Source organism: Cydia splendana, chromosome 22 (assembly GCF_910591565.1).
Source record: "Cydia splendana chromosome 22, ilCydSple1.2, whole genome shotgun sequence".
NCBI lineage: Eukaryota > Metazoa > Arthropoda > Insecta > Lepidoptera > Tortricidae > Cydia > Cydia splendana.
The window spans coordinates 1,757,994-1,902,172 of NC_085981.1; the positions used below are offsets into that span (position 1 = coordinate 1,757,994).

The window sequence follows — 144,179 nt, forward strand, 5'->3', positions numbered from 1 at the left end:
CTCGAAACGTCGGAGGTAAATCTTAAAACTTAAATACGCGATTAAGTCCCGTTGTGCAGTTTGATAATGTTTAATAATCGTGAAAGTTTAAATCAGTGTTTAATTAATGTTGTATAGTAATTATTTATATTAAACATTTTTATTGCTCGTGACGTATGCACCACTAAAAAAGTGGGGGATATTTTACTTACAGAGTAAAATATTTAGTTTTGCTCTTTGAATAAAAAATCACTACTGTACAATTTAATGTTTACATCTTATTAAAAACTAAATTTAAAAAAATTTTTTTTCGAAAAATCTCAATATATTTTTTTGAGATAACTTTACACATACATTCACACAATAGTGTTCTATAATATTCCAAACACAAATATACTGTAGGACATAATGTGATGTTCTCGAACAATTCAAAGTTTGTTCCCCGGCCTAATAATAAAAAATAGTAAATTGTGAATCAATAATGTCAAAAATAAAATAGAATAGAAATCAAATTAAAATGTCATAAAACTTAACTAAAACCTATAGTTTTGATACTAGACAATATTTTTGATCTTCTATGCACACGTAAGGTACCTAAGGATATAAGTTAAATATACGTTGACGTGCTCTCAAAGTCAGTTCACATAGTTTCGACCACTATGTAAAGTACAGTCAACGATAAACACATATGTGAACACTTTCTCACCATATACCATTGTAACAAGGCGAAAAATGAAATGTAGTGTAAATAAGACCTATCTCGATAATATCGTAATATTAATCTATCACCAAAAAAATATGACAAATATGCTAAATGCTAAGTATCAAAATATTTATAGAGCACGAACCTCCTAATTTGTTTACATTTGTTTAGGACTTGTAAACATTGCAGTTTTTCGTTATACAACGCTACACTTCGACTTCGCACATTGTCGTAATTATTTACGAGCTTAAATAATAGTTTGGGAACCTCACTCAGTATAGACATTATTAATATTAATTAAAATAAACCCCTTATAAACAGCAAACAATTTGAATGAATGACATACATTGACAACTGACTTTTACCTTTTTTTTTTAAATCATAGACATTTGGTGATACAACAACGAAATATCTGTCAACAATTTTTGGCTAGCCAGACTCTAACACTCTACCTTCCATAGTTTGACTACTACAGTGACTACTACTCACAAAATAAAATGTCACATTTGACATCCAATAGACATCTACATTAAAAATATTAAAATGTATAACAAAATCTCCAATACTGGTAAAATCATCAAAAATTTGATAAAAGCCATGTTTTAAGAATCTTAAAGTAATATGCCAGCACCCAAAGCCCCAACTCAGCGCACAGGATTTATCAATTTCAGCAAGAATGTTCTTCGACTGCTTCGAAGTGCGAAACGAACCCTCACAATCCTTGCGATACCCATAAGGAGAAGCGTTCGAAGGACGAGTGATAGTCATTAATTCAGTCTTTATTCAATAAAAGATAAAGATAAGATAAAAGATAAAAAATTGTTTATTCAAGTAGGCACATTACAATGTGCTTATGAACGTCAAATAAAGCTACACCGGCTCCAACCCTACACCTCTGCCTCGAGAAGATTTAAACAGCTTGTGATAATCGTTAAAGTTCAAATTAGTTTTTTTTTGTAATAATGGCTTCTCTGCTACGAGGGGCCTTACCATGATGTCCCTATTACGATTCAGTTTAGGTCCTAAACAAAATCGCAATAAGGACATCATTGTAAGGCCCCAGGGCACTTTGCCAATGTCAAGAATATTAGATACCTATATATAACAATAAGTCGTCGATATTCAGTCATCCATCGAGGTCTTCACAATGTACTGGATGGCTTGGATTGCTGGAGCTGCAGTACAAAGCATAATGGCGGCCGAGACCACGAACCGCCGAATGATGACCAAAGAATTAGCAAATCACATTTCCAGAAGAATTCTTCACTAACAGCACCCATAATATTGCACTGCATAATATCCTATCGAAAAGTTGCGTTTAATTTATTTATAAATAAGTCCTTGGTTGAATATAGCAGTTTTCTGACATGGTATATATGTAGCCAGATCTTAAAATAACCATCGCACCATTCACGAACTTAAAATCTAAATGGTTGCATGCTGTACTTTAAATGAGTTTCCTTCCTCGAACGCTTCTTCGAGAACTAGGCTTTCAACTTTCAACTTGGAGAGCACTGCCGGGCTAGAACATGATTGGCCCGACAGTATCTCGCGGCGAAATAAACTATCCGTCCCTCTTTTGTTAACATAGTTAAAAAAATACGGGTAGTCTATCTCGCCGCGAGATACTGTCGCGCCAATCATGTGCTTGGCCTACTGGTGAATAAAACATCGACATCGATTTTGTATGTAAAATCACTTATTAGCTTGTATTTTATCGAACGAGCGCTGAAGCGCTGGTGGCCTAGCGGTAAGAGCGTGCGACTTTCAATCCGGAGGTCGCGGGTTCGAACCCCGGCTCATACCAATGAGTTTTTCGGAACTTATGTACGAAATGTCATTTGATATTTGCCAGTCGCTTTTCGGTGAAGGAAAACATCGTGAGGAAACCGGACTAATCCCAATAAGGCCTAGTTTCCCCTCTGGGTTGGAAGGTCAGATGGCAGTCGCTTTCGTAAAAACTAGTGCCTACGTCAAATCATGGGATTAGTTGTCAAGCGGACCCCAGGCTCCCATGAGCCGTGGCAAAATGCCGGGATAACGCGAGGAAAAAGGATTTTATCGAACGAGCGAGCGAAGCGAAGCGAAGTTGTTACATTCGACTTTGAACACGCGGCTGGCTAGCGGCACGTCCCGGCATTTCGATGTTTTTAAGCTGAACTGTCAGAAGATAGTTTGATACTCAATAACTTAAGTAAATTTGTTCTAATTTAAATGAAATTGGGTAAACGTGTAGTCGAGGGCATTATATTTTAGTCATTAAATTATGAGCAGGCCCGATCAAGGGGTTATTGAGCTAGAAGAGCTTAGAAGGCCAAAAAGCTGTTTGTGAGAGGTCTTGCTATTCTGGTCATTTTTTTGCAAGAAACATGGTCGAGGTTAGTATCAAATGAAAGTGCTCGACTTACACTTTTATAATATCGTTTTTAAATTTACCATTTTCAAATAATTAGCAAGATACAAATAAAATAGAATAAACATAATATTGACATTTGACAGGAAATATTCCGGCTTAGCACAGATACAGTTTATTTTAATCTCTATGGTGGTTGGTGTCTTAAATTAAATCCAGGGGAGGGACAGCCGTATACGAAGCCCTTTATTCGAAAAAATTTCGCCATCTATATTACTTAACGCTAAACTTGTAAATGGCGCTTCAAAATTGATGCAAAAAACCAAATCTTGTCAGTAGAAAAAGGCGCGAAACTCAAATTTTCTATGAGACCATATCCCTTCGCGCCTACATTTTTTCTACTGACAAGATCTGCTTGGCCAACTATATTATACATACTACTCTTTGCTTAAATCTATCAGTTAAGGGCTCCACAGACCTTGCAATAAATCCACGCGATCTTTGATCCATTGCCGCCTATAGAGCGACATAAAATAGTAGAAATTAAATAAAATGGAACTCAAAAATGTCCATACTAAATTGTTGCCATGTGTAAGCATTTTACGTCAAAAATGTGACAGTGACGTAGAAAGTGGCGCCCTCATTTATTTTCTATTATTTTATGTCGCACTATACGAGTACCTAAGTAGGTGCAACAAAGTCAATCGCTATATAATTTTTGGTTAACCGCGAGTTCTCAGTTCGGGGCGAACTACTAGTTATGCAATAGTCCCCTGATCAGCCAAAATGTGTGAAACAGAGTGCCCACAATCCGCACGTCCCTCAGCCATGAGGTTACGACAAGGAAGAGAGACGCTTCTGCTGTAAAATTAACTCCCAGCTAAGGTTTTCTCGAGAGAGTATGAGGCACTTTAAAAAGGCTTGTAAATGTCTTGGGTCGTCCCATTCGTTTTTCGTCAAGTTCTTAAATCAGTCCTATTCTGCTTTCGTCACTCATTCTACATTGAAAGCCACCGACGATTGTGATGAATGTAGAATGAGTGACGAAAGCAGAATAGGACTAATTTAAGAACTTGACGAAAAACGAATGGGACGACCCAAGACGATACCATGTAAAGATTTCTAAATGGTCAGCAACGTGCATGTCACATAAGGTTATAATAGGATAAGAGTAAACTCTGGGGCAAGTGAAACATTTGTATGGAATGCTCCTACTGTTTCCTTTGCCCCGAGAATAATAAACTATCTATTGTTTCTTTAACCCCACATTACCTTATCTGGACTTTACTTTTAGTTATCTTCTCCTTCGCGTTATCCCGGCATTTTGCCACGGCTCATGGGAGCCTGGGGTCCGCTTGACAACTAATCCCAAGAATTGACGTAGGTACTAGTTTTTACGACTTTACTTTTAGTTATATTTAAAATAAACTGTTAGCCCATTATTTTTCAAACCCCAAGGATTTTGGAGTTCAGGAAGAATATCGTTTATCTGTTATGTTGGGTGTTGTTACATGTTTTTTATGCTCTAACGACGGGATTCCACCAGTGTGCGGCACCAGCATTTTTGTACTGAATATGCTTGTGCCGCACAGTGCCGCACACTGGTGGAATACCGCCTTAAGACAGTTGGACGATTTTACGTTAAGAAAGCAAATAAAAAAATAAATGTATATAACCTCATATGCCTTTATTTCGTACTGGTGCGTTTGCCTTACATATATCTTAGGACAAATTAAACAATTCAGCTATCCTTACAATGACGTGAGAATTATCACTTAACTCGATATGCTTTTAGAAATAAAGCAATTCAAAATAATTATTAATAATTGTTTTAATAAATAAGGAATACACAAATTATTTATCCAAGTATGAGTAGGGAGATAGGCTGGTTCAAGTTGGTTGCTTTTTGGTTTTAAATATCACATATTTATTGACAAATTATACTATGATCGAAACTACAAAATATTCACATCCAACTTATTGTGGAAATTAATACAATGTACCTGAACATTTGTTTAATAAAATATCCTTTTCGAATTTTAATATTTTTCTATAGGTACTAGGTAACAGTACTAGTACAGTTTTTACTATTGCCTTCAGAAAGTAACAGAAATAAAAAAAAAAATTATTACGATACATTTTCAAAAGAAAGTAATATTTTTCATATGTTATATTTAACATCTTGTCTATGTAATTCGCCAGTAACTGGCCACCTGTTAGTAATTGGCCACCCTAAACTAAAAATGAATTATATTCACCTATAAACAAAATTCATTTTAGTATAAGGTGGCTACTTGGCTAGTTATTGAAGGCAGGTCAGTTATTGAAACCTTATACTAAAATGAATTCTGTTTATAGGTGAATAGAATTGATTTATAGTTCAGGGTGGCCAGTTATTGGCCGGTGGCCAGTTATTGGCGAATTACCCTATAAGGATCATAACCGAATTTTTAGTCATCTTTTTTCTGCTCTATATTGCACAACCTCAACCCTTTTCGACCAGCTTTTTTCGGGTGGCTAGAGGACAAATACTTTTATTTGTGTCACATAGAAAATTCCAAAAAGCAACCAATTTGTAATAATCTTTGGCGAGAACTTATTGCTTTGCTACATAATACTTCACCGGGCAAGACGTAAATTATCGAGTCTTTGGCGTTTCTCTACACTGTATGTTCTGTCTTTATAATGATGCTATGGGACTAAGAACACAGATCATTGCAACAGTAGCTTGACTTCGTAGTTTTCAATGCTAGTGGTATACATTTACTCAGCATATTTAGTAAAGTATAACTACTGAAACGGATTATATCGCATATATTGAATTCATACTACATCCCGACGTTTCGAACCCTTCACAGCGTTCGTGGTCAATGGGTGACTGGGGAAAAACTACACTGTGCAAAAACTACCCACTTACAAAATAATGAACCATCATAAACTATAAATTTTAGGGCCAGAATATTTAGTGTTCTACCGAAGTTTCTTTTTCGGTTTCGGCTAAAGGTTCGGTTTTGGCCTAAATAGGTACTGCTGAAACTTTCAGCCGCGCCGAAACTTATAAAATTGTATTTTCGGTAGTGTTCGACCGAAGTTTCGGTAGGTTGCAGTATAGAAATCATGGCCGATACTAGAGCTAAATTCTGATTCAGTTTTGGCAAATAATAAGGTTTTGGACAGACACTAAGTGATATTATAATTTGTTTAATACTGTTAAGCCTAAGATTGCACTTTTTTAAATGTCTACGTGACAATTTTTTAAGATACGCTACATGAGTGTAATAGAGGATTTTTATACCAATCATAAGACTCAAGTTACATTTTTAAAACAAAGCTACTTCGAAAAACATGAAACTCGTCAGAGAAAATCCGATTTGTGTTAGATTTTAAGTGAGATAACAGAAATAACAGTAGCAACTAAATGTGGCTTTATATCAAACGATATAATTCATATCAAAACATTAAAAAAAAAACCTGTGTAGACTGAAGTTTTAGACAGTATTTACGTACCTTTATATGTCTACATTTTGAACACAAACGAAGTCAAGGTACTGATTGTTATCATCTCTGTGCCGAGAACGTAAGAAGCTTATTCTATACATTATTTACAAAAATAACATGGACGGAAACGATAAGAAACTAATGATAGATATATAAAAAGAATAATCACTAAATAATTTTGAACATGATAGTGATTATTTAATAAAATATACCCCATGAACAAATATAAACAGCTAAATTCAAATTACGTTTTCTTTTATGAGCGTTTCTTTTATTTTTGCCATTTTTATATACATATTGTGACCTTTTTTGTCACTTTTGTGTTATTTCTACTCAGAATCACGAGCTCTTTCGATCCTAATGGGATAAAAAATGTCCCAGAGTTTTTTCTTATTGTGTTACCATTTCCCCATAATATTTTCTATGGCGGTAACAAAAAGGAAAGTTTGAAGAATGTATGGAAATTTCAGGACCCTTTTTTTCTCCTATAAGGATGAAAAGGGCTCGCGATCCTGAAAAGGTCACAATATCTATATAAAAATTGCAAAAAATAAAAGAAACGCTCTTATCATACATTTGTTTTAATTGAAGGCTACTATGTAACAAATATACATAGTTAGTAGTTACAGTTTGTCTGTCTATACAATTGTGTATCTAAAATAAAAATGATAAAAAAATACATCAGAGAAGGAGAATAGATAACATAGACCGAATCCTGGCGAAAGTAAACATTTTTAAATGAATATCATTGAGGTATATTTTTATACATAACCACAATTAATTTATAATTATTTTACGTAAGCGTTGATGTTTGAAACACGCCACAACTAGAAACTAGTTATAAAAATATGAAGTAAAAAAATATAAATAATCTCAAAGTAATTTCGAAATAACCTAAATAACATTAAATATTTGACTTTCACTTTTGTAGCTTGTCGATACATAATTTGTTATAAAAATAATTTAAAATTAAGGAAGCTAATAACAACTTTATGTACGAAGGAATAGGGTATAACTCAGGTTGTGCTAGAGACAGCAGGCTTTATATCACACCGGAGTGTTATATAAAATGGCGTACTAATATTGTGACCTAATTCAAAATAAGTAAAGTCAATGAATTTAATTTCAGTACCATTCGTACCTTCATAGTGACAAATAGTATGAGGTCTGTAGCGACTCTCATGTTGATTGTCACTGTGACAAGGTAGGAATGGTATGGTATTCTGTTGTAATAATTATTTTTTTACATTATAAACATAACTATCAAATTTTTAGAGTAAACTATCTACAACACTGCTTTAAAAACACAAATAACATCGAATATTACGTTTTTATCAAATTAAAATATAATGTACACACATAATATAATAATTATAATGTACACCGTACGTACACCTAAGGGTCTCCCCAGATATATCGACGCGCATTCGGCAAAATCCGATAGGAAACAGCTTTATGTCCGCGCAATAAGCGCGAAAAAGCCGTCGACACGTCGGCAGGTGCCGGCCGATGCGAGCCGAGCCGAACAACGACTTTTTCGCTCTTATTGCGTAGACATAAAGCTTTTTCCTATCGGGTTTTGCCGATTCCGCGTCGACATATTTGGGGAACCCTAACTTGTCTTCAATTCAATGTATTATTAAATTAAGTAGTATTATTTGAACTTGTATGTGTCTTACAGGCCTATTCGGATTTCGAGATAATCACAAGATCTTGAGACGATTTAGAGATCAACTAGATCTACATTAGATATCGACTAGATGTGACTTGGATATCTAAGTCATAACTTGTCGAAATCGTTCAAGAGGACCCCCAGAATCGCGGAAACGTCAAATTTGACATATCTATCTTACAAATATCTTTAAATGATCCGTATCGTAACTTGTTGAAGTCTAGTAGAAATCGAATTCATTTTCCGAATCGAGCCGATATACCACATCGGTGGCAAACAAGCATACACCCGGTCTCTCGCTCCTTCCACAGTCGGAGAGCCCGCGGGAGTAATGTAGGTATGTATCGCCTTTTAAGAAAATTATTTTTAATCCCACGAACGCTTTTGTCAAAAATTTGCTACTGAATTAAATAACCTTGAAATCGCAAATTCCAATTCAAATTGTCTGTGACGTATGCGGGACAAGGCGTTCGACTGGTTAATTATTTCGAATTAGGTCACTATAAGATTACGGAAAATATGATAAAATAACTAATAGTTTTTCTTTTTTAATTGTACAATTACAGTCCAGTGCAATAAGCAGCTTTTAAAAATGTCAATGAATTTCAAAAGAGTACACTTTTTAATAGAAATTCAATATTTTTTGTCACCTTTCGACTTTCATTGACACGTCGACTAAAAAAATGTGACAAATTACATTCTATTTGTAACTATTTTGAGGTAAAACAAATGAGAGAATCTTAAATCTAAGAACGACATAACTATAATTAATTAATTAAGTAGAATACATTATTTACAAAGTCTTAAAAATTTATCAACACTTTGGCTCTCTCGTCCATTTTTTACATTGTAATGAGTAAAGGGCCTTACACACTGACGGGATTTTCGACATGAGAAATGGGATAAAATCGCGATAGTCTGCAGCTGGGTTTAATGAAGTATACACAATTGATTTGTGATGTTGATTAAATTATTACATTCTTTTGGTAACATGACAATTTTGTTGAGTATTTATTTACATTTTGAATATCTTCTGTTATTGAAAAATGTCAATAAATTTACATATTGGCAAGAAATTGTTAAAAATAACTACGGTTATAAATTTTTAACATTTAAAAACATGCGCCAAAACTTTTTTGAAATTTCAAGCATTGATTAATATTTATTTCCTCGTATATTTCTACCTTATTTCGTATAGGTCAACGAGCTCATTAATGGTATGTATTTGCTTAAATAAAATTCCTAAAATGATGCAATTAGCGTTTTATGCTGTCACATTGATAACTATGCAACAAAAACATTTGAAATTTAATTATAACACCATTGCGACAGTGAAATATAACTTTCCACATACGACGCAGTAAAAGACGAAGTTATAAATCTCTTAGAGACCATGTTACCAGAAAAACGTTAACACTGCTACACATGACAGATTGACAGATATGGACATGTTGACAATTGTTTTATACACGTTATCAGTGTCTGTTATCACTTGCCCACCGCTATTGCTCGCACGGCGTACGTTGATATCTGAAAAAAAAACATTTTTTGTAAAAAAAAAAATAATCAACAAAATTATCTTAATAAAAAAACTAACTATTTAGGTCCTGATAAGTTGTTTAAATGCTTATTCATTAATGTTTTGCTTTTGTTTACTACATTTGATATTTTATATTAGTACCTACTCGTACTTATAAATATATTCTTGGTTATTACATATGCATAAAAAAAATTGAGGTATTTATTACATATAATTATGACAAAACGGTTGAATTAGGAATTATAAATGACAATCATAAATTTAAATGTTAACATGTTACCAGTAAAAAATACACATAAATTGAATACTAACATTTCAACATAAACATAAAATTAGGGTCATACCAATCAAATCCATCATTTCAATACAAATAATTATAGATTAAATCCAAACAGAAAGAGCAATAATGTAATAACGTTCGCACATTTGTCCCTCGTCTCTGGGGAGACTGACAAAGGCCAGCGTCGTCCCAGGGGACAAGTTCCATTTAAGTGATTCCTCTGTTTTTAAAGCAAGGAAAGTGTGCATTTTGAAATGTGTTTCGTGTGTGTGTGCTATATTTCTAATACCTAAGAAACCTGCATGTTTCTTAGGTATTATAATTATGTAGTTACTACAGGAAACGTACAAGTTTTACCCAATTATTATTTTATTGCCGATTTTTACGTTAAATTTGGTTAGAATTGGGCTTGTTTGAAGAGCATTCTGGATGGAATAAATACGTACCTAGGTAATCCCACTAATTCCAAATTGGGACCAACAAATGTAATTTTCCGTTGAGTTGCCAAAATACGATACGTTTTCGTAACCCAGAGGAAGATTTTATAGGACATAAGGTAAAATTACGCTTAATTTATACAGAATAGGGAACTATATCTATCTACCAATTTTTTTCGAAAACTGGCGCTGAATGTATGATATCTAACAATGTCATAATAGTTGTACAGATGTATTGCATAATTGTTTTCCATCGTATTTCGTATTTTCTCGGAAACGTTCGTATTTGTCATGCTACCTCAGTCAACCTCAGTACTTTTTGTACCGAGACTGACTGAAATAGCAAGACATGTTCGTACGTTTCCGTGAAAATACGATGGAAAATAAGCACTACATCTGTTAGCTCTACTGGTTTCAAGGCACTTGGTGACTTCCAAGGCACGCTTATAATGCAGGTTTAGGATTTTCCGAAAAAGTATTTATGAAAAGAAGTAGAAATAAATGAACTTAACTTAACACTTAAACAGTAGAAAAGGAATAACACGAAGTATAACTTAATGTTTCTTATAGTTAATTTCAATATTAGTCTTTGATATCATGAAAATAGAATTGATATTTGTTTAATAGACGTTTTTTCCTCTTCCTGACATTGATGTATCACCAAGGGAGTGGGATAAAATAATCAAGTAGGTACTCAATAATTTGCTGCTAAATAAAATAGCTTTTGATAATTTAAGTGACGAGTTTTTTATTTAATACAACTCCTATATTTTTCGTGTGGTCACGGAAAGTGGTTGACTTTTTAAGGGAGTGAAGGAAACTGACCATTCTTACTTTGCACAGATTTGGCTGTAAGAATGGATACATATATACCTAACTATAAGCTCTATACTTGCCGTAGCAATTATAAACGTCATTTATTTTCATAGAAATTTTACATAGATGATGACATCACCACACTTTGTCATTGCAAAAGCCACGCAGCGTAACCTTGGTCCGATTCTCCAGTCTTTTATAAAACTGACTAATGAAAAGATATATGCTTTTCAGTAGTTCCGCGTGGATTCATCCGCACATGTATATACAGGTTGTGTAGAATCCGCTGACTACTGAAAAGATCTATGGTTTTCAGCAGTTCCGCGTGGATTCATCCGTATATCTATATATACAGGGTGTGTGGAATCCTCAACAAATTATCCGCGTTTAAAACCGGCCATTAAGCAGTTAACACGTGACGGATGGCGGGATTCGAACCCGCGGTCAATCGCTCGGGGATTCACGTTCACACCTCACGCGGAACTTGAAAACGTGGGTTTTTGGAGAAAAATTAAGGTGGTTATGTCTTTTTTATGGTGGGAAATATATTTATGTTTGGAATACATTTTTGAGAAAAGAAGAGCGGCCGGAGATTTTCAATAAAACCTCATAACTCGTAAGGTGCATTGGGGTAATTACGATAGCGGAATTATTTTGAAAATGGCAAGTATATACTAAACTAGAAGCGCTTATTACTGTAGCAACAGTAAATTAAATGCTTTGGTTAGCGTTACAGTAGAGTAAGTGTTGCTAAAGTATGAAGTGCTTCTGGTTTTATAGATATTTGCCATTTTCAAAATTACCCCACCAACGAAATTATCCCATAAAAAAACCCGCCAGTTTTTCTTCTTTCGGCATCAAAACTACAGGTCTTGATCATAAAATGAATAAAATAAATAAAAATAAGTTTATTACCAGAACACAAAAACAGTACAGTAGTGGAAGGAACAGATACAATATGGTAACTAAGGTATGGTACATTTTTAGTGCTTGGTAAAAGGATACCAGTCTCAATATATGCTAGGTCAGCTGGTGATGCCCAGCGTTGATTTTCAGACTGATCCTTTTGCCAGACTATACAGTCTGTGTCCTACCATCGGGCTTTAAATCCAGGGCTTGATTTTACTCGCTAAACTGAGCTACTTTTACTATGGGACCAACCCTAAAATCGGGGAAAATTTTTTGGCTTTTCCATAGAAAACGTCGACATCTGATCAGCCAAAATGTATGAAACGGTGAAAAATTTTTTCGGGATTTCGGGGTTGGTGCCATAATAAAAGTAGCTCAGTTTAGCGAGTAGAATCGAGCCCTGGATTTAAAGCCCCATGGTCAGATACACCCTGTATATCTAAATACTACGAAATTATGTTGGAAAACTACGATGCCATTTATTTTGTGTGTGAGGTGTGCGTGTACATATAAATGTGATGTTATAGGATATTATTTACTCTTCAGGCCAATTTCCACATTTTTATTGGTGTAAATAGACTAAATAGTGTGGTTATCTAATAAACGCTATATGGCAAGTGCCAAGAAGTATTTTATAAAGTAGGTATTCGAGTATCGGATACAATATACCTACCACTTGGTGAGCAGGCCGGTGGTGTGCGAGTACGGGGCGGGGTACGGCGAGTATTGCGAGTACGGCGCCGCGTACGCGTACTCGCTCGCCAGTGTCGTTGCGCCTGGAACAGGGAAAAATTATTATTTATTATTATGAACCCATATTGTCCCACTGTTGGTCAAAGGCCTCCCTCTTATTCTTCCACGTATCCCTATCCTCAGAAGTCTCCCACCAGTCTCTGTCAAAAGCGTCAAGCTCGTCCCGCCATCTCCGACGAGGTCTACCGTGACGCCTTACAATTTGTGGGACCCAACGGGTGGCTGTTTTGGCCCACAGGTCTTCTGGCATACGGCTGACATGACCGGCCCAATCTCATTTGAGCTTGGCGAAATGGGAAAAATACTTTTGTGAATAAGAGGACGAAATATTGTGAAATTATATTTTAAAAAGTCTACTTAAATAATATAGAATATTTTACGGTTTATCGACGTACCAACTAACAAAAACAAACGTCTTTTATTTATTTTATTTTATTTATTTATTTGGAAAGCAAACAGAAATAAGTGAGCAGGAGATAAGTTTACAGAGACACACTAAGGACATTCACTTATTTCCTTAACAGCTCTCACTAAAACATATATAACAGAAATATACTACACTTAACTACTCTTAAGGTACTAAATACAATTGTTAATTTACTAACACTACATAGACGCTAAGCTTATCAAACAGAATGATGGTTACTAAGAGAGGAAGAGACACAGTAAAAAAAAAAAAAACAGTAACGACTAACACGACTATTGTACAATAACTAGGTACTATAAGTATGTAGTATGCGTATGTTCACTCATGCATTAAAGTAAGAAGGTAGATCTCTTATTAACTATCCATTGCCAATTTCAGTATTTTTTTTTTAAATTGCAGTTTACTATTATTAAAGATGTCGACTGAAACCCACAATTTATTGTACTCATCACAAATACGGTGCAAAGGTGCGCGAGCGCCAGCGTGGCTCGAGGACAGCGGGACGGCAAAAGAGGCGAGGGATCGCAATGAGCGCGCGCTACGTGTAGGGACTCTAAAGTGAAGTTCCTCAAGAAGTTCAGAACTTTTATAACAGCCCGAACAAATATTAAATAGCGTTGTCGCGTCAGCCATTTTACGCCGAGCTTCAAGAGTTGGAAGGTTATATTTTTTAAGAAGAGCAATGTAGGACATTTTTTTACCTGTTAGTCTACGGTGCATTGACCTCAGGAACCGCTTTTGCACCATTTCAATAGCATTGGAATATTTGTTATATTTGGGGTTCCATATTACGGACGCGTACTCGAGATATGGCCTTACAAGTGCCTTATAGAGCTTTAGGTAGGACGAGGCAGTCTTAAAAGGTTTTGTTGAACGTAATACAAATCCTAACATACGCATAGCTTTGGAGACAATATTATCAACATGAACATTAAAATGCAGTTTATCGTCATATAATACGCCCAGGTCACGACATTGATTTACCTTCTTTATTTTGGTATTTCCAATACTATACTCGGACTTGACAATGTTTTTGTGGTTCTTAGTAAAGGTTATTTGCATACATTTGTCTACAGCAAGTTGCAGTTTGTTACGCTGACAATAGTTGAGAAATGAGTTTAAATCACTTTGGAGCATGGTGGAATCATTTTCATTTTTGATGGCTTTGTAAATTTTGAGGTCATCAGCAAACAAAACAAAGCTACTATTCTGAAAGCAATGCAAGATGTCATTAATAAAAATAAGATACAACAGTGGTCCTAATATTGATCCCTGTATTACACCGGATGTGACGTCAGTTTCCTTCGACTTAAAGCCATTAACAACAATGATTTGAGTTCTGTTGGATAGGTAGGATATAAACCAACGAAGGAGGTTACCACGAATACCATTGAAGGCTAGCTTTTTCAGTAAGAGCAGATGGTCAACTTTGTCAAAAGCTTTGCGAAAATCGGTATATATGACATCCACTTGCTGCCTCGCATCCATAGACTTGAACAAGTAATTACTGTAAAGCAGCAAGTTTGTGACAGTGGACTTATTTTTCATGAATCCATGTTGCTCAGGTAGAAGAGTACTTTCAACGGAAGGGTAGACAATGTCATGTACGAGACCCTCGAAGAGTTTAGGGATACAAGATTGAACCGAGATGGGTCTGTAATTTGAAACCTGTGTTTTAGAGCCGATTTATGTATGGGAGTTACATAAGAAACTTTCCAACGCTGTGGAAACGTGCCCGCCAACCGTCCGTCTTTCAACCGTTTGGATTGCAGGGCGTTCTAAAGAAATAAATAAACAACCAGCATATATTAATTCGGCAAATATTACCCTCTCAAAAGCGAAAAATAAAAAAAGCCTGACAAGTGCAAGTCGGACTCGCCCGCCGACTCCGTACTCCGTACTTTTTAGTATTATTTGTTATAGCGTCAACAGAAATACATTATCTGTGAAAATTAATAGGGTCCCGTTTTTACCCTTTGCGTACGGAACCCTATAAATGAGCGGTTGTATAGTTTATATAGGTACAAATATATTTAATTAAGTAAAAACTCAAAGTTACTTATGTTTTTATTTTTTAACAAGATTTCGAATTAGGTATAGCGTTTCTTATAAAAAACCCAAACAATTACAATAGGTAAGTGCATAAATGAGAACTATGACAGAACAATGAGCATATGAAGTACTGCATTGTCTACAGCCAAATTTGCCTTTTAATAGTACCTAAGAGATTAAAAAACCATATTTACGCAAAAACTAGCAAGTTGGCGGTCAGCTTTAAATATACCGATACATTTTTGTTTTCTTCTAGCAGATACAAACAAAAGTTCAAAAACCCCATTGGCACGGTTTCAAGAAAAAATACACCCCCTTTTCTGTAGATAAAATGTGAGTTCTGTGACCTTTACCAGTATTTCCTTTCCCCTAAGGTGTTGAGCGAAAAAAGCTTAAATATCAGGCATTTTATGCCTGAAATGTATCTAATAAGTCATTTCGAAAATTGGGTAATCCTATTGGGTAAATCATCCGTTGTAATAAGAGTCCCGTTTTGAAAATATCCGCCACTTTTTTAGTATTGTTTTTCTTTCGGAATTACCCTATTACACCTTATCTTAGATTATTTTGAGGTTTTGTGCTATTTATAAATCGTATGCAAAATAGGAAGTTTCAAACAAGATCGTTTTGTTTTACGACCAGAATCACCAGAAATATATTTTTCTCGTCATATCTTTTTAGCGAATAAAAATATAATTAATTGCCATATAAATAAAAAAAAACTAAAATGTTGATGCAAATATACTCATATTTAAACCGGAATAAAGACCGGTCGTTATATTTTTCTATTTCCTTTATGACTCGTGTTTTTACTGAAAAATCACAGCCTGCTTCAAGACTCCGCATATCACGGCATTACATAGCGTTATTTAAATAGACACGCCTCGGCTCCACGCCCTCGTATATAACGACCTTTATACGCGGAACCACATTCAAAATATGTCCCCGCCACCCTGACGTTAATATTTATAACCAAAATAAGCCACCGAAGTACTCAGAAGCACTTCTGTCGCATCACAGACTCGTGTTACGCTTCGTTACCCCCTCCAGACAAAGCCTGTATGGCCACCCCCCTCTAAAATTATTTGCATACCCCCGAATGAGCTATTAAAGATGTCTGCTCCCGAGTAAGCAGATTGCGGTGGATTAAAGACCAAAAGGGAAAGCGGCCCCAGAATATTCCCTGCGGCACTCCGAATTATTCTCTACCTTTATATGCATAAGTGCGAATTTGGAGCGGTTTGATATAAATTTTATGACGTTACGGCCGCTACAGAGCGGGGTCCAGAGGAGAAAATTAGATTTCGTGGAGAGTGCTCTGCAGGAGTGGCGCTCGACTTTGTCGAAAGCTTTCGTAAAGTCATTGTCGTTTTTTCAGTGATTCCTCAACTGTTTTTCTGTCCGGCCACTTTTTGCTTTATCCCCTTTTCATTGTTTTATTCGTGTTTCATTGTTTTATCTGTGCGTGGCTGCGACTCGTTATTGCGTTTGTTTATTGGCAGTGATGCTCCGAGTTGATGTCCGCAATTCGGGGGACTTTTTTTAGGTGGCCATTTGCGCAGTTTTACTTTGTTTTAATGTAATGGATTTATTTTTGCTTTCAAATGATTTACTTTTGACATGGAAAGTGGCTGTTTTATTAAACAAATATAGGTAGGTTTTGTGACATGCAGTACACAATATAAATAGTCATTATGGTCGCTTAAAATAATGTCCGTAATAAAACATTTATTTTGATTAATATTTAATAATGTAGGTATGATGTAAGGTTTAATTTAGTAAATGTACACAGCAAGCTGATATATAGCATGGATATATTGGATAGGATGCATTATGAATGAATTATTTCTACACGTGAAAACGCTTTGTAGTCGTTCGCTACTAGCAGATCGCCGCCGAAGAGACTCGCCAACGGCGCTCTTCGAAACTATCGCATCTTGTACACACCGCTGCAAAAGTGCATAGGTACCCACTTTTGAATGAAATAGAGCAGTCACTCAACGTCATAGTGTGCGTACGGAGGATAAGACGGTGCCGGCGGTTGAAGATTAACGCCGCCGCCGATGGGGGCTCGCCGTCGGCGCCGCCGTTCAAACATGTTGAGACTTGTCGCAGAACTGTCACTCACCGTCATAGTGTGCGTACGGTGGATAAGGCGGTGCCGGTGGTTGTAAAACTACTAGCGCCGCCGCGTCGGGGCTCGCCGCCGCCGCCGATGGGGGTTCGCACTACACATTCAAGTCTTGTACCTGTATAGCTGTCACTTACCGTCATAGTGTGCGTACGGTGGATAAGGCGGTGCCGGTGGTTGTAAAACTACTAGCGCCGCCGCGTCGGGGCTCGCCGCCGCCGATGGGGGTTCGCCGCCGGCGCCGCCGTTCGAACCCGTTGAGTCGTTTGTAGCTGTGGAAAAATCACAAGTTAGAGCATTGTTATTGGTCATTTATTTATTACTTTATTGCACAATAAAATTGTACGAACGGCGGATATAATGCCATAAGTCCATTCTTTGGGCAACCATTGTTACCGATAATTAACTGTCGTTTAGTATTATTATTGCTAATACGGTTTTTGCATGCGTGTAGAGCATTAAAAGGAATACCTAAGAAAGATTCAAAAGGGTCGAAAGAAAGTTTGGTAGGTCAGTGTACTTTTTGACTTTAGACAGGCATGGATCACTCCGCGATTTCGTCGCGTCGCTACAAGTACATGCGGCGCACACCAATTTTGATGTCTAGCCATGGTAGTTGCTTCGCACCGCTACGGAACGGACGCCTGCTCGCGCTTGCTCCACCTAGCGGTCATATTTGTCGTAATAGACGCGTTTTGTTAGAGAGTGAACCTTCTGTACTTAGTACTATTATTTATTCTGTACTTTAGACTCGATTTTTAAGTAATGTTTGCCAAAAAGTTACAAATATCACACAACCACATTTTATATTTTATAACTTTGGAATACAACGTTAAACTTTGAATAGCTTTTATTTAATTACTAGCCTCATAGATAGAAGCACAATGTTTTCCAATAAAAGTTAAAATGTTTTGGAAAAAACATTTTCAACAGCACCATTTGAATTAGTTTCACGAAGCTGCGATAGTTTTCGCATCACGCCCGTTTTTCCGAATTAATCGTCGGTTGGACTCAAATAAAATAAAATCCGGATGGAAAAATGGCCGCTTTGCCGCGGATGAAATGGAAAAATATAGCTGGGCTTTTAGGATTTTGGTATAAAAGTTGAGTGACAGCTGGTATCTAGTGGATTTGGTAATGCTTTAGAAAAAGCTATAGTATAAGAGTCTATATAAAGAAGCATATCTAGTGAATAAAGGAGCATTTAAGGGGCATTTTAAATTCATAAGTTCGCCTTTGAACACATTTATTGTTATTCTCTCTGTGTTATGTACTTGTTTTGTGTAATAAAGTGTTAACTACTACTACTACTCACCAGTAAAGTTTTACGAATGTCAACTATTGCCTGTCGTTCTCATAAAACGATTAAAAAACACACAACAAAAAAAAGGAGATGTCACAGATCCCATTCACAAGTTCAATATCACTTCCCACGTGCTGAATGGATCCGATCTGACCACAAGACTGCGGTCGCGCGGTTCCATGGGAATATCATTCATTCGTTCAATTTCATTCACCGGCCTTGGCATTTGATATTACGTGTTAGGTGACTTGCAACTGTTCGTGGAAGAAAGTTTTTTGTTTTGAATTTTGTTGGTACCTATTATCAGCGAAAAACCTTTTTTTATTAATATTGCGAAACATGTCGTCATAATCTTCTTAGCTTTGTCTTTCCTGGGACCCTATTACTAATACTCCACTGTCCGTCTGTCTGCTTGTCTGTCACCAGGCTGTATCTCATGAACCGTGAACTGTTGCCGTTATAACAACAAATACTAAAAAGTACGGAACACTCGGTGGGCGAGTCCGACTCACACTTGTCCAGTTTTTATACGTTCCAAGGTACTCATTGGTACGAGACGGGATTAAAATCCACAATCTATGGTTGGGAAATTGGTAAGTTCCTTATCAGGTTTTAACAGAAATCTTACATTATTATATGTTTAAGTCAAGTAAAATGCCCTACAAAAACACACTTTCCATCTAGACACGAAAGTTTTAATCCTGTTCTCATGTCAAAAATATTCCGAGGTTCTTCAATGTTTTTTACATGAGCTATAAGAAGAGGAGAAATTCAGCAAGTGTATTTACGGAAATAATTTAGTTACAGGGATAACAGTTATGATTGTTCTATAAACATAAAAAATAACGTTTATAAAACATGGCGGCGTGGCTTGGCGGTCTTTGGTGTCGGAGGCCAAGATCCACTTCGGGTCATTGCGCCACAGCAGTAAGTAAGTATGTAAGTATACAAACCCTTCCACACTTTGGTCTAGACCGACTCTATCACTACGAGTACACCTTATAAAACAAAGTCCCCCACCGCGTCTGTCTGTTTGTGTGTGTCTGTTCGCGATAAACTCGAAAACTACTGAACGGAATACGGAACGATCACGCGGTTTTCACCTATCAATAGAGATTCTTGAGGAAGGTTTTTAAGTGTTTAAGTTTAGTTTAAGTTTAAGTTTAATAATTTGTTAAGGTTTTGTGTAACCCACGTGTAACCCGTGCAAAGTCCGGGTGGGTCGCTAGTTTATCATATGTACGCATTATGCAGGCATAGGGGTCATTGGCCGTTTGACAATAGCCCTAGATCAGGTGCGCTGGCGGCTTGCGTTACAGATTAAAAAGGATGTGGTCAGGATGAGATTACGGGATACTGTGATACTGCCAGTTTTAAAAAAGAGTATCTAACATGCATATCTTTGGCGGTTGCGCCTTTTTTAGTCTGTGGCATTTGTTTTAGTTACCAGATGAAAAGAGAGTATTGGTACGTGTATCTCTAAGGTGGTTAGGCTTTTTTTAGTCTGTGGCTATTGTGTCTAGTTGCCATTGATGAGAGAGTATCGAGAAATGGTAGTAACTTGTGAGTTTGTTTATTCATTGTTTCGGGATGTGGTTTTACTGAATAGGGAGTAGTGTCATTATCTAAATCTTAAAATACGTATTTACGTATATTCTGATTGGCACTTATAGTCCGACAAGAAATTGTACAAAATTATTGATGGCGCCACTTCCTACGTAACTGTCACAATTTTGACGTAAAATGCTTAAACATGCCAACAAATTAAATTAGTAGGTATGTAATTTTTTTAGTTCCATTTTATTTAATTTCTACTATTTTATGTCGCACTATAATTGGTTCGCCATGCCTAATTTTATTTTATCCAAAGTCAATGGCAAAAATGCGTACGGGCCGCCTGGATGGTAAGTGGTCACCGGCGTCCATGGCCTATGCGCGAGTGAAACAAACAGACTTGACGAACCATTTTCAAAAATTGAAAATACAAACTTTTTATTTTTGGGTATAGAAAAGGGTATAAGAAGGGTTAAGATTTTAACAGATTTTGTATACCTATTAAGTAGGTATGCTTGTGTCACGTGTTTCATCGCACTTACTGCTGAAACTACTAAGCTGATTTTGATAAACGAGGTGTTAATGCTGTATGGCCCAACTGACATACATACATACATAGACTGTATTTTTAATAAGAAGGCGAAAGTTCTTACTCTGTTTGTCGTATTTTTTAAAGATGAACGTGATTTACCGCTACTTAAATCTAAGTGTAGTGGAAACTTCGATTACGGGACAGTTTATTTCACTGTCACCACAGAAATGTTGACAATGTCACCGCAAGGGGTTAGTTATAGGAGAGACGATAATGGAGAAACAGTTAACCTTCCGGATCTGAATGCGGAATGCAGGAGGATTCTGAGAAAAAATGCAGCTCAAAAATGAAACAATGCAGTCATAAAGCAGAGAGAGAGTTAGAAAAAAAACCGGACAAGTGCGAGTCGGACTCGCGCACGAAGGGTTCCGTACCACCTACGCAAAAAAAAGGCAAAATAATCACGTTTGTTGTATGAGAGCCTCACTTAAATGTGTATTTATTATATTCTGTTTTTAGTATTTGTTGTTATAGCGGCAACAGAAATACATCATCTGTGAAAATTTCAACTTCCTAGCCATCACGGTTCATGAGATACAGCCTGGTGACACACAGACGGACAGACGGACAGGGGAGTCTTAGTAATAATTAGTAAAAATTTATACCTAGTAGTTTCGAAGATAAAGGGTCGGACAGACAGGCAGACAGACAGATGCACGAGTGATCCTATAAGGGTTCCGTTTTTCCTTTTGAGGTACGGAACCCTAAAATATGGAACCCTCGGTGGGCGAATCCGACACGCACTTGTCTGTTTTTTTTAATCAGCCGGATAATCAAACGGTACTTTAGACGACCCCGCGGAAGTTTAGCTCAGAATCCGCCGTCTCACACCACCGCAGGCACTTTTCAGGGCGTGACAGCATAAACAAATGACAATACTTGACAGATTGGTGGTTATCAAATGACAGGCCCGGCGTCCGTCGCGTCACGATTTGATTATGGATATAAACGGAAACCTTTAGGTCATGGTTGTATTTAATTTGCTTATTAACGGATGTTTTCTGATTAGCGGAATTTGAGGGGAAAGTAGTGGTTACGATTTATATGATGGTGGCAGTGGTAGTTAGTTTGTCTATGGTAAAGTATGATAAAAATCAAAAGTTCGACGGCGGTGCCTGTTTGTATTTGGAGGCTAGAAGAACGGGGTGTATGATTAGCTTTTACAAGCATTACGCTGGCTCAATATTACAAAGTTCTATGGGCCCGATTCGGATTTTAAAATGGACATCTATTAGACATCACCAACATACGATAATTATATGTTTAAGATCTAACCTGTCAAATTTGACATTTGCGCGATTCTGGAGATACTGTTGCACGATTTCAGGATATGGATCAGAGATCCCATTCACATCTAATAGATATCTTACTCTATCTAACGTAAAAGTGACATAGGTTGCCCGAATTGCGCTGCAAAAGAGAACTAGTTGATATCTAAACTATAACGTATCTAGAATGGATCTATGTAGTACTATGTACGTGTCATCTCTTGTGAATATCTTGAAGTTCGAATACGGCAGTATGTTACATTTTTAAGATAGTTGAAATTCGACTCAATGTCACTATGATAATGTTCATATTTCAGTTCGATAAAAGTGAAACATAGAACCCTGTAATATTGGGCCAGCGATTTCTCATTGTTATAATAAGACAAAATAGCCATTCTCAAAAAATAAGTACGATTAGATTGGCGTCAAAAACACTGCAAATTCAAACGAGGTGTTTTTAAATTAAACCTCTCTTGGCTAGAAAACCCCTTATATTTTCAGGAATCTAAACAACAACATTAAAAGTCAGTCGTAAAAAACTTCAAAAGAACGGATGGTCAAAATTTCAAAAGGTCTTGTAATGGCGACTACATAAGTACGTACGTCGTATTAGAAACCACACCATACTGTGTGGTGTGGCTCCCAATCTTCACCAGAATCAAAAGTTAAATATAACGAATGTCTCGCTATTAAAAAAAGTTCTGATTGATCACCAAAAGTTTTGATTGGCTAAAATAAAATTCTATATGTGACGTTCCACGGCAAAAGGTACCTTATGGTGGCTGGCGCTTACGTCGCATAGCGCCGCAATAATATTGGAGCGGCGTTAATAATAGCGTAAGCGCCAACCGCTATAAGGTACCTTTACCCGTGGGACGTCACATATATCAACATCTTGCACAGAGCATTACAAATTGAGTCGCTCGCGTTAGGCTGAGGATAGTGTGTATGATAATGAAGAATATAAAATCTTACCTGAATGTGGAGTATAATGTGGATGTGCGGCGTGCTCGTACGGCGTGTCTCAACTCGCCGTAATACACCCGCCCACCCTCCTTCCCAGCTCCGACAGAAGCTTAAACTCGTCTATAATGAGGATCTTACCTGAATGTGGAGTATAATGTGGATGTGCGGCGTGCTCGTACGGCGTGTCGAACAACTCGCCATAGTACCCCGTCGCTCCGCCCGCCGCGCCGCCCAGCTCTGACAGAAGCTTATACTCGTCTTTAATGAGGATCTTACCTGAATGTGGAGTATAATGTGGATGTGCGGCGTGCTCGTACGGCGTGTCGAACAACTCGCCGTAGTACCCCGTCGCTCCTCCCCCCCCCCCAGCTCTGACAGCAGCTTGAACTCGTCTTTAATGAGGATCTTATCTGAATGTGGAGTATAATGTGGATGTACGGCGTGCTCGTACGGCGTGTCAAACATCTCGCCGTAGTACCCCGTCGCTCCGCCCGCCGCGCCGCCCAGCTCTGACAGAAGCTTATACTCGTCTTTAATGAGGATCTTACCTGAATGTGGAGTATAATGTGGATGTGCGGCGTGCTCGTACGGCGTGTCGAACAACTCGCCGTAGTACCCCGTCGCTCCTCCCCCCCCAGCTCTGACAGCAGCTTGAACTCGTCTTTAATGAGGATCTTACCTGAATGTGGAGTATAATGTGGATGTGCGGCGTGCTCGTACGGCGTGTCAAACATCTCGCCGTAGTACCCCGTCGCTCCGCCCGCCGCGCCGCCCAGCTCTGACAGAAGCTTATACTCGTCTTTAATGAGGATCTTACCTGAATGTGGAGTGTAATGTGGATGTGCGGCGTGCTCGTACGGCGTGTCGAACAACTCGCCGTAGTACCCCGTCGCTCCTCCCGCCGCGCCGCCCAGCTCTGACAGAAGCTTATACTCGTCTTTGAGACTCCATTTCGATGATGACCAGAGCTGAAAGAATATTATTATGTTAGAATATATATCTACAGATTCAGGTCAATTCGAACTGACATCAAAATGAAATTCAAATGATGTCACTTAGTTATGGTGCATTTCACTCATACTTGTCTGTAGGTACATACCTAAATACTTGTTTATTGGCGCGAGAGAAACGCAAGGTACTTAACTAAATGACATCATTCAGATATCATTCTAATGTCAGTATACGCTTGAATTGGCCTCATTGTCGATATAGTTACGGTCTTACAGTGATCAAACAGACCTCGGGATTAGACAAAATAGTCATCAATTTCATTATCACTTTCATAATTCATTTCATAATTCATTTATTGCATTTATAATCACGTGTTACATAAGGTCTTACAAAGGGCATTTTACAGCTAGTGTTCACATGAACCCTGTTAGGGTACATAGCAATGTAAGTACTTAACTAAAACTTAATACTAAAGTAAATTTAACCTAATTTTTATATGGCATGCAACATAACACGATTTAGTAGTGGAAAATTATTAAGATATTTAAAATTATTAAAAATATTTTTCATTTTGACTAGTTTACAAGGTAATTTGTTAAATTTAACATCGACAATAAAATAAATTAATTATATTTATGTATAAGTATATAATTATTAAAAAATCATTTATATTGTATAATTAATAATAATTGTTATTTTATTTATTCATTGCTTATCATTATCAATTGAGTGTAAAAGAAAATATGATATACATTTTATTAACATTTACATTTATATGTACCTATATTTTTTAGTTCGATAAGGTTGTATCATTTAAAAATTCCTCAATAGAGTAATAGCACCTTTTAATTAACAGATCTTTAAGTTTTCGTTTGAACAATTCATCTTTGGTTTCGTTTTTTATTACTTCTGGTATTTTATTCGCTATTAGTATACATCGGTAATACGGACCATTTCTGAACATTGCTAATGTTGAAGTTGGTAATTCTAGCTGGTTTAATTTATTTCGTCTCTGTGATTTTATTACTTTTTGTTTAAATAAATTCATGTTCTTCCTAACAAATAGAGCTGCTTCTAGAATATAAATAGAGGGTAACGTAAGGATTTCAAGTTTAATGAAATGTGGAATACAGCTATCTGGTACCCGAGTATTTGATAGAATGCGGATGCATTTCTTTTGTAATATGAGTAACTGGTGTACATCAGTGCTGGCTCCCCATAATATTACACCGTATTGGAGCCATGCATGGGCGAAGGCAAAATAGGCTGATAACGCGGTTTTCTGATTTGTATTGACCTTGAACTTTCTGCATAAGGTAAAAGAGACTAATCAGCTTTTATAGGAGGTGTGGTGTTCATCATTTATGGGACCTGTGGTGTACATTATTTCATCCACCATGATTAGCTTAGCGCTGAATGGATTAACGTTAATCACGCCAACAACCCAAAAGCCAAACCAAACCTTAAACACTTTAATCCGTTAACCCGGAAATCCGCACTGACGATAAATCGGTACGTTTTTTCGGTCCGTCACGGCGGCGGGGCCGCGACCGACGCCATCAGTCAAGATGGCCGTTTCGCGCCAAAATGGAACGCTTGTTTATGGTTTAGTTTTTTAAATGTTGATAGATTTAGCATCAAAACATACTTGTATTAATTTCGTTTACTAATATAATAATATACTCTGTCAAGCCATTTCCGTCAGAAGGAAAGAGCGACAAATTTAAAAAATTTAGGGGCGTAGGATTATCGTTTCAGAGAAAATTTGAATTTCGCGCCTTTTTCTACTAAGGATTTGTTTGATCTGCTATAATTAAAGATTTTGATTTATAGTGTAAGATTTATGTTAAGAAAAAAATTGTCTCTTAGTTTCACAGCCGAAATTGATGACGCTGTACTGCACCATACAGATGCAGTGCATAATTGTTTTCCATGGTATTTTCTCGGAAACGTTCGTATTTGTTATGCTACTTCAGTCAAACTCAGTACTTTTTGTACCGAGACTGACTGAAACAGCAAGACACGTTCGTACGTTTCCGTGAAAATACGATGGAAAACAATTATCTTCTACATCTGTACGAGTATGTTTTGTGTTTTTTTTTTTGGACTATCAAACGCCAATTTTTAAAACCATCTTCTTCTTCTTCTTCGTCGTTCCCTCATGACTGAGGATCGTGAGCAACAACTATGTCCCTCCATTTATCGCAAACAAGGGCTATATGGGCTGCCCTCTGCATGGAACCACATGCTTGTCTAATGGAATCCGACCATCTTGCAGGGGCTCTTCCTCTAGCGCGCTTGCCTTCAACTTGCCCCAGTATGATGTCACGTTCATTGAAAACCATAAGGTCCACCAAAGGTCAGTTAAGAGTAGCTGTTACTTACATTAGAATATATTTGATCGCCGTTATAATGACTCCTTTGCCGTTTCACGTCGTCTTCGGAATGACTGTTGAAGTCTCGGTTTTCATCTGAAAAAAAAGTTACAATTATTTTCAAGGAACATTTTACAAGAAATTAGTCTAATCCCGATAAGCCCAAGAGAATTCATGACTATTGATGATATCATAAAATTTAGTAGGTACAGTCAAGCGTAAAATATGGGTGCACAAATCATCTCAAAACAATCGTGCCTACTTTGAAAAAAACTCGTACCTATCTTGTTCTGTCAATAAAAATGTGGATTCGGCCCGATTCGAACTTTAAGATACGTCAATTAATAGATCTAGAAACAATATGGATTAGATATGTCAGTGTCAAATGTGACGTTTCTTCAAACAAAAACGTCACTTTTGACACTGACACATCTAATCCATATCGTTTCTAGATCTATTAATTGAATTTAATTGACGTATCTTAAAGTTCGAATCGGGCAGTATGTATGGTATGCATACAGAGTTACTGCGTTTTAACATTGAGTAGCAGTGTGAGATACGAGATTTTTCAAAGTAGTTACGATATGTCCCATATATAGCTCTTAGGTATGTCAGTGAATTGAGAATTATGGGACATATTTATGAGTAAGTTGTCTACGGTCGTCTCTTTCTATCACTCTTCCATATTAGTGCGACAGAGAGACATTAGAGACATCATGAAACGAAGCTGATGCCCATCCTATCTACTTTACTATTATAATAATTTAATGAATCTCGCCTAACTTTAGTTACAACCGAAAGGCACCTCAATAAAAACCTAACTCAAATTCAAACTCCAATACTCCACGGCTCTAAAGCCCTATTAAATATCTTAAGCGGGAGAATTTGAAAAGTTATAGAGTTATATAATAAGGCAATTTGTGCAGTAGGTTTAATAGCTCAGTAAATCTCGCTACGGTCTATAGGCCGCTCTATGGAGGTAGGGATGGGGTGGCTTATGAGTTTGAGGGTTAGAGATATCGATAATTTGAGGAACACACGAAAACATGCAGAAAAGCTTATGGGAAGACTTTATTGTATCGAAGTAAAAAAATAGTTATTGTGAGGTTCAATATACGTAGGATCTAATAAATTTGTCTATTACCTAAATAATTTATTTCGACGTTTTCAAATAGACTTTCCTGTTTTAGGAACTTCTTCTTCTTCTTTATATTTCAAAAAGAGCTGTGCTCTTGGCGGTGGAGCAATCTTCAATTCGTCCGGTCCTTTGCCAACTACTTAACCTTCTGGTATGACACGACCTCAACCTTTTCTTTTATTTGGTTGAAATAATTTATTTTATTTAACTATTTATTTAGTTTTTAGGATACTAAGGCATTATTTTACTTGCTCTAAAATTGCCACTAAACGCAAGTAACAAATGCATGAACTCGAAATAAACACTAATCAATGCATGTAAACAGGCCCCAATGTAAAGGACATCCACACTTATCCCGCAGCCACAGCCGTATTGATCTTATTGTGCCAATATTTATCTGACCTATTTATGAAAGCTCTCATCTGTCAACTTGTCATTAAATTTAGGAAATTGATGACGCAAAGCACGAAGATTTTTGTACATCGACTATCCATTTTCTAGCTTTATCTCACGCGCGCCTATTTATATTGCTGTCCTGCTCACACAGTGGCATTTACGAGCGTACAGTATACGAAATTGCTCATACTTAACGTCCCTACTTTAGTCATAATTTCAGATATCATAACAATCTCATTAAATTTACAACTTATCGATAATCGACACTCCTCACCCCATCTCTAATCCCAGTTAGGGGTGCAAACTCCGTGGGGTCGACTATTTTATTCGCTATACTTCTCGTTGCTCACTAGAGTCGCAAGTTTGCCCAACTACTTCAACTCCAGAAGGGCGTAACTGTCAACAACTTTATATGAACATAAGGTTTTTTAAAGTAGGAACACTTAGTCTTACCTTGGAAAGAGTTTAATTATGGCAAAGTGTGCCCGCGCGGGTCGTTCTCGTAAAATGGATGTGTCTCAAACTCTCACAATTTTATATAATAATATAGAAGGTGAATTTTGTGGGATTAGCAAAAGACTTAATCAAATACTTATTCAAGGTTGATCAATATAAATAGTCCTTCATTAAAATTGTATCTACATTTTGAAAGTTGTTACGGAAGAATTGAAACAGATAAATTCTGTGGACAGAGATTATTATTTTAATTTCTGAACTGGGGTCACCCCGTCTGGAACACGCTGTAAAAGCGACTCTCACTTGAGAGAAATGTGTATGTTACTCACATATTCAATGGGTTTTTGTTTAAGATGGGCTACAGTTATGACTGTCAATTTAATGTAGTTTAGCAAAAAGGATCCACCTCTAAAATTTGTCATTTAAATAAATGACTTCCTTTTGACATAAAGCTCCAATTTTATTGACATTTTTTTGTGGATTGGATCCTTTTCTAAATTAGGTCCAATTCTTATCCTGATCTTCATGTCGCTTTCTCTTGAGCCCGTTGCCATTATGCAGACCCTCGACTTGCTCGATGCCGAGTATACCGTTGATGCTATAACTGCCCGTGTTGGGCACGTACTGCCCTGTCGTGGGGAGGGAGGGTGGGTTGTATGAGATGCTTTGTCTACAGTTTTGATTACTCTTACCTTGGTCTTCATGTCGCTTCCTCTTGAGCCCGTTGCTATTATGCAGACCCTCGACCTGCACGATGCCAAGTATACCGTTGATGCTATAGCTGCTCGTGTTGGGGACGTACTGCCCTGTCGAGGGGAGGGAGGGGGGTTATATGAGATGCTTTGGCTACAGTTTTGACTGTTCTTACCCTGGTCTTCATGTCGCTTTCTCTTGAGCCTGTTGCCTTTATGCAGACCCTCAACCTGCTCGATGCCGAGTATACCGTTGATGCTATAAACGCCCGTGTTGGGCACGTACTGCCCTGTCGTGGGGAGGGAGGGGGGTTGTATGAGATGCTTTGGCTACAGTTTTGACTGTTCTTACCCTGGTCTTCATGTCGCTTTCTCTTGAGCCCGTTGCCATTATGCAGACCCTCGACCTGCTCGATGCCAAGTATACCGTTGATGCTATAACTGCCCGTGTTAGGCACGTGCTGTTCCGTCGTGGGGGATAGGACGGCTGTCGTGCCCGCGTTGCCCGAATGGGTTATTACCTGATGAAAAAATTGGGTTAAGTACTGTATGAAGTAGGTGCGGAATATTAGATCTCTAGTCTCGTTTAACTAGATTTAGGTGGCTTTGTACGGTGTATACATTTTGTGGTAACGGATTCTCAAAAGTCAGTGCTTGACAGTTTAGTTACCGCATCTGAATGTGGCCATATCGCGCTATCCATTTCATCTGTCTTAGAGCTAGGTATATATGAGCATAATTATTTTCCATCGTATTTTCTCGGAAACGTTTGCATTTGTCATGCTACTTCAGTCAACCTCAGTACTTTTTGTAAGTACCGAGACTGACTGAAATAGCAAGACAGGTTCGTACATTTCCGTGAAAATACGATTGAAAATAATTATGCACTACATCTGTAGTAGGGTGCATTGCGGTAACTTCGAAAGAGGGGTTAATTTGAAAATGGCTAAGATTTACTAAACTTTAGTAAGTTACCAAACGTTGCAGCAACGTACCTAAGTGGTGCTAAAGTATGAAATGCTTCTGGTTTTATAGATATTTTCAAAATTACTCCGCTTTCGAAGGTCAACCCGCGAAACGAATCGTGCGCGAGAAACTATAGGTCTCTTCATAAACCTATGTACATAACTATTGATAATTAGCACACCGAGTAAAAGATTCAGGAGACTTTATTAAGAATTTTCTAACTAAAGAACTACTAGAAGTTAGACCAAGAAAAGTCTGCAGCAATTTTGATAGCCCACGCAGTGCAAGTGTCATTTTAAACGTCAAACTTCTGTGAAATTATTACGTATAAATAACACCACCATCATATATACACCATATAATTGTATTTGCATGCATTTAAGTATGTTTTATTGCATATAAAGTGATTGATTGATTGATTGATTGAACACTTGCACTGCGTGGGCTATGAAAATCGCTGCAGTCTTTTCTTGGTCTAACTATATGTACAGATAGAAAGCACTTACAGATACTACGCTGCCTTGCGCCGAGGAGATTTCTTGTTCTTGTTGCTGCTGCTGATTGTGCGCGTGCTTCGCCTTTTCCGCCGCCTTGTTGCGGACGATCCTGGGGACAAGAGGTCAATTTAGATTCTTCAATTCAATTCGTTGTGTCCCTAGTTTGTAAAAAAACAAAACCTACCAGTCGTACAGTTTATTCTGTTTGCAAGGTGAAAATCAAAATGCTACAAGAAAATCCCGGACAGAAAACCTCTGTAACTTAAACTAATAACGCATAGACGGATAGTCTCCATACGGCTAACCTGCCAAAAGTGAAGCCGAAACACGATCGATGTGTGCGTGGAACGCTCGTGTTTTACGCTCAGCAAACACACACATATATACAAAATATGTTGCCAGTATTCATTTACTTCTCTCAAAGTAGGGGAATTTTAACAACATCACACTTGGTTATTAATAATTTGGAAGTGTATAGATTCGATTTTGTAGCAAAAGCTTTTTGTTTATTTTGGGATTTGTTGCATTTCTGTACTTTGTGAAATAAGGATTAAATAAATAGCCACTGACTTAATATTAGAAATAGACACACAGAGCGGAACAAAAATGTCAACAAAATGTGGATCAGAATGACATTAGCTGCAAATTTGCATTGATGATAAAAACGCTTACGTAAATTTTGAGTCAAGATAAATGTTTTGTACGGAAAAGAACTTACTGTCGTAAGCATTAAGTGTCAAATTTGTAAACATTATTACCAACACTGTTAAAACTTTAAGTCCGATGGCACTAAACGTAACTTCACCTTTGTATTTACGTCAAACAACGTCAAACGAGAATAATGAACGAATGGAGTCCCTTTGGTACATTTTAATAGGTATTACTGAACAGAAAAACCGAAGTAATAAATGAAACAAATTTAATTTGATCGGGAGTTCAAATAAAATTAATTCATGGTAACAACCCGTGTAAGTTATCATAAAATAAATTTATAAATTTATTATATTTTCCTTGAAATAAATTCAACTTATTAAATAACTGTGTATTTTAGATCTACATAATACTCTTCGCACTTTCGTTCTTTGCAATATAGTGCACGGGGACATTCAGGTCGCTACTGGTACTGATTGGTTATGGTCTTTATCAAAAAAATCCTGTGGTTGTCACTGTGTTCAGACAGGTTTAACATTTACAGTTAGTCGATGTAAGCCCTTATTGGTCGTGTATATGTCGGAAACAGGGAAATGCGCCGAACACACAAGTGCCGTTTTGCCTTGTTTAAAACTGCATCACCCCTATCTCTTGCTATAATAGCAGTCCACTCTGCACGTCGCATAGGTTTTCTTGGAAATCTTGAATTTAAACATAATATTATATCTTACGAATTCCATATAAAAATAAAAAAGTATTGGCCTCACATCGACTCATTAGATTTTTGTTCCTTCACATCCCTTCTTTGGTACTAACAAAATAATTTATTCAAAATCATGAAATTACCACCAGATTACATAAATTATGTAATGCTATCCAAAGAACTAACCGAAAGAAATACATTCCATGCTTTTTCCTCGTTTTATCATTGTTGTTTTTGCATATTTTTACGACCATTTTACGACATTGTTGACAACTTCACATTTGAGCGGTCCATACAAGACTAAACGAAAAAGTAACGCGTGATCTGTTTTAACGTTACTTTTGCGGGGCCATTTTTTGCGGCTGATTGGGTATCCAGTTCTTATTCTATATCAATGTAAATAGCTGATAAGTTTTTACTATTTTTATTTATTTAACAAATGTGCATAAAATAATAAGAATAAATTTAAATAGGACAGAGCATATTCGACTGTGTTTAGTCCGTTTCCAATGTTTCCATATTGCGTCATTCCGATTTAGTCTATTTTTTTCCTTCTATCTCGCAGACAGAAGTAGATCAGGCAGAAAACTGAAACGAACATGACACAAAATAAAAATAAGAAAAAAGTAAATACTTACCTAATAATTAACTTAATTATATTTTTCTATAATTATACAATGAAATTTAATGGAGCGTATTTATTTTAGAATGTAGACGTCATGTCCCATTTGGAGGAAAAAATATTCACTACACTGGCAACATTTAGAAGAAATGGCGGCTGACGAAAATTTGGATTTTTGTATTTACGATTATGTAAAAATATCACATTAAACTCGATACTTACGCGTGAAATGTAATATCAAGCGGTTTGTTTTTATTATATGATGTGTTGTGACACCCATTCACTGTACCAACAACCATCTTTCCTGTAGTTTTTGATTTTTAAACGGGAGGTGTACACAGACCGATTTGACTTTGAGTACTGCGAGGGCCGTTCGAATACGATGATGCGAGTGTGACGTGACGTCGCACTTGAAATGGCTTCACTTGGGGTGTACGAACTAGGAATCTATGCCTTATAAATCTATGCTCTGTAAATGTCAAAACGGAAAATTCTAACCCCCTTATTCATAAACGTTTACTAAAGTTGACAAGCCGATAATATTTAATCGTGTCCCTTTCCATCATACCGATACGTCGGAAAGGGACAAACGATTATTATCGGCTTGTCAACTTTAGTAAACTTTTATGAATAAGGGGGTTATCTACACTATAATGTATTGTTTAGTAGAGTCTGTGCGGAAAGAGAAGAGTCGTGGAATGTATTGGGCCCCATACATTTCACGACTCTAATATAAAAGATTATTTTTGCAAACAATTTTGGTTACGTTGTGACATAAACTTACACATTATGACATAAGCACCATTATATTCTTTGATAAGAACACATTACAACAAAGAACAACGTGCCTAAAAAGTTTTTAAACAGACACATATAAAAAGTTTCGACGTAAATATCTCAGAAAAGAAGTTAAAGCCCACAGAATGAGTTAGTAAAATTTTATTTTTTAAATTTATAGCAAAAAAAATATTTGTCTTTCAAACGATTCTCATAGAACGGAAATCAACCAAAACTTTACAAAGAATCTCCAAACTGTTAAAAACCAAAGCAAAAAGCCAACCATCGATCAAACTAAAACCACCTATTCACCTTTATAATAAGTTCCCGAAACAATTTTTGCATATGTCAACCCGCGAGACACTGGCAATAATTCACGAAGCCAGCGCTATCCATCATGGCGGGAAATGAAACGTCAACTCGGCAAAATGGCCGCGAAACAGTGTGTCGTCATCGTTGCATCGAGGTCTTGTTACGGCGTTATTGTCTGGGGATTTTTGTTTTAGGGTGTTTTGTAATGAGGAACGTGTAGAAATAAATATGACGATTATTCATAAAAAAATAAAATGTAGTAGGTATGTTTATTAACAAATATTAATCAAAAACTCTACCTACTTATATTTTTTAAACACGTTTTCTTGGTGTTGGTTTTTTTAATTAACGTATCATTCTTGAACGTAAGTTCAACATTGATAGCTAAAAAAGCGCTCTCTTATTTAGAAATATTTGATAAGTACAAAGTCGTATGATTTTGCTTTTGGATTTTGTTTGAATTAATTAGGCCTCTAATTATTTAACAATAATACCATTCTCCTGCTCCTGTCGTAGATAACTCATCTTCGAGAACTTCGCCTTAATAGTTGTTAATGCAAATCTAATCTCATAATCCAAAATTAGGGCAATAAAAAACCGCCCTTGAAAAATTCAAAACCCTCAGCAATTTGCCAAAAAACGCCACGTGGCACGCGGCGGATGCGTGGCGAATCGAGGCATTTGCGGCGCGCGGTGGTATATGGAAAAAGGATGTTGGCGCGCGTGCCGCTTGATTCATTGCGGCGAAGTAATGGTGGAATGAGAAATTGCAATTTTTAAGACAATGGTGGTAAACCAGCGTACGGATTTTAAGCTGTATTAAGTATAACCGTAACCACATAATAAATAATAGTACTACCGTACAGAAAGGAAACTTCCTACAAAACCGAAGTTTGACAGCGGTTCAGGGTCGAATGATGCTGTCCCCAGGATACCCTGCGTAGCTATTGAAGTTGTCGCTGTCGCGTTGTTTTGCTATGCTTGCTTCGTGTATGAAAATGGCATTATGAATGTTAAAGTTATATACACTGTCAAGCCATTTCCGTTAGTAGAAAAAAGCAGCAAATTTAAAAAAATGTAGGCGCGAAGAGTTATCGTTCCATAGAAAATTTGAATTTCGCGCCTTTTTTCCTGACTAACTTGTTTGACCGCCTATAAGATGTTTATAGAGTCACTGCTACACTTTATCACTTCAAAGTCGGTGCAAAAGCTAGCTTAGACGGATAACGTAATAAGTAACAAGACTACGAAGTGAAATGAAGTGAACGGCATAAGTCGATTATAGAAATGGCTAAGATACGTTGAGCGACTTAATTATGTAGGTACTACTTAGAGTATCAGTCGAATCAAACCGTCTAGCTTCTGCAAAGGTTGCAAATTCATTAAAATATATCTCTTATTGTGTCCACGAAAAAACTTGTCACACAGATAAATCAAAGCCGTTTCCTATACAATAAAGCACTTGTGGTATGGCAACATTATCACAGAGAATAGGATAAAATATTTGGGCAACTGCAGCGCTGGCAACCCTTCCGCAGGAAGCGGATGTAACCCTTGCTTTTTGCAAATTTATTGTAGACTTTTTACATTTGCTAAAAGGACGGAAGTTGTTATTTGAAAATTGTATTTTGGAAAATTATGCTAATAATACATACCTACGATTACAGGAGTTATCTTTGTAAGGATAAGGGAGTGTTGTGAATAAACTATAATCTTAGTTTTATGCTTAAAATAACTCTAAACCCTGATACCTGGCCCCAATTTCACCACGGTGACAGGTGCGACAATTGTAAAATCACTGTTGCTGACGTCACAGGCATCCATGGGCTACGGTTACCACTTACCATCGGGCAGGCCGTATTTCTGTTTGCCACCATCATTGTATTATTTAAAAAAACTTTATTATATCGGAAAAAAACAGATATTTCTTTTGCGAAGTTTCTGACAATTGTCAAGATTTAGAAGAATTGTAGGTAATTCTTGACAGGGAATGAGTTATGTGTCGGAATTTCGTGACAATTTCTTCGTGACGTTTCTTGTGACAATTGTCATAAACTTAGCAAGAGAAATATCTGTTTTTTTCCGATATAATAAAGTTTTTTTAATAAAACAATGATGGTGGCAAACAGGAATACGGCCCGCCCGATGGTGAGCGGTAACCGTAGCCCATGGATGCCTGTGACGTCAGCAACAGTGATGTTTTACAATTGTCGCACCTGTCACCGTGGTGAAATTGGAGCCTGGTCTACGCTACATGGTTACTTGGAGAATATAACCAAACGGATTAGCCATTAACAGGCGTTCCCCTCTGTCGAAACTATGCCCAATGGTCGTACACATTGTATGTACACGTTTATCTGACATGGCTATTTTTAGGGTTCCGTACCCAAAGGGTAAAACGGGACCCTATTACTAAGACTCCGCTGTCCGTCCATCCGTCCGTCCGTCCGTCCGTCCGTCCGTCTGTCTGTCACCAGGCTGTATCTCACGAACCGTGATAGCTAGACAGTTGAAATTTTCACAGATGATGTATTTCTGTTGCCGCTATAACAACAAATACTAAAAACAGAATAAAATAAAGATTTAAGTGGGGCTCCCAAACAACAAACGTGATTTTTGACCGAAGTTAAGCAACGTCGGGCGGGATCAGTACTTGGATGGGTGACCGTTTTTATAGATAATGGTACGAAACCCTTCGTTTGCGAGTCCGACTCGCATTTGGCCGGTTTTTAAGTTCGCCGTACATTAGACGTGCCTCTCCCCCGCAAAAATCGGCAGACTGTTTTGTACATAAAATTACAGACAAGGCGTCTCCATTTGGCTATATCTTCCAAGCATGGTCATGATAGTATTTTCTGATGTCAAAAGCAACATCACCAATTTTATTTCCTAACCTATTTCACACTGTCATCAAAAAATACCCCACAAAATCATAACCATAAAATCCAAAAAAAAACATTATAAAACTGCCACCCGGCGCTACGTCAAGACATTTTTTAATCGAGCCCACCCGTCCGGTAATTGAGGCTATAATTCCTGGCAACCCCGGTTTGACATTTGAATTTTTGGCGCGCGAATGAAATAATTTGTCGTGCCGGGGATGGAGGGTGTGAATACATTATTGAGACCGTTGGATTATTGTAATTTGACCTTCTATGCACTTTTATAGAAGATCGTGTTATGTGACTTTGAAAATTCTTGCTCGTAATACTATGTGTGGTTTTGATGCTAAACATATTTTATTTTTAAATTAAACCATATTTGTAAATATCTTTAGAAAATGTAACAAGTGTTGGCAATATTATGCCTTTCTTGATCTACTTACAGCTTTCTCTCGCAGCGCATTAGTATTGCCATTCAGCGAGGGAGTGCTGCCAGCATCTTTGGCACAATGCCGCGGGGGCCTTTTTAGGGTTCCGTACCCAAAGGGTAAAACGGGACCCTATTACTAAGACTCCGCTGTCCGTCCGTCCGTCCGTCTGTCACCAGGCTGTATCTCACGAACCGTGATAGCTAGACAGTTGAAATTTTCACAGATGATGTATTTCTGTTGCCGCTATAACAACAAATACTAAAAACAGAATAAAATAAAGATTTAAGTGGGGCTCCCCTACAACAAACGTGATTTTTGACCGAAGTTAAGCAACGTCGGGCGGGGTCAGTACTTGGATGGGTGACCGTTTATTTTTTTTTTGCCGTTTTTTGCATTATGGTACGGAACCCTTCGTGCGCGAGTCCGACTCGCACTTGCCCGGTTTTTTACATTTATTTTAATTTAGATTAGTTTAGTTTCTAATTTTAGTTTTTAATCTTATTGATGTTACCCATTAGACTGCTTTATTTTTGCAGAATAAAAACTTACAATGTTATCTAAATAAGTAAATGTACAAAACACGGTATGAAATCTCGTAGTAACTATAACTATGCTATAATAAAATTATAAATCATTTTTATTTACAGATGTAGTATATAATTGTGTTCCATCGTATTTTCTCGGAAACGTTCGTATTTGTCATGCTATTTCAGTCAACCGTAGAACTTTCTGTACCGATACTGACTCAAATAGCAACACGTTCGTACGTTTCCGTGAAAATACGATGGAAAATAATTATGATCTACATCTGTAGTGCCAAAACACCTACAAGTATTAATTATAAGGTCATGGCGTAATCTATCGAAGTAACTTTCTGTGTCACAATTACCAATAAAGAAAAAGTTGGTTTAATATTATTTTGATATTTTGTATTTCTTACATTCCGTATTCTCCCATCAGCAGCTCTTTCGTCCTGTCAATATTACTGACACTGCTGACATTATTCCAAACTATCCTTCACATACATAACAATAGGCAACGCAACTCTAAAAGCATTTCCAACTTCTCACTTCATGACGACCACGAGCATTACCGGCGCGGGCACGTGGCGGGCACGCGGCGGACGCGCGGCGGACACGTGCTTTGCCGTCGTGTTGGGCAAGCGATGGGCTTCGAATTGACTCTTGACTTTTGGAATTTTGAGTTTTAATTCGATTTTGAGTGTTTGGGATGATCAGATTAGATCAGTGAGTTAAAACATTCTCTGTTATTACTAGCAATGTGCCAAAAGGTTTAGAATATGAGATTTTAGTTTGCTGTGCATGCAATTTTTATGGTGGATATTTAACTTTTATTTAAAAATATAGATAAAAGTTTTATGTAATTTTATTACTTTAATTTATTTAGTTTCTATTGAATTTTAATGTATTTCGTATAATTTTTAGATATATTTATTGAATTTATAAATGTTTTATTCGTGTTGGGATATTAAATAAAATATACAATCATAATACATTAAAGTAACACAGCAAATCGAATATATTTAAAGCTACCTGTGTTTCCCATATATGTAATAGACTGCCTCCATAATCCATTACTTTAAGCAATATTAAGAATGTTTAATCTATATTAAATTACCAATAATAACCCACAATAAACCCAATAAAAGTGCTAATGTAAAACTACTTAAAAACAATATCCATTACTAGCAGAATAAATTTAAAATAACTAGATTTGTACCCCTGTCTACTGATACCGGTAATCCTGCGTTATTGTTCGGTAATGGACTTGAAGCACCCCTGGCGAATAACTCGTGAGTGCCGACCCTAGGGGTGCGCTTGATTTGAGACAATTGTAATGACAGAATGATAGTGTAGGGGGCACTTAAATGTTAGTGTTGAAAGTGGATAGATCAACATGTTAAAAGAACAATACTTTGATAAGATCTGTTTTTTTTTTATGATATAGGAGGCAAAGCAGACGAATAGGGAATATTAGGCAAAGCTCTGCGTAGGTGGCACCACTAGCACATACAGTAAACAAACCTCATTGACATCATCAATGACATGTCATCACTAGGTCAATCACATGGCCTACCGTGAAACACGACAACCGAAAGTTCGGTTTCTGCCTCTCTATCACTCTTGCTTATTCGATCGATAGAGAGGCAGATAAAGAAATTTCGATTTTCGCTTTTCGCGGTAGGCCACCTGTAAACAAACCGCCTAGGTGCATCAATGTCATTGTGAACACTCGTGAAAAAACTGTTTAAGGCGTAGTATGTATAAGTTACTCTATGGTTTACTAAACAAATTAGTGCTGCACTCTGGCGGCAGAACATTGCAGTAATACTCCCCATTATCTGATGGTAAGCAATTACCGTCCCCATGGACACCTGACATACCAGAGTTGCAAGTGCGTTACCGGCGTTTAAAATGGAAGTACATAGCTCTTTTCTTCTCTCTGTCTTATCTTTTCTACTTTTTGTCTTGTGTCCGTATTTTATCGGTGTTGTCATGTTTTTATCCAATTCACCACTTTGGGCAAGACTCGAACTCGCGGCCTTTTAGAATACCGGTCAAAAAGGCCTCCCTGTTCTAAGGCGGGTAAACAAAAGAAAGGAATTGAGAAATTCGCCAGCTTTTGGTAAACTTCGGTAGCTCAGTTGGTTGGTTGGTTGGTGTTGGTATATTTGTTCCTGAGTCATGGAAGTTTTCTATGTATTTAAGTATTTGTATATTATATTTATCGTTATGAGCACAACACAAGCTTTCTTGAGCTAACCGTGGGACTTAGTCAATTTGTGTAAGAATGACCTTACAATATTTATTTATTTAATACCGATTAGCGAATTTCACCATCCTTTGAATTTTATAAGTTTAAACTTTCTGACGTATGTGCATGGTAAAACAGAAAGTTTACAACACAATCGCCACATGATTACCGCACCTGTCAAGTGTCCAATCTAACCCCACTTGAAACTGTCAGATACCGCGATTAATAAACGGTAGCATGTAATCCGGTAAACTAATATCGGCAGGTATCTTATTACCGGTTTATCTTATCTTATCTTCGTTGCATGTAATTAGAGATTTGTTTTGACGACACTAGTTTATGGCAGGATAATGTGATAAATGATAAAGCTATAGAACCATCGCATATGTAATTTGTGACGTTTTCTATGAAAAAGGACCTTATTGTCGATGGCGCTTACGTTATTATTAACGATGCTCCGATATAAATACAATGCCGCGCACCGCTTTGCGGCGTAAGTTCCATCGACAATAAGGTCCCTTTTCATAGATAATGCCCCATTCGACGGTAAAAATATTCATAGACGTCTACAGATGTGCATATTGTTTCCCATCGTACTTTCTCGGAAACGTTCGTATTTGTCATGCTACCTCAGTCAACCTCAGTACTTTTTGTACCGAGACTGACTGAAATAGCAAGACACCTTCCTATGTTTCCGTGAAAATAGGATAGAAAATAATTATGGATTACAACTGTAGCTTGCTTGGAAGTAGCCTTTCAGTTTCCTGTTTCAGCATGACTTGCAAAAAAAAACCGGCCAAGTGCGAGTCGGACTCGCGTTTCAAGGGTTCCGTACATTAAGTCCGACTCACGCTTGACTGCACATTTCTTTTAGGTTTTCTTGTCATCTATAGGTAAAGAACTATTTCGTGTATTTTTTTCAAAATTTTAGGCCCAATAGTTTCGGAGATAAAGGGGTGGAATAGTCATTTTTTGGCTATTATCTTAAATAACTTCTAAAATATGTATTTAAAAATTATAAAAAAAAATATTTGAAATTCTCAAAATGAACTCTTTCATTTGATATATAACACAATATAGTTTGAAAAACTTTATTTTTTAACTTTCTCATTTACCCCCCAAAAGTGGCCCCCATGTTTAAAATTCATTTGTTTTCGTTACATGTCCATCTTTGGGTCACTAATTTACATATGTGTACCAAATTTCAATTTAATTGGTTCAGTAGTTAACTAGGCTGTGACAGACGGACAGACAGACGCACGAGTGATCCTATACGGGTTCCGTTTTCTCCTTTTGAGGTACGGAAGTTACGGAACCCTAAAAAGGAATGGTTAAATGAGAACTAGGCAAGCCGGTATGGATAGCCTATGGACACCCGGCCCGCCGGTAACAACAGATCGTTTTTGCGACTACAAAATGTATTACTATGTCATCTCTCTCTTGTTGCTTCTACACTGGACAAAGTTTCTTCAATATTCTGCCATCAATGCCTATTGAGTGATTGCTCTAACTCTCTCATGCCCATTAAGAGGAAAGGGGACGATCGATTTTCCATACAAACGTATTCCTCATTTTTCTCCCTGGATATTGACATTATGGAAAATGTATTTTGCAAAAATAATTTCAAAAATGTTAATATCCAGAGAGGAAAATGGGAAATTCGTTTGTATGGAGAAACGGGTTCGAGGCGGTCGTCCCCTTTCGAAAGTGCTTACTCTCACCATTCGATTCCCATAATAAATATAAAATATTGGCTCCAATCCTAAGAAACACTTAATATTAACCAATATCTTGATTGATTTACTAATCGAAAAACCCTGTACTTTTCCCTACGTAAACTCATAGGCAAAAAACTTTATATGATTATTATGGGTATTCGCAATAATTCAATGGTACGGGGGATGTCCGGTGCGCGCGGAGCACGTGTCCCTGCTTCCGGTGACGCCATCTTTGTTCCCCCACCCGTTTCCGGTACGCACTTCGCGTCACGCAACCCCTTGTGCGGGGCCAGGAAACAGGCGAATGGCGCAGCATCCGAGGAATATTTTTGTTTTATAATGTCATGTTAATGCTATTTTAAAATCGCACTTATAACTCATTCTAAACGGGTTACTGAAGTAGTTTTTCTCCCAGTCGAAAATTAAAAAAACCTTGGCTATCAAAGAGACCCTTAGTTTGACACTAAGGCCCACTGGCACCAGCCCACAAACCCGGGTTCCCAGTTAAACCTGGTTACCATGGTTACCAGTAGAATTTGACACTGGGTTAACGGTTTAACCGCTTAACCCCGGTTTAGGGGGATGGTGCAAGTGGCGCTCATCAGTATTGTTTAAAAGACTGGCGAGCTACCTATACAATCATTTGACGGAATGCTCTAAAGGCAAAAATATGTTTTCCTGATCATATTTATGATCAAATTATAAAAACTATTTTTAGCTTTAGATATTAAAATACCTAACCTATGTCGCTGGCCAGAACATAAAATTCGATCATTTAATGAAATGCCAATATATAATTTATTCACTCCATGATATGGTTAGGTTACGGTGACTTTTCATGATGTGGCAGACATAATTTCATGAAATGATTGCCACATCATGAAATGATCAATTCTAAGACCAGCCGGCGTATTATGGATGGCTTTATCATCTTATCCACGTGATAAAATAACTGTCACTTTTTAACACCGTGGATTAGAAAGTGACGGACACCGTTTTATCACGCTGTCTCGTAGACAAGAACGACCATCATACCCGTGTGTACTGGCCACGATACCTAGGTACATAAAAGTGTCATTCATATCATAAACAACCAATGTAAATTGATGTTAAAGCCATCATTAAACGTAGTAAAAGATAATTCACATAAAATTCTGCTGATTCATCCAAGTATCCAAATTAATAATGTCATTTCATGGCCACACTCAATAACTCTTCCAAGCACTATTCAATCGTGCAAAACTAAACCTTATACCACCACAAAAAGAGTCGAAATTACAATAAGCATCTCCGGAAAAGTTTCTGAAAGGGAGTGGTCTGAATGTTTTCCTTTATCTATTCCGTAGGTATTTTGCTTAAGATGTCTGTTTTGTCTTTACGATGGAAGAGTATTTTGTGTTAGAAAATAGTAGGAAAAGTTTAGTTGGAAACGCTTTTGTGCTTTCAATCAATGTTGTAGGAATACGTAGGTAAAGGGGAATGTTAGAAACTATTTGTAAGGAAATTCTCGTTAAAGTTATATCGGCATATGTTTAATGCGTATTCTCGCTCTTGTACGCCGCGATGGCGTCGACCACTAGACAGTGGCGTGGCGACTTTGGGCTTTAAGACTTGTTTTTAGAGTTCCGTACCCAAAGGGTAAAAACGGGACCCTATTACTACTGACTTCGCTGTCCATCTGTCCGTCTGTCCGTCCGTCCGTCCGTCTGTCTGTCACCAGGCTGTAACTCTTGAACCGTGATAGCTATAGTTGAAATTTTCACAGATGATGTATTTCTGTTGCCGCTATAACAACAAATACGAAAACAAAATAAAATAATAAGTGTGGCTCCCATACAACAAACGTAATTTTTTTTCCGTTTTTTGCGTAATGGCACGGAACCCTTCGTGCGAGTCCGACACGCACTTGGCTGGTTTTTTCACAGTCGCAAAATGAGATTTTTCCCAAACTTCCACACATTAGACCTACTAATCCTACTATATTATTATTTATTAGTTTTCACGGAAAACTTACCAATTCAATTAAGTGGGTAGGTACTCCAACTTTTTCACGAAATCTCGATGCTGACCTATTAAAAAACAATGACGATTGTGTAATAAAAGAGTTCTAGAAAGATATATTTAGAAACTTACCTATCGATACCAGAAACAGACGGGACATTACCTTGACTGCAGATCCCTTCACTGAGCAGCCGGTCCCTTATTTCCCATGCGAACATGGTTGGGTTCTCTCTTGTACGCCGCGATGGCGTCCACCACTAATACCGTAGCTCTTTAGGCTTTAACTTTTTAAATAGTTTTAGAAAAAGATGGAGAAACTTACCTATTGATACTAGAAACAGACGGCACATTGTCCTGGCTACAGATCCCTTCACTGAGCAGCCGGTCCCGTATCTCCCACGCGAACATGGTCGGGTTCTCCCTCTTGTACGCTGCGATGGCGTCGACCACTGGCGGCGTGGCGACTTTGGGCTTCGAGCCACCGATCACGCCAGCTTTGAAGCTGCCGGTTTCGTAGTACCTGGGGATAAAAAAGGAGTTTGAATATAATTAATACTCTAAATATACTGTAAGCAAAGTATTTTAAGATCTGATTGAAATGTATTCTGGCAAGTAAATATTTCTATTTCAAAATTGAAGGTGTTTAAAAAAAGTCTGAATATAAACCAGAGCAGCTGTGTAGCTTGAGATCTCTGCTGTGTTTTTAGGGTTCCATACCTCAAAAGGAGAAAACGGAACTGACGGTTTTAATTTAAAAAGTTTTTATGACACATCGTGATAGATTGTCCATCTGCAAATATAATACTTAATATTTATTCCATTATAAATCCTAAATTTATACTTTCTTTACTAAGATACCTTAAAAACCTGTACTAACACCATGAACTCTCAAAATACTGTGCTTACACTTAAACTAATTTTAAACAACATTTAGAAATGCACAAATGGTATCTAAAAGTTTGATTATGATATTGAATTCAACAATAATTCAATTTTTGGTTATTTTAATTAGTCCAATATTTTGTTTTTAGTTATTTTAGTTAGTGAAATGTAAATTTGTTACATAATTTTGGTGAATAAACGATTTGTATTTGTATAACTTCATCTTGCACTTGACATTCAAATTATCCTTCCTTCGGTACTTAAAAAAACAATCACTAAACACAAATCACCTTCACAAAATCACACAAAAATCACTCTCACACAAAATCACACCATATTGCACACCCCAGTCCCAAATCAACCATAAAGTGACCCCCCTTACTCAGGACTAGTCAGGACATTCCCGATACAATGTCACTCCCCTCCCATGAGACGTGGCATTACGACTGACGAAAATTAAATTCTGTGCTCAATAAAATAATGGGACTGTATTATGACAATTTAATTAGTTGGACACCCTACCCTTTGGGTTCGATGATTTATTTGAAGCGTTGTTTTGTGATTTATTGATAATTTGAATTTTGCGAGCTGTTTGTTTCGTGTAATTGGTTTATTTTGTATTTTTGACGTGGTGCAATATTTTACTGTAAGATTTATCAAGTGTCGTTGGAATTGAATTTATATGACACAGTATAAACATTAATAACTGAGGTGTGGATAAAATTGTAGGACCAGAAGAAGACTTCTCTATCGGTATTTATGTTTCTCAAATCTCCCTTCATTCATATCATACTTGCAAATTAATAAATCGATTATGTAGCAAAATAAATTATTTTCTAGTGGTGGGCGTATTAAATACCTGGCATACGTACCTATAATTTATACCAGTATGCCAATATTTAAATTGATGCTTTTGAATTTTGATGATGCTGCTTGACTGACAATATTTTTATTTTAACTAATTCCATACAGGTATAATTTCAGGCATTTCTTAATTTTGAATAGCTTATCATGCCATGACAGCTCTATCTCTAACAAGACTTAAAACGCATAATGACGAAATAACAAAAAAGCTTTAAACTCTAGGGTTTTGTATACGTATTTAATTACACAAACTTAAAAATGCCGGAAAGACTAGTCCTTCCGTGACCTCAGCTGGTGCAACTCTGGCTGGTGAATTTAAGGTAAAAACAATAAGTTTATATCGCAATAGACCCATTTGTGTAATTAAATATGACCAAAAAGCTTTTACTATTAACTCTAACAGACAATAAATACCTACCATAGATAAATACTCCTGTACGGCTACCACCAGTTTTGACATTGACATAACGCTCACGTTTAAGTAACTTACTTTCTATGCATCTCGCTCGTACTCGCATATGCGAGCAATAGTGGAAGCGAGATGTACAGAAAGTAAATTACGTAGACGTGAGCGTTATGTCAATGTTAAAACTGATGGTAGAGGCTCTGGATCTTCCAGAGTTTCATGTGGCTAACTGTACTAAACCAATACTCCCAATAGTTTTTCGATTACATTAACCAGATACTCGAACTAAAGCCATTTTAAAGTGCATTCAATTTGAGAACATTAGATCTACTTGAGCACATTATTTCAAGCCCCATTCACACACAAAAAACACCTTTATCCTAATAACCCTAAGGTTTATATTAGCATTCAATTTGACAGCATTAGATCTACTTGAGCACATTATTTCAAGCCCGATTCACACACAAAAAACACCTTTATCGTAATATCTTTAAGGTATATATTGCAGATTGTTGGTAGTGGATATTGTCCCCTAGTCCTATGGGAATAAGATCGATCTATGCTTGTTTGTTTCACACATAACTGATGATCAGGGGTGTGATGTTGGAAACTACTCTTTTAGATGTAGCACTACTGTTAATAAACTGCTCTATAAGTGTATTGATTATATCATTAGTATCATTACTAGCGACCCGCCCCGGCTGCGCACGGGTTACACAAAACCGTAACATATTATACACCTAAACCTTCCTCAAGAATCACTCTATTGATAGGTGAAAACCGCATGAAAATCCATTCAGTAGTTTTAGAGTTTATCGCGAACATACATACACACAGACATACGATTATACTAGATTAGCGTCCCGCCCCGGCTGCGCACAGGTTACACAAAACCGTATCAAATTATACACCTAAACCTTTCTCAAGAATCACTCTATTGATATGTGAAGACCGCATGAAAACCCGTTCAGTAGTTTTTGAGTTTATCGCGAACAAACATACAAATACACAAACAGAGAGACGCGGCGGGGAACTTTGTTTTATAAGGTGTAGTGATTTATGGTGCCTATCACATCAGAAAAAATCGATACACAATATTTTAATTAAAACATACACATCCAAAATATATAAATATATTCGTAGGCTACTTATTAATCCTAAAATTACTTATTCGTACAAACGCAAAACCACTAATCTAATTAATCTATCAAAAACCAGCCCAAATAAGATTAAAAATACGCACTTAACCAATTTATTGTACAGGCGTGTGCACGAGTGTTTAGTGGACAGAAGCCGAGATAAGCCCATTACAAGTGTGATGGCACCCTTAATACAGCGGCGCACGAAAGTGGTTTAGTGGGGCCGATTCTCTCTGAACAATTCGATATGGTCCTCATTTTATTTTGATGCGATCTTGACCGTGAGTACTAATAAGCGTCAGCGGCTCATGATGATTGGTGCTGAGTAAATGCAATTAGGAGTGCTCTTACAAGGCATTTATATCGCACTAAGTCACATGCACCCGCCGCCAAAAAGCCGGTCCCATACAAGTCATACAACCGAAGTTATTACGCTCTCATTGAATATAAATATAAAATATTATTGACATTAAAGGTTGTCTGGAAGAGATCGCTTTTTAGCGATAAGACCGCCTGTTGTGACCTAGTCTTATGCTTGTATTTCGCTTTTTGTATTTTTTTTTAACTTTATGGTGCAATAAAGAATATGTACTTGAATATAATATTTACTGTGTGGCAAAAAAAAACTGTAAAAATGTATTCGTTTAACTAGCGACCCGCCCCGGCTTCGCACAGGTTACACAACACCTTAACAAATTATACACCTAAACCTTCCTCAAGAATCACTCTATTGATAGGTGAAAACCGCATGAGAATCCGTTCAGTAGTTTTCGAGTTTATCGCGAACATACATACACACAAACAGACAGACGCGGCGGGGGATTTTGTTTTCTAGGGTGTAGTAGTGATTCGTATAACGGTTATTTTACCTAGGTTTAGGGTATTTGACTTTATTTAAAATAAATTAATTTACACCATGCGTGAAATAAAGCATCCGAAGATTAATAGAGAAACGTAGACAGCAGTTATTTTTAGACACAATTTCTATTTTAAAAGCCGTATAAAACTATAAAGAGTAATTTGATTGTGTTTCATATAAATTCCATAGTAGCAAAATCGTTTTGACAATTTGAAAAAAGAAAGAGATTTGAGTCAAATGCCCTATTGTAATATTTCGTTAATTTTAAATATTATAAAGAAGATTATGAACATTAAAAAAAGTTTACTGATTGTTTTTGTCAATATTGACGAAATTAAACACTTGTACAGACGAGTATCCAGGGTTCGATAGTATACAGCCCCCAGGGACATTAATGTGGAGGGTCCCGTAGTGATCCCTGTTTTAAAGTTCTACAGGGACGCCGCTCTACGAGTGTACACTCTGTGCACTGTAGCAAACTGAAAGAGCATTGGTAAATTGTTTTCTTCTATAATTTTAATGATAGTCGAGAAGTTGCAAACTATAAAAATCCCTATTATATTAATATTATAAATCAGATATTTACTTAAGAGCCCATCACTAGCGCCACTGCTAAATAATCGTGATTATTTAAAAACGAAAGATATTTTAAAAAGGGGGCCACTACTTACTGTATTTTGTATTTAAGTACCTGAATACATCAAACTAGTTTTTATGTTGCTGGATTAAGTTATAATTCAGTTGCACGCCTTACATAGATAAGTATCTACAAGAAAAGATCTTAAATCAGTTTAAGCACATACATTTGATTACATAGTCTAATAATCTGATGCAATGCCTTTAAGTTTCTATACTAGAATGTTAAGCATTCAAGGCGTAACAGGCATATCTATTTATAACCATCTTTATTCTAATAACGATTACCTTGGCTTATTCGTCTGCTGTTTTTAGTGCAATATTTCGTGACTACTTTGAAAAAAACTCGTATCTTGTTCTGTGAATCAAAGGAAAAATGTGGTAACTATGTATGGGATGCACACAGTTACCTACTGCGTTTCAATTTTGAGTAACAGTGTGAGATACGAAGTTTTTTCAAAATAGTGCCGATATTTAATAATATAGTATCGAGAATGTATGCAATTTCATCAAAGCTTTTATCTTCACCGAAGGCCAACTAATAAAATTCAAATAACTTATCCTTACGAGCCTAGGTTTGAACCCTGGACCTCCAGTTCAAAAGCCTAAGTTAGATTTTCAACCAAATCAATATTTTCTTTTTCTTATCAAACTAAATTGTATACCTATCTTGGTAAATCGGAAAATTTGCATAATTTAAACCGCAGTTTCACAAATCCAGTGCAATGCCTAACTAGACCTAGGTTAGTGATATAAAATGGAACGTACCTAGCTACGCCCGGCTGCGCGCAGGCGCGCCCGCCCATCGGAGCACTACCGACAAATAGAAACTTTAACATCTATGAAAATAGGTTGTTCTCCTACTAGTCAAATCAGTTGCTTTTTTAGAACCGTTAAAACGGTTTGCTAATATGGAATATATATGAAACATTACACAATGATGTCACGGTCAACAAAATTTAAATTCATATCCGATTTATTAAATAGAACTTGTGTTTAAAAATTGTAATTGCTATTTATCTTTGTTTTTCTAATAATTATCTGGTGCTTTATTTTATAAATATAGCCATCTCTTTGATTGCTATTTTTATTACGTGTTTGATAGTTTCAAGAAATGTTTCTTAATAGTGGCATTTCTGCAACTTTTTTGTGCTGTTAAGAGTTACAGTATCATCGTCTCTCATTTTGGGTTAATCATTAATGAATAGGTATTGATGAGAATATAGGTAACATTACAAGTTCGTACCTATTGCTTTGAGCAAAAGTGGTTTAATAATTCTTATGAGAAAGTAATTGCAATTTTTCGCAAACATATGTAATGCGGAAATGTGTATCATTCAAAAAAACTAGTGGTAAATATCAGTCTTACACTACGAAAAACACGCCAATAAAATGGTTTCTGCTGTGACTGCTTTTAATATTCAGTCCTGTACTGTTTTTCCTTTATTAAGAATTGCAATGAAGAGTATTCATACCAAAATATTAGTATGCTTATCCGCGAAAAAAGAGAGTTTGTTTTTCGCGGATAAGCAAAGTAATATTTTGGTATGAATTAATATGGATATCCGCAAAGTAACGCCTGATTCTATTCATTAATGAAAAGTATTTCCATAATGAAGGTATTTTAATGGTTACATAGTCTCAAAATTAACCTTAACATTGAACTGACATCAATAACCAATCAACGGAACCCGCCGACAATTTGTCGGCCATGCTCGACATATTGCCGATCAGATAAAGGGCCTAGTCGGAGCTTACACAGCATCGGGGATTATTGGCTTACGTCGGTCGGCGATGCTTTGCAACCTTGAATATTATTGAATTTATATTAACTCACATTTATAGACGGGTCTATCGCGAATTTAACGAAACGTCGAAACGTCGGTAAATACAGGTAATAAAATAAATTTGATAGACCCGTCTATAAAAGTGAGTTAATATGTGTTCATAACGCGAAAGTTGTAAATATTGTATGATTGAATTACAATATAAAGTGCATGGAATTTTCGTGGTACAAGAATTTTGAGTTGGAGATTGCTCCACCGACAAGAGCACAGCTCTTAAATATAAAGAAGAAGAAGAAGAAGAAGAATTTTTACATACAAAACTATTATTCTCTCTATTTTCTTCGTCTAAAATATTTAGCAACGAAAATCAAACATATATATATTTTAAGGATGACTCAGGCTAGACCGGGCCGGGCCCGGGCCGGAGCTTCCAGCGCTTCATTTTTATGGAAAGCACCACGTGATCACCGATCAGCCGTCATAGAAAATGACATGTCGGACGCCTCGGTTCATGCCAAGTTTATTTAATTTATTTATTTAAAACTTTATTGCACAATATAACAAATAAAGTACAAATGGCGGACTTAATGCCTAATGCTCTACCAGAAACAGTAGTAGGTGCAGGCATTAAACAAAATAAAAGCAGAATAGGTAACTTAAATAAAACATATAGCGATAAATACTTAATACACACTAACGAAAATAAACTTACATAAATAAACTTACATAAATAAACTTACATAGTTAAATGTAATTTTAAAATGAGAGCGTAACTTCTATGTATGGGACGGCTTTTTGGCGACGGGTTCGTGTGATCTTAAAAGCTTGTATGAGTAAAACAGATACAGAACAGATAGCCCCATGCACAAAGCGTGCATGGAAACAGAGGAATCAAAGAATTAACTAGACTGTAAATAGGTAGAAGTAACAGGAACAAATACCTAGGTATAGTAGGTACTCTGTGCACACTAAAAGAGGAAGTTAGCAACCTGAAGACATAGCTAAGTAGGAGGAGCTGAGGGGTTAGAGTAGCGCTACCTCGTTTGCTGCAAAATAGTCTCAATCACAATGGTTGTCGATTTGCGGAATATGCCCAGAAAAACTACCTAACTAGACTTAGACCAAGACAAGTCTGCAACGATCAACGTCATAATTTCATAGAAGTTTGACGTTTAAAATAATACTTGCACTGCGTGTGCTGTCAAAATCATTGCAGACTTGTCTTAGTCTAACTCTAAGGCAAGCCAGCATGAAAAACAAAAGTTGAACAGGAAACTGTGATGCGGTGTTTTGAATGCAGTTAAAATGATGCCAAAATGATTGTTTCAATGTATAAAATACAGTTTATGACATCACTTGGAACACGGTTAACAGACCGGATATACTGCAGACTGCAGCAAATTGATATTGCTAGATACAAACATAATTTATCTAGCTGTAAAAGTTATAAATTGTTACAATAAAATACATTGTTGTCAGCCTTATCACAAAAGTCTCAGAACAGCATCCCTTCATATTACCTATTAAGAACCTATTTCATGGAACCTTGTTGATATCTCGTAGGTACGAGAAATAGAAATTTATTATAAAAAATGTTACAGATTAGAATCATTCATCAAGTTCAGATTAGATTCAATCAAGTCATGTGACGAGAAAGGTATTACAAATGAACGTGGAGGGAGGTACGAGGAAAGGAAAACCGAGGAAAAGGTGGATGGACTGTGTGGATGGAGATACTGATGAAATGACGGGCGACAGAGAGGTATGGAAGAGAAAGACATGCTGCGCCGACCCCAAGTGAATGGGACAAGGGCAAGAGAATGATGATGATGACAGATTAGAATTATTCATGATGTGTAGAACTCCAAAATTTACAAGTTAACTATACCTATTTAACCTTTCATATGTGTGTAATGGTCATAAACCGTGGGTTCATATCTCGGCTGTGCTGTATAGAGCGGAAAAAATGGTTCTCGATCAAAATGCAAAAGATTGTGGCCTCGGATGTCCAATTCCTCGAATGTCCACTATGACTAAACATTCGGTCAAGAAACTTGTCCAGATATGGACACGGACAGGACGAAACACGGAGTGTAACACCTCCTGCCTGAAATATATCTAAGTAGGTACTCTGATGCTACGAGTGTGCTGCTGTAATATGTTTGCACTAAGCAACAAGAAAATCATTTCTAGATCAAATAAAACGAAATCAAATCCAAACTAACACATAAATGAAAGTAGTTCACCTCCTGTCCGTATAATTGCCTGTTTTTCTGGTCATATACTACCACAGTCTGCATAGAAATATGGTTTTTAACACTTGAGTAGTAAGGCTGGTTTTTGATTGGGGTAAAAAGCGACGCGGGCGCAGAAAGCGTGTCCATTATACACTTCCGCTCATGTAGAGTGTATTGTACGTCCGTATGAACTACGATTGTTTCATTATTATTATGTATCTAAATTGTGACTGCCCTTTAAGATACCACTTGTTGTTATATTATTTCTCTTTGTTTTTATAGGTACATACTAAACAAATGCGTCATATACACAATGGGCTAGAATAACCCGACAGATTAAAGGTGTATTCTTGATCGCATTTATAGACATACAAAGTTTTCCGATATCGGTATTGTTTTAGAGATAATGACAACTGTAATAACTCAGTGAATAACGCCTTTTTGGCTGCGAAGCTGCCACAATCTGACTTGGTTTATAGACATACCTACATACTGACAGGCATCAAAGTTTTAAAGGAAACTCGTAAAATGTATCTATAAATAAACTGGTGTGTGTGCCCCACTGCTGGGCAAAGGCCTCCCCCCTAGACTTCCAATCCTCCCGATTAACTGCAGCATCCGTCCAGTTGCTGAGAAATGTGTCCAGGTCGTCCCTCCATCTCCTCTTAGGCCGACCTTGCCGACGTTTACATTGTGGCACCCACTCCGTGGCTAGTTTAGCCCACCTCTGTGGCTGCATACGTCGTACATGGCCTACCCAGTCCCACTTTAGCCTGGCGGTTTTGACCCCAATGACCGATATATTATGGACACAAAAACAAATATTTGATGTTATCGAAATAACCTATTCGCTAGTGCTAGTGCTAGATTTATGCATAGTAGGTAACCTATCTGCCTGCTAATTGCATCTCCAAGCAAACAAAAGTATTCCAGGACGACTCTTCTATAAATAACAGCATAATGAAGACAGCAACGGACGGGCAACAGTCAAACAACGATCGGGAATAAATTGAATGCCCATTCACTCCCAGCGGGGTAGGGATGGGCATTCACTTGGATGTATTTTCAATTTATCTACCTTTTCAACGATACTGAATAAATACTCTTCGATTTCTTTTATTGTTTTTGGACTTTTAAAATATTGGAGGCCAAAAACGAGATGGCGAAACGACCATGGACTCATTTTGTGGCGACTGGCGGGAACATGCATAAAGCCGTGACGAGTGGCTGAATACAGGGGAGGCTTTTGCCCAGCAGTGGGACACAATATAGGCTATTAAAAAAACATTGGAGTTTCGGTGAGAATGGCCAGGTTAGGGTGTACTAGCGTCTTCCGGGCCTCTATGGCTGCTGCTCGACGCAGTACGTTAGCGCAACATATTGTTAAAAAAAGACTAAGTGCAAGTCGGACTCGCGCACGAAGGGTTCCGTACCATTATGCAAAAAACGGCAAAAAATCACGTTTGTTGTAAGGGAGCCCCAATTAAATATTTATTTTATTCTTAGTATTTGTTGTTATAGCGGCAACAGAAATACATCATCTGTGAAAATTTCAACTGTCTAGCTATCACGGTTCTTGAGATACAGCCTGGTGACAGACAGACGGACAGTGGAGTCTTAGCAATATTAGGGTCCCGTTTTTACCCTTTGGGTACGGAACTCTAATAGAGCTTCTTGATATGGTTAAATAGAATTCCTTATTTTATTTTACTTTTCTCTACTCATGTAATGAATTCTTATTCTTTTGGTAGTTTTTAATTTTAGATTTTTAATCTTATTGAATACCAATGTTATTATAATTTTGAATGTAAAAATTAAATAAATAAATATTAGGGGACGTCTTACACATATCAACCTAGCCCCAAACTAAGCAAAGCTTGTACTATGGGTGTTAGGCGACGATATACATACTAATATAGATAAATACATACTTATATACATAGATTACATCCATGACTCAAAAACTACGATGAAAGTTAACTTCCTCTCGACACTCCCACCCCTACCGGTCAGTTTTCAATTTAAATTAAACAATAGCCAGTTCTACTGACCCTCGCTTCCATTCCATTCATATCATTCGGTCAGTTATATTCAAATTATCATTCGATCAGTGAGCGATTACGCTTCATTTGTGGGGTGTTTTGAATGTGTTGATCTTGTGGATTTGAGATAATATTGAAGAATAGTATTTAGGCACAACTAACTCTAGGCTAGGCTCCAAGGGGACTAGCCACGATGACAATCGTTAGCAGAAAACGAAACGAAACGCTGTTGTCTCTCTATTACTCTTCCATATTAGTGCGAGAGATACATATTACTTGTTTAAGGTTTTTATCAATGTTTTATATATTTGTTTCATGTTTATTTAAAAGCGGAGCGGAGATATATATGTACCTATTAATAAATCTTATACTTTTAAACGAGCAATTCTTGTATATTTTCAGGTTTTCGGGGGCGAAAAATCAATCTAGCTAGGTCTTATCTCTGGGAAAACGCGCATTTTTGAGTTTTTATATGTTTTCCGAGCAAACTTCGGTCTCCCAGATATTTTACAAAAATAAGCAACAAAAGTGATGATTTTAATAGAAATCGACCGGATACAAAGTGTTCCGTAACTTTAATTTTTCTTTAATATCTACAAAGTAGCAATAAAAGAAAGTTTTACGTTAAAACGCGAGCATTTAGTTGGAAAGGCTTTTCCGGTGCCGCAACTTACTTTCATAATCGGTTGTATATTTTGTATTTTTTTTCTAATATTTTATTGAAACACTGTTACAGTCAAGTGTAAAAATTTGGGGGCATATAACTTACTCACAAATATGTACCTACCATAGTTCTTAATTCGCTGACATAAGAGCTATGGGACGTATTTTTAAGTATGATGTGTGCACCCATATTTTTAGACTTGACTGTACGTTGTAAATTAGTAATTTTATAAGATAGGGTCTATCTTTACATCTTTAGTATCGCGTATACCAGTATACCTATTTCATTATTTGTACCTAAGTTTTTTTCGTATGTAGTTTTGAAACGCCCAAACAAAAAATCTTATGTCTCGAAAATCCGTATAGGTACCTACAATATTTGGCTGAAGCCATTTTGATGCAGTCATTTAAATAATCTGATTTTATACATGTAATTTGGTTAAGTTTTATACTTAGATAATTGTCTTAATGAAAGGTTGGTGTTGTTGCTTACTAATAGTCTGTATCTTTAGGTATTTAAATAAAAGTAAACAAACAATTTGTACATTTATTGGTTAACCAACCAAAAACAAAACCGCCTGGATCAGTCACTGAACGAATTGACTTTAACCTACATTATTTGATCATGTAATGTTTTCATCTACCCTCAACTGGCTTAAGGAGCCATTTGAGGGTAGATTTTGTTTAATTTTATTTAATTACCTAAAGATACAGATACAGAGTATAAAGTCATACTTTTGAGTACAAAAATATGTCTTCCATTCATTTCTACAACTTTTAAACGCCTTTTTACCCCATAACCTAATTTCTCCTTCATTTACCACTGCTTAAAGCAGCCTACAAATCTCTTCACTTTAAAAACGAAAACACGATAACTCCCTTCAAAAGATCATTCAACTATACACCTTAAGTGCATACGATAAGGTACACAATTGATTGTGTTTTAAATGTAGTTACGTTTTCGGGTAGAGTGTTAGGCTGCGGTCAGACAGTACTTAGCTCGCGCTTTAAACGACCGCAGGAGCTCAGGCCTTAATGAGAAGAAATTTATCGAGTAATGAGCATTGTTGGACTATTTTAATACTGCAGTAAAGTAGTTATTAAATATCAAATGTTAGGGTTCTAGATAGTTAGTTAGTTAGTTATGAGCCTATATTGCCCCACTGCTGGGCAAAGGCCTCCCTCTTTATTGAGCTTGACGCGTTTGATAGAGACTGGTGGGTTCAGGGGATAGGGATACGTGGAAAAATAAGAGGGTTCTAGATACAAAGAGAAAAGAAATATAATAAATACAATAGAAAATAGAAGAGGAGTACTAATTGGACATCTGCTATGACACGACCTGTTCCTAAAGAACATCATAGAAGGAAAAATAGAGCGAAAGAGAAGAAGAGGAAGACGAGAGTAAATTGTTTGAACCAAATAAAAGAAAATGTTCAGGTCGTGTCATACCAGAAGGTTAAGGAGTTGCCAGAGGACCGGACGAGTTGGAGATTGCTCCACCGACAAGAGCAAAGCTCTTAAATATAAAGAAGAAGTTATTTTAATATAGGTATTACCTATAAGAACTCTCTTTGTATATACGTAGTTAAAAATGAAACAATCATCCAAATAGGCTCAAAAAGTTTTAGCGTTTCGATCAACTACATACACAACAAATCTTTCAAATTCTCCGAAGCAAAACATTTTTTTTAGTTTAGAAACATTTTAAATAGTTTTTATAAAATTCAGATTCTTGTGGTATTTGCAAACAACAAATTATCAATCAAGTTGCAAAATATTTGTGCGAACGATAACTTACCTACCTATGTTAGATATACCTAATACCTATAACATACCTATTTGTATATGTTGATATTTTTTTTCTACTTTAAAAACTCGTCTGCAAAAGCCAGTACAGCACCAATTGTTTTATACACAATAGAGCCCCGGTAAGCACAGTTTTTCTCAATTCTCTCTCATCCTAGCCTACTTCCAACCAACATAACTTAAAAGGCCACAAAATGTATGAAATTCATATGTACTTATTACGTTTTTCTTCTGAGCAGTTCTCGCATGCGCACAGACCGAGACGGCGCGTGCGGCGTGCGCACTTATGTCATTTACCTTTATACCATGTACGAGCCTCACTTTATACACGACCCATTTTACTAATGCTTTAAAATCAAGCAAAAACTAATCCTATTGCAATGTGGTGACGACTCTTTAAAATGCATTGTTCTATTTTGGTTTTCAAAATAGATAAACCAAAAAGCTTATTGCCTCCATGTCATATTGAACTCTTAACCAATGCCATAAGGTTTTATTTTGGATGTTACAGTTTTAGCGATTGCGATGACTATCTCTCGTGATTATAATAATTTCTTTGAATTGCGCGTCTCTTTTGTTTTGGAGATGGTGTACCATTTGCGTAATTTTTGGTCTTTTACTGTCAGATATTTTCTGTGACAGTTTATGATTTTCTGCATGGATATTTTATTAAAATCGCTGACAAACTGAAAATCTAGCATGACTAAGAGTTAAACTGAAATTCATATGTTACAATCATAAATCGCTGTGGGCCAAACCAGATCTACTATTCTTTGTCTTACGACAAAGAGACTTAAAAAACCTATATAGACTATAAATATAACTGACCTAGATAGTATCTTCGACACACAGCCATGCGACACTCTCAGTTGCCTACGAATGTCGCAGGGCCGTACCCCGCTGTGGGCTTTTTAATCTCTCATTCATAACACAACATTTAACTCACCTAGATAGTATCTTCGACACACATCCATGCCATTGTGACACCCTCAGTTCCCTACTGATGTCGTAGGGCCGTACGCCGCTGTGGGCTAGCTCGACTATCCTTTGCCGGACGACGCCGGGTAGTGATCGACAATTATTTTAAGAGACTCACCTAGATAAGTATCTTCGACACACAGCCATGCGACACCCTCAGTTGCATACTGATGTCGCGGGGCCGTACGCCGCTGTGGGCTAGCTCGACTATCCTTTGTCGGACGACGTCGGGTAGTGGTCGACAATTATTTTAAGAGACTCACCTAGATAGTATCTTCGACACACAGCCATGTGACACCCTCAGTTGCCTACTGATGTCGCAGGGCCGTACGCCGCTGTGGGCTAGCTCGACTATCCTTTGTCGGACGACGTCGGGCAGTGGTCGGCCGTTGACGAATACGCCGCCTAGTTGATTTACTCCGCCGTGACCTGTGGATGAAAAAAAAAACAAATTAAAAAAAAACCTAAGTTTTAACGTGAAATGTGGTCCAAGTACTGGTGTTTATACCAATATTTTTTCGTTAACTTTCCATCAATTTATTCCAGAATATTTAGTTGGCAAACAGACGTTTAATTTAGACGTTGAATTTACTAAAATTCATTGGTATTTCGCATAGTTTCATTTAATCGAATTATCACTTGTCGACTTGGCATAGGTTTGAGTATGTTAAGAATTTCAAATAATCAATTGGGAAAAATACCTACTTATTATTAGTTATTACGTGCACATCATGTTGGTCATTGTTGGTGCGTCATGTGATGATTCGTTCAAATGAAAAATATAGAAAAAAAAATCAGGGAATTAATAAGGTCACTGTGGTTGGCCTTCAAAGTGGGGCCTGTTTACACCCTGATTAGTGTTTAGTTTAGTGCGAATTCGTACATTTGCGTTTAGTGGCAAATGTACCTAAATATATGAACTCGCAATAAATACAACCTACTTAATGTGTAAACAGGCCCCAATATGAAGGCCAGCCACATTTTCCCCGCAGCCAAAACTGTCTCAATTATTCGTTATAGTTATAGACCTGTATACAAATTTATAAAGTTTATTGTACTTATATTACCTACTAAAAGAAGTTTTTAAATTAAAAAAAAACAGAACTGTGAAGGATAAAATGTGATATGGATAGGATAGGTCATGTTATCAAAACCCTAAAGACGATTGAATATTTATACTCATTAGACATCTCATTCATCAATATTATCATCAATATCATCATTGCCCATCTAAAAATGAAAACAGTGGCATCGATTGGCGGGCGGGGCCGGATCGATGGCGTCACGCCCTGCGCGCGGCGTGTCTTGGAACGCTGCCGGATTTGAGGGTATCGTGCTAGGGTGAATATAGCCTTCGTAGTGGATATTATATTGTAATTATTTTACATGTTTGGTCATAGTATGCAGTTTTCTGTTATGCGTAATACCTATAAGACGCATTGGTAACTTTGAAAATCGCAAATACATAAGTATGTATAAAACCAGCAGCATTTCATACTTTAGCAACACTTACGCTACTAGATGTGTGTGCGACTAAACGTATGTACGGAAAGAGAAGAGTCGTGGAATGTATTGGGCCCCATACATTCCACTACTCTTCTCTTTCCGCACATACACTACAACTGTACTCTTCATCTTGCTAACTGTTGCTAAAGTAGAAGTACTTCTAGTTTTGTAGCTAAGTAGATTCCATTTTTAAAATTATTCCGTTTTCGAAGTTACCCTGTACAACAAGTAACCATGAATAGTAATACGTATGGTTTCTGTAAAATCTATTTTATACACACTTGGACTCTTGATGATCCTTTCCCATTTTATAAGAAAAAAAAATAAAAAAAAATAACAACGAAACTAGACGCCCAGCAATAACCCGTGAACTGTCCGTCACAATGGAACTTTATCCGGATTCTAGATAATTACCCGGTTAAAGTAGCGGCCGTGAACCGGGCGCAGCAGACCGCAGCGTGACCGGTCGATAGGATGACCGATAGCAAGCGGGGTGAGATGAACCACATATCTAAACGTGACGTCCGTATGGCAACTGCAGCTCCAAGGGCTCATTTAGACGATGCGAGAAATAAATAAATATTATAGGACATTTTTACACATATTGACTAAGCCCCACGGTAAGCTCAAGAAGGCTTGTGTTTAGGGAATGCAAATCGGTTATTTTCGGTTATTTTTTGTATGGAAATTATCGGTTATTAACCGAAACCGCGGTTATTTCCATACAAAAAATAACCGATTTGCATTCCCTACTTGTGTTGTGGGTACTCAGACAATGATATATATATGTAATACATAAATACACAGAAAACAACCATGACTCAGGAACAAATATCTGACAAAATTGCATGTGAGTTTCTTTTCCTTCCTTCTTTCAAAAACCTTTGCCCCGACTTCGTCTGCATGAGATGATGATAAAATAATTGATAAAAGCTATCCTATGTCCATCCCCGGGCCGTAAACTATATCCATGCCAATTTTAATCTCAATCAGTTTAGTGGTTTAAGCATGAGCAGGTAACAGACAAACAGAGTCCTAATTTTACGTTTAAAACATTAAGTAGGGATTGTGACCGGTTAAAACAGTGTAGCGGCCGTGAACCGGGCGCAGCGGAGCACAGCGCGCCCGGTCGATATGACCGATAGCTGCGAGTGTCAGATGAAGATCATTTTGAATATTGTCTTTGGTGGTCATATTTAGGGTCGGTTGCACCAAACCGTCTGTCACCGTTAAAGCGTTCGCTTAATTTATTTGTATGGGAAATTCCATACTTCACTGCTGTTTGACGTTAATCAGTCTGTTAAATGTGGTTGGTGCAACTGGGCCTTAGTATTGGTGTGTACTCAGGCCTTTTGAGTCTATACCTAGACTCGTTTTTACGAAATTCAGCGCTTAAGTCGAGTCATTTATTTAGACTTTTTCAAGCGCAATTCAAATCAGAATAAAGACACCGTTATCAACTTTACAGATTTATTGTAAATAACAGTATGGAATATAATAATATGCGTTATTCACGTTATTGTATGATTTGGATACCTAAAACGGCTAAACCCTACATAAAAACATTACATTTTTAAATTATAAACGTCATACACTTACGAAATCCGGATTCGAACCGGCGACTTCAGTTTACCCGGCTAACGGTTGACGTTAGGTTAGGTTCGATTCCCGCCTCCGTTACCCGTGGGCTTGATCACTTTTTCTTTACTGTACCTATACACATCTATTTCAGTTTATAATTTATATATACATATAAGTAGTATAGTCTGACTACTTAAAACAAAAAACAAAAAATATTAAATGTTAGAGAGTACCATTTTGTACCATTTAGAGTTGAAACGCAATGGGGTCCCAGCGCGCATAAGTTGTTCGCAGAAATCGCGAAGCGTCTGGCTGACGTAACTGGTGACCGAAGAGCTGGCGGCTACCTCGCACAACGTATCAGCATTGCGATACAGCGAGGAAATGCCGCCAGCATCCTTGGTACAATGCCTCAAGGGCCCATTTTAGATTTAAGCTAGTTATTAATTTCTTTTAGTAATACCACTGTATACATATATCACTGTTTCTAAATAAATGATTAATATACATATATATATAAATATACATTAAATAAAATAATTTGGTTTGTTCCCTAGTTGCAGTGCAATTATAAAGTTTTTTAAAAACAAACTGAGATCTTTAAAAATGACTCGAGTATTCTGCGAGAAATTAGCCAAAAAAACATCTCATGATTGCGCTCCCCCAAGCTTTCCTTTATAATTTTACCTGCCTAAAGTACTTCTAAAAATATCCCCCTAAACTAACTCCTCGTCGGGGGGTAATTAACAGTAATGGAGAGCAAGATGGCGGACCGGAAGCCTGAAATACGCGGGAAACCCTCTTGACTTCCGGTCTCGGCAGGTGTCCGCTAGTTCCTTTTCCTTGTTTTTTTGTAATTTGTTGAGTTATGGCTGTTTTCTGAGGGTTTTGTAAATTTATCGTATCGTACAGTCAGCAGCAGAAGTTGCTAAGCGGGCGAGGTGTTCACAATTACCTTGACACGCTCTTAAGGCAGGGACCCACCACGCAACGTATGCCATGCATTATGACAATCTGAACCCTGAAAGTTGTATGCTTAGAAACATATTTGTCATGCGTTGCGTTGCGTATGACGAGTATGTTTCTAAGCTTTATTAATAATTTTAGCAAGGTTTATTAAAATCTCGTCTGTGGTAAGTAGTCACTGTAGCCTATGGACGCCTGCAACCTCAATGCTGTTACATACGCATTGCCGACCCATTAAGTATAAGACTGTACAGTCGACGTCAAAGATATGTTTACACTTTTCGCCTTATTACAAAGGAGTAAGGTGCAAAAGTGTAAACATATCTTTGACGTCGACTGTACACCCCTTTTTTGGTAAACCTCACACTTGTACAGTCACCTGCAATAATATGTTACACAACGAAGGCCGCAAAAATATCTGACACGATCTTATTTGTAGAGTCATAAGAGCGTGTCGCATATTTTTGCGGCCTTCGAAGAGTAACATAATTAATTAGGTAACTGTACCTAGTGTATTTAGAAAACTACTCTCTCTACTAATAGGACATAAATGTGAAATTATATAAATAAATAAATAAATAAATATTAGGGGACATCTTACACAGATCAACCTAGCCCCAAACTAAGCAACGCTTGTACTATGGGTGCTAAGCGAAGATATACATACTTATATAGATAAATACATACTTACATACATAGAAAACAACCATGACTCAGGAACAAATATTAGTGTTCATCACACAAATAAATGCCCTTACTGGGATTCGAACCCAGGACCATCGGCTTCGCAGGCAGGGTCACTATCCACTAGGCCAGACCGGTCGTCAATATGTCTGTTGCTCAATTACTTGCGAGACAGGGGTTACCAACGTATTACACATTTATAGATAATATTTTTAATAATCTTGTCCCAATGCTGAGAAAAGCACCTCTCATCCTCGACGTATCCCTCCAAGTCTTTGGCAAAAACGTCAATATCCGCCATCTCAAACAAGGTTTACAGTGACGCCTTACATTCTATGAAAAGTGGCCTAGCCTTACAATACTTACTATTTGAATTTTTGACTAAAACTTTCCCCTAGACTTAAAATATTCTACCACTGATAAAATAAACGACAATTTATATGCTATGTAATGCACACCCCAGGTTACAGCAGGAAATTACTGGTTAGAGCGGAATCAAAGTGATAGCCCCCTCATAAAAATACCGACAATGCTTCGAATATTCAGTCGGGATGTGTCGGCATGTTGTGTTATTCATAATGCTTAAAAAGTGGTAGAGAGTCTAACTAACCAGTATTATGTGCGCTCTAGTTCACCAAGCGAGCGCGAAGTGCAAGCGAATCGACTCCGTTTTAGTTTGAGCAAAAAATATTTTGTAGGTATAATCTGTCTGGCTGATCGCATTTGTAGGTACCTACCTAATTTTCTCAACCGATTTTCATGAAATTGTGAAGGAAAGACTACAGTTTTTGGAGTTCTTAATATTGAGAATAAGAATAAGGGTTACGTATTTTAAATATTAATTTTAACTAGGTGTTTTGGAAACTTAAAGAGTTTTTTGAAACTTCGCAGAGACATGATTCTTTTGTAGAAACCTACATCTTTTTAATAATGTAAACAAATTGCATTGTCTTCACTTTTAATTGATTATTAGGTAATTAAAGCACTTATTTCAAAGGCGACGATCCAAAATCTATTTTGAACTTTAATTGTGTAACTAAGGGTTCCAATTTCAAAAACAAAACATATTCTTCTGGGTCTCAGGAGGACTGCATTAGATTAGTTCTTACTTACATACTTAGTTCAACAAATGTCTCAAAGGTTCCACTTTGTCGCTTACCATAAGGACGAGATTTGCTTGTATCTTTATACGAATAACCTGTCAAAGCGTCCTTATAGCCAGCGACGAAGTCGCACTGACAGATATTTTTGAGTGCTTGCAGAAAGTTCCCAAAAACTTGGAAAATTTAATTAAATTCTGTTACTTTTCTTCTTGCACCATTTTTATTACATCTCTGTTTAGACCTATGGTTTACTGGTAGATAATGCCTTTAGGCATTAAGTCCGCCATTTGTACATTATATTTGTATTTTGTGCAATAAAGTTTAAATAAAATTTCTCGAAAATTTTCACAAGAAGTGTAAACGTACTCTGCTGCTCGACGCGGTCCCAGTTCATGTCATCTTGAAACTTAAGTCATTGTCAATAGAGGTGACAGCAAGGTGTCATCTATTGGGCATTAGCATGTCGAGCACTGTTACGTTTACCTTACCTATAAAGAAAATATTGGAAAAATGGAAATTTACAAAGTTTACGAAATTTCCCGCAACGCATATCTATATTCACTGGTATGCCCTATCCCTGGACTCAGTTGTGTCAGGAATATACCCCGTGCACATACATCGTGCACAGGTGAAGCTCGTTAATTATTAATGTTAGCGAGGGTGTGCGCTGGCGCATGTCCGACCTTGATTTCAGGACTAGTGACCTGGGGTTCGAGTCCCGATTATTGTGAATCTGTTGGAATTCCTATAATATAGGTATAGCAATTTGAGTTTTGGACCAGTTTGAGTTTAATCATGTTGGAAAATTCAATATGAGAATCAACATTTTATAAGATAAATCACTTGAAAATTGATGTTTCAAGATGAATGATAATATTATTAAAAAAAAATGTTGTTATATTTTTTTTAAATTTCATTTAGTTTTTTTTAAGTGAGTCTAATATAATTACATTTTAAAATTATTATTTTATCATTCATGTTTGATTATAAATTATAATTATTAGATTAAATTCTTATTTAATTCAAGAAACAAATGTTTAAAAAGAGAATAATGATTTTGTGTAGATCACTTTATAACATTGTTAATAAGTACAATCAAAAATAAAATTAATGATTTGTAACGATAAGGTGAAGGAATACAAAACTACTAATTAACTTATTTCGATACAAGTTTTGTAAGAACATTCCTCTTTAATTACTTACCTATCAAATTAAAAAATTATAAATAAATTAAAATAGATGTCAAAAAAAATGACCAAGCCCTCCGCCAGAAAATTTATTTGTTCCCTAGTTTTGTTTAAATTATGATTAAAATATAATGTTTTATATAAACATTTTCTAAAGAGATATTTCCCCAAATCTGTGACATAGCGACATCCTGTAGCAATCACGTTAACGAGTGGAAATTAAAAGTCCCGCCAGGAAACTGGCATTTCCTGCTCCATCGGTATTTATGCGTGTACAACAATTTAACTTTACTGGGGGACATGATACATAATGTATACATGCCTACAATAATGTTTTTGGTTATGATACTTTCAGATACTAGACCTACTTTAGCCTATTATGCAAACTGACAACAGTTTTAAATACCTAATATTGTAAGTATTTATAATAATAAGATTATCTATATTTGTGGTGAATTTACGCCAAAACACTTGATTTTGTTTAAGACCATCAATTATTGCCAGAAATTACAACATTTAATCCAAATACATTTTACGAGTATAATATAGTTTAAATAAATGTACTTAATGTACCCAAAGGTTGTCTGGAAGAGATCGCTCTTTAGCGATAAGACCGCCTGTTGTTACCTGGTTCTATTTTTCCGTTAAAATTTCTTTGTAGTTTTACATGTATGTAAAATGTATAATTATTGGTGCAATAAAGAATATTTACTTACTTACTTAAAGGTATATTCTGTAGCGAAACAATAAGAGTATTAAGTTCATAAAACTACATAATTGAATTCCTTCCTGGAATATTAATAAAACTATTTTCTACATCGACATCCCATTGTTCCAGATGACTCACACTCCCATATCAATAACACCACCATAAAGCTACATCTAGACAGGGCACATACCATATCCTGCTAATTAGGGGAATAAAAACGGTCTCGATGGCTGCGCGCGCGTCCTTGGACCCTGGGAAGATCTATGATCTATAGATCATTGTTTTAAGGTTTTGCTGGTTTTTCTGGAGCATCGAAAGTATACATATTTATTTTATTTATTTAAACTTTATTGTACAGAACATAAAAATAATGTACAAATGGCGGACTTAATGCCTAATGGCATTCTCTACAGTCAACCATCGGGAAAAAACAGAGACATGTAAAAATGGTGCAAGGAGAACAGAGGAATTTATTAGAACGATGGAAAACAACTGAACAACTAATAATTTAGATTACAATAAGAGGAAGTGACAATGGAATAAATTTACCTCATACATTATTGAAAAATTGGTTTAGGTTGGCCAATACTAATGATTAGGTATACCAACAGGATATTTTGTTTTTTAACCTTATCATTAAGAAAAGTAATAGATTTTAAAGGATAACATGTCATAAAAATAGTAACATTTTTGTATGCTTAAAATGTCAAAAAACTGAAACGACAAAAAAAAACTATTTAATCATCAAACCTGCTTACAAAATTTCACGAGAATCGGTAGAGTAACTGGAGAATTGCGAGCTGTAGAGGAGAACATCTGGATCTGGACATACGAAAGATTTTTTTCTAAAGCCGAAACGGAGACCTTCGCTAACGCTTCGGTGAATAAAGGAAACTGATTCCATTTTTTGGTTTAAACATGTTAATGATCTTCTTCTTCCTCGCGTTGTCCCGGCATTTAGCCACAGTTCATGGGAGCCTGGGGTCCGCTTGACAACTAATCCCAAGAACTGGCATAGGCACAAGTTTTTACGAAAGCGACTGCCATCTGACATGTTAATGATGACTTGATAAAATCCAAAAGATCCTACTTAAACACCGTCAGACAACTTTTCAATCGACATTGTGAGTTTAAGGCTTCCTTAATAAAGGAAACAAGTGACACAACATGAACAAAGTGCCCAATTTTTGTGTATGTACAGTCACCTGCAATAATATGTTACACAATGAAGGCCGCAAAAATATCTGACACGATCTTATTTGTAGAGCCATGAGAGCGTGCCACACATTTTTTCGGCCTTCGAAGAGTAACATATTATTGGTGACTGTACAACTCAGCAAAAACAGGAAAAATTACAAAACTCTCTCATATTGTAGCCACATCGAATAAAGGGTACGAGGAAGCCGGCATTACCATACGCGGCCGGATGTGAGCCCGCCGGCATTGTCCGCCATCTTGGATTCCAAATAAAGCTTTAGAGGTTTTATTGTTTTTTTGTTCTGTTAGCTTGTTTTTATCACTGTACCTAACATATTATAATAGGTATGTGTCTACATATGTAGTCTTTGTTTTATTTGAGAAAGATATACTATGTCTACCTTTAGATGTACCGTCAGATATACCTTTGAATTTTGAGTCAACAACTACAGTAGGTAAGTACCTATATATACACGATGATTTTTAATCGGTGATCAGGAACATTTTTTTCTAACTCAGTAATTGATGCAGATCACGTTGAAGTCGTAATTACATGGAAACAAACTTGTTTTTTTTTTATCATAATTTTAGTTTAGAGATCAATTTTATCCTAAAATCCTTGTCACTCTACTAATCGGTATCTATGAGTTATAGCCTCTTTACAAACTTAATGGCAATTGATAATTTATGTGTAATAACTTGTCATTGTTATTGTCATATGCATAAACAAAGTGATAGATCCGTCAAATTTCCCGCCATATCGATGGCACTTGATGTATCGTAGTTACTTCAGGTAGGATAACATATACTTACTTACTCTTTGAGGATAACCATGTAGGTATTTAGTGGTTATTAGTTTTAATTATGTTTTAACTCTTAATTAATTAAACAATGAGATAATTGCGTGAGACATGCATAGCCTAATAAGTTTAATTTGGGCTAGATATTAATATTTTTCTACTCTTGATCACCGATTGATCAATGATGACGTGTAAAAGTGCCCTTGTGGCCTATTTGCTTAATAAATGTTGATGTTTGATGTTTGATGTTTGACGATTAGAAATCATCGTGTATTATATTATTTTGGTGTGGTGTAGACGTAAAGCTTTAAACCTGCCTAGACATACCTACATAAAATTACCTATTAGACATACCAACAAAATTAGTCACAAAGAAATAGGAGCCATTAATTATGTTTTGCAACAAAACCTAATTGCTCAATTAGCAAACAAAAACTGAAAGATATTCATAAAAACTTACCCTGAAAACTTACATAACATGCAAAACAGCCGAGAATCGAACGCAACCAACTGGTTAGTTACAAAACTAAACCGGACCACCTTTCTAAAATCTTACAATTAGCTCCCGAACTCGTTTCAAAACGCAGATCAAGATACTCACGCGCACCCTAGCCGACCAATCAGCGACCACCATCCCATGTGTGCGTGGAGCGTCCGCGTATACAGCATAATAAACTTCCATGTGTGCGTGGTGATATATGAGACGATTAGCTTACATGTGTGTCGTGTTTCAACCGCGTTCCATTTGCGGTTAAAATTCAAAGTTTATACGAGTCTGTGTTCTGTTCCGTTTTGTTAAGGTTGCTTAGCTTTGGATGGATGATTTTTTAAGTTTGTAGTGTTGATGTCATTCACTTCTATAGTAGGCGCGGCGTCTTGTGTCATTTGTACGTATATATGTGTGTATGTAAGCTTAGGTAAGCCCATTGTTCGCTGTAGGTACAATTTGTGATATATGGCCATTGAGTCATTCGCTGCGGCGTAAATTTTGTTGGTTTCCTTAATCAGAATTTAATGATGTTCGTTTTAATGTGACATATAACAAAGTCTGTCCACTGTGATTATCTAGTAGCAAGCACAAAAAAGTAATGATTTGTTTGTACATACTCAAATAGCAAGTGATGTTCTAGAATAATCTTAACAACCTGTTCTAGTTCCAATTAACTGCCCGATTCGAACTTTAAGATACGTCGACTAATAGATCTAGAAACGATATGGATTAGATGTGTCAGTGTCAAAAGTGACGTTTTTGTTTGAAGAAATCTATTAATAATAGTAGGGTCCCGTTTTTACCCTTTGGGTACGGAACTCTAAAAATGACATTATCTGGTTCTCTGAATGTCGAAGGTCAGGTAATAACTAATAACATCTCTTCGGCTTGGGCTTGGGTAACATGAAAGTTCAGATATTCTAAGAGAGCTCCACATTCATTCCCATTCGGCTCTCCATTAGTCTACAAGCCATGAGTGAGCCTTTAAGGGGCCCACAGATTACCAGTTCGTCGGACGATATCAGCCTGTCAGTTGTTGGGAACTGTCACCTTTTGCGTTTAACTTACAGGCTGGTATCGTCGGCGAAACTGGTGATGTGTGGGCCCCTAGATTCTTTGGACATAAAGGTCTGCGAGGCTTGATGTGGAGAAACATGATTTTAGGCCAAATGTATGGCAAAAGTAGGCGGTAGGTCACCAATGCGTTGGTCAGTCCTATGTAGTCAAAAATGAACTTAATGGACCACTCCATGAATGTACAAGAAAGGCTGCAGTACGGGAAGAATGGCGACGGATTGTGAAGCTTGCCACCGGCCTCGATCTAACGACCACGATCACTCTGACAAGTGTCTGACGACAAAGAAGAAGAATGAAAGGCAAAAGTGCTCGGTGGACATACTGTACGAGTTGGTCAAACGCTATAGAGAGGTCGGCTGGTTGCAGTCTGCACCATGTAGTCTATATGTGGCTTGTGACCATACGAAATGGAGACAAATTTACATATGGTTGCGATCTTCAGCAATGAGGGAACGAGAAAGAAGAACATGGAAGCTTAAAAAAATTTTCTTTCGAATCCTGGTGAAGACGGAGGTATATTATCTCAAGGTAGCTAAAGGGATCAAGTTCTATAAACACCTTGTTACTGTATGTTGTAGGGGTCTAATTGTCAAATTCATCACCTGGCAATTCATCAGTTGAAGTCTCGAAATTCATCTGAGGTATTTGAGTTCACATCTTATTTGACAAATCTGATAAAAAAATCGGGGCCAGGCCGCAGCTTTCGGCGCATTGTTTTCTATGGAAAGTACCTACCACTTGATCACCGATCAGACGTCATAGAAAATGACATGTCGGACGCCTGGGCCCGGGCACGGCCCGGTCTAGCGTGAGTCATCCTTTATTTATCGTGTTTGTCATACAAAATAATTCTAAATAACTTGGTGGCTATTATTAGCTTAGTTAGTTTCGAAAAAGGCGCGCGTCCTTTAAATAGGTACCTAACTCTTCACATGGCTACACAAAGATGACAGGCCCACTTACCATCTAATGACAGTATTCAGTTGTTATTTGTAACCATAAGGCACAACAATAGGGCAAAAAGTGTAAAACATGACCTCATACGACTACGTAATCGGTATGGGCATTAAAATGTACAATAGGTAGTTGTCGGAATAAATAAAGACAAAAGAGTAGGTACACCTAGACTCAGGTCAAGCTTTTTTTTAGGTACACTACGTCGGTGGCAAACAAGCTTACGGCCCGCCTGATGGTATGCAGTCTCCATATTAGCCTATGGACGCTTGCAATTCCAGAGGTGTTACATGCCTTACCACAGAAAGTAGATGATATTCACAGTGCCCGTACCTCTCTGTTGGACGTAGTTTAAGGACATACCCGGGTCCTAGCTAAATCAGCACAGAGTTTGGTGCTACCGACAGTAATAAAAAAATTCAAGGAGCCTTTGCATTGTTGCTCCTGTCGAATATTGGGGTTACCGTGCACCTTACGGAGTTATTTATATTAACCATGCTTCAAGAGAAAATCTTAAGAATATTGCCGATTTGACGTACCTATCACAAAATATTGCGCAATCATCATCATCTTCCTCGCGTTGTCCCGGCATTTTGCCACGGCTCATGGGAGCCTGGGGTCCGCTTGACAACTAATCCCATCTTACCTTCCAAACCAGAGGGTAAACTAGGCCTTATTGGGATTAGTCAGGTTTCCTCACGATGTTTTCCTTCACCGAAAAGCGACTGGTAAATATCAAACGATGTACAAATGACAAAATCTTGCGCAATACTGCGGGAAAAATGTATGGGACATATACGTAAATGGAACTGACTTATGCCGTGTTTTTGATCAGAATGCAATTGTATTGAACGGCATTTACCGTGTCAGGAACAACACTCAGCCTTTGGTTCAGCGGGTTCAAAGGTTCCTTGCGAAATAATCACTAGTTTTTTAGTATCCATTAAACATTTTTAGCCGGACGGAAGCTGGTCAGTCCTTAGGAACCGTGAGATCGAAGACCTAGTGGCTGAACCTAACATCATGGGAGAGACTAAAGCTCATAGACTCCATTGGTTGGGCCACCTTGAGAGAATGGATGAAGATCGGAACGTGAAAAGAGCATACCTGGGCCGCCCAGCAGGAAGACGTCCTATCGGACGCCCCAGATATCGCTGGTGCGACATGGTGGAGGCAGATCTGCGCGAACTTCGAGTCAACAATTGGCGACAGGTCGCACAGGACCGAGAAAAGTGGCGCTGTGTTGTGTCAGAGGCCAAGTCTCATTTTGGGTCGCTGAGCCACCGGAGTAAGTGAGTAAGTAAACATTTTTGCGTATTTTGTGTACCTACTGATGTGTGTGTAGTATAGACCGACAAGAAATTGTAGAAGTTAAAAAGTGGCAACATAATTATCGTAGTGTCGTCCCTTTCAAATCAATCCAAGAAAACGAAACGACACTACGATGCCACTTTTTAATTTCTACAATATTTTGTCGGTCTATACCTATGATAGGTATTATAACACTATTTGCTTTAGCTTGGGTACATTGTAAATTTTTTGAGTTGCCATTGTCGTTTTTGGGTACCTAATACATGTAGAACAGCAGATAGAATAGATAGAGTTAGACCAAGATAAGTCTGCAACGATTTTGATAGCACACGCAGTGCAAGTGTTATTTATAGAAAGAAGTTTGACGTTTAAAATAATACTTGCACTGCGTGTGCTATCAAAATCGTTGAAGACTTTTGAAAGACGTGGTCTAACTCTATCATACCTGAGATCCTAGTACCTGATCCCGTAATCGATTATTTTAACCTCGGAAGTGCTGTAGGAATAGAGCAAAAAACACGTTTTCGAGAAAAAAGCGTATTATAAAATTAATTATTTAAATAGAAAATAGGCTGCTAAGACTACTTTTAATAAGAATAGCCTTATTATTTGTAACAAATAAAAGCTCGTTCTTATTACTGCTAAACTCTCAGGCTCTAAAGCCTTTATAACCATAAACCTCAACTCCAATATTCCTCAGACTCGCATACGACAAATCCTCCATGCATCGACACATGTCAGACCACGGTCGCGCTCAAACAGCCAGCAGCCTCCCAATTAAAAACGCACCCGCAAATTGGAACGCACCCACTCACACTAACAAACTATGCCCCGCCCTTTCACCGGCCGGCCAATCGCAGCCCGCCGCTCGCCCTCCCGCGCGATTCAAGCCTCCCCATTGGCTTTGGAATAACGATTTCGAATTTGGAGGGAATTTTTTGGGTGTTTTATACGTACGAAATCTCGGGGTATCGCAGAACGAGGTATTTTATAGAGACATTGTGGTTTTTATGTTTTTGTCGCCCGGTTATGATAATCTTGTTATGGAGAGCTCGTTTGTTTTTGCACAATGATATTTTTGGGATTTATTCGGTTAAATATATGGCTGGTTTGGGAGATGGCTTCCGTGTATTATATGAATTGGTTGGGGGAGAGTTTAAGGGATAAAATAGGTAGTCATAAAGTAAAGTAAGTATGATAGTTATGTATGAAAGCAGACTTGAGACTAGGTATCCCAAAACAGTATGTGTTCCGCAGACACAAAGGTCGTACCTAGGTACCTAATACCATTACCTACATAACCTACCTATAGGTAGGTAAAGAATGGGTTTCTAGGAAACTTAGGTACCGAAATTTTGTCTCCGAAAATGTATTTGTCGAACCTATCTGTTCACAGTTTTTGTTCCCTGATTGCATCATCATTTACCTACTTTGCTTTCAGAATTTTAATATTGGTACTTAATGAACCTAGCGGAGAAGCTAATACGACTACCATGTAGTTGTGGGTAAGTTAAGTTCAAGAATTAGGAATATGTATATGTAGCGATTACGTATTGTAAAGATCATCATCATCATCATCATCATATCAGCCAGAGGACGTCCACTGCTGGACATAGGCCTCCCCCAAAGAGTGCCACAATGACCGGTCTTGCGCCACCCGCATCCAGCGGACTCCCGCGACCTTTACCAGGTCGTCAGTCCACCTTGTGGGGGGTCTACCCACGTTGCGCCTTCCGGTACGTGGTCGCCACTCGAGAACCTTTCCGCCCCAACGGCCATCGGTTCTACGGGCAATGTGTGTGTGTGTGTGATTGTAAAGATAAGACTATGAAAATTTATTGTAGCTGCTCTAATTCCACATTTGTCAATCATGACACGACGGGACCTTCCGTAGAAACAATACCTACAAATATTGTAGTGACTAGTGAACAATCCAAAAAACCGGGCAAGTGCGAGTCGGACTCGCGCACGAAGGGTTCCGTACCATAATGCAAAAATCGGCAAAAAAAAAACGGTCACCCATCCAAGTACGGTACTGACCCCGCCCGACGTTGCTTAACTTCGGTCAAAAATCACGTTTGTTGTATGGGAGCCCCACTTAAATCTTTATTTTATTCTGTTTTTAGTATTTGTTGTTATAGCGGCAACAGAAATACATCATCTGTGAAAATTTCAACTGTCTAGCTATCACGGTTCGTGAGATACAGCCTGGTGACAGACAGACGGACGGACGGACGGACGGACGGACGGACAGCGGAGTCTTAGTAATAGGGTCCCGTTTTACCCTTTGGATACGGAACCCTAAAAAGCATCTTGAAAGTAAAAGCGTATTAATCGTGAAAAAACGATGCTAATAGATTCTAGGTCTAGAACCTATCTATAAAATGACTGATTACGCGAGAGGTCGTTTTAAACGGAATCGTATTAATAAGGTATTTATCAAAGCTTCAGCACAAATATAAAAACAACTTACATGTATAATATTCCATCATATTCTGGTTGTATCTGTAGGCCGCGGAGAGGTCCACCCCCCCTCCGGCCCTCAGCCCAAAAAGGGCCGCAAATGTCGCCTTACTCTGCCCCTCCAGCTTGCCTTCTTTATATCACTCAATGTAAATCCGTGCACTCAATCTTTTTGCACTCAGTACCTTCGTTATTGCACTCAATAGACGCAATACCGTTTTTGTCTTCGTTTCACTTTAAGTACTGCACTAAATTCTCTATTTGCACTCAATACCTTTCTTTTTGCACTCAATATTGTCTTTATTAAACTCAATTCTATCCACACTACCTACACTGTCCTCCTTTCTCCTCTTTATAACACTCAAATATATCCTTATTGGACTCAATCATTTAAATCACTACACTTTTTACAGTTTTTCTCCATTTTTGACACTGCACTTTAATTTAGTCACTCATTGTCTATTTTTGTATTAGTTTATTAAAATACATTTTTAGAAAATTAAGTTAAGTTGAAAAAACACACTGAAATCCGGAAGATTATTCAATAATTTTGAAGAAAAGTCAGACTTTAATAATCGTTAGTGTAATAAACACCATTTAGAACAAAAAATCGCGTTTAGTGACCATTTAAGTGGTTGCTGAGATGGTCAATAAATGAGTTTAAGATTTAAATGTAAAATAAAAGCTGCTACTCAAATCACAGCTTAATCTTTCACAACATCTACCTACACTACTTATTTCAAAAAGTGAAAATGTTGCAAATAAAATAGTAATTTTTCAAACATCCGTTCGCGATTTTATCACAGCCTCGCGACCAATGAAAGACTGAAGCCTCCAACTTTCCGCGATCCAAAAAAGTGCGTAAAAAATCAAAACGAGTGTTGACGATTCGATCGGTTAGTTTCAATGCACTAATGACTTCTAAAAACCGACCGTGGTAATCTCGCCTTCGATCGGTTACCTATACCGATTGGTCGGTAAATTTGCCGGTTTTTGGACGATTTTCCGGTGTTTGGGCACTTTTCCGGTTGGGTAAAGGCAGGTGGTTCGTTTTCTCATGAGAAGGCACGGTAGGTGCGCCTGATCAGGAACTTGATAGTTTTGCTGTATCAATTTTCGATTGGTTAACGGTTTCGGGTAATCGTTTTGGTGATTTAGTTAAGCTTTGGTTGTTAATTTAATGAGTTTTGATCAGGATCTTTAGTCATTATAGTTCGGTATTAATTTGGATTTGTTGTCTCCGAAAAGGTGCTCAGTGAAGTAACTTTTATTTACATTCGGCGTCTTAATATTTTGGCATATTATGATTGCGGCAAAAAAGGATATTATTATTTTTAAAGCAGGCACTTTTTTGACACCAACTTTTTTTAATGATGGAAGAGGCAAACTGGTTTGCTCGTGAGCAGACGAATCGCCTGATGGTAAGCAATTACCGTGGCCCATGGACACCTGCATTACCAAAGGAGTGGTCAGATTGCCGGCCTTTAGGATTATCCCGGCATTTTGCCACGGCTCATGGGAGCCTAGGGTCCGCTTGGCAACTAATCCCAAGAATTGGCGTAGGCACTTTTTACGAAAGCGATTGCCATCTGACCTTCCAACCCAGAGGGTAAACTAGGCCATGGGATTAGTCCGATTTCCTCACGATGTTTTCCTTCACCGAAAAGGGTCCGGAAATAGCGCAGGCGACAGCTTAATTCACAGAGAAATTTCCGATCAACCACTTTTTGCTGAAGATCAGTGGCGGATTTGCAGTCTTTGCCGCCTTAGGCCCCAGGCCCTGTAGCCGCCCCTTTCTCAGCACCCATCATATTGACTACACTTTGAGTTATTTCTAGATTGTATTCTAGCTTGGACTTTAGCTTTACGAGTTGTTATTAGTTGTACTTAATTTTAGTTTTATATTCATTTTATAACACTTATTATACAATAAATGAGTTTAGTTTCTAGATTGGATAAATCTATCTAAGTTATTTCTTGTTATCATCAGCGAATTTTTTGTCACAATTTGCCGCCCCCAAAAAACTTGCCGCCTGGGCCTAATTGGCCTCAGGGCAAATCCGCCACTGCTGAAGATTGAAACACTTCACACTTTGATCTATTTGTCCGTCGGGTCACTTAACTCACTTTAATAGTTCTCATTAAGAATACGTCTTAATCGAATGCTGGACGGTCGGCTACAGATGGCTCGCTCAGATTTTGAGGTATATTTTACGCTCGGCGCCGGAGTCGATGGATTGTGACAAGGGGATCAGTTTTCAGTCTGTTGGCCGTGGGATTTCATTTGTCAGTTATGACATTTTGTTTATGTAATAATATGGCTGTGATTGGTTGCGTAAACAGGAAGAAACTTTTTGTTATTACAATTTGTTAATTGGTCGATGCTAGAGCTAGAACCGACTTATTTTATTTGATTTACAAAAAGAAGTTATTTTTTAGTTTGTGTCTCGTATTATTATAATAAGAATACATATCCAAATTATGCGAATGGTTAGAAAACCTATTAGGAAAAAATATAATTAATGGGAAAATATGCGAATGGCTAGAAATGCTTTCGGGAAAGGAAGCTATTGAGAAAAAATAAAATGGTAAAAATTGCGATTTGCGAGTGGCAAAAATCGCAATCTAGAAAAAACGATTTTCGGAAGAGACTGTACACACTCGTCAAAATACAGCATTTTCCATGTTATTGTAAGACCGTTTGGTTCTGTTGTACCGTCGGAAAGTTTCCGAAATTGCGAAATTATCCACAATGAACATTTTTGGAAATTTTCAAATTTTTTGTATGGAAATAAAATGTTCCGTTTTCATAAAAGCTTCCTTAATTTCCTATGTTTTTTCCGGGATTCCTCGAGAAGTTATTATACAACTTTATTTACTCTTTCTGCAACTTGCACAATATTCACATCTATGGTTTGGAATCATAAAATGTATTTCATAATTTTGCTTTTGTGGGAATAGTTAATCTTTTAAATTAATATTTTTTAAACAACGGTCTTTTTTTTTTTACGTTTCTTTATTATATTAAATTTAATTTAGTAATTTATATTTAGTCATATTATAGGTACTTTAGTTAAACATTATTATTTTTAGTTAGGTACTTACTTTGCATTTAAGGGTAAATTATATAATATAATTAGGTAATATCTACATAATATTTAAGATTAGGTAGACGTAGGTAATTATATATTTATTAGGTAGGTTCACACAGCAAGTTTCTCGCGGCCACTCGATACCGGGGTTTCGATGTAGACGTGGGTATTAGAATTACATGCCAGATTGTTTTACAAGACTGACACAGACATGCTATGTATTTATTACAAGTAGGCATTTGACTATCGAGTAAAGCTACTTATGTATGTTTTGCTTCTACCCACACATTAAAATTGCCAAGACAAAAACGATTTTGATTTGTCAATGTTAAGATTCAAATTCGAATGGAATGAGACACCTTTTAATACCTCTGGGTGGCTTAGATGATAAAAAATTTAATTGTTATGCTTTATAAAAATAAACAATATAATTATTAGGTATGTAATTTAATATTGGGTTGTGTTTTTCGTCGGTTAAGATATAATTTTAGTGCATGTGCAATGTTTACAACAATTATATTATATTAAGTTAGTATGCACTAATAAATATTGTTTTTACAGTGAATTGTTGTTTTTTGTTGATGTCAAAGTGGGTCCGTTTTAAAAAACATTTGCATTGTCTCTTTATAATTAAAATAATATTTATAATGGTTACGTCATGACCGTGTCCAATAAATTGCACTCAGTTTATAATATTTAGTTACCTAACTTTTACGAGGTTTCAAACGATATAAATCGTAAAATTCAAAATTTTGCTTCATAATGCTTCATAATAAATCGTAAAATTCAATCATCGGGCGTTGCCGCTCAGGCGTAGATAAGCATAAACAAATAAATATTTTGCTGCAAAACATTTTAATTTAAGTACGCTGGTTTTCACACAAAAATCTGCGTTATTTTGCAATTTTATCCTCAAATACTGCCGTCGATCCAAAAAATATGTCGCGAAATACCTAATTGATTGTATCCTTACATTCTTACAAAATTTTCACTTTTGTTTTCATTACAACTTTATTTTTCCCTCCAAGACATCATAATTAAAAAAATCAAAACGCACAAAACCACTTTACGCTTTTACCATTTCACGGTACATCTTCGCAAAATACCTATCGATGCATACTAAGAAAATTTTCATAGTATATTGTTGTAATTTTTTTTTCTCATAACATTAAACAATATGGCAAAATAATTTCACGATTCACTTCAACTTTTACCATATCTAATGACGAAATAAGTCGTCAAATACCTAATCCTGATCCTCCTAATTTTTTTTACAAAATCACTTTTTTTTCAATGCCATATTTTTTCTTCCAAGAAATAAAAAAAAAATCCAAAATAATTCCACACAACCACTTCAACGTTTTTACCATTTCACCATATCACACTACAATGACATGTCTAATGACAGATTGGCACATTTGACAGTATTGGCACTTGGCACGTCACTGGCGATTCGGTCGACCGCGCGCGGGGGCGCCAAAACACTCTCTAGCCGCACGTGAGCGAGGGGTGCGTTCGGATACTTAGGGCGAGAGAGGGTGGAATGGGGAGGTTATGGGTTTAGAGATTTTTTTAAATATGATATTAAAAATAAGGGGTGGTGGTCGAGTGGATTTGACGTCCGACTTTCAATCCGGAGGTCGCCGGTTCAAATCCTGGCTCGTACCAATGAGTTTTTCGGACCTTATGTACGAAATATCATTTGATATTTACCACTAGCTTTTGGGTGAAGGAAAACATCGTTAGGAAACCTGCATACCCACGTCTGCGAAGAAATTCAAAGGTGTATGTGAAGTCCCCAATCCGCATTGGGCTAGCGTGAGGACTATAGCCCAAGTCCTCTTGCACATGAGAGGAGGCCTGTGCCCAGCAGTGTGACGTATATAGGCTAAATTATTATTATTTATTATATTATTTTTAATATGACGTATTTCCTGAGCTTGGGAATTTCAATATCAATGCAAGTAATTAGGTATAATTTGATTACCAGTGTGTAGTAAATATTTGATTATGAACCAATCCAACTAGGACACAAAATATTTTTATGGGTTTTTAAGTAGGTAATCAAAGGTGCCTAGACCATCACAGATTGCATATATTATACATAATTATGTACTAGAAATATTTGGGACGGGAACCATCGTGGCCGAGTGGTCTAGCGGCCAAAATATTAGATGCATAAGCTGAAGTGTCTTCAGTTAGATTCCGGCCATCAGAGGGCTAGATTATTTAATTTTTTCTTTCAGTTATGAACCAATTTTTAAACAGTACCTACCTAGTACCTACTAGCCTCATTTCATCTTCGTATTTAGTCGTTTTACTATCCTCATCATGATTATCCTATGTCCATTTAAAAGATATACTTATTATAAACAATCTGTATGCTAATATTTATCTAAATCCGTTCAGTCATTTTTGTACAAAGAAATAATTACATCCTTAGGACTAGGAGCACATGATTGATTGTTACTAATTTAATTACGCTTTGCAATTAAGTAAAGGGCGGCAAATTTGAAAAATGTAGACGCCAAGTATCCAATTCCCATACAAATCTACAATCTCTTCGACGTAAGCTTCGGTACATGTTTCACTCTTGTCAATGTGTAGTTTTTATCCTACTAAAATTATAAAATAAATGTGGAGTGGAAGTTTGTGTGTTTGAATATTTATATAATTCAGTGTGTTTTCCTCCATAAATGGCTGAATGGATTTCCAGTAGATTTGGCACACAGATAGTTTATGGGTTATATGCAGTAAAAGCAAATCGTGAATAAATATTATTATCACATAAGTTTGATGGCACCATTATATTGTATTACTGAGGTCACGTATGTAAATGTCAGTTTCAGCTCTATGGCATCACGGATTGAATCAAATTTAATTTACAATAATTTATAATCACTACTTTTTAAGTCTTTGTTTTATATTAAATGTAACCTTGCAATACGTGTTTTTAAATAAATTATGTTTATAATAAACATCGGGAAAGAATAACAAAAAAAAACACCAATTTTTTAATTCGGCAAAAAAATCCCAAATTTTCTGCAGAGAGAGTATCCGAACGCGTGACGTCACGCTCCGCCCGCCCTAGCTGCTATCTCTCTCGCACGATCTGACAACCCTTGCGATGATCATCGTTATCTGCGTGATATAGATAAGTGTTAGATAAGTATAGTTAAGTATGATACTAATTTTACTAATTTTTACGCCACTACGGTTATAGAGTCAGACGACGAGAAGAAGCGCTGGTGGCCTAGCGGTAAGAGCGTGCGACTTGCAATCCGGAGGTCGCGGGTTCAAACCCCGGCTCGTACCAATGAGTTTTTCGGAACTTATGTACGAAATATCATTTGATATTTACCAGTCGCTTTTCGGTGAAGGAAAACATCGTGAGGAAACCGGACTAATCCCAATAAGGCCTAGTTTCCCCTCTGGGTTGGAAGGTCAGATGGCAGTCGCTTTCGTAAAAACTAGTGCCTACGTCAAATCATGGGATTAGTTGTCAAGCGGACCCCAGGCTCTCATGAGCCGTGGCGAAATGCCGGGATAACGCGAGGAAGAAGAAGAGGTTATAGAGTCAGACCGAGAAAAGTCTGCAGCGATTTTGATAGCCCACGCAGTGCAAGTGTCATTTTAAACGTCATACTTCTATGAAATTACGACGTATAAATAACACTTGCACTGCGTGGGCTATCAAATTCGCTGCAGACTTTTCTTGGTCTACTTTGATCGTTTTTGCGGCCAAAATTTAATGACATGTAGGGAATTCCTACATCGATAAAATTAATTATCGATGCTTTAGTTATCGGTCCAAGTTTTGTTTGTAAAATAGTTATTTGTTTTACAAGGGGGCAAAGTTGTTGTTTAACCGCTCGTGCTAATATTGATACCCGAGCAAGCGAAAGATCCCAAAGTTGAACCACAAGCGTAGCGAGTGGTTCGAAAATGGAATCTTGAGCGTTGCGAGGGTTTCAAAGCACGAGGGTTAAACAAAATTTGCCTCCGAGTGAAACACAACATTTTTCACCACACCAACCCGAAGCAAATATTTAATGTAAAATATCAAACAAAATCAAACCGAATCAAATCCAAATGAATGTGTTTAAATATTTATCATCCAAAATCATCATTTAAAAGTCAATTCTACCAGCAAACATAAGAAAACAACTCAAAATTTGCATTTGATTACTTTGCCTCACATGTGAATAAAATGCAACTTTGCTATCAGTTTTTGAAGTGCAAAGTAAGCCTTTCCGAGCTGGTGTGGTGAAAATATAATTATTTATCTTTGTCCAGCCTCTAGCCGCCCAGACCCAGAGGCCTATAAAAAACATTCCATTCTATTTTGAACCGTTAATTTGACAATTTTGCAGCGTCAAAACTGTCGATAAATTAAATTATAGAAAATTTTCCCTATCCTCGTAAGGCCCAATGTGCATTACAATGTACACTAGATATGCACCGGATATTCGGTTACTATCCGGTATCCAGCCTATCCGGCCATTAATTTACTATCCGGCCGGATACCGGATAGTGACCTACTATCCGGCCGGATACCGGATAGTAACATGGCTTGATTTTGGAGTAAACAAATTGGATTTAAGAAACAGACACGGTCATAGTCAGTTGTTTATTATTTTTAAACAATTTAAACATTCCACTGACTTGCATGCTGCATGCTGTCGATTCAGAGTATAATAGTCCAAGAATATCCGGATTTGTGTGAATCAGGTTTTTATTATTAACTTTCAATAAAATAAAATAAAATATTAAATTTTATTATATAAGTTACTAATATTATTATTTATTACAAACAAACTAAACATGGAGAGATCACTAGTACCTATATGAGAGAAGTGTCGATAATTCAGTGTATCGATATAGGAACTCCCTCTACCTGTCAATTTTGCCCCTAAAATTCCGATATCTGTATATAAGATATACCCACTTCTTAGAGTTAGACCAAGAATAGTCTGCAGCGATTTTGATAGCCCACGCAGTCCACGTGTTATTTATACGTCATAATTTCATAGAAGTTTGACGTTTAAAATAACACTTCCACTGCATGGGCTATCAAAATCACTGCAGACTTTTCTTGGTCTAACTCTAAGTATTCTACCTATCTATTTCGATTGTGTCATCTATATATGATCAAATATGTACCTAAATATCTATTAGAAGATACCATTAGCGCATGTATAGGGTACCTATATACGTAAAAGCCACAATAGCTCTCTGGTTGGCACAAAGACATCGCTAATGCGCGGTAAGTGCTCTGTTTGACAAATTGGCGGCTGTGTACAGATTGGAGATAATGGACCACTGACAGTGGGGACATGGGACAATTATTTGATTGATCTGTAATGCATCCTTAAAACATTTTATTTTCTCTCCTGCTCGATAAAATATAGCTGTCTGGAAGATATCGTTACAAGGTAATAAATTCACCTGCTACTACCTTTATTTATTTACTTTTAAAACTATTTCTAGTACAATAGGGTAATAGGGTATGTATATTAAGTTAATGATAACTCAAATGAGTAATTAGGAGCATGACTGAGTATGTATGTAAATTTATAAACAACGCGAACTCTTATTTATAATTTTAGTGCGACAAAAAATAGTAGTAATTAAATAAAATGGAACTAAAAAAAATCCATACTAAATTTTTGTCTTGTTCAAGCATTTTACGTCGACCGTCCGAGCCGACCCCACCTAATGTAGGATAAGGCAAGAAAGAGAAGAGTTCATGCATTTTACGTCAAAAATATGAAAGTTACGGAGGATGTGGCGCCCTCAATAATTTTCATAATATCGCTTAATATGGATCGATCGATATCGGTTTCGATGCTTTTCTCGACAATTTCTTCAAGAAATCGTAGAAGTATATAGTCCGACAAGAAATTGTAGAAAATCACCAGTTTTTTATACAACAGTTCCTAGCAAAAGTTTTGCTTACAGACTTACGAACGTCATAATATATCGATTGTTCACTTTACATTATTAGCCACAGGAGCGGAACTCGATGTTTATTTATATTTGACTAAATTGCAATCTTGTACCATACATAAAATGATGTGTGTGATATGATCACCAATTAAAAATCGCTGAAAGATTAGATTTTAAAGTTAAAATCATTCATTGCGTCGTTAAAACTGTACATATTTAACTTAGGATCTTTGCTCGGTTGGAATGATATTACGGCTTCTTTAATACCAGCCCTATGTGCTCTCTGCTCCCAACAGTTCAAACACGCTACGTATCTGTCAAGTGTACCAAACAATTACCTATATAAGAACCTATCTCACAAAACAAAAACTATGAACAAATGTGCAAAATATTTTTCAACTAGCAGCATTACACCCCTGCACTGTTAGATTTGTCATTGTTTTAAATAAAAAAACTTTTTTTTATTAATACATAGTTGCCTTCCTGTGTTAAAAAGCCTAAAAATCTAATCCCAATAAAAGTAATTACTAAAAACGAGTGTTGTTATTTTAATTTTATTGATCCCATTTAAATACATAGCATATGCCATTTAGGTAAAAAGCAAATTTTATTTTTCTAAACGAGAACATTAATTTTTTGTTGCTGCAAAACATGTAGATGGACCAACCATGACTGAAAACTTCCCAAGTTCTCACACACAGTAGTCCCCCACCACTGCGGTAAGGTTTGACTATTCGATTATGGATTTTGATGTACTACAACGCAACCCTTCCAAATTGAACCTTAATACAACCACATTACGGTATACATTAGCTTGAATATTTACAATTGTATAGTTTTGCTTCATTAGACTAAATGGTTGAAATTAATTATCTTATATAATATATTGGGGTAATGGATGATATATTGTTATGTTATATGTTATGTTAATACATCTGCTACCCTTCATTAGGATTTAATGGAAGCTTTGATACATATATTTCTCATATGATATTATTATTCAAGTAAAACTTTAACAATTGCATTTTAAATTACACACAAAATAACAAAGTCATAACGACCCATTTTTTTCCTTTTTCTGAATTTTGAAATATCAAATCAGTTTTTGTGTTGTTACCATATCATACAAAACCATAAAAAATCATATTTAGGTGTATGATTTTCTCCTCCTCAAGAATTGCTATTGATAGGTGAAAACCGCATGAAAATCCGTTCAGTAGTATTCGAGTTTATCGCGAACATACCTACATACACACAAACTGACAGACGTGGCTGGCTGACTTATGTCTACTTTGACAGTAACTTCTAAAATTATTAAAAAAATTCAAAAGCGATCAAACCATAGACTAGGAATCCTCTAGACGGAGTTTAGAGCAATTATTTAATGAAACCGATGCTGCCAAAAATACGGGGGTGCGGGGGACGAGGTGAGCGAGTCCCGTGCCGTGATTGGTCCGTTCAAAGACACGGACGTCACACAAAGACACTTTGACTCGAAAATGGAGTAAAACTGCCGTATATTTGTGGCAGAGGGGGTAGCGCTACTATGCTCAGTCTGGAGGATGTCAAACCAATAAACTTGACCAGGATAAAGTAAAAGTTCCCATGCGCCGACGCAATTAGTCACGCTCCGGGAACGAACCTGCGACCTTCGGGAGCTAAAGTTTGGGGGATCTTTAATGTATTGACATTGTTTTTTCATTTTATATTATTTGACATTGTTAAAAAAAATTGTTTATTATTTGATTGTTTAATTGTTTTAAATTGTGTATTGCTTGACATTTTGTATACCTAACTATAATCAATTGTTATTTTCCTACTTGACGATCATAATATAAATTCGTATAGATTAGTGTAAAATAATTTATATTGTAATTTAATATTATGAAATAAATAAATCTAAATCTATTGTAATTTGTATTATTTTAATAGAATAAAATAGGTTAGTGAAAGCTGGGTTAAAATTATATTTTGACGTTCGACTCAAGAATAAATATGATACATTAACACTTTAAACTCTCGGGTTTTGTACACATACATATTTAATTACACAAACGGGTCTACCGCGATATAATTTCATTGATTTTACCTAAATTCCGACGGAAAGACTGGTGGTCCGATTCGAACGTTAAGATACGTCAGTTAATAGATCTAGAAACGATATGGATTAGATGTGCCAGTGTCGAAAGTGACGTTTTTGTTTGAAGAAACGTCACATTTGACACTGACATATCCTAATCCATATCGTTTCTAGATCTATTAAGTGATGTATCTTAAAGTTGGAATCGGGCAGTGGGTCTCTAGTGTACATTTCATTCGATAACGTGACGTGCGTTCGCGTTTGCGTTGTCTATTTTTGTATGGAATATTAAACAGCGCGCCATGCGAGACGTTTTGGAAACTCTAAATCTCATACAAAATGACACTTAACGCAAAGGCGTACCTCACGTCACGCTATAGAAATGAAATGTACACTAGGGGCAGGGGTGCGAAACTCCTGACTTCGGCCAAACTCGGCTCCGCTCGGCTCAGCATTGCTCCGAGCAATTATTAGGGTTGGCACCACTTGACTTCCTTTTGCGTGCACGACCATAGATAAGATAATCACTTGAATTTTGACAACCCTAAATAGCCGAAAGGGATAGTGCCATATATTAGAAAGGGATAGCATGATTCGACCCTGAACCGCTGTCAAACTTCGGTTTTGTAGGAAGTTTCCTTTCTGTACGAAAGTACTATTATTTATTCTGTGCTAGGGGTACAGAATTATAAAACTACACCATACTCTTCGCCTACAATTGTGTATATTTAACCTCGTGTACAGTCTGCAGCAGAAGTTGCTAAGCGGACGAGGTGTTCAAAATGATTTTGACGCGACTTTATTGTTAAGTCCAGGTAAACAACTGCGTAACACAGATCGTCTTAGGACAGTTCCTCGTCGCTTGGTGCTTTCAAAAAGGAACCCACGAATCATCGGACCTACTTATTTCGAGCACCTACCTGCCGAGATAAGAAACGAGCAATGCGACGAAATATTCAGGCGTAAATTGAGAAACCTTTTGTTGGAAAACCCCATGTACTCAGTAAAGGAGTTCATGGAAATGACATTTTGATTCAGAAATTGTTTTATTCTTATTGTTTGTTATTGACATTGTTTTCTTTATCATAAAGACGATCCTTATTGGGAGATACTACATATATATGTTATTGTTTTTATATTGTTATGTGTTGACGATTCTTATTGGGAGATATTAGGTATTTGTATTTTGTTTGTGAATTTATATTTTGGATTTGTAAGTATTTACCTACTTACTCTTATTCTAATTGTGTTGACAATCCTTATTGGAGCTATAATCTTATTTCATTATTATTGTTATTATTTTCATTTTTATTTTATTTTACTTTGACGATCATGATAGAAATTGTTATATTTTTGACATCAATGCAAACTTATTATGTAATTGTCTTTCGTGAAATAAATCATCTAATCTAATTTAAGAGAATCCTTGGTACAATGCCTCAAGGGCCTATTTTAGATTTAAGCTAGTTATTAATTTCGTTTAGTAGTACCACTGTATATATATTGTATGTAAATAAAGAATTATAAATTTTTAAAAAATCTAAGAGAATAAGAGCGTGTCAAGGTAATTTTGAACACCTCGCCCGCTTAGCAACTTCTGCTGCTTACTGTACCTACAATAAGAAACAATAAGTTTGGTTAAAGTCAGGTTCCCAGGGAAGTTGCGGTCGCTGTATCAGTGTCAAGTGTATCACCTGGCAACTTAATATGCTTACGGGTAATGTGAGGGTGGGCAGACATTTGTAAGTTTTGTAACTTGTTAACTTGATAAAGTATGGATAGTATTATTATTTGGTCAATAGTATAATTGTTTTTTACCACACCAGCTCGGAAAGGCTTACTTTGCACTTCATCAAGTGATAGCAAAGTTGCATTTTATTCACATGTGAGGCAAATCAAATGCAAATTATGAGTTGTTTTGTAGAATTTACTTTTAAATGTTGATTCTGGATGATAGATATTTAATAACATTCATTTGGATTTGATTTGGTTTGATATTTTACATTTAATATTTGTTTCGGGTTGGTGTGGTGAAAAATTTTGTGTTTCACTCGGGGGCAAATTTTGTTTAACCCTCATGTGCGAGGGTTTCAAAACCCTCGTATGCTTTGAAACCCTCGCAATGCTCAAGATTCCATTTTTCGATTCCAAAAAGCCGCTCCCATACAATCTCAAACTGATGAAAACCAATGTAAAAGTTAAGCTCCAAATTTAGATAAAGAACTTCGTTAGGTATTCTAAAAATAGTAGGGAAGTACTGATTTTATAGACGTAAAAATAACAAAATTTACGGCAAAATACTCAAACTCACAAGACTGATTCAAAGTATCAGACGTATTGTCACTGCTGACCCAATGAATCATAATAATATCAAACTCAAACGTCACTACATCATGTCTCACATGCTCAATCAGAATCAAACCCTAAACCAATCCAATAAGGCTCATTTTACCAATATTCTCAGTTTAATCTCCAGCCTCGTCGGAGGCACGTCTAGATCAATCAGTATTAAACCCTATACTATTGCAATAAAGTACATTTTAGCATAATTTTCGGGGCACGTCTCGTTTTTTTCGGACTGCCGGTTTCCCTTTCGATGCGCGTGACCACCGCGACTTCATTGACGCACGATTTGTAAAATTAAATAGTTGACCATAGGTGGGCCTTATGTATTTGTAATAAGGATTACAAGTGGACAGTTAAGCGTTAACGGTGGTTCTCATGTAAAGTCGTCTAGAGTTAGACCAAGAAAAGTCTGCAGCGGTTTTTATAGCCCACGCAGTGCAAGTGTTATTTTAAACGTCAAACTTCTATCTAATCTTGACGTATAAATAACATTTGCACTGCGTGGGCTATCAAAATCGCTGCAGACTTTTCCATGTGCCACTCTAGTCAACATTGATCCTACTTACTATTTTATATTTTTGGTGATTTTGCTGAGATTTTCTGGTATTTAGGAGATAATATTCGACAAAAATTAAAAATATGTTTTATTGCCACAACTACCAAAAAAATTGCACGACAAAATACAAGATCATACACTTCATTGCATAAAAACATTATACAAAACCTGCACAAAAAATCGAACAGTAAACTACATCTAGGTAGGTATTAGGTTTGTGATTTTGTGGTAAGTATAGGCAATGGGTAGGTACAGTTACATGCTATAATTTATTACACAACGAAGGCCGCAAAAATATCTGACTCGATCTTATTTGGAGTAGGTACTAATAACGTAGGTAATTCTGATGGCATTGAAATAATATGATAACATGAAGCTGATCTGATGCAGTCAGAATGTAGCCAGAGGAAATCCTCAATGGAAGAACAAACACATCGAGTTTAGGCTCATTGGAAAGGTCTCGCGAAGTAGACATGCATACCTATGAGAAATACAGTCAGGAATAAATGTGTTAGGTATGCGTCACATTTTTTTTATTTTTTGACAGTATCTTGTTAAGCTTTTGCCTGCAATTTTAAGATGCCAAATTTTTAGGCGTTTTGTTTATAACCTTCTACAATAATAAAGGCTATATCCAATGCAATTAAGAGCTTAAAATAATAGTACATTGTGCAACATGTGGCGTAAGTTGAATATTGCAAACGAGAGTAAGTTAAATCGCGACGGCTTGCCGGAGCGATTTTAGACTCGAGTTTGCAATATTATTACGCCCCGAGTAACACACAATGTTTTTCATCACACTTGCGATACAAAAATTAAGTATAAAGACAAAAATCTGTTAATTATGGCACTAGAAACTTCATAACTCCCTAGGGAGAACGCTTTTTCTATAACTCCCGCTAAACCTGCGTGCAATTCCACATTTACTGAGCGAGTGTGATGAAAAGTATATTTACTCTGGAGTAAACTCACAGACTAAACTCTCTCTCGTCTCCCAGCGACTGTCAAACCAAAACCGGTAGCGTTGTAATATCGAACATTGTTGTCAGCGCGTTATTTTGTTATACAACTTTTTATTATTGAGTGTAAATGTCAGTAAAGTTGGGGCGCCAGTGACAGCGGGAACAGTTTAGGGTTGTAGCCAATAGATGGCAGCACTAATATTTGTTGCATAGAGCATAATAGTGTGTATATTATAATTTGATGGACTTGTCAGTCATGTTGCGTAGTTGGTATCTAAATTATTTGCATGTTAATAAATTTCAAATTCAAATTTCAAATATTTATTGCCACAAAAAAGACTTACTAACTAATACATATATGTATGTACTTAATAATTAATCGATCTTACTTAATACTTAATATACTGGCTCTGAATGCCAAACACTGTTCCACTTATATTTATTATGTTGTTTTTGTTATATTTTCTGCATAATCTGACATAACCTGCAGTAGAATCCGCGTATTATAACTATTATAAAGACATCGAAGCGACATACGAAGCGGATGTCAAAGGGGGCTATTCATAAATTACGTCATTTCAAATTAGGGGGTCTGGACATGATGGTAGCATGACGTAGGAGGAAACGGGGTCATTCGAAGCATGATTTTTGGATGATTTTAGGGGGTGGGGGGGGTCAAAATATAGTATACAATGTCTCACATGGATGCTGTTTAAGCACAGCATATCAATCATACAATACAATCATATTAAGACATAGTTGATCAACTTCTCATATGTCAAGTTTTCCAAATTAATCTCAAATTCCTTTGTGGTAGATCAACTAGTCTCTGAGAATCAAAACTAAATTAACTTGCACACCACGCACGTGCCAAAAGTCCTCTGAGACAAAGACGTGGGGACGGCCACGAAAGCCAGCGAATGTGTCAGTATAAGGTCGTAATTTCGTGAAAATATGCTTTATAGTTATATAATAGTAAGCTAATTTTTTATGAAAACCAAACTTTGCATAGTAATTACGTCATAATAAGCTTTAGTATATAAGCAGGCATAAATCATTACACGCGCCATGTTGCGGAATTTCACTGGAACAAAGTTTTTCATTCTTTACTGAGCTGTCATCTTTACACCCTTTGTCTCGTCTTTACATGAGAATAACAGCGCCCTCTTGACAATAATCATATATTACTGCTCAGGCTTTACGTTATTGCCTGAATATTGGATACAGATGCATTTATACCCGCTAGCACTAGCACCTGACTCGCCCGCCGAACTAATTTCACAGCGATTAGAGCAAGTGTACTCGCACAAAAACTGTCCATTCACCGTCGCTGGAAAGTGAATGAATCTCGATATTTGTGGACCGGTTCTATCCCTTACGGCGTGTCGCTTAGTGTGCGGCGTTTTGGTGATTATAGTGAGAAAAAGGGCTATGATGCTGGTAGCTGAGAGAAAGCTTGAGGTTTAAGGATGATCGTGGATTCAAACCCCCGCTTGTAAAGTGTCATTATATGGAACTTGCTATGTAAACAAGTCACTAGTAAATTCATCATTCAGAGACAATTTCAATATGGCGGTTTGTTTACATAGTCAGCAAGTTCCATAGAATGACACTTTAAAAGCACTTTGTAACAAGTCTAATGATCAAACGACAGTATTCAAATATAAGCAAGAACTCCTAGTGTAAATTTAATACGATAACGTAACGAGCGTTCGCGTTTGCGTTGTCTATTTTGACATTTTGGAAAATCAAAATCCCATATAAAATGTCACTTGACGTAAACGCGTACGTCACGTCACTAGGGGTACAGTAAACCAATACAAAGTTAATAATTGATGATTGATGTCTTTTTGACATCACTTGGTATAAATTGGTGCAAGCGAGATACATAGTGAGGGTTTACCATTATAAACGTTATATCTTCATAGAAATTTGACATTAATGATGACATTGTCACACTTTGTCATTACAAATGCCATGCAAAGTAAACTACCTCTACCTTTACGTTGCTTCAAGCCTATAAAAAATAAATACCTAAGGTGTATTACGCGGATAATTCCGAAAAGGGACTCTGAGAATATGAGTCATTTGTAAATAATTTTCGCGGGTACAGAATTTCCGAATTTACCCGAATACACCATAATCTAAATATTACCCGTATTAAATGAAACAATAACGAACTATCCATAGTGAACGGAAGTTGAAAAAACTTGGAAACAGAAGCAATTACGAGCAAATCACAATTGTTACGTAATTACTTCTCTCCATTGTATTGATCTAATTACTGCAGAAGTGCAGAGCTATGAATGGACAGACGTGGGAGGTTTGATTATAAATGGATTTATGAAATGCTCTTATTGCATTATACTTCAGACATCATTGGTCATCAGACACCAGACAAGTTGTGAAAGAAATTTCAAATAAACTTGTCTGGGTGTCGACTTTCGAGCGGGCGAATATTTCGCTCAGCGGCTAAGTCTGGCAATACAGCGAGGCAGCAAGCGTCTTGGGTCTGGGGACGCTCTGGGGGCCCCAGGCAACTTTAGGTTTTTAAAGTTTTTGCTTGTCATCTTGTAAATTTACTTTTCATATTTTACCTATCAATAGAATATTTCTTCATTAATTATGCTTCATTCGAATGTTTCAGTTTTACAATTTAATTTACGTGAAAACTAAATAATGTAGACTTTTTTTATTGTAGGTATTCAAATAACTAAATATGCCAATTTTTTCAATAAGGTATGTGTTAAAATGTATTTTTATTTGATTCTATGGTTGACGAAAAATTATGATAACGAAATATATCTTTAAATATTAGCCTTAATTTATATTCTAGTCGTCACGTTGTTAACACGCCAAAACTCCTGTTATTTTAAATTTCACATTATGTCAATTTTTGAAAATGAGAGTGTAAGGGCCACCCAAAACTAGCGTCTTTTCGGCAGCGTCTAGTCAGCGCTATGGAATATGGCATCGCTGCGCAGGCCGCGTAGCCAACATGCCAATCGATTACGCTCCGTAGCGATCGAAACGCAACTCTGTCACTGTCACACTTATATGGAAGAGTTATAGAGAGACATAATGCTTTTCGTTGTCGAACCGATAGCGATTGTAAACTTGGCTAGGCCGGTAGGTGCGCCAACGTTGCGTCGAGCAGCAGCCATAGAGTTGACTACACGCCGACGCTCGGGAGACGCTAGTGTGCTGGCGCGGTGGCTCTACTGTGGGATGGCCGTTAAAGGATGAATGAGGGTTTCCGCGAGTTTTTCACTAGATGACAGCACCGTAGCGAGAGGTCTAGCTGTCACAATCTACCAATCATGTTTTTTTATTGGTGGATTTTGACAGCAGCTGTCAAAAAGTCCTCACGTCACGGTGCTGCCATCTAGTGAACATCTCGATCGCAGAAACCCTCATTAATGTTTATAAATACAAGTGTACTCACCGTCTCCGCTCTGGTTGCTGCTGTGCGCGTGATACTGCTCATCTGAAAAGTCGTACTCTACGTCAGGTCAGACCATCTGTTCTCTACTCATACGAATGGATCGTTGATGGTACAGGTGATAGAATACAGTAAAGTAAGGACAATATGGAGAAGACCGGTATATACAATTTCTATTAGGGAAGATCGTTATAGGCCAAGAACACCCGTATTTAACTACACAAACGGGTCTACCGCGATGTAATTTCATTGTTTTATATTGCTGTTTTTAAGACGGAAGTCTTTCCGTGACCACAGCTGGTGCAACTCAGCTGAAACGTTGGAATTTAAGCTAAAAACAATGAAATTATATCGCGGTAGACCCGATTGTGTAATTAAATATGTGTACAAAACGCGAGAGTTTAAAGTGTTATAAGAACTCCCGTATTTGAATATGTACTTCGCTCAGACACACAAAGGATGAGCTGACACTATTTTGTACAAACGCAATAGTTAGAAGCGACGAGAGAGCTTTTAGTTTAGATAATGGTCTTACTTGATATACGGTCTTCTCCACATTGACCTAAAAGAGATTGAATTTAAATTGTCGTGAGTATTAATTAAAATAAAAAAAGAGTCGAAAAAAAAAAACGATTGACAAATTGCACCCTAAATCGTATCATTTAATCATGTGGTTAAGTATACCCTCTAAATTATGTGTGACCAGTTTATAACTATTAACTATTGGGATTAAAAAAAGTTAAGTTAGGACCCCGGGCCTAAATTATGGAAAATGTTGTTTCAGTTAAATGTCCTGGAATTTTGCAATTTTTTGACTTAGACTGAAGTTAACAAATTCTACACAAATTATTAAGTAATATACGCACCTCCATTCCTATGGTCACCCATCAAATCCTGACTCTGCAGCGTCGGCGCATGGATAAGCACCTTCTGCTGAGGACTATGAGGGTCCAGACCCTCAACCTCCAAAAGGGGAGCATGGGGCTCATATCCATGAACAATCAGGGGAGGCGGGTGAAGATCCATTGCGTACACTCAAATCCAAACACACTTAACACATAGTCGGTGACACTACACAATGTTTTTTTTCTGGGCACTTTAAATTTTGTCAACACTGTTTGACACAAATTTTCTGTCTGTCACTTATCACACTACACAGTTTTTTTATAGTTTCAATTATCACACTTCGTTGTCCAAAAAGTTCGTTGGTCACTTCTACACTTTTGCAACCCACTTCAAACTAACGAGTACTTTTGCGGAGTATTTTATTTTGCACATGGCAACATTCGTCACCGTTTCTTGCGGATCTTCTGTTTCAGCATTTTGCGTTTCTGTAACAAAAAAAAAAGAAGTTAGGCGGTGAAATTTAACTTTAAGCGCTCTCACTTTTTTGTGCATAATGCAAGAACTTATAAATTAGAAAATAGATTTACTTCAGATTCTCGGAAGTTCGATAAAAATGAGGTAAGTACCTATCTAAAATGTTTTTTTTTACTGTTCAAGATTGCTAGAGGCAGACCAAGAAAAGTCTGCAGCGGATTTGATAGCACACGCAGTGCAAGTGTTATTTATACGTCATAATTTCATAGAAGTTTGACGTTTAAAATAACACTTGCCCTACGTGGGCTATCAAAATCGCTGCAGACTTTTCTTGGTCTAACTTTAATTACAGTAACTACACTCAATTTTTTTACCGGGCGATGTCTTTCGGAGCGCTGTGTTGTAGGGCACTTATGAAACTACCAAAAGTTCTAGTGCTTTTTAGGGTTCCGTACCCAAAGGGTAAAACGGGACCCTATTACTAAGACTTCGCTGTCCGTCCGTCCGTCCGTCCGTCCGTCCGTCCGTCCGTCCGTCTGTCACCAGGCTGTATCTCACGAACCGTGATAGCTAGACAGTTGAAATTTTCACAGATGATGTATTTCTGTTGCCGCTATAACAGCAAATACTAAAAACAGAATAAAATAAAGATTTAAATGGGGCTCCCATACAACAAACGTGATTTTTGACCAAAGTTAAGCAACGTCGGGAGTGGTCAGTATTTGGATGGGTGACCGTTTTTTTTTTTGCTTTTTTTTTGTTTTTTTTTTTCATTATGGTACGGAACCCTTCGTGCGCGAGTCCGACTCGCACTTGCCCGGTTTTTTTAGATTGTATTTAATTTGCCTAAATAGAAAAATCATTCGCTTTCAGAATTATCTAAAATACATTGGCTTTTGTTGCAAAGACTATACTGCTCCCTTTTTAAAATTACAAAATATGCTCTGCATATAATTTTAACCGTAAGTATATGGTCATATCTGTAGTAGTGTGTCGGACAGCGGGTTTGAATATGCAAACAAATGCTCAAGGAAGCTTGGGATAGGTCAAGTCGGAACTGGGAAAGATTGGAGAGGGCTTTCTGTTTTACAATGCTTTAATTGTGAGAAAAGTGGTCAAGTGAATGTGACGTCCGACTTCCAACTTCTGCCACGTTCGTTTTACTTTTTAGGTAAATTAGGCGAAGGGAGGGGGCAGAAAAGAAAATGTTTCTGCCCCCTCCTTACCCCCAATTTACCCGAAAAGTATAATTATAAAGCCGGTTGAAGTTATAATAAACCTGCCAATGCTGCTTGCTTAACCCTTCGAGTGGCATTGTCCTCCTCGAGGTCTCTACGGTAAGTGGCGGTGGCCGCGAGACGGACAGACATAACAAGCCGGTTGAGTGGCGCAGCCATTTAGGAAAACTATACGTCAAGTGGCGGGGCCTCAACGGGTGATCATCGCGAATTTGGCGCGTGTTAGAAATATGTCCGTTTCCCAAAAAAAATCTATGAATGGTATATACAAACTATATATCACTGAATTCAGCATAAAATGGATTATTTGATTGTATACCAATGAATTCTATTCTATTTAATGTCAATTATGCTAGACTTGTTCTAATCTCTTATTACCATTTTTTTTCTACTTTCATGTAATAATACGTATAATTACGAAATAAAACAATTGATTGTAGAAAAAGCAGTCTTTATGACAAAACAATACATTTAACACGATTCACACAGTTTATTTCACTTTTTATCAGTGCGTATTCCGTTTGAATGTTCGCGGCTCGACGACAGTCGGCGCGTAATGGGCGAGGTGGAGCAGGAACATCACGTCATTTTTAACAAACTTTGGTTTCCGCGGGAATTCGACCGTTAGGGAATACCATCCTTGTTTATTGACGAATGCATCTTGCAAGAGTGAGCAAGCAAGGCATAGTTTTAACGATTTTATTTAAGGCGCGAAATGCAGCGTCGCACAGAGGCCGCGAGACGGTCTCTGCCAATTACGGGCTTGTTATGACCGAACCTTCTCGCGGCCTCTGCCACGCCGAGGCATATTTAAAAAAATGGCCGCGCCATTTCTCCTACCGTTCAACCGGAGGTGCTGCCACCCGAAGGGATAAACGCAAGATGCTATAAAAAAAACATTGCTATGAATTGTACCTACTGATTATTAACCTATTTCCGTTGATAAATGATCATTATTTATTGGTATTACTCAAGAGGATTTATTTATTAATAAAATTAATGGTATGAATACTATTTACTTTCATGTATGTGTCCATCACAGCAATATTAAATGCACTTTTTTAGCTTATTGAGCTTACTGTGAAACTAAGTTTATTTGTGTCAGTTTATCCCATAATATTCCATTTATTATCCAGTGGATAAAACAACAAAAATCACATAGCAATAGACCGCCTTCTCAAGCCATTATTATTATCACCGGTACCAGAAATAATTTATAAATAATTAAATATTAAAGGAAAACCTTACATAAACCGACCTAGTACTTCAGTAAGTTCAATCAAGCTTATGTTGTGGGTACTACACGACGATATATTCTCACTATTTTGAAAAAATCTCGTATCTCAAAGCTACTCAAAGTTGGAATGCAGTAGGTGCAGTACATGCATCCCATACATAGCTACTACAGTTTTCTTTTGATCAACAGAACAAGATACAAGTTCTTTTTCTAAGTAGTGACGTCATGTACTATAAAGATCCAAAAGCATCCAAAACAAAAACAAGATCAGTTGTGTTCGAATATCATAAGTCAAATGCCTCATCCTATCGCAGCTAACTTCACGTGTATCAAACAATGGGCAGCTCAGGGCACGAACCTCGGACCGAGTTTAAATAATACATACATTTCCGCAGAAGCCTTGATTTAGTGCGCCAGCGCTTTGTGCACAATGCTACGGTTTTTACTGTCAAAGCTACTGTGGGTTTAGCGAAATAATGATCTGTATTTTAGTAACAGGTACAGTCAGCGTCAAAAGTAGCGGATGAAACAACGCTCCAAAAGCATCTGTCAACCTGGAATTATTTTTCAGATACAGGTACAGTCGACTACAAAGAGATGTATCCACTTTTTCACCTTACTGCATTGTAATAAAGTGAAAAAATGGATAGGTACATCTATTTGTAAGTATTCTAAAGTATATTATGTCACAGTCTAAATTGTTCTATAGACAGGCACTTTTTGTCGGTTGGTTCATATTTTGGTTAAGCTAGGGAATGGTAGATATTTTTGACGCGTATTCTAAGCCGTCATTTTTGATGCTGACTCTACAGTGTGCAGAACTAGCTAAGCAGGTGTTTAAAATTATCTACACACGCTCTTATTTCCATAACAAAAAAGTCGTGCTGAAATCAAATGCTGAAAGTTAGATCAAATTGTAAATAAAACTTTGAACCAGTAAGAATACACTCCAATAGGTAACATAATAGAACTACTACTTAATGGCGCAGCGACCCAAAATGAGTCTTGGCCTCCGACACGAGTAAACGCCAGTTGTCTCGATCCTGTGCCATCTCCTGCCAGTTATCGGCCTGGAGATCGCGCAAGTCCGCTTCACCCGCATCGCCCCAGCGATACCTGGGACGTCCTATCGGCCTCCGTCCTACATCAAAATATTGAATACACTACACAGCATTACAGTAATTACTTAGGTTAGTTTTATAGTCATAGATCTATTATATTTATACGAGATAAATTGAAGGTTTCGCTGTAAAACACAATATAAAACAACTAGATAGTACTTAATTCATAGATCATGTCACCTTGTCCGCTCAGATAAACTTAACAATACTTATTCATAATTCTAATCCTTGAAAATCATAATCTTACACATAAACATATACATAAACATAATACGTAAGCAATGATTATATAGAATTTTCTTTTTGCAACTATGTCAAGCAAGATTGAACTTTAATTTCAAACGAATAAGAGTCAGAGCGCTCGCATTTGTTAAAACGAGGTATACAAGAGATAGACATCGGCGGATACGTGTGAAAACTGTGTGGGAAACCGACACACATGAACGCGATGGCGGATCGTAAATGCGGAGATATGGTCAAATGGTGTTTGTTAATGTGATTAATATTGTTCTTGTATATTTGAAAGGGGCTTTGTTATTTTTAGAATGTTTTTTTTTACGTTAAAGTATTTTATTTAAATACAGATCTTTACAAATTACAAAATTTGGGAGTTCTGGGTTAAGTTTAGGGTAAAGTGCCTAATATATAAAAATGGAGTTATTGCTAACAATTTTGATTTTTCTATACTTAAGTATATTTTCACATATTGACAAGATAAAAGACCGGAAAATGGTATTTTTATTCATTGATTTCAAGTGGTTTATTTGCGCTAATAATAAATATTATGAAAGAGGTTACAACAATTTTTATTTTAGAATTTGCATTAAACGTGTACGTATTACGGATGACTCACGCTAGACCGGGCCGGGGCTTCCGGGGCTTCGTTTTCTACGGAAAGCACCACGTGATCCTGATCATCGATCAGCCGTCGTAGAAAATTACATATCAGACGCCTCGGCCCGGGCACGGCCCGGTCTAGAGCGAGTCATTCTTTAAGCTGGTTATATTGTATTTTCTAAATTTAAAAACACTACGTACTACATATAACAAAACAAATAAAATGATTAAAAAACCTTTTATATCAATTTCAAAAAGCATCGATATCTCCAGACCGGCATCGCAGTGATCTCATCTGTACCCCCATTGTTTCCAATTCCCATGGCCTTGGGCCTTTTTGTAAGGTTTTGTGGTACGAATGCTCGCTGGTCACTGCCCGGGGATTACAGGGTTTATATCACTGTTCCTATACCTATTAGCAATGCACACATTGTATTAAAACCGGGTATAATTAATAATTAGACCGCAGTTTGACTTCTCCTTGTAGTTTAACTTTGGCGTTGACCCTTTAGGTCCGTGGGGTCCCAGCGCGCACAGGTTGTTTGCAGAAATCGCGAAGCGTCTGGTTGACGTAACTGGTGACCGAAGAGCTGGCGGCTTCCTCGAAAAACGTATCAGCATTGCGATAAAACAAGGAAATGCCGCCAGCATTCTCGGTACAATGCCTCAAGGGCCTATTTTAGATTTAAGCTAGTTATAAATTTAGTTTTACTAGTACCAATGTAGGTACATATATCTTTTATGTTTAACTTATGTTCCTAGTCTTCAAGAAACATGATGTTGCCAGGCTGAAAACTGGTGGAGTTACCCCCACCAGCCCCTAGAATTTCCGCCTTACAGTTTTCATACATTAGCCATGGAAAAAATAAAAATAATTCAGCCTATATACGTCCCACTGCTGGGCACAAGCCTCCTCTCATGCGCGAGATGGCTTGGGCTATAGTCCCCACGCTAGCCTAATGCGGATTGGGGACTTCACGTACACCTTTGAATTTCTACGTAGATGTATGCAGGATGTAGGTAGAAAAAAATAATTAATTGTTTATTGATAAACTTTATTCATAAAATTTAACTTGGCCGACGGAGGAATTGGTAATTTTTTCTTTAGTTTCCTATACGATATTTTAGTCCGCAAAAAATCAAGTTCACAACAAAAAAAACACATTAAAAAATTAAAACATTTTGTTCTCATCTTTCTATCGCTCGTATTATTTAATTATATTCCATACAAAACAACCATATAACGAGCCATTAAACGTGTGAACGACGGACGGACATGACACCCACACTAAGTATATTATGATTATATATTAGCGGTCAAATAGGTTGGGAAGACGCTACTGCAGGATTTGGAAAAAAGTGTTAATTTCTTTTACATTATTTTTAGTTCTTTTTTACGAACTTACAAATATCTGAACGCATCTGTTAAATGTGCTTGTTTAGATATGCTTGGATACTATGCTTTGTCCTATTCTCCATTTGAGGGTACATTTTGTTTACATTTAAAAAAAGTGTTAATTTCTTTTACATTATTTTTAGTTTTTTTACGATCGCACAAATATCTGAACTCATCTGTTAATGTGCTTGTTTAGATATTTTTGGATACTATGCCTTGTCCTATACTCTGTATCTTTAGGTATTTAAATAAAAGTAAACAAAATGTATTCAAATGGCTCCATAAGCCAGTTGAGGGTAAATGTAAAAATGTAAAAACATTACATGATCAAATTTAATAATGTATGTAGGTTAAAGTCAGGTCGTTCAGTGACAGATCCAGGTGGTTTTGTATTTGGTTGGTTAACCAATAATAGTAGTTTATGTGACTGTTACAGTGATAGTTTGATGTTGAATCCTGTTATTTGTTTGTGGTAGAGTCCTGTAATTTTTTTTATCTACGTATTTAAAAGGAGCCTTTATCAATGAGACGTGTCGGCTCCGGGGGGGTCTGGACATCGAATGACGGTAGCATGAAGTAGGAGGAAATGGGGTCATTTGAAGCATGCTTTTTGGATGATTATAGGGGGGGGGGGGGGGGGGGGCAAAAATCGTCAAAAATCGATGACGTAATTTATGGACAGCCCCCTAGCTTCAAATAATTGTGCCCACTTGTCTCAAGTCCGGACACATTCTATTAGGAACGTTTGAGGGAGGGAGGTCATGACCCTCGTTCCGGGTCATTCCTGATGCAGAGGCTGTCTATCGCGGTCCAGCGTGGCAACGCGGCGAGCGTGATGGGCACCTTTGCATCTGGAAGGGCGCGGGACGGGTTGTTTGATTGAGTTCTCGGTTGTGGCTTTATGTAGCTTAGTTTTAATTTAGTTTAATTTAGAGTTAATTTATTAATTGATCGAGTGTGTTTAGGTATAAGTTTTAATTTGTAATAGGTTTTTTTTTATTAGGAAGTGTGTACATCCTCGATGGAGTCGCAGATGTCGCAGTTGGGCGACTCCGCTTTCCTCATCAGATGAGCAAACTTATTTAATGGAATGTGACCGGACCGAAGCCTGTGTGAGAGATGAGAGAGAGAGAGCGTAAGAGTCTTGTTATTTTACTGTATAAATAGATTAAATAACAGTCAATACAATTTGTATTCAGTACGAACCTATAAATTGTAATCATCGTCATGACCTTGGCAGTCAATTCACCTCAAATCGACTTAAATTGAAATCCAAAATGGACGTTACGGAATATTTCGCGTTAAAATACAAGAAAAAACTTCAGACAAGTTAAAACAATCGTTCTGGTACCAGACAAAATGATTCACAAAGGAATTGTTAATTAGGGTTAGGGTGACCACGTTGCTCCTGAAAAATATAGGACAGTAACGTAAACTATATCTTATACCTTTGAACGAGCAATTCTTGTAAATATATTTATTTATATATTTCGGGGATCTCGGAAACGGTTCTAACGATTTCGATGAAATTTGCTATACCAGTATGCCCCCATATTATTTCGGGGGCGAAAAATCGATCTAGCTAGGTCTTATCTCTGAGAAACCGCGCATTTTTGAGTTTTTATACGTTTTTCGAGCAAAGCTCGGTCTCCCAAACATTTACGAACTAATTGTAACGTATTCTGGCTAATAAAAATTTCTATTTCTATTACTAAAAACACCCAACTACAGTACAGTAATACAACTATGGTTTATAAGTTCAGTATGTAATTTTAATGTTATATAAATGCGAAGGTAACTCTATCTGTCTGTCTGTTACCTCTTCCTTTACGCTTAATTTGCTGAGCAGATTTATATGAAATTTGGTTTAAATGTAGTTTGAGGCCCGTAAATAGACAAATAATAGTTTTTATCATGACAATAGTAATGGGGATAATTATTTGCAAATTAATGAAGTAAAATCTCTCAGTTCGTCGTAAACATACAGGCCAATTCCAACACTGATATCAGAATGACGTCTAATCTAACTGATGTCATTCAGTTATCGTTCATTTCGCCAGTACTTGTCCATGCAAGTATTGGCGCGAGCGAAACGCACGATAGCTAATAAAATTGACGTGTACTTTCGAATTGGCCGGATAGTCACTCTACTAAATAAGATAGCAAACACGTCGCTACAAACATGGACGCCGATTAAGTATATCTGACACAAATGTTTCAAAAACAAGTTAAGATTTATTAAGGACAGTCTTTTGTTCTTAGATATAGTGGTCACCCTACACAGTTAGGTAGAGCCGATAACACGTCGCTACAAGTACGGACGCCGGTTAGGTACGAGTATATTAGACACAACTGCTTTTCCAAGGACTCTACATCAAATTTTTAAAACAGTCTCTCATTCCGCGCTAAAGTGGTCACCCTACACAGTTAGGTAGAGCCGATAACACGTCGCTACAAGCACGGACGCCGGTTAGGTACGAGTATATTAGACACAACTTCAAGGACTCTATATTTTTTAACAACCATTGTGAGTGTTGTTGTATCAAGTTACGTAGAGGAGGCGTATATACAACGTACAAGTATATTTGAGTCGCTTAACTTCAAACTCGGGTAAATCCATATGTCAGATTATGCGATTATAGTATTAAGAGAAGGTAATAGAGTAGATATTTGCTGAGAGGGTCGTATGGATTTACCCGAGTTTGAAGTTAAGTTAAGAAGTTAAGTCAAATGTGTATTTGACGTCAACTCGGGGCTTAGAGAATATAACCAACGGAGTGGTCATTAACAGGCGTTCCCCTCTGTCGAAAATAGGCGGCCAATGGTCAACGACATGTCAACCACATGTATGGACTGACGTTTATCTGACATGGCTATGTTTACGTTACGTATACATTTGATGTGCCCCTCCCCCGCAAAAAATGGCATACGTACGGCCCGATTCGAACTTTAAGATACGTCAAATATTACGGCTAGATACGATATACTGCCGTATTCGAACTTCAAGATATTCACCAGAGACGACATGTACTAGATCCATTCTAGATACGTTATAGTTTAGATATCAACTAGTTCTCTTTTGCAGCGCAATTCGGGCAACCAATGTCACTTTTACGTTAGATAGAGTAAGATATCTATTAGATGTGAATTGGATCCCTAAGTCATATCCTGTGGAAATCATTCAACAGTATCTCCAGAATCGCTAAAGATTATCTCCAGAATCGCGCAAATGTCAAATTTGACAGGTTAGATCTTAAACATATCGTTATCGTATCTTGGTGATGTCTAAAAGATGTCTAATAGATGTCTATTTCAAAATCCGAATCGGGCCCATATATTAGATATATTATGTCAGTGTCAAAAGTGACGTTTTTGTTTGAAGAAAAGTCACTTTTGACACTGACATATCTAATCTATATCGTATCTAGCCGTAATATTTGACGTATCTTAAAGTTCTAATCGGGCCGTATTTTGTACCGAAAATTATAGACATGGCGTCTCCGTTGGTTATATCCACTAAGACTCGAGCCGTATTCCTATTGTAATTACAGGTTATAAATTTGACCTGGATTTGAGGATTTGATCTGTCAGTGTCAAAACCTCAAAAGTACCTAATGTATGAAACCTCATAATTCATTTAGTATTCAGCTACACAAAAAGACACATACTCGTACAGGCAGGCGTGGCTCATCGCGATTTCGGCGCGTCGCAACAAGTAGCTATAGTACATCCGTTCCACACCAATTTTGCTTACGCCACCTAGCGGCCATATCTGTCCTAATCGTAACAGACGCGTTTTGTTAGAGTGCATCTTCTGTACCTTTTTTTTTTATGTTATAGTCAGCAAACGAGCAGACGAGCCGCCTGATGGGAAGCGGTCATCGTCGCCCATGGACATAAGCAACACCACAGGAGCCACTTAAGCGTTGCCGACCCTTGAGAACCCTAAATACTCGCTTCTTGAAGAATCCCATGTCGTAGCGCAAAGGAAATACCTACCTCAGGAGGCAAGTCATTCCACATTCTGCACGTTCTGGGAAGAAACCTAGTTCTATTATTTATTCTGTGGTACAGGGTGTAAATTTAGTCACCTGCATTCATGTATGGGGTGAATAGTTACAAAGATCATACTGATGAACTTTTACTATGGGACCAAGCCCGAAGTCACGAAAAATAAATTGACTGTCCCACATACATTTTGGCTGGCTGGTTGATATTTTGAATGGGAGAGTCAATTTTTTTTCGCGATTTCGGGGTGGGTCCATAGTAAAAGTTGCATAGTATGACCTATATAATTCACCCCGTAAATTATTGCAGGTAACTAAATTTATATCCTGTATAATTTAATTACTTCACTTAGGTCTATTTTAGTCTATAAAGAATACCTACCTCAAAATATTTCCAATATTAGAAAAAATTCCAATTGAAAAACCATTAACACTCCAGATTGGCAATACAGTCAAATAGTCATAGTCGGTCGTCAGCCAACCGTGACGGTAGAAATGACTTATTTTGTAAACAATACCAATTTTCCGGTACATTTACGCCCTGCGCGGACGCAGGGTTAATTGGGGTTGCCCTTTTGTTTAACCCCTGTAGCGCTACTAACGATTCTCGATAAACAGGTAACAGTTGTGTGAGTTATTGTTTAGTTTAAAGTTTTTCCTTGATTACCAAAGCGGGCAAAGTGGAGAAGATTGAGTAGGAAAGCGGACCCTGGCGCTAGGCCGGGAAAACGCTAGATTAAAGACGACCAGATATGATGGTGTGATAGAGATGTTAAGATATTTATATGTAGGTAAGTTAAAACTAGAAAGTATATCAGCAAATGTCACTTTTTTTAATCACTTAAAAATAAAAACGAAAAGTTTTACCTATCTTTCAGGTAAGGTGTTTTCGGGTCATTTTGAAAATTGGGTAATTCATTTAATAATTACTCATATTACGTTGTAATAAGAGTCCGTTTTCAAAATTATCCACCACTTTTTTGTGTTTTTTCCTTTAGGAACTACCCGAATATACTTTATTGTATAATACAGTGAGGTACCGTTTTAGGTACATTATAATAGGTAATAATTTGTATTACCTATTTAAATATAATGTAAACGGTATCTCACTTAAAACTCATCCCGCACTCGCTAAGGTGAGCACACACTCAACCCTAATAACCAATAGTAACCCCAAAAAATTACCCTAAAAACCGGTAATAGGTAATTCCACCCCCACATTCCAACAGTGATCGCGTGACTGCAGTTAGTAATTGTTTAAATTAATCGTGTTAATGATCATTTTACAGGTTTGTTGGTTATGCAGTGTAATAGGGAAGGAAGACCGTTGGACATGAAATGCGTTATGTACCTGTTGTGGGTCAGATATGCCCGTATTTCTATTTATCAGATTAGATTAGATTAGATTCATTTATTTCTTGTTGTAAATATACATTAAATTTCACACGTCAAAATAGAATGCATTTCACAAAAAGATCGTCACAACAAAAAATATCAATAATAATAATCTAAAAACAATAAAATATCAGTAATACAATATAAAACGACTTTCTATAAAATAGAAAAGAGTAGGTAAAATGTAAAAATCAGTCAAATTATAAAGAATATAAAAAATTAAAATGTCCAAAAATAATAATAAAAATATTTAAAATATACGACTAGCCTAGGTAATGTCTAAAGGTCAAAATTAATATATTACAATAATAGGAAATGTATGTCAATTGTTACTAATTTATAAAAATTTTAAAATATACTTATTAAAAAATTAAATAGTCAAGATTTTATTCTTTATATTCTTTGACAGAATAGAGGGTTTTATTTAATAAAAGTTCCTTCATGTTCATCATGATTATAATCAGCTACCTACTAAAAGGAGTCTAACTATATTCTGTATCTTTAGGTAAATAAAGAAGTAAACAAACTATTTGTACATTTCCGGGTAGTTATAACATTTATTGGTCAACCAACCAAATACAAAACCGTCTGGATCTGTCATTGAACGACCTGACTTTAACCACAGAATAAGTAATACTAAATACAAATATAAACACAAAATTATTTATTTCTTTTAAATACACATGGCAGTAATAGTACTACCGTACAGAAAGCACACTTCCTACAAAACCGAAGTTTGACAGCGATTCAGAATCGAATTACGATATCCCTTTCTAACTTATGACACTATCCCTTTCGACTATTTAGGGTTGTCAAAATTCAAGTACCTAATTATCTAATCTGTGGTCAAGCACGCAAAGGGACGTCAAGTTGTGTCAACCCTAATAATTGCTCGGAGCAATGCTGAGCCGAACGGAGTCGAGTTTGCCCAAAGTCAGGAGTGTCTCCCCACTGCTTTAACCTACATTATTTGAACATGTAATATTTTCATCTACCCTCAACTGGCTTAAGGAGCCATTGGAGGGTAGATTTTGTTTACTTTTATTTTAATACCTAAAGATACATACTATAGTTAAGTCGTGCGATCACATTCAGCAGGTGTTATATCAGTGTTGCTCTTCTATTACCCATCTATCCCATGCGCACAATTACCCCGATTACCTATCCACGGGTCACTTATGTAACAAGTAAAAGCATTTTCCTTTCGACCTGACATAACCGCCATTGTTTTTGTAAGCTCGTTCACACGCCCGTGCGAACACTTTGGCTGCACTAGTTTCATTGTCAAGTCTTACGTGTAAACTAGTGCAAGAGTAGTGCACATGGCTTTGAACTTGATATTTGACCTCTTTGGGTTGGGGTGCAGCAAATATTATAGCATTGGTGAGGAATCGCAAGCAGCATGTTTGGCGCATTTACTTCGGGTACTTGACATCCTGAGCGGTGGCCTGGTGGATATGACGCCTGACTTTTAATTCGGAAGTCGAGGGTTCTTGAGGACCAATGAGTTTCACGGATGTTATGTACAGAATACCATTCAATTATCACCACTAGCTTTTCAGTGAAAACATCGTGAGGAAACCCGCATACGAAGAATTTCAAAGGTGTAGGTATGTGAGATCTCCAACTCGCATTGGGCCAGCGTGAGAGTGGTCAAGCCAAAAGACCAGATACAAAATGATCCGATGTTAACAAATCGCTCTCAAATCTATTTTTTCTCACCCCCACCAGGGTTGTCACATTTGAATTTTAAATTCGAATTATAAAATAACAGGTGGCGCTGTGTGGGAACGTTGGTATTTGCATATCGGCCATCTTTGGTCATTTAAATATGGTGCAATTGTTTAGCACTTCCGAGTAATGTCACATAGTAATATTAGTAATGTAAAGTTCGTTGTTTTTAAATTTTATTGGGGTTATGATTATGTAATTTGATTCAGGATACATTTTTAATATTTTTATATGCTGTACCTAATATAAAATATATTTGTGTTTTATGAAATAGGTAGGTTTTAAAAATTTCATGAACTTTATTTTGCTCCTTTGACATCTAAAGTTGCATTTCATAGCTGTGAATCATAGTTTATCAATAGGCTAAAATAATGACAACAAGACTGCAGTATTATGTAGGTATATACAGGAATTTGTATTATGTAGGTATATACAGTTTAATGGGTAAACTAATCTGCCTCGAACTGTGTTTTCGTCGATATTATTATTTATATTTACCGATTACGAAATAACGAACATTTTTTTTTAATTAAATAGTCATACCTACAGAATCACTAATTTCTTACAAAAAATATTAAAGAATTTTGCCATAGTACATAAAATTTACTATAAAATTTTAGTAAGCACTGATTTTTTTAAAGGAAAAAATGATTCCTTTTGGATTAAAATTTAAATTATTGCTCCCAGACGTGTTTGCTTGATAAAAATTACTTAAGCACTAAGTAACATATGTATAAAGTGTTTCAAAATAGATCCTAGTGCCAACCCTGCCTATTTTCCCGCGCAGCGCGTGCGCCGTTGCGTCAGGTGCACCCTCACCCCCGCACCCCTCAGCAGGTGGGTATAATGACCTTAGGGTAGTCACCCTAGCAGGTTGGATTTGGAACGTTACGTTTTTTTTTAAACGGCTGTCTTGGATTAGGATAATGAATGGATTGTTTTCTTTTAATGGGCCAACGGTTTTGTTTTAAGGAGTTCGAAGCGTGTCAAGGGCCGTGGTTGAGAAGATTTAAGTTATCACCTTTTCTCTTTTAAAAGGGAATATTACGCGAAACTCTGCGTAGGGGTCGCCACTACCACAATCCATCACAATCTGGGGGTCTACTGCGAAACAAGAAAATAAAAACCATAAAGTAACTTATACATACTGTGCCATAAACTGTTTTACGACAAGTTTTCACAGACAATAAAATATGACATTGATGGATCAAGGCGGTTTGTAGGCCCTTGTTAACTACCGGGAAAAACGAAAATCGAAATTTCGTTACCTAACCTCTCTATCACTCTTGCATATTCGAGCGATACAGAGGTAGATAACTAAATTTCGATTTTCGTGTTTCCCGGTAGGTAACAAGGGCCTAAACCGCCTTGATCCATCAATGTCATATTTTATTGTCTGTGAAAATTTGTCAAGAAACAGTTTAAGGCACAGTATGTATAAGTTACTCTATGGTTTACTAGCTAGCTTAGTGCTGCACTCTGGCGGCGAAACATTGCAGTAATACATATTTGCAAAATTTTCTCCAAGGAAGTTAACTTGAGACTTCAAACGTCAAAGCTTGAGTCCTTTTCAACTTGTTAGAGACCCAAGTTTTTTGTACTTAGAATCTAGTGACTTGAATTCTTTCAGAAAACTCTCCTTTTCTATACAAAAACATTAAAAATGCACTAACTTCATGTAAAATTCATGACACCATATCACGCTAGCTTGTTTTCTTTACTACTACATTATAGTTAATCTAAAGTTAATCTAAATAGATTAAACCTTCGAAATCGTTGACAGAGTCTTTATTCGGAGGCTCGAGACTATGAGTTGCGCTTGAAAATACTTAATAACGGACTCGGCTCGGGACTAAAGACTTGGAATTTATTTTACCGCAGTTTCTTAAAAAAACAAGTAGTGGGTTAAATTCTTCAAATTCAGACTCAAAAGATTCGAGTTCCTATTCCTTTATTATTATTATTTATTATATAAGCCTATACGGTGTCCCACTGCCAGCAGTGGCAGCCCAGGCAAAGGCCTTCCCCCTCGATTTCCAGTCATCTCGGTTTTGAGCAATCTCCGGCCAGTCGTTAAGATATGCGTCCAGGTCGTCCCGCCATCTCCGTCTGGGCCTACCAGATCCTCGTCTCCTGTCTTACTCCTATTCCTACCAATACTAAACGTACCTGTATGGGTATTTTTAATGTATGGGTTCCCAACTCGAACTATAATATTCATTTCGATACAGTTTAGTCAACTATAATGAAATTGACCAATCACAGCTCGCCGCGATCAAGAGGATGAAACAAAACATATCTCAAATTAATTAGTTTAGGTTGTATAGTAGAAACAATTGGTTCATAAGTCAGAAATACGCATGTGACACCCTTAATATAGCAACATCCATAGACTACGAAAACCACTTAGTATTGCTTGTTAGTCTCCATAGGCTACGGTGGCCAAAATCGAGAAAACAACTGTCTAAAAATTTAATTTAGCGCGGAGCAAGTACCAGGGCCTCATGAGTTACGAGAAGGTGTCGTTGAACAGCCCGCCGTAGGGCGCGGGGCGCGGCGGCCGGGTCGCGTTCCAGTATGAAGGTATCGCGGATGCTCGCGAATCTTAGCTGTATACTTTTGGTTTGGTTTGTTTGTATGATTCTACTAGTTTAAAGTATTATTTTTGTTGACTAGTAGAAAAATAATTGTATACAATAGTGATATAATCAAGCTTTTCAATCTCGTACCTTACTTAGGCAACTCAGCAAGCTTCGTTGCCTAAACACGGTACTCGACTGAAAAACTCTCTATTATATCACGAATATCACGATTGTATAAAATACTATTTCACAATTCACCAAATTGAATAGGAAGCGTCAGACAAGTTATATCACCGATCACCGTGTTATAATAGTAAGAAACAAGGAAAGAATTATCACTATCAGTAATGACAAAGGTTCATTAACCCCCCATGTAATTGGCTGATTATAATACAATGGGCAAAAACAAGTGACGACGCAATTAAAACGTCAATGACAATATAGACAATTCACTTCGTAGGAGATGTGTTTGATATACGTTTTGACTACGCATATGCTTGTACCTATAAGAGTATAAGCACAGAGTAAAAAACCGGGCAAGTGCGAGTCGGACTCGCGCATGAAGGGTTCCGTACCATAATGCAAAAAACGGCAAAAAAAAAACGGTCACCCATCCAAGTACTGACCCCGCCCGACGTTGCTTAACTTCGGTCAAAAATCACGTTTGTTGTATGGGAGCCCCACTTAAATCTTTATTTTATTCTATTTTTAGTATTTGTTGTTATAGCGGCAACAGAAATACATCATCTGTGAAAATTTCAACTGTCTAGCTATCACGGTTCGTGAGATACAGCCTGGTGACAGACAGACGGACGGACGGACAGCGGAGTCTTAGTAATAGGGTCCCGTTTTACCCTTTGGGTACGGAACCCTAATAATAGGGTCCCGTTTTACCCTTTGGGTACGGAACCCTAAAAAGTAACAGTGGACCGACGGCTTTGATGTTTGCGTAAATTCCGACACCAAACATTTAAAATAAGACACGCTAGCCCTGTAAGTAGTACCGAGCTACTAACAATGGCGATGTATGCAGCTCGGGTGCGCGCGAAAATATCAATAATAATTTTATTCGTGGCGGCTTAGTTATAAAGATATCAATAATCCCTATTAAGACATACCAACTTAGGGACAAAAAGTTCAAATACACGGGCGTAGTTCAACTCTCAAACCCGTTTATATCAATCATAACTGCATCTTACCCTTAATTAATACGTTTAACTACCACATTACGCCACTTAAAGGGCGCTAAACTCGAAAATAAACTCACGCGCATATATCTAAACAAAACGTCATATCTACCGTTAACATATCATTGAAAGTTCAACCTTAAGTCAACAAGCTAAAGTTTCAAAATAGAATGAAACGTGCAAGCAAAGGATCAAAAGCTAACTATCGCGACGACGTATCTAGTTTTCTTGTTTTATTCAAATACCAATCGTAAAATCCATTACATTGATTCCAATTTTGAATAATGCGAGACAGCAAGCTGTTACAATGTATTGACACAATAAGGGTGTTTTCAAAGCTCAGGGAAACGACCAGTATAAAAGAGCTCTTCGATTGCATAGTCTTTACTGATCTAAAGATCTCGATATACTGGTTTTTATACGTTTGCAAAATTAAGTCCAAATAATTGGATGATGGTTCGTAAACCGTATTGCCTGGACATAATGACTAATAATGGTCAATGAAGAGGGAAAATAGGAACAGGTGTGCCAAAGGATTTTTTGCAGTCAGAGGTCGGGTGGGTTTGTTAACCTGTGTCGTAATCGTGATAAGGGCTAAAGACAGCTGTGACATTGCGAACTGTTAGGTGGAGATGTAAAAAAAAAACAACGGGTTGCACTCCGGGAGTGCGGGCAGAACTGAAAACTCAATGAATGTCTGCAGCACTATGTATAATTGAGGTTAAGGCCATCTAGCGTTATTTCGTCGCATTACTTGAAACCCCTAAGCACATCACTGTTAGTACTCCAGTTATATATTAGTACCAGTTAGAGGGAAACTCACTAGATGGCATTTAAACCAATAAAGAAAAACTCATTGTAACAGTTTTTCGATCAGGTCACGTGTCCGTCTTACGTCTTACGGTCACGTGACACCTGTTACGAGTTTAACATTTTTTCCCCGTCACAAAAAGTGCATAGCGCCGCTAAAGAAGTTTTCACTTCAAAAAAATTTATTTAATTACTTGTACCCAACGTATGCAGGTGTGTATGAGAAGCACCCATAGCAATGGGTGCAGATCTTAAAAGTATAGTCTAAACTCTAAAGTTTAAAAAATATTTTATAATTAAATAAAAGCATCTTGATAAAGTTATGTATACTTCATAGCTCTGTCAAAGAGAATTGAGTGTGTAGAGGCTTATTGTCATAGTAATTTTTTTAGTCACAGTAAATATACTGTCATCTTTCGACACAGGATTAAAACTTTTAGAACGCCATATGACTTTAACTCATGTTTTTTCACTGATTGATAATTATGTGTTAAAATTGTTAAATATACGGTGTCGCCATCTACACGGTATACATAGGCCAAAAGTACGGCGCCATCTTTTCGAGCATAATTTTTTCTTGATCTTCCGAGGCACGTTTTTAGGGTTCCGTACCCAAAGGGTAAAACGGGACCCTATTACTAAGACTTCGCTGTCCGTCCGTCCGTCCGTCCGTCCGTCCGTCTGTCACCAGGCTGTATCTCACGAACCGTGATAGCTAGACAGTTGAAATTTTCACAGATGATGTATTTCTGTTGCCGCTATAACAACAAATACTAAAAACAGAATAAAATAAAGATTTAAATGGGGCTCCCATACAACAAACGTGATTTTTGACCAAAGTTAAGCAACGTCGGGAGTGGTCAGTATTTGGATGGGTGACCGTTTTTTTATTTTGCTTTTTTTTGTTTTTTTTTTTTTGCATTATGGTACGGAACCCTTCGTGCGCGAGTCCGACTCGCACTTGCCCGGTTTTTTTGTTAGAAGACTTATCTTAAACGAAGTTACATATATCTTTGTCAATACTAATAAAAACAATTTTAAATACATATGTGCATTTGTACAATTAGTTACACAGGGTCTCTCAAGGATGTATTTAATTTTATTTATCTGAACAGACCTCACTGGTATCTAGCTATAGTTTGTCAAAGGACTGTCTGTCAATCATAGACAGAGAGAATCATACTAATTTTGTCTTACACTAGTACTAGCACCCAAAAGAAAAGGATGAGTATAGTTTTCCCGGTTCTTACTGACTGACAAATTGGTTTGACCAACTATACTAGGTCAAGCAAATCTCGTCAGTAGAAAAAGGCGGCAAATTTGAAAAATCGCGGGTTAGCAACACTACCTTTGAATTGTTCGAAAATCGCGTGTCATTTATATCTTGTCTGTGGAACTGTTTTGTTTACATTTCATCGTTTTTCGATGTAGGTACATTGCTGCTTTTTGATCGTTTCCTCGGGATACCATACTTTAGTTTCCTTTACATTGCTACTGACATATCCGGCTTGACAGACTTTATAGCAGCCAGTGTATCCGCAGCCTTACCGTCGCGTGCGCACAGGTGTGGTGCCAAGTGATTTTTTGCACTAGCAACCCGCAGGGGTCGGCAAACTGTAGGTTCATTCATAAAGGGTTAGAGTTGCGTGACCGCGAGTTCCCTTTAGGGCGTGTATTGGAATTTGAACTTTATTTTCGTTTTGATAGAATTGATATTCGTATGGTAAGTGGAGTTTATCTCTGTTTATCTTCTCTTTCCTCTTGAGATCTAGACGTAGTTGTTTTGTTTTTTAATTTGGAACAAAACTTTAGAACGTTATAGGTAGGTACTCAAAAAAATTTAGTATAATTTAATTATAGAATATATGGAGTACGAAAAATCTGACTCGGGTTGACTTTGGGTTAGATTTTTGATTTAAAAATACTTACCATTTATATTCATAAACGCGCTACAAACCTCAATTGGCTAATAATCGTTTGTCCTTATCTGTCATTTTGACTTATGTATTTGTAAGAAAGGGATAAAACATAATTTAACAAAATCAGGTCCGTAAAGTTTTATGAATAAGAGGGTTGTATTTACTACAATTAAATCTTTCGAAAGAATTTGCTTTGGTAAAATTTATGTCAGGTTATCAAATGTACACTATACATTACATGTTATATACATTTTAACTTAATTTTATATTTCCAAACAAAACGTTATAGTATGCATCATAAAACTAAAAATTAATCTGTAATGTATAGGTAGTTAGTAAGTAGTAAGTTAATTCGCCAGTAACTTGCCGGTTTTAGTAACTGGCCGCCCTAAACTAAAAATGAATTCTATTCACCTATAAATAGAATAAATTTTAGTATAAGGTAGCCAGTTATTGAATCCTTATTAGAGATGCCACGAATATTCGGCAACTATTCGGTATTCGGCCTATTCGGTATTCAGCCGAATGTTGCCTACTAATTCGGCCGAATACCGAATATCTATTGCACCTACCTAAAAAGAAAAAAATCACTAAAAAATAACCAAAAACAAGGTATATTTAATATTTAAAATGTATTCTTGGAAAGTGATTAAATACGAAGGCATATATTTGAGCATTTATTGATTCCAAAATATTTTATTTTTATCATGGGTCTGATTTGATTGACTCTAACTAAATTCATTAATTCAGTTCAACATGAAAATATATCTTAGCAAACGTTGTGCGAACAGTTTTCATAGTAATTGTGACTCAAAATGTACGCATTTCATGCCGAATATTCGGTCGCCGAATATTCGGTATTCGGCCGAGAGGCGAGCCGAATATTCGGTATTCGGCCAAATTCACTATTCGGGGCATCTCTAATCCTTATACTAAATTATTACCCAACTAAACAAATAAAAACTAAATATTTGTAGACACAAATAGAATACAACGTCTGTCGTCAAAGGAAGTTATCAAACGCCAAATGATGCGAAATTGCAACAATTATCAATTTCAAGCGCTCACTGTCACACTAGCGAAATCAATGGTATGCTTATTTAAACCTTATAACAAAAGCATACAGTTCAAATTTGTAAATATACATAATCTTGATGTAAGCTACTGTAGTAATTTAGTCTTTACATTCAAAATTCAACTCTATTCTCTCAACATTAGAATTAAAAATGCGTCGTGGATAAAAACTAATGACACGCTTCCAATAAAATACAAATCGTCAATTCGATAGATAACAATGAACGCGAACTATTTTTAAAATTCGAATTTAGAATAAAACGCCACATGTTGCCAGCTATTAGGTTCTTTTTTATTCAAATTTCTCGGCGCGTGTACTATTAAAAGGCTCTATACAAAAACGGCGTATAAATGTATGAATCCCGAATGTACTTACGCCTTTTTGGTTTTGGGTGAGTTTCGTTCGATTATAGAGGGTGAAGTCATTTCCTGCGATGACAAAGATACGGAAAGTGTTTCGGAAAAAATACCTCCTGTCTAATTATGTCGGTTGTAACGGAATTTCGGTTTGGCGGGAAACGCGGTGAATGGATTTGAATGGCTCTGACAGCTCACTTGACTTTTGACATTTTTATTGTCTACTCCGTGATTTGGCGTAATAGATTATATTTATTTATGTTTAAATAATAAACGCTGAGGTCGAACATAACACTATTAGTGCAATAATTGACAGAATGTCTATTTGACAGACAGGTTTTGACGGTCGAATTGATATTAAATACGTAAATAGATATTATTATAGGTACCTATAATATAAAGGTCATACTCAATAACTTTTACTTGCTTTTACTATAAGGACAAGCCTGAAAATTTGAAACAAAAATTAGGGGTTTCATAAAATACGACGAATTATGATTCTTTCATGAAAAATGATTTATATTTCGAGATTTCATGGTTGGTTTTAAATAAAAACTTGTTTAGTATAAGAATATATTACTTAGGTACGTATTCAGTTTACCCGTGAATGTATGTTCAATATAGAGTTAGACCAAGAAAAGTCTGCAGGGATTTTGATAGCCCTCGCAATGCAAGTGTTATTTATACGTCATAATTTCATAGACGTTTGACGTTTATGCACACACTTGCAGCGTGGGCTATCAAAATCGCTGCAGACTTTTCGTGGTCTAACTGTAACAAAATTAACGTATATAGGTAGAGTCTGGCTACTGAAATATTACACACATGTTTGGAGGTAAATTCAAAAAATCTTGGGCTGGTCACACTTTTTGTAGTAGGAATTATAGTTTTGATAGTAGAAAATATTTTTGATTTTATGTGCACACGTAGGGTACCTAAGGATATAAGTTAAATATACGTTGACGTGCACTCAAAGTCAGCTCACATAATTTCTACCACTATGTGAAGTACAGTCAACGATAAACACATATGTTAACACTTTCCCACCATATACCATTGTAACAAGGCGAAAAATGAAATGTAGTGTAAATAAGACCTAGCTCGATAATACCGTAATATTAATCCATCACCAAAAAAAAATTACATAAGTCCTATGCCAAATATGCTAAATGCAAAGTATAAAAATATTTATAGAGCACCAACCTCCTAATTTGTTTACATTTGTTTAGGAGTTGTAAACATTGCAGTTTTTTGTTATACAACGCTACACGTCGACTTTGCACACTGTCGTAATTATTTACGAGTTTAAATAATAGTTTGAGAACCTCACTCAGTATATACATTATTAATATTATTTAAAATAAATCCCTTATAAACCGCATATAATTAGAATGAATGACATAAATTGACAACTGACTTTTAGCTTTTTTTTTAATCATAGACAATTGGTGATACAACAACGAAATATCTGTCAACAATTTTTGGCTAGCCAGACTCTATAAAGGTCCATCACAAACCTCAAAAGACGGATATCCAACTTCAATAAAATATGACCCACGAAATTTCAATGCCCTATTATCAGTAATTTCTACAATTTCTAACCCAGGTCGATCAACCCCACTGACCTAAGACAGGTGTAATACGTCCGTTACTTACAACCGTTGCGTTTCCTTGAGGAACTACCTATAAAAACACAATTATTTCAACCCCTCAAAAAGGGCGTAAGTACACTAAACTACTAACATCAGCTGTTAGACAATTGGCTACTTTCCTACTAGTCAAATCAGCTTCTTTTTTAGAACTGTCAAAACGATTTGCTAATATGGAATTTATATGAAATCGTGTGTAGTGACGTCACAGTCAATTCACCTACTTTTTATACTTCCATTCGATTTATTAAATAGAAATTGTGTTTAAAAATAACTGCTATCTATGTTTTTCTAATAATGATCTGGTGCTTTATTTCGTGCACGGTGTGAAATAATTTATTTTAAGTAGAGGAATGTACCCAATTACAATAGGGTATTTGACTACTAGTCAAATCAGTCTCTTTTTTCGAACTGTCAAAACGATTTTGCTACTGTGGAATTTATAGGAAACACTCGTCTGTGACGTCACGATCAAATTACCTACTCTTTATAGTTTTATGCGGGTTTTAAAATAGAAATTGTGTCTAAAAATAACTGCTGTCTACGTTTCTCTATTAATCTTCTGATGCTTTATTTCATGAATGGTGTAAAGTAATTTATTTTAAATACAGTCAAATACCCTATTCATGTAAATAGAGGATAAGATTGAGAATTAATTACTTTTTTGGCTTCTAGAGGAACTATACTTGGTCAAGCAGATCTTGTCAGTAGAAAAAGGCGGCAAATTTGAAAAATGTAGGCGTGAAGGGATATCGTCTCATAGAAAATTATAATTTCGCGCCTTTTTCTACTGACAAGATTTGCTTGACCATCTATACCTATAAAACGGCCATTGTACTTTTTCTTGTAAGTACATAAGTTTTTGAAACTTTTTCGTAAAATGCATATTCTTGAATACTTGGCCTTTACTTTCATTTTCTGTTTTGTGATGGAGAAAGAGGCTTAAACCAATCGATTCTATGAATTTATAGTTATTTAGAGTAGGTACACTCTAAATAACTATAAAAATTTAAGGGCGATATGGCCCTTACATTTTTCGACATAGTTGCGTAATGTGCTTATTATAACACAGGGGGTCGTAATGTAAGTATAAATAAAACTTGCACTGCGTGTGCTATCAAAATCGTTGCAGACTTATCTTGGTCTAACACTAGGGGCCCGATTCGGATTTTGAAATAGACATCTATTAGATATCTTTCAGACATCACCAAGATACGATAACGATATGTTTATGATCTAACCTGTCAAATATGACATTTGCGCGATTCTGGAGATACTCTTGAACGATTTCCTCAGGATATGACTTAGAGATCCAATTCACATCTAATAGATATGTTACGCTATCTAACGTAAAAGTGACATTGGTTGCCCGAATTGCGCTGCAAAAGAGAACTAGTTGATATCTAAACTATAACGTATCTAGAATGGATCTAGTACGTGTCGTCTCTTGTGAATATCTTAAAGTTCGAATACGGCAGTAGGTCATTAGTGTATATATTATTTTGATATTATTATAAACATTATATCACTGTCAATGTTAGAACACCCACCGTCGGTTGTTTAGTTAGGTTTAGACAATATAGCCCAAGGCTAGACCTAACTAGAGCTTCGGAGAGCTTTGTAGGATTACAGGTTGAGCTTAAATAAATACGGAGCCTGAGGCTGGCTTTCTTTTGTAAGGCTGAGATTTTGGTTTTACAAGTTTTATGATAAGTAGTGAAAGTTTAAAAATCGTCGAAGGAGTATGAGTCTATTTTTTTTTTCAATTGAACAGAATTGTTGTTTTATTTATATAAATCAAAACAATTTAAAGGAAATGTGTTGCAATATGTTTACTTGTAGTGTAATTGAGAAACAGTAGGTACATTAACTTTGTCTTGATTGTTCAAAAACCGATAGCAAAGTTGCATTTTATTCACATGTGAGGCAAAGTAATTATGTAAATGCAAATTTTGAGTTATTTTCTTATGTTGGCTGGTTCAATTGACTTTTAAATGATGATTTTGAGTGATAAATATTGAATAACATTCATTTGGATTTGATTTGGTTTGTTTTTGTTTGATATCTTACTTTTAATATTTTCTTCTGGTTGATGTGTTAAAAATTTTGTGTTTCACTCGGGGGCAAATTGTGTTTAACCCTTGTGCTTTGAAAGGTTCGCACCGCTCAAGATTCCTTTTTTAGAACCACTAACTACGTCGTGGTTTTTTGGAAACTTTCGCTTGCTCAGGTATCAATAGAGCCAACGGGAGTGGTCATTTCTCCATACAAACGTATTCCTCGTTTTCTTACGTGGTTTTTGAAGCTAGAGCAATGATTTTTTCAACACAGATTAATATTGTCAATATCTGTGTCGGACCGTTTTGCTTTTTTTGATATTTTTATTTTTTACGGCGCTAGAGCCCTTCAAAAATGGCCAAAATGGCCTAATTGACTATGCCGCAATGAGAGGCGTGGCATTCAAAACTGATATCAATTAGCCAATAAATCAAAACGGTCCGACACAGATAATTTCATAATCATTTAGATTTCCAAATTTGGTTACGATTGGTTAAGTTTTGGAGGAGGAAACAGAGGAGTACGAAACCTCGATTTTTGGGATTTTTACGCAGGATTTTTCGCCTTGTCCTTATCGAACTACTTTTAGGTGCCGCTTCCGTTAGCGAGACGGGTATATTTACCTAAAATATTTAAAACTCAGCTCCTGTTTCGTCTTAAACAACAACTTTGCCCCCTTGTAAAACGAATAACTATTAAGCTCCATTATGGACTCGCCCTTACGCGAACATCCTACTTGTTATAACGGAAGGATGGCTGTATTTGATGTTCTTAATGTATAAACAGAATAGACAGTAACCCACTTCGATGATAAAAGATTTCTACGGAAACATCTAGAATTCTAGACGATCTGAAGAAATTTTACAGATTTGAAAGTGTTAATGGGAAATTCACACGAAAGAAAAGAGTTGTTAGGATTAGATTTTAGATACTTTGTTGTGTGGTACTTGTGGTAGTTAGATAGAGTTAGAAATGAATGATTTATGTCAAACATAAGTATTGTAATATTACTTTGATGAATATTTAAGAATACAATTTTCCTGTATATTTTCGTATTTCTATTTAAAAGCACTCTTAGTGGGGCAAAAATTTTAAATTTTTGTTAGAGCTAAACCAAGACAAGTCTGCAACGATTTTGATAGCACACACAGTGCAAGTGTTATTTAACGTCATATGCGTGTGCTATCAAAATCGTTGCAGACTTTTCTTGGTCTAACTCTACTTTCAAAGTAGTTCTGTTCAGCCTGAGACCGTCCGGATTATGGGATTAGCTAACGTCCGGATTAGCGAGGCTCTACTGTTGTCGTACGTACATATTTATGACTGTCTAACCGATATCTGATGGCGGAAGATCACTATCTCTATCTCTATCACACTGGATGCGATTCGCACGTCGCTCCGATGTGCGAGCGGGATGCCGTTATAATACGCGCATAGCGTTGTCTCGCTCAAACATCGGAGTGACGTGCGTATTGCATCCAGTGTGATAATATAACCACATGTGATATCATACATTCTCTTTCTCGAATGTGTCTTTTTTCCGCGCTCCTATCGGTCCAGGGTGCCCAGCCAAGGTGCCAATCGTTCGCTCCGTAGCGAACGATACGGTAATCTCTCTCTGTCACACTCCAATATTAGTGCGACAGAGACAGTTGCGTTTCGTTCACTACGGAGCATAAACGATTGGCATCTTGGTTAGGCACCCTGAGCCGAACGGGCTCGTAAAATTGAGTGATATATTACCGTTTTCGGTCTGCAAATGTGTCAAATACGACCTGACCTGAATTATTCTGAATAAATCACAGCTCAAACAAGCAGGAAGCGTCCGAATGCGGTCTTCGTCATCAAGGCAGCTGAGACCGCGACCACTTCCGCGACCTACAGGCCGATTCGAGTTTTACTTCGATCTGTTACCGATATGATCTGTCAGTGTCAAAGGGACGTTTTTGGTTGAAGAAATGTTACTTTTTACACTGAGAGAGTATTATATTGGAAACAGATCGAATAACTAGAATTCGAATTGGCCTGCTAGAGAACATCCACTAACGACCTTAAGGTTATAGAAACAAAGTTCAAAATTCTGTAGATTAACATAGAGATGCCCCGAATAGTGAATTTGGCCGAATACCGAATACTAAATATTCGGCCCCTCTCTCGGCCGAATACCGAATATTCGGCATGACATGCGAACATTTTGAGTCACAATTATTATGAAAACTGTTCGCCAACCAAACACAACGTTTGCTAAGATATATATTTTATGTTGAACGGAATTAATGAATGTAGTTAGTATCAATCCAATCAGACCCATGATAAAAATAAAATATTTAGTAATCAACAAATGCTCAAAAACGTGCCTTCGTATTTAACTACTTTCCAAGAATACATTTTAAATATTAAATATAAATAGTTTTTGGTTATTTTTTTGTGTAATTTTCTTTCTAGGTAGGTGCAACAGATATTCGGTATTCAGCCGAACAGTAGGCAACATTCAGCCGAATTCCGAATATTCGGCAAAGTGGCCGAATAGGCCGAATACCGAATAGTTGCCGAGTATTCGTGGCATCTCTAGATTAACCTATGGTATGCTTAGGAGCAGATCTGCTCCATACTTATTTATATATTATATATTTATACATTTATTTTACTTATTAAACAATAAGGGCTGATTTAGATGGCGCGCGAACTCTCATGCGATTTTAGTTACATTGCGGACTGTTGGTTACGTCCAATTCAACCGACCGATCAAAACCCGCAATGGTATGAAACTCGCATGCGAGTTCTCGCATCGTCTAAATCAGCGCTAAGTTGTCATGATTGCTAAATAAATAGCCAATTTTGACAGGAGCATATGAAAGATTAAAAGCATTGTTAACTTGGTTTTATTTTTACTGGACCAATTTTTGAAAACGTTATGGTACAGTCACCTGCAATAATATGTTACACAACGAAGGCCGCAAAAATATCTGACACGATCTTATTTGTAGAGCCATAAAAGCGTGTCACATATTTTTGCGGCCTTCGAAGAGTAACATATTTCAGGTGACTGTACTTTACAGAGTCTGCACCTTGCCTATGATTAAGGGATCTATAATAACGTTATTTGTAAAATATAAACAACGATCGATAATTTCTTTATTACAATCGGAAGTAATTTTTTCAATTTCGAGAATCGGATCGAAACTCAATATTGAATCTAGCCGGTAGCCACCGATTGCTGTTATTTGTTACCCGGTAGGGATGGGATTAAAGTATCGATAACAACTGCTAGAAGCAGACTTTGACCTGCAGCGGTAATAGCGGTATACAGGGTGACCTTAGCCATTGGACAAATCCCACGTAGGGTTACTTCTCAGAAATGCTCTAACGGAAATATTTGTTTAATTAGAACAAAAGATAAAAAAATAAATTATCGAACAAAAGTTATTTCCAATAATCGACAAAAAAAGAAACATACTGTATGAATCATTGGCAGTGCTTTTGACAAATTGTTTGAAAATGTGCGGCAATGATGACATTTTGTCAAAAGTCAGAATCTTATTAAAGTCATAAATAAAACAGATAATCAAAACGGTCGAAGAAGGTTACATACTATTTATTACCTCAGGAGTTTCTAACACATACAGGTTGCTCCAAAGTAAATAATCATAATTTGTTAATTTCTTCGTAACCGCTACACCGATTGTTATGATACTTTGTATACTGGTTCTAAATACCCTAATGCGCATATGTACATTTCGGCTTTGTCCAATGGCTAGGGACACCCTGTATAGTCTCATTTTTATCACCAGTCATTCCATGCGTCACTTTGGCACTTATATATTTGTTAGAACGTGACAGACATGGTGAGAAATGATAAAAAGCCGACCATATTAGTCCTACTGATTTATTATTTACCTATATTTCGCGAACGTTTTACAAGGGAACAAAGTTGTTGTTTGACTCCTTGTGCTAATATTGATATCCAAGGAAGTGAAAGATTCTAAAATTGAACGACGAGCGTAGCGAGGGTTAAACAAATTTTGCCACCGAGTTTGCCACAGGAAAATACTATAACTAAGTAAAATATCAAACAAAATCAAAGCAAAATTATCAATTGTTGAATGCTATTTAATATTTATCATTCAAAATCATCATTTAAAAGTCAATTCTACCAGCCAACATAAGGAAACAAATCAAAATTTGCATAAAACACGTGGATAAAATGCAATTTTGTCATCAGTTTTTGAACAATCAAGAGAGCCTAGTTACCAGTTGGTGTGGTAAAAACTATTTTTTATCAAGATGTAGAAGAAACCGTTCCGTACCCAAAGAGTAAAAACGGGACCCTATTACTAAGTCTCCACTGTCCGTCACGAGACTGTATCTCATGAACTGTGATAGGTATTAGGCTAGACAGTTGAAATTTTCACAGATGATGTATAATATTTCTGTTGCCACTATAACAAATACATACTAAAAAGTACGGAACCCTCGGTGGGCGAGTCCGACTCGCACTTGTTTCCTTTAAATATGATATTAATCGACAACCCTTTCCCCTCCCTAGCCGACCGCACAATTAGCGGCCCATTACAATCCCGACTGCGGTCATACTTCCAATCGTTCAGTAGCATAATCACCGCTACTGTGGTACTGGGATAAAACTTATAAGTTTGTATATGCTAAGATAATCTCAGTTTACTTATTGACCCAGAAATCCAATTCTTTGTAACCCACTTCTTTGTTCTAAAGAATTGGGGGTAAAAAACTTGGATTTAAACGACCCGAATCCAAATGAAAGAAGACTATGTAGTTGCTTTTAAATACTTGCAATGGACCCAATATCCACATGCATTATCACCTTCCTCGCGTTGTCCCGGCATTTTGCCACGGCTCTTGGGAGCCTGGGGTCCGCTTGGCAACTAATCCCAAGAATTGGCGTAGGCACTAGTTTTTACGAAAGCGACTGCCATCTGACCTTCCAACCCAGAGGGTAAACTATGCCTTATTGGGATTAGTCCGGTTTCCTCACGATGTTTTCCTTCACCGAAAAGCGACTGGTAAATTAAATATCAAATGATATTTCACATGAATTCCGAAAAACTCATTGGTACGAGCCCGCGACCTCCAGATTGAAAGTCGCACGCTCTTACCGCTAGGCCACTAGCGCTTCCTCATGCATTGGAGCTAATATAGTTACCTACCTAACTATCATGGGTTATTGTGGTTACATTAAAATCTCAATAATTAAATTAGGACAGAATAGGAGTTTTCTGAAAATAGCAGGTAGGTAAATTATAAAGGTCGGGTATTACGTATATATTTAAATGGCTTGTAGGTAGCACTGCACTAGCGGTAGAACATACACAAGATGGCAGTCTCTCCATAGACTTAAAGGTTTAATATAGCTTGTGAGTTAGTGATCTTCGATTCGATTATTATCAATGCGCTTGAAAATTAAGCGCCCTTTGTACTTTACCGTCTTATTTACTTTTAGAAAGCCTTTCCCTAACTGTAGCATCCGTTTCAAACAATATCCAATCAATAGTCACCGATCTACGGCGCAGTCATTGTAACGTCTTCACCGGATGTTCCGCCATTGCGCGCTCGACCGTTCCAAATTCAAAACGGAGCCGTTTCCGGCGTGACGTCAGCGCAGCCATTTTGAATCCTGGAGTTCTGAACGCTTACATTCGGCCATCCAGTATAATCGGGTCCTACCAAAATATAATACGGGTCATTTTCCTAACATATTTCAAGAGTATAGTCCCATCTGGAAGAAAGCATGCATCTTGGCATGCGTGTAACTATGAAAAAAAAGTGAAAAGAACTTGTATTGTGAATCTTCCCCTTTCCCATACTTTTGTGTCCCACTTTGCAGTTTTTCATTGATTTTGGAAAATCGGTTGAAGTTAGAACAAATCTGTCAATAAACAAAATACTTTCCATTATATTATCTACCATAAATTGTCTTTGAAATATGTTGTTGTAGTACTTATAGTTTTAAAATTATACTGGTTTGAACGTAAACGCGCGTATGCGATAGTAATAATTTAAAGTCTCATTGTTGTATGGGAAAAAGGGAATCGGTTCCCGTAGGAATTTTAAGTTTATGGGTTGGTTTAGGGTCATTTTACCGAGTATAAAAGCACGTTTTATGTATTTTCTCTTTGTTCTTTGAGTTATATGTAATAAAGAAAATATCTGCGTAAAAAATTAATAAGATTTAATGTCATAAAAAGATAACTATTTCGATCTTACTTAAAAGATTAGGTATAATTATTTGGTTACAAAAAAACTATGATGGAAACTAACGCAACAAATTCAACAGCCTCCATGAACTACATAAATGACAGATTTCTGTAAAAACCTTTGACAGAATGGCCTTGGTTCGAACTTGGCCTGTGATCGATTGGCCAATCTAATCGCTGTGGCTAATGATTAAATCATTGAAACATTCGAGATGAGCTCAAGTCATTAACATAGATTTAATTAGGATTTTAGGTAATTTTGTGGAGATTCAAAAGTAATTATAAATGTTTACGTTTTTTCACACTCAATAGTATAATGGTTCTGATTGCTTCGTGATTCTTAAACAAATTTAATGTTCTTATTTGTGTCTAGGCAGAATGATGGCAGGTGGGCCAAAATGTTGACGGACATTTCGTGGTAGACTTTAACGCTTACCAATTTTATTAATATTTGTAGTTTTATTGACCGAAGCGAAGCGAAGGTCTACGTTTTGACTCGGGCATTTTGCTTTCGTATGTCCGGATGTTCTCCTCTACAGGTCGCAATTCTTAACCGATTCTCGTGAAATTTTGTGACCGAATTTTATGACTAAATAAAATTTTTTTGTCAATCCGGTTTTTGGAAATTTTTAAAAATGGCGGAGTCGTGATACCTGGCGCCTAAACAAATAGTCGTATCGATATCATAAGACTTTTTTCTTTTTGAAACATGTTTACAGAGTTAATAGCAAAAAATGCAGAAAAAAATTATCGCTGGTTTAGGCGGTATTTAGATATTTAATTTTAACTAATTTTAATTTGAGAAGGAGTAGCTAAATTTCGTCAACCCATCTAAGAACTATTTGGCTCAGTTTGTAAACGTTCGCTTTTTCTGTTTGCACAGAGGGTCTGGGTTCGATCCCCAGTAATTGTATGTTGGGATATTATAACTTTTTGTATTTTTTTACACATAAATTTCGTATTGTTTATCTTTAATTTACTATACACCGTGTTTTTATTGAATTCCGTTAACTTCGGGGTATAGTTAAGTACGTTTATAAGAACTAAATGGCATAGTTAATTAAAAAAAAAAAAATTTTTTGTTTTCTTTTTTGTTTTTTTTTTTGTTTAAAAAGTAATTAAATGTAGCATATAGCGTTGTTGTAACACGGGCATTACATTTAACTCAACCAAACAATTGAAATCTGTGACATATCAATGTCATTTCGTACATCAATCGACCGAGATTGTACTTAAGTTTAGTAGCAAATGTATGAACTCATTCTAAACACTAATCAATATGTAAGCCGGCCCTAAGGCAAGTGTACACGCTTGTAGAGGCCTTATAGTAAAAAAATAAATTATGGATTATCTCCGAAATGGACTTAATTAGAACATCGGTGTCTTTGAGAAAGTTACTTGATTTCAGCTCAGGAATGCACCCTTGAAATTAACGGAAATCAAAAAAAACACGGTGTATTTAAAGCTCTTAGCACCATGTTATTTCAAGCTCTGCTCGCGAGGTCTACAGCTCACAGAGCCACTAGTACTCTTGTATGTAATCTTACTTTTAAGTTTATCACGAATAAAATGCTTGATTCTGATTCTGGATTGGTGGCCGTTGGATGAAAGAAGCACCTGGCGCCCATTGGCCCGTTGGGTGGATGACATTCGAAAAATCTCGGGACATTTCTGGATGAGACTAGCCCAGGACCGGGAGACGAAGAGATGCCTATGCTCAGCAGTGGGCGACTGGAGGCTAAAATGATTATTTGTGTCAAAAAAATAACTATCGGTTACCACTAAAATACCCGGTTATTTGATTCACAGACTGATTATGTAGTTTACTATTGTGATAATTAGTTGGTATCATTGTGCTTCTGAGCTGAACTGCTATAGGTGTCAACTTGACGACCGGTCTGGCCTAGTGGGTAGTGACCCTGCCTATGAAGCCGATGGTCCCGGGTTCGAATCCTGGTAAGGGCATTTATTTGTATGATGATACAGATATTTGTTCCTGATTCATGGTTGTTTTCTCTATGTATTTAAGTATTTATATATTATATATATCGTTGTCTGAGTACCCACAACACAAGCCTTCTTGAGCTTACCGTGGGGCTTAGTCAATTTGTGTAAGAATGTCCCTATAATATTTATTTAATATTCTTTTTTTTTTCATTTTTTTAGCATCAGACGGGTCATACTACCCTTGTATAGGTAGCATATATGAAAAAATCTGAGATTAATATCTAATATTTTAAAATCTATTTTAGAGTAAAGTTGTTTGAAGAAATCGCGAAGCAACTGGTTGACGTAACTGGTGACCAAAGAGCTCACGGCTTCCTCGTACAACTTATGAGGAAATGCCGCTAGCATCCTTGGTACAATGTCTCTCGGGCCTATTTTAGATTTAAGCTAGTTATTAATTTAGTTTAGTAGTACCACTGTATATATCTTTAGAGTAAATGAATTTTATTTTAAATCTCAAAAAGTTTTGACACTAACATTTTTTTTCGCTTCACCCTACTCCAGTTTCCCTAAAATTTAGGAAGAGTTGCACAAACCCAAATTTAAACTAAGTCATGGTCTTGCCCTCCTAATGCTGACCCCAAAAGGCCATCGCGGAGCATCCCAGCAGTGGGCAAAAAATAAAGGTCGGTTGGCTAAGACGGTTTTTTGTTGGTGCGAGGTCGCGGGTTTTTTTTTGTTGACGCCCTGAATTAATAATGATAGTAAAGTAGACTACCTAGTATTAGTGGACTAGATTTTTTTACTTGATCCAACATACACCTAGTTAAATTTTCAGGCTTTGTGATACGTATGTCAAACGTACCTAATGGGTAGGTATTTAAGGAAATTTTTATTTATATTTGGTAGATTGATGTAAAATTTATTACTATAATTTTTTCGCGATTTCGGCATTGGTGCCATAATAAACATTATTCAGTATGACCTATAAAGTTATGTAGAGTATGAACGGTGGTTAAAATTTCACCCTGTATAAAAACATTGTATTTACATTAAAATACCTAATCGCTAATGATCTTTATAAATTATAAGTTAAATTTGGTTAATCCACCATTTAATTGTTACTTCATCTATCCATCACGATTCGATTGCATTGACCGAAATAAACGTCACAAAAGTAGTACAAAGTCTTCAAAATGCATTAAGCGACAAGTATTTTTATATAAATTAAGTCTTTTTGTATATAAAAAGTTAGTTTCGTAATTTGTTTACTAGCCCTGTTGACAATTATCAATGCTTCGGCCTAAGGTTGTTACGGATGAATTTGTCGATATTGTTATCTAATCGTCGTCATTATTTTTATCATTACGATGAAAATCAAAGAAATTACGGTTTTAAATATTTGTATTGTTTCTTCTATCTGCGACTTCAAATAGAAGTAGAAAACTCCCAGCCCTAGGGGGCCTAGAAAAGTGAGAATCGTTTAAAGAAAACGTTAAACGAAACTTAAAAAAAAGAATACATCACAGGTAAAATACATTACAAAGTTACAAAGAGTAAGGCTTCACTGAGACGGCCACGTGATGAGACGCCCCAAAGACCACGTAGTGCGGGGAGCCTCGGCATTACCGAATAGGAAAGCAAGCAGGCAAGTAGGACCAAAAGCCACATAGTGATGGTATACAGTGACCCGCGAATTGGAGCCTACCTTACCTCAAATAAAAATCAGGACAGGCGCGCACGATAACGAGGAGAGCCGATCCCAAATGCCCCAAACTCCAAATGGGAATAAAACATAGAAAAAGGACCACTTATTTCGAAATCAAACTAAAAACTATAGTTAAACACAAATCACATTTCATGACCTCTATTTCGAGATTTGGCCAGCGACCTAATTCAAGGCTTCTGTACAGTGAAACTTAAAGGGCAAAACTTGCATAAATGTAGTGTCTTCACCCCTTTCGAACATGAACTCATCAACCGTTCGTCCATTCTACGTCCACTTGAAATAGATATACTCGATAAAAGAACTTAACTATTACATAATAACAAAGACACATAATCCCTTTTGAATAGACAGTCAACCGTCCGTCGATACGTCACGCCGCGTTCAACTGAGCGTCAATTTTCGGATGCATGCGCGGTCATCGTGCGAATCAAACATCGTCCTAGTCCAGTGGAGCATGCCCCACGTGGTTTTAGACGGAACAAGAGCATAATACTATGAAAAAAGTTGGTCAGTTATAATGTTATAAATAGGACATAATTCAACAATTTAAACACATATTCATCGCTTTAGAGATAAACTGGATCATTGTCTACAGAAAATACAACGGTTTTCCCGAATGTTTTGACCCAACGGTTCTGCATCAGACTCAGCTGAGCGTCCACTGAGGTAGCCACTGTGCGAATCAAACATCATCCTCCACTGGAGCATAGCCCACGTGGCCGCATCCTCCGTGGCCAGTCCTGCATTGCTTCAGTGAATAATTTGTACTAATGCGGAGGAACTTCCTCCCGCGAAGTTTATCTTTTGATTTCACAGACGACCAAAGTATTGGAGACTTCTAAAAGAAAGTGAACAAGCTTTTGAAAAGTCAACCATTATGTCAAAATTACAAAAATTGTAAACTGTAACTAATATGAGGTATATATTATACGAGTATCTGTCGGCGGCCGTTAGTATGATCAGGCAGATCGTAATGTTCCTGTGTAATGTTTTGACGGTAGTCGCATTAAACCGATAGATACGTAGCATAGGTTTGTTAGGTTTCTGCAAGGGAAAACTGTCGACAAACGTCCACTCAAGGAACGAGTCAAATATTTTCATGTTTCACGACATGCCTAGGAATTTCACGATCGGCCGCCGACATATCAATGGCTTCAGTGAATGAACCATCCACAACGAATCTGCCAGCCCTCACGTTATGCTACATGGTCCACAGTTCCAGTTATGCACTGCTGGCATCAGCTGATGTTTTTACTCAATCTGTCGAGCGTATAGGTCATGCATCCATTGACGGCTCAGTTCTGCCGGTTTCGTGCACTCATTGACCAGTACGCATTGGACTGCGAACTGACGTCAGTGGGTTCTGGTAGTGATTTTGTGCATCGAAGATGTTTGGGTCATGTGTTTCGGTCTGGCGGTTTGTTTCTTGTATAGTTCTGTAGGAGTGGCTGGTCATGGTATTTTGTCATGAATAGTCACATTGACCTATTGATATCGCTGATTCTTTTCCTTTCATGAGGAGCATTTGAATAAGCTTCTTAAAATCATGTTTGAAAGTAGGTACCATAGGTAAAACATGTTATTTTCTTAGATATTAATTTTGTTTAATGCTTGACAGGGGGCACTTGATGTGGTGTTTTTTACACTAGAAAATGTGGTTTTGTTCTTCACCCTAATAACTTCATTACGCATAATTTGTTGATAATGAACCCATTGTTATTTTGGCTAAGATGTCTTATTTAAATATTGCTTTGCTACAGATGAAGTGCATAAGTTTTTTCACGGAAAGGTACGAACGTGTCATGCTATTTCAGCCAGTCTCGGTACAAAAAGTAATGAGGTTGACTGAAGTAGCATAACAAATACGAACGCCTCCGAGAAAATACGAAGGAAAACAATTACATATGCACTACATCTGTATATGCTTATGGTTCATTATTTCATTAAGTTTAGATGATTTGTAGTACAATAAACTTGCCTAACTTTTAAATATCATGCGATTTAGTACCTTATTATTGTTTGTTACTTTTGTTAAGTAGATTGAACTTCTCTTATTGTTACATATTACAACTGAAATATTGTATTCTTTTTTTTTTCTTTCTTATACATATTGTAGATTGTATCGTGAAACTTTTGTTGAAATAGCTTTTATTTTTGCTACCACTACTATGTAACCTTTAGCGGAGGAATCGCTGACTCCCGAGTCACAGGCTCTGACCTAGTTCGGGAGACAGAGGCTCGACCTTGGTGAAACTGTCACAAACCTAATTATAAGCTTTCTGTATCTAGCATAATATTGACACTCTGTACTATGTTAGGTTTTAAGTGAATAAAGATTATTATCGTACACCTTATTATCGTACACCTTATTTTATCATAGTCCCAGTTTTCCCCACAACACCGCGCCCTACTTCGCTCGAATCCGAGCATGCGCAAAGTAACGCCCGGCTTGCGCCTACGCGGCAGAACTGTGCCGAGTCGAGTAAGCACTGGAAGTACAGTTGTCATGCGGATTCAACCAGCGTGAGCAATGTGGTCAGTGTCGATTTTATGATCCAATTCTTGTTACCTAATTTGTTCCATGATCAAAATAAACAAGACAGATTCCCAGATTTTCTAATTATTTTCTTCCACACTGTATATATTTCATATTAAGGTGCAGGGGGGACAATTTTGACTGCGGTGTAATTTCAAGTAATCGAAATATCTTCCATGTTTTTTATTATTAACTAGAGTACCATATGTGTCCAGAAAGCGAAAAAGATGTATTGTGTGTGACTCTAGTTAATAATGTAAAACATGGAAGATATTTCGATTAGTTGAAATTACCTCGCAGTCGAAATTGTCCCCCTGCACCTTATACATATATATTAACCTACGCCAATTCTTGGGATTAGTTGCCAAGCGGACCTCAGGCTCCCATGCCATGAGCCGTCTCAAAATGCCGGGACAACGCGATGAAGATGATGATGTAAGTATATATTTATTTCCTATTCATAATAAATCTATCTCTTTAAAAAAATATAAGAGACTAAATAAAAAAATATGGGACCTAGGTAGAGGTTATTTTTAGAGTTTACTTTTCTAGTAAAACTTATACTTAATTTAGTTAAACTTGTGACAACTTGTTGTTCAATAATTGCCAAGTTTTTAGGGTTCCGTACCCAAAGGGTAAAACGGGACCCTATTACTAAGACTTCGCTGTCCGTCCGTCCGTCCGTCCGTCTGTCACCAGGCTGTATCTCACGAACCGTGATAGCTAGACAGTTGAAATTTTCACAGATGATGTATTTCTGTTGCCGCTATAACAACAAATACTAAAAACAGAATAAAATAAAGATTTAAATGGGGCTCCCATACAACAAACGTGATTTTTGACCAAAGTTAAGCAACGTCGGGAGTGGTCAGTATTTGGATGGGTGACCGTTTTTTTTTTGCTTTTTTTTGTTTTTTTTTTTTGCATTATGGTACGGAACCCTTCGTGCGCGAGTCCGACTCGCACTTGCCCGGTTTTTTAGATAAACATTCACTTTAAAACGACGGCGACAAAAACTAGTTACATAAAGCGACACGTGCTTACTGCGAATTTCTCTTTCGACGACAAAAGATACAGTAGAATAGGCAGTTGGGACGCCATATTTACTAGCCAAAGGTATAATGAAGATAAAAACCGGACAAGTCCGAGACTCGCCCACCGAGGGTTCCGTATTCCTATTTGTTGTTATAGCGGCAACAGAAATACCTACATCATCTGTGAAAATTTCAACTGTTTAGCTATCACGGTTCATGGGATACCTACAGTCTGATGACAGACAGACAGACAGTGGAGTCTTAGTAATAGGGTCGTTTTTACTCTTTGGATACGGAGCCCTAAAAACGAATATTTCAGGTTAGTTTATAATGAACTAGTTAGGTATAGGAAGCAAAAGTAAACCAGTCACAATGCATCTTTAAAATAACTTACATTACTAATACTAATTTGACGTTTATTCATTTCTGAATAACTGAATTTCATACAAAGGTTGCATGTTTATTGGTCGATTACGCAAAAAGTCGACTAATTTACATGAAACTTGGCATTTAGATAATTTATGACATATGATGATGATAGTTATAAGGCATACAAGGGTCTATATAATTCCCAAAAAGTTTTAAGTCATCAAGATACAAGATACAAGATATTTATTGGTAAAAGTCAATGTTTTACAAGTCAGTAGGTACATAATAAATAAGTAATAGCATAGTCTAATGAAACATGGTCTTCCATTCCCAGAGTGACACGGGCCTACGTCACAACAACATGTCCGCTATATATAGCGCTATCGCATATTATCATATAGCGCTGTCGCATGATGACGTAAGCCCGTGTCAGTTAGGTGACCTAGAAAAGACGGGAATGGAGTACCAGGCGGAGTATATTATTATACCGTGAGTAATAGTAGTAGGTAGGTTGGTACAGCATTTGCACAGTAATTTTTATATTATTAATCTATTAAATAAACAACATGTTATCATGAAACATCATGTAGTGTTTGGCCGCATTTTCGTTAGTCGTAATTTGTTTGGTTCAGAAACGCGTAATTTTTCAGAATTGACGTAAAACAAACCTAACCTAACCTAACTATAGGATAACCTTACGAAAATCCTGAAAAGTTAACGGTTTCAGTTTTAGGACTAATGATAATATGACAAAAAATACATTACTGAATCATGCAAATACGGTTGTAATATTCATTTGTCACTAAAATACATAATACACACAAACACAAAGCAGGGATGATAAAACCTTAAAACCTAAAGGGAAAAATACATTACGAAAATACAAAAAATACATTATGACTTAAAACTTTATGGGAAACAAAGGGACCCCGTAAATTTCATGCGATAGCGTGACTGCCGTAAGGTAAACGTACTGGTGCTCGACGCGGTCCTAGTACATGTCATCTTGAAACTTAAGTCATTGTCAATACAGGGTGATTCAGGAGACGTGAGCAGGACTAATACTGCGCATTTCGTAGATTATAAGCAACACTTTCGTATCAGTATTAGTGAGGTTAACGTTAATTTTCTAGTCACGTTGAAATAAAAAGTTATTAATTTATTTACGACATGCGTGGTCACCCTAAAATTAGAATACTAAACTACCGATATTCTGTGTCAAATTGAATGTCACAACTGTCATCGCGGTCTGGTTACTTTTGAAAACTCGTATCTCACTCAAGTTTGACAGTTTATTTTCTTCGTAATCAAAAATTAAAGAGGTTTTATGCTTATTAATTAGGTCTTGTAGGGTGACCATGATTGTAGAGGATTAAATTTGCCCTCACCAAAAAGTTAAAAAATAGGAAAAAGTGTGGTTGTTTCCCCTAAATACGACGGTGATCGATCAATTATCAGTTACTGAGTGTGCAGGATTAGTTCTGCTCACGTCTCATGAATCACCCTGTAGAGGTGACAGCAAGGTGTCATTTATTGGGCATTAGCATGTCGAGCACTAGTACGTTTACCTTACGCGTTTGCGTTAAGTCTTATTTTGTATGGGATTTTGAACAGCGCGCCAAGCGGACCGTTTTGGAAACTCAAAATCCCATACAAAATGACACTTAACGCAAACGCGTACGGCACGTCACGCTATCGAATTAAATTTACACCAGGGGAACAGTTTAACAAAATCATACCAAATCAGTCGAAATCATTTTTAACTTGTAAGATTTTGTTTCTCCATTTTGGATTTCACGGGCCTATAAATCCCGGTCAGGCTTGCGTCAGGCGTGGCTCACTCCGCGATTTCGTCGCTTTGCTACAGGTAGCTAAAAGTACATCCGTTCGGCCCCAATTTTGGGGTTTGCCATAAGCCGCGCGTGGCGCTGTCGCCACCTAGCGGCCATATCTGTGCTGATCGTAACAGACGCGTTTTGTTAGAGAGTGAGTCTTCTGTACTTAGTACTATTATTTATTCTGTGCGTGGGGATACAGATTTTTATTATTTGTAGGTATATATGTTAGTTTGTAAGGTATGTATCTATGTAATGGGCCTTAGTTGCCTGATAATAAATGAGAATTAACTTAATTCAATTTAATTTAACGATTTCTGCATGGACGAAGTCACGGGCAAAGCGCTAGTTATTGATAATTTATTGGTTTACTTATAAGTTTTGACTTGTGCTATACTGGTCTCTCTACACCATTCATAACCTAACACTTCTCACTCAGTAGCGACACCTTTCGATTACTTTTTGTCGAACGAAAAATCGAGACAAAAAACCACAATGGCCGCCACTTTCTAAAACGCCGCGCGCTGGGATCTAGGGATTTAGCGAAACTTCTGATATTACCATGATAATGATGGGCTAGTTATCTTTCCAGGCTGCACTAAGCCCTTATTTATGTCTTGTTAAACATTTAACTTATTATTTGAAGAGTTAGACCAAGAAAAGTCTGCAACGATTTTGATAGCACACGCAGTGCAAGTGTCATTTATACGTCATAATTTCATAGAAGTTTGACGTTTAAAATAACACAGCGTGTACAATCAAAATCGTTGCAGACTTTTCTTGATCTAACTCTAGGTATGTGTGGCATTTTGGCATGAATCTTTGACATTTTTTTCGACTACAGTCAGCATCAAATAGATAGTGACGTTCAAAGTGGCCAAATATATAAGAACAAGTCCTTATTTTTGTGGTAAGTACGTAACAAAGTTGTGCTAAAGTTCATTTCTTTAGCTGTCACTATAGGGGGCGTGCATGGACTATAGGGGGCAGCATAGGAGGCGAGCCGTCAGATTTTTTAGCGCGAGGCGTAAATGTGAAATTTACGCTTTTGATGTAACCCACAAGCTGGCAGAACGTACTATGCACAAGAAAACGTACGAGAACGGTAGATGGTACTTGCTTTGGCAATGTACTGTTTTTGTTTCCGATTCAGGTCACAAGATGGCAGACCCTCCAACGCGCATGGGTCTGATATTACTATATATACCTACCAGACATGTGAGCCGACGGCGGCAAAGATAAGGAAACATATTAACATGATATCTCAAACAATAACCAAAGAGTCCTAAACCCGCTGACATAACCTCCGCAAAAACTTTATCTAACCAAGCCCAAGTGTGGGACCCATTGTGCCGGGTCTACCGGGTCTAGGTTACACGCGCTCCCACGGCTATGATGAGTTTTATGTCATTTTAACTACGACTGGGTATTGGAAGGTTTACGATTTGCAGGTTTTTATTTGACTAATTGGAAGGTTGAATTAGACGCGCTTGTAATTTTAAATGGCAATATTTTAAATTATTTGGTCATAACAGCCAGTGTTCAAAATAATAATTATGATCTAGAGTTAGACCAAGAAAAGTTTGCAGAGATTTTGATAGCCAACGCAGTGCACGTATTATTTTAAACATCAAATGAAATTGTGACGTATAAATAACTCTTGCAGTGCGTATGCTATCAAAATCGCTGCAGACTTTTCTTGATCTAACTCTAATTCCATTGCTTGGGATGCGCCTTCCCTCAAGTTTTTAGTAGGTAAATAGGTACCTATGCGAATTAAAAAGTAAAATGACTAACGATTAACGAAGACAAGCATTAGAAGTCTGACTCCAAATAGTGCTATTCGTGAAAATGATATTATTATTCATTAATTTTGTGTTTTAAAGTGTGTGATTATTTTAAATATATTTTATATTTTAATTTTAAAGTGATTTTAAAAATACCGCAAGATCAAACCATTTGATTCTTTGAATTGGGAATGAATTTCAGTCCGTCTGCTGATTATTGTAGCTCTATTAGTTACTGAGAGAGAACTATAATAATTCTATTAAAATCTATGTAACTTTATTATTTAATCCCTTTCGATGAAGAAATATTTGAAGAGACCATTGAAAAGCGTTGTAGTTTTCCTTAGTGCTTGTTATTCCGTAGTTTTTCCTCAGACCAGGTAATTGTAATATTTTTTCACTAATTCATCGACTTGTTACTTAAGTCGCTCCACTTTCCGTCGGCTTACGTAAAAACGTTTCTGACCGACACCGAACAAGATTTGAACACCTTAAGTACTTTAAATACCTACCTATGTAGGTACCTATATATAGGCATCTACATGGTGTATACAGAATGCAATTAAAAATAAGAAAATGTTGCTTTCAATCATAGCTTGTACTTTCATATCAAGTTACAATTTTGGACATCAAAAAGAATTGTAACAGGTTTATCTCTTATTGAAGAACTTAATCATAAAGTTATTATGTTTTATGTATCCTAGGGGTGCAAAGACGTACCTCAGGTTATCATTCAATACTTAGTGTAAGAGGTACCTCAAGTTATCATTCAACACATTATTAAGAAATATATTTCATAAAGCTTGAAGCATATAACCACACCAAATCATCCTGTATTACTAAGGAAATCTTGAGTTAAGCATCTTTATTAGTTTCTTATAAGAATCCAATTGTGCTATTTTCACTTATAACCGAAAGGAAAGCCTATTCTTGGATAGGTATTTCCTTGTCACACTGTCTGTAAATTCCAATGCCGAATGTACTGAAAAATGGCAGCTTTTCAGGAATTCTTTAAAGGTTCTATTCCTTCCGATATTAAAAATTTTCATGTTTTTTTTTGTACAAAACTTTCAAACCCACCTTTCAATATCTCTGAATTCTGTAATTCTTTTGCCACTTTATTTTATATTACATGTAGGTAAATACCAAAATTACTAAAATAATTCGGCAGTAAAAAATCACCTCATGTACCTAAAATAATCCACATCGCTATATAAAACTGTTAAAAAACTTATTCCGCTACATAAAAAGTATTAGACACTTACCCAAAACAAAACACACAAACACAAACACACACAAACACTGTCACAGAGTCTGATTCCAAGATGGCGGACGGGACGTGCGCGCGGGCCGCACTCGGGCGTTCAAATGCGGTTGAGTGGAACACGGAGCGCCCGCGCAGGTTATGTAGGGCCTTATGTAAAATGTGTGTGCCTCTACGGCTGTTCCTTAAGGATACTGGATTCAGTTAAGTATTGTAATACTAGGTAACAAAACATTTTTTTTTGCATCTGAATAGTTTCTGACTCTTTTCAGATTTGGTAAGATTTTCAGAACCTAACCTAATTAGCGCATAATGTAAGGCCTTATGTAAAATGTGTGCCTCTACCTACGGCTGTTCCCTAAGGATAGATATTACTGGAGAGTATTGTAATACAATTTTGACGTCTTTTTAGATTATAATTCTAGTACTACATACCTGTGTCTGAAATACAGGAAAAAAATATAGTTATTTGTTAGACAAGGGGGCGAAGTTGTTGTTTAACCGCTCCTGCTAATATGTGTTTGTGTTAATAGTGGTTCGAAAGTGGAATCTTGAGCGTTGCGAGGGTTTCAAAGCACGAGGGTTAAACAAAATTTGCCCCCGAGTGAAACACAAAATTTTTCACCACACCAACCCGAAGCGAATATTAAATGTAAAATATCAAACAAAATCAAACCAAATCAAATCCAAATGAATGTTATTAAATATTTATCATCCAAAATCATCATTTAAAAGTCAGTTCTATACCAGCAAACATAAGAAAACAACTAAATATTTTCATTTGATTACTTTGCCTCACATGTGAATAAAATGCAACTTTGCTATCAGTTTTTGAAGTGCAAAGTAAGCGTTTCCGAGCTCGTGTGGTGAAAAGTATATTTATTACTGCAGGCTACTTATTAGCGCAGTAAAGCCTTATGTACAAATGTGTGTGTGTACTTACTGAATTTAATTGAGTATTGTAATACGAGAGAACAAGATAAATTATTTTATTTTTAAATATTATGGATAACTTAAGAATCTTGTACAATTTAAATAAAGGGAAATATTTAGTAACAATCTCAGTAACCTAATAAGCTCGTTATGTAGCCTAAAGTAAAAACCGGACAAGTGCGAGTTGGACTCGCCCACCGAGGGTTCCGTACTTTTGTTGTTATAGAGGCAACAGAAATACATCATCTGTGAAATTTTCAACTGTCTAGCTATCACGGTTCATGAGATACAGCCTGGTGACAGACGGACGGACGGACAGTGGAGTCTTAGTAATAGGGTCCCGTTTTTACCCTTTGGGTACGGAACCCTAAAAAGTGTGTGTGTGTGTTGGTTATCTGGGTGTAACTGAGTCTTAAAAATTGTAAGACTAGTATTATAAGTTATGATACAACTAGGGAACATATAATCACTATTTCAGTGTTTGAATTTTTAAAATGTAATTGGATATATTAGAAAAGTTATTTTACAGTACATAATATGGTCCTATTTTCCCGCACTAGTGCGTAAAATAGCACTTTTCGTGCGATCTCGAAAGTTTAAAGAGCCATATGTACTGTAAAACGTTGTACGATACACGTGCGAATAGGTTATTCGCAGCTCGTGTCGATTCAAAACACTCCCCTCGGTCGTGTTTTAATTTATCGCCACTCGTTTCAAAATTCCTCTTTTCCGCACTTGTATCGTAAATTAACATCATTTAGTTATAATTTAAGGTTTCTAGCAACATATTTGAGTCTGCACATCGTTATGTAAAACGGTGATAAGTTTGGGTTATAAAGAATATTAGAATACGAGGTGAGTGGCTGTGCGTAATGTTTTTGAATTTAATTACCTTTAGGATAAATAATAAATAATTATAGTTAATGCAAGTCACTTGAGTATTGCAATTATTTCTGAACATATAGTTTTCTTAAATTGCGTTACTTACATACTGACAGACAACACTCAGCCTGCATCTTGATATTTTTAAAATAATGTATGTATAAATGTTAAAAAGCGGTGGTGGCGGAGTGGATATTATGACCTCCGACTTTCAATATGAGGTCGCGGGTTCAAATCCTGGCTCGTACCAATGAGTTTTTCGGAACTTATATACGGAATATCATTTGATATTTACCATTTGTTTTTGGGTGAAGGAAAGGAAAACATCGTGAGTGCATACTTCTGCGAAGAAATTCAAAGGTGTATGTGAAGTATGTGAAGTCCCCAATCCGCATTGGGCTAGAGTGGGGACTGTAGCCCAGCTCGCGAGTGAGAGGAGGCCTGTGCCCAGCAGTGGGACGTATATAGGCTGAATTATTATTATTTATTATTTACATATGTATAAATGTTAACTGTACCGTCAATAAGAAGATTTAAGTAAACTCTTAAAAGTATGAAAATGTTTTTTTTTTATTTGTAGACCAAGTAAAGACCTGTGTCTTTTACTTGTAACTATTATTGCTACTGTTTTCAAATGCTAATAATATTTAGTTACTTTTAACATTCTACCATCTTCCGCATGTCTTGCACCTGCTCAGGTGCTCACCCCAGCCCTTCAAGAAAGTCTTTAAAAGGTAATGTTTACGTCCAGACTCGAACCCGGGACTGGGGTGTGAGCCACTGAGCCATAACGGCTGGCATCGTGCATCGTTAGGTTGTTGCGTGTGGGACAGATATATTTTATTTACTTTCTTTAACCTTTCAAATGTGTGTGGTGTTAAAAACCTTGATGTGTATAGAGCAGGAGAAATACTGCCGTATTCGAACTTCAAGATATTCACAAGAGACGACACGTACTAGATCCATTCTAGATACGTTATAGTTTAGATATCAACTAGTTCTCTTTTGCAGCGCAATTCGGGCAACCAATGTCACTTTTACGTTAGATAGAGTAAGATATCTATTAGATGTGAATTGGATCTCTAAGTCATATCCTGTGGCAATCGTTCAACAGTATCTCCAGAATCGCGCAAATGTCAAATTTGACAGGTTGGATCTTAAGCATATCGTTATCGTATCTAGGTGATGTCTAATAGATGTCTATTTCAAAATCCGAATCGGGCCCATAGTTCTCGAAAAAAATGCAAAATAAGAATAATTTAAATTACATTTTAATTATAATAGAAATGGTATGGTATGTATACTTAATATTATCTTCACCTAAATATTTTCTAATGATATGTTCGGTTACTATTTATAGCCTTAAGCCACAAAAGTATTTACAATACTTAAGGATGACTCACATTAGACCGGGCCGTGTCCGGGCCGGAGCTTCCGGAGCATCGTTTTCTATGGAAAGCATCACGTGATCGCCTGTCTGTCATAGAAAAGTAAGCTCCGGAAGCTCCGGCCCGGACACGGCCCGGTCTAACGTGAGTCATCCTTTACTAGGAGATTCCAAGCATAACTAATAGTGAAATACAATACTTAATCCACACAAACTGTTTATTAAAACATTTTTTTTTTCATTTTTTTAAAGATTTTGCAACTAAATAAAAGCTTGTAAAAATTACTAAAATTCGGTCAAAATCCCCATCGTATACAGACCAGAGGCTAAATCATACAATTTTGTTTTGCCTATATTATTTATAATAAACCATATGTACAAAAGAAACACAAAAAGCATCGTCAGTTGGTAACAAATACAATTCGAAAGAAAACTTTCCTCGTAAAAGACATCAACGGGCGTCCGGCTACTTTCTTCGTTGTATTGTACGGCCCGATTCGGGAAATTAATTAGATATTCACTAGATATGAAATAGTAAAGATATGTGACGTTCCACGGCAAAAGGTACCTGGCGGCTGGCGCTTACGCTATTATTAACGCCGCTCCAATATTCAGCCGGGGCAATGGTACCTTTTGCCGTGGAACGTCACATATCTTTACTATTTCATATCTAGTGAATATCTAATTCATTTCCCGAATCACGCCGGTAGCCACGTTTATTACTGAGGGTTCAGAGGGCCTACCGCGAACCGCATTTGACGTATTGTCTCTCTGTTGCACCTGTAAATTCGTACGTAAGCGTGACAGGGAGGCAACACGTCGAACCTGGTACGCGGTAGGTCTTAGGCCCTCTGAACCCTGAGGGTAAGAACGTTACCCTTCTATAGAAGCTATTGTATTTGTTTAGGTATAGATGGTCAAGCAGATCTTGTCAGTAGAAAAAGGCGGCAAATTTGGAAAATGTAGGCGCGAAGGGATATCGTCTCATAGAAAATTTGAATTTCGCGCCCTTTTCTACTGACAAGATCTGCTTGACCAAGTATATCAAATGAGTCTAAAAATAAAAACATTGACACTTTGAAAAAATACCTAAGCACAAATTACAAAATTAAAGTCTCCGTCTTTCGAAGAATCAAATAATTTAATATAAAAAAATCTTCGAGCAACACCGGCTTCCGACACATCGGAAGGGAGGGGCCCAAGCGATATCTCACCGTACAAATCTTTCTGCCATTTTTCGCGGGGGGAAAGGTGCACACAGTCGCACTTCTCACACACTTACATACAAAATCCAATCTGTAATGACGACACAAATACATAGAAAATGACACACGTCAGAGACAAATCTTGCAAACCTCGATCTCTTTTTGTGTACGGACGAGTGACAAGTGTCACAACACGCACACTAACACATTTTCGTTGAAGTATGTTATTGTATTCTGAGATGAGTATCAGATCATAAAGAAATCTTTCAAAATTACTTGAAGCTATGCGAAATAATTTAATTGACTACGTACCTCATGAAATAAAATAAATTTAGAATTTCGACTGGTATGTATTCCTGAACTCTTAGTGCCACTTTCACCATTCACTAACACGGGATTAACCGGCTAAACCTGGAGTTATCATGGTTACTAGTACAATTTGTCACTGGGTTAGCGGTTTAACCCTTTAACCGGCTAACCCCGGGTTAGTGGGGAGCAAGTGGCGCTTAGAGATTTTCCTAAAGACATTTTAGATATGAGAATTGAATTGAAACGTCTATGAAACGCAAAACAGCAAATTACAAAATAAAATGCAAAATTACCAAAAAAACTTACAACAGAATTACAAAAGCCAATATTTCACCATCACGTAATTAATCCAGACAAATAGAACAAGACACAGGTGCGCGTGCGTCTCGCTCTGACGCGTGGGGGGCGTGTAGCGCTATCTCTGTCTGCCGGACGACGGATAAACTGTAACGGCCTGTTGTAACTGACTTTTGTGGGAGCGGTTCTCAAAGTTTTGTCTTTTTTATTTTAAAGTAGTATAATTAATTTAAATTGTTGAGGGATATCAATTTAAATTGGTATTTTGTTTTACTTATTTACTTATGAAATCATAATAAACGTAAGAGAAATGGAACCGTTTGGAGGAGGCATATATACCCAAACAGGGGTTTTTGCAACAGAACCATAGTAAAAAACAACTAATGTACATACACAAACATTTAGACTTAGCATTACTTTTAACACTTAGAATTATTTTTATAAACTTAGATTATTTTTTATTATACAAATAGAAGTTAGAATAAAAATATAAGGAGAAAATATACTAACATTAGAAAATAGTAATACATAAGATAATATGAAAACTGGAGATTCAAATGCAAGCAAGAATAAGGCTTTTTTATTTTATATATTTTTTTTATTTATTAATAAACGTAAATTGTGAGCTTAAAAAGATACTAAGGTATACTAAGTTTTCGAAATAATCAACTACATATTTTTGAAAGGCAATGTACAAGTACAAGACATTCTAATAGGCGTGTAACATTTGAAGCTACATATTTATTAAAAAACCGGAGTGATTATTATAGAATAAGCATTACATGTATGTCCTGCTAAGTGACACTAAAAGTGGGATGACAGAATCAGCTTTCCAGGTTATCGGAATTAGAAATGATATGCCTGTTTTTATTTTTAAATTGGCAGATTTGATATCCACATACATTTAAGTACGTATTCAAAACTTTTCTGATATTAACAAACATTCATTTTTGCTAATCCTACGAGGGGCTCAAATAACCGTAACCATAAGGGCCAAGATAAAAAAATACACGTCTCGAGCCTCATCGCCTCCGTAAAGTCCTAAAAATTCTTCATAAAAAAACCGGAATGGAAGAAACAAACATGTATGGAAATTTACACACTTTTTTCTGTTATTAGGATCTAAAGATTTTGAATTCTGAATAGAAATAAGATAAAAAAAATCCCAACGTCCCCAATGGCCCCAGCACCTATCCTCCGAAGGCCCAAGGTCCACCTATAGTACTTATTCAGTTCGATGAAATTTAAATCATATTCAATTGGAATAGAGTCGCATTTGTTTTGTTTCGTTCAATTTTCAAACAAAATCAACTCTATTCCCTGCACTATAGGTTCAAATTTCAGTGACAAATTCTGGATTTTGTCATTTATATGGCTGGGCCTGAGGAGGCTATTCAAGAAAAGTCCGTCGGGTAAAGTTTGGGTGCCACTGGCCGCTGTAACGCGAGCGCACGCGCAGCGCAGATTGTTAGTCTAATTACTAATAGCTTTTTACACTACCATGTTTCCTGACTTCTCTTAGGTCAGATCTTTTTGTTCTGTTTTCTTTAGCTTTAAGGATGACTCACGTTAGACCGGACCTTCCGGAGCTTACTTTTCTATGACATGACAGGCGATCACGTGATGCTTTCCATAGAAAACGATGCGCCGGAAGCTCCGGCTCGGACACGGTCCGGTCTAACGTAAGTTATCCTTTACTGTGTCATCAACAAACAGAACTTTTCCTGTCAGGAACGGATTGACAAAATGAAATATCGATATGTATTTTATCGACGGCCGCTTCTCTATACAAAAAATTTAAATGCTCCTAACTCTTATCTATTTAATACATTTAAACGAGCAATTCTTGTTTATTTATATATATTATGGATCTCGGAAAAGGCTCTATTTCGATGAAATTTACTATATCGAGGTTTTCGGGGCAGATAAATCGATCTAGCTAGGTCTTATCTCTGGAAAAAAACGCATTTTTGAGTTTTTATATGTTCTCCGAGCAAAGATTAATAATTAAACATTCGAAAAAATCAAACCTCTACGTTTGATTATTTTGAATGTGTTGAATAAAATGGCCCCAGCTACTATTTAAAAAAAGTCCGTCGGGTAAAGTTTGGGTGCCACTGGCCGCTGTAACGCGAGCGCACGCGCAGCGCAGATTGTTAGTCTAATTACTAATAGCTTTTCACA

At 36.8% G+C, this 144,179-nt stretch overlaps 1 protein-coding gene and 1 long non-coding RNA gene across 2 annotated transcripts; both read right to left on the reverse strand.

Moving 5' to 3' along the window:
- Positions 1-9,567: 9,567 nt before the first annotated feature.
- On the reverse strand, positions 9,568-17,644 carry LOC134801578 (uncharacterized). The gene is made up of 3 exons (XR_010145698.1): positions 17,548-17,644; positions 12,861-12,963; positions 9,568-9,735 (listed from the first exon to the last, which is right to left on the reverse strand). It is a non-coding gene; the product is annotated as an uncharacterized LOC134801578 (long non-coding RNA).
- Positions 17,645-17,679: 35 nt separating this feature from the next.
- On the reverse strand, positions 17,680-93,418 carry LOC134801652 (paired box protein Pax-5). Its single transcript, XM_063774271.1, has 9 exons — positions 93,200-93,418; positions 92,337-92,393; positions 58,142-58,307; positions 43,899-44,096; positions 30,714-30,813; positions 29,594-29,762; positions 26,570-26,655; positions 24,051-24,201; positions 17,680-17,822 (listed from the first exon to the last, which is right to left on the reverse strand). Exons 1-9 carry the CDS (start codon positions 93,357-93,359, stop codon positions 17,680-17,682), a joined length of 1,230 nt encoding a protein of 409 aa, XP_063630341.1. The 5' UTR covers positions 93,360-93,418.
- Between the last annotated feature and the right edge of the window lie 50,761 nt (positions 93,419-144,179).

Bases quoted from the DNA above. Each gene is read 5' to 3' on its own strand.
- LOC134801652 (XM_063774271.1), bottom strand. From the start codon at position 93,359: ATGGATCTTCACCCGCCTCCCCTGATTGTTCATGGATATGAGCCCCAT. The intron at 26,656-29,593 runs GTAAGAACAGTC...CTTTTTTTTCAG, and splicing joins AAAGCGACATGAAGACCAGG to ATGAAAACCGAGACTTCAAC. The intron at 24,202-26,569 runs GTAAGTAACAGC...ATATTCTTTCAG, and splicing joins GCGATCAAATATATTCTAAT to CTCTGGTCATCATCGAAATG.